This window comes from Pleuronectes platessa, chromosome 4 (genome assembly GCF_947347685.1).
Source record: "Pleuronectes platessa chromosome 4, fPlePla1.1, whole genome shotgun sequence".
NCBI classification, from domain to species: Eukaryota; Metazoa; Chordata; class Actinopteri; order Pleuronectiformes; family Pleuronectidae; genus Pleuronectes; species Pleuronectes platessa.
Genome location: NC_070629.1, coordinates 3,956,793 through 4,062,830, shown reverse-complemented (window position 1 = coordinate 4,062,830; position 106,038 = coordinate 3,956,793). Strand labels below are relative to the sequence as shown.

Below are 106,038 nucleotides of genomic sequence, written 5' to 3'. Positions count from 1 at the left end.
GTATTTGATATATTGAGTATTTTGCTCTTTGAACCCCCATCTTTGATATGTGCTCCCAGGAATCGCTCTCTCGGTCTGCCTTTGGAGCTGAGAGAGACAGTAATCTGGGAAGAGGATGTAAACTTATGCAGTCCCTATAATTTCATTAAAAACAGTCCAAAGAAAGCTGGGGTGTTTTCTTGGTACTTGTTGATGAGATGTCCAGGGCCAGAAGCAGATGCTCTCTCCACCATACTTCCCTCTGAGATGATGCCCTCTGCCCTTTTTATACCTTATGAGGCGCCAAACTCAACAGAATTTAAAAGTTCCTCGTAGAAGCTTTAATAAAATGAAATCTTCGAAAACGATAATAATCCAATAACTTTCCTTACTGTGATGAAACTCTTTAAAACAATATATACTGATCAAAAAGGTACTTTGCTTTGTGTGTGGCATATGATTGATGTATGTATCTCAATCTATAGATGTGACAATTCTTCTTACAATGTGTGACATCCAAAACATATAAATACAATTGGTCTGCATAAAACCATAATGGCACACATCAATATGTGAGCATGATCTGTTTGCATTGCTGCAGTAGTACATGTGGAAACAGAAAACACTGACATCAGGGATTCTCTACTGACTTTGGTCTTTGTCTAATTCATAACACTGTATACATGAACTCAGTTATTATTGGAGTTTCCAAGAATGAACATTATTAGTTTTGAGGTTTTATTTTAGTGGAAGACACAGAGGTATCATAAACTGCATTTGTCTACGAGACAGCCTCTTGATCCAACTTTATTAACATCTGAACACTTAAATATGGAGGAAGCACAGAGCGAAATAAAGCTGTGTCCATAATAAAAGGCCGATGTCATTACCTGTTAGAGGAATCATGGACTTTGAATCTGTCGTCAATAACAGGATTCCAAAGGGTTAATCTGATACCTGTATGGGAGCGATGAGTCAACAAAATATTTTTTTCTTTTTGGACATTTTCTTCATCCAAATTAAAAATGTTAGCCAAACAAAGGGAAATTATAAAAATCATCTGATATGTGTGAATTTAGTGGTGGATCATGATTGTTGTGGTGGTTGATCATGGAGTATGATTAGTCAGGAATTACAATAAGACTGCTTGATATACAATATGCATACTGGGTGAAGTGTTTGAGTCCAGGAAAGACCTTTGGAGGCTCAGGGATTAATCTTTGTTAGAGCAGAATCAGATATATTTGAAGTCAATGGTGAGTCCTTCTTCAGATGTAGAAAAACAACAGAAAAAACACGACATGCCTCCATACTGCTCGTGGGGTGTCATCCAAGTTTCCACAAGCCCTGACTTTCGTATTCGGCTCTAAACTAGTTAATTTACACCTTGTTGTTAACCTAAATGTCAGCTGATATCTTCCGAAGTTGTGCGTTGAGGGACTGTCGGTAATGCTAACGTGTGCAGACTGAGCCACTTCTGTTTAAAACACAGGTCAAAACACGGTGGAATTTACCGTTTTGAATCAAATATGATTGTTGGGGCTCCCGGACACTTGGAGGACACCATGCTATGTTTTTTCTGTTGATTTATTATGTCTGAAGATAGATCCCTAATCAGCTGCAATGTTAACCCCTGAAACTTTACCGCCCCCCCACAATCGGCATTGGGGTCTATGAGTGAATTTCCGTTTCTGAGTGAACATGTCACACCTTGTGAAGCCCTATGAGACAAAATGTGATTTGGGAATATGAGCTAAACGAATCCAAATCTATTGATTGAGCCTTCCACAGACATTAGTATCTGTTTATGTTTGCCGATATGAAAACTTGTATTGTACAGAATAAACAATGCAGAACAGATGCTCATCCATGTTTACATTTTGCTTTAAAATAATCAAAAATCATGTTTATTCAATTTCCATATATTCTGCAGTATTCCTGTTTTCTTGTTTTTATGGGTGTCATGTTTGAGCTACTTTGACTTTTGAAAAAAAGTAATAACAATATTCGCACAAAGCTGGAAAGGTTCAGAGAGTAATTTAAAAGAGTTTAGATATTCATCAGTCCACAGTCAGTCTATAAATGTTTGTTCTGTGGCCACTCTGCCTAGAAGTGGGCATCCAGCTTAGATGACTCCAACAGCTCAAAGCAGAATAATCAGTGAAGTAAAAAAAGAAATAAAGAAAAATGTGGAGCAGCAGCTAAAGGCTTAAAGGAATCATCGCAGCTGGCTGAAATCTTTGTACATAAGTCAACACACATCATAGTAGATGCAGGTTGCATGGAGCATCACAGATGAAGCAACTGCTCTACACAAAAAAAAATCCCAATGCAAGCCTGAAGTTTGCCACATGTTATGTGGACAACATAAGGTATAAAAAGGGCAGAGGGCATCATCTCAGAGGTGAAGCATGGTGGAGAGAGCATCTGCTTCTCGCCCTGGACATCTCACCGACATATAGGGTGAAGTGAATTCCCAAGTTAAGCAATGTATCTTACAGACTAATATCAGGGTTTGTTCACCAGCTGAAGATCATTAGAGGTTAAGTAAGGCAAAAGACTTTGAGCATTCGAGAAAGTATAAAACAGAATGATAAAGTAAATCCACCTGTTCGAGTCAGAGTCCAGAGCTTAGTGAAATGAGCATAACGAATCCCCACTTATGTGCCAAAGTCCAAGCAACAAAATTTATTTGAGATACTGATGAATGTAATAAAGTTTCTGTAGACTGACGATGTTCACGTCTGCACCAGCTCTGTTGCAAAGACTGGAACCTCAAAGCTGCTGTGAGGGTCTTGGTGGCCTCGGTTGCACTGCACATCTCACCATGATACTCAGTTATTTGAATTTATTCTAACTCCAGTCAGCTGGAAGGAAATACTGGGATCTTCAAAAGTTTCATTAGGACACTATATCAGAATGCAATCTCAGCCCTTATGGCAGACTATAACGATCTTCATACACTTTATTTGATTTATTTCACTAACATACATACACAAATTACAGTACATCACACGTGTCAGTATAAACCCTTATTCAAATAATACAGAGCACCTCAGGATTATGATAGTGATACTATAGGACATAAAAAATTTGAAAACTACAGAAAGTTTAATATAAACATACTCTTCATCATCATGATTTACTCAGAGCCCCTATAGTAACATTGCAATGATACTATGTGGGACAGAAATATTTTAAAGCACAATAAAGTCAGTGCTGAGTATGCTGCTATAAGGCAGCTGTGTGGTTGTTCTGAGGCTATGAACAGCCACCATTCACAGCTTTATTGGACATTACTGTACAGCAACTGGTCGGCTTTTAGAACTGGGTGATTTTGGCGTCCTCCCTGTAGGCGAAGCAGCTGGGGAAGATGCCGATATTGCCTGCACAGTGTCCCTCAAGCCATTCCTCATTAACTGGAGGAGTGAAAAGATAAAGAGGAGTGTGAGAGACAAACAAGAGGCCCAGAGGATGAAGCAGAGGGAGGAACATTTCATGTGCAAGTGTTTGAATGAATTCCTGACTTTTTATGTCTTGGGTTGACCCGCAGACCCTTACCTTCTCCCAGGATGTCAATGGTGTCTCCTTCACTGAACTCCAAGTCCTCTGGGCCCTGAACAAAGTAGTCATAGAGCGCCACCATCTGGTAGAGGATGGTATAGTTGGCCAAGGGGTCTTCTTTCTGTAACACAATACAGGGGAATGAGGAGACAATATTATTAGCTTAGCAGTTAGATAATGACTTGCTCCCTATTTCCTTATTTTAAACTCTAATTGATTCCACTGGTGGAAATTGACCATTCTAACAAATACAGTTGAAACCTGATTGGAGTATCAGGGTAAACAACGTTGCAACCGAATCCAATGCAATTGAAGTAACTGGTGGCTCACAACGTGACTTAATAAATCAACAGAAACAACATTGCATGCCTCCATACTGCTCGTGTGGTGTCATCCAAGTGTCTGCAAGCTCTGATCCATTCATAATCTACTCGAAGAGGCGTCATTTACACTGTGTTTTCATCCTAAAAGTCCACTGATAGCCCCCTAACGAAGCACATTTATGTACCCTCAAGCCCTTCGGAACACCGCATACACTCTCACCCAAGGGCACGCATTTGTCTGGCTACGTCCGCTAGCACTGCTACTTCTGACAACTGACATTAAGGGTTAAAACACAGTGTAAATTACCTTGTTTCGAGTCGAATTTGAATGTCGATGCTTGAGGACACTTGGATGACACCACACGAGCAGTGTGGAGGCATGTTGTGTTTTTTCTGTTGGTTTATTATGTCTGAAGAAGGGGTCACTTTGGCTGAAACACTGTTTACCCCTAAGACTCCAAAAGTCTTTTGTGGACTTGGACACTTCACCCACCCCTCCATCGACATAGTGGTGAGTAGATGATTGGTCAATTTTCATTTTTGGGTGAACTATCCCTTTAACAATTGTAGGGGACACCCACTGATGCGCCTCACTATTGTTGTTTTTCAAGACCTGATGTGAGTGTGGTTGTTTGATTAATGCTCACCTGACACCACAGGATGGCTCTGCCAGCCTCAGCCACCTCCTGCATGGTGCAGCCTAGCTCAACTTCCCCTCTCAGTGGTATCAGCACCTGGGAGCCATGTGGCTTATTTCTGATGAGAGACAAGGAGAAGTGAGCGGTAGCAGGGGACCAGTTGGAGAGAAAAGGGCATCATGGGGGTCATGGGATCAAAAATGAATGAAATGACCTTCTTCCAAAATGACTCAGATAATAACAGGCCTTAGAGCAAGGCATTTAATATTGAATTCTATTTTTAATTTTGACAGCTACAACTGTCAAACTGAACTGGTCCTACTGTTAGCAACCCTTAGATGTCATATTGTTTCCGTTTTTATCTCACAGCGATGCTGTGTCAACTCTATTCTGAGGTTTATAGTCCATGAAGCTGCAGTTGCATTGTCCTTTATCTCAAGTTAGGGTTTCTTAGCCAGGACAGATATTGGACCCACTGGGGGGAGTGGACAAAGAAAAAAGCATATTTTTAGAGATGAAGCATCATTTGCAGAGATACAGGGAGACAGAAATGGGTTGGCAGGCGTGTGGTTACCTGAGGCGCAGCTGAGACGCAGACTGACCCAGTTTCTGTGCGATCTGTTCCTTCACCTCATGGTACGGTGCGTCCAGAGGGACAGACAGAGCCACAGTGTACGTGTAGTGGACCTTTACCACCACAGAGTCAACCTCCTCCAGCTGAGATGGACTAATGGGCTGGAAGCAATAAGCAGAAACACCTTAAAATATAATGTGAATGCAGCTCATCATATAAAACTTTTTTTTTTATCTCTATGTGTTCCAATCTGTTTGAACACTTTTTAAAAGGTCATTATTCCGAAATATTATTATAAGTATGAGTAGTGTCCTGCTCCTATAGTTCTGATTTGTGCTTGTAACCAGTTTTTTTATTATAGATTTATAATGCCAGTAGAGATAATTACTTAAACCATGTTACATGGATGTGGGGGGTCTAAAGAGAATAATAATAATTCAAAATCATATTTTAAAGCACTTGAGTTAGTTGGTTAGGTAACTACTGTAATGGTTTATGTTTCAAAACATGTGTTGCCCATCAGTTCTAGAAATTTGGAAATGTTCATCTTAATAATCAAATAAAGAGATTTATTTTTCACACAAGCCAGTACATCCATGCTTGGGATGCTTGTGGCTTATTTGGACAGACATTCTGGAGGACATCTACCACTTGTCTTTTGAGTGGAAATATACATGTAAATTACTAATAACAAATATTCAATCAATAGAATGTGTCCCATAGGCTATATTTCTCAATGCAGATTATAAATACTGATGCTGATGCGGTTTTCAGAATTAAATGTGATATGAACCCCTTAATACCAGGAACAATTAGTAATTTCATGTACTGTGAAAGCTGCCTGAATATGATATGTATTAGGTGAGTGTATGTTGTCAGAGTTTCACTTCTTCCAGCCTCTGCATTCATTTCACTGAGACTCAGGGTGGGCTCCCCCTAGAGGACAACAAATACTGCCCAAGTGCACTTGTCTCCCACAGCACAGTAAACATGGTAAAATGCTTCTTAATATGCCAACACAAAGGAAATAAATATAACACAGATCTGTAATGGCTCTCTAAATTAAATCAGTGCCCCATAGAGCTTCTCTATTAGTGACACTCTGAAATGAGGTGCTTTCAGTACAGCCGAAATTGTGTTAATGTTGTAAAGATCAACCATAAGAAAGAAAACACCATGAAATGATCTTTAAATTAAGATGTAATGCTGTGTCCTATTAGTTGCCATTGCAGTGGGGTGAGGGTTGTGTATTGGGTTGTGTATTGGTGCCATTTAGATCATTTAGATCAGGCTGCTGAAGGAGAGACAAAATCGTTCATAATGATGTAATATTCGCTTGTTATGTTGCGTTAATATTCTTACAATTGTGTGATAAATGAAGCAGCATTCTGTTCAGTTTGAAAAGCAGCCACAAAGAAAGGATGAGCTGCAGACTCATTGTAACCTTCTTCTCATGTTAGGGGACGTGAGAAGAGGAAATAAACCATCAGTAGCATCATAAATGTTTGGTAAGTCAGACTAAAGGCCAATGTATGCTTCTGCGTTTTGACGGACACGGACAGATAGGACCGCCCTCTCCAACGTGGAACGCCCTCTCCGTGCCTCTCCGAGGCTCCTCGGAGAGCTTTTCGTGCCGCTCTCATTTTTCTAACTACACGTCGAAATGACGGATAGCCCACGGATAGCACTTGGCTGTGATTGGTCCGCTAACGCCAGTATTTCGGAATGGAAACTTCCTGTTCCATTCCCTACATCACAATAAACCAAAATCACAACTACGACTCTATGATTAATGTGACAAGTGTGTCCGGCTGACGGTGGCTGGTTAGAGCACTTACAGCATGTGTGTACGGTCACATACGGTTATAACGAACTTTGATAACGGGGCTAGCGGGCTAGCCACCATGCTAACTGCGGTGGGTACAGCGCAACAACCCACTGACTTTAATCCCACGGCTGTCATGACACTGTTTCTCAAACACCGTCAGGTTAGAAGCAAACACTTGGTAGTAGCTAGTATCGGGTGTCCGTGCTGACTGTGTGTGGAAGCTGGGGGGAGCTAGCTGCCTCCGTGTAGCTTCAAGCTGTTGCAGCTGTTGAATTAGCAACGCAGTTTGGAAACAAGACCGGGGAACCGCTGCGTTTAGACACGATAACATAAACATTTTGACCCGCTGGGTGTCACTTTATTTCAGCAAAACTGTCGCGTCATCAACATCCTTTTTCTGTTAGTTGCCATCGTTCACTGTGTGTGAGGAGCCGGGAGGACGTAAATAAACCAGCGTGGACTTCTTCTATATACCTCATGAGGTAGGCTTCTCTAAGCTCGACTTCCGTTGCGCCATCTACTGTTCTGGCGGTGAATTGTTTTCACAACAAAAAGGCTCGTAGAACTATAAATCAAAAAGGGTCCGTCCGATCCGTCCGTCCGTCATTCCGAAACGGACTCGGAGAAGCATACTGAGGCCTTGAAGGCCAATGTATGCTTCTCCGTTTTGACGGACACGGACAGATAGGACCGCCTTCTCCAACGTGGAACGCCCTCTCCGGGCCTCTCCGCGGCTCCTCGGAGAGCTTTTCGTGCAGCTCTCATTTTTCTAACTACACGTCGAACTACACTACACACTAGTGTGCCGTGAGAGATCGTCAGGTGTGCCGTGGGAAATTATCTAATATCTAGTGTTGCACCGAAGTATCGGCCGAACATCGGTAGCGGCAGATATTTGCCTCGTTTACTGACATCTGCACATCGGTAATAAACTTGACTTTCACCGATATCATTGGTATTTGTGGCTAAACCGCTGGGCAGGTGCCGCGGCTGGGGGAGCAGTCCCCCTCCTCTCCACGACGCCGGAGACTCGGCGTGCGGCACGCCTCAACGTTTTTTTGGGAGGGGAGGTCCTATTCCGCTGTGCCTCACGGCGTCAGTGGTGCGGGGTGCTTTCTTTCTCTTGGACCGTGGGGCGGTGTCCGTCGCCGGTGCGGAAGGCGGGCCGTTGGAGGGGACCGGGTACGGCGGTCGGCGGCAGCGACTCTGGACGCGTGTCGGGCCCTTCTCGCGGATCACCTCAGCTACGGCGCCCGCTGGGGGAACCCTCCGTTCCCGCGGGGGCCCCTTCCGGCGGTGCGCCTCGGCAGGCGCCTAGCAGCTGACTTAGAACTGGTGCGGACCAGGGGAATCCGACTGTTTAATTAAAACAAAGCATCGCGAAGCGCCACGGTGGGTGTTGACGCGATGTGATTTCTGCCCAGTGCTCTGAAGGTCAAAGTGAAGAAATTCAATGAAGCGCGGGTAAACGGCGGGAGTAACTATTGGCACTCAAAACAGGTCAATCTGTTTTAGACAGGGTTAAAAGGTCCTGTTTTAAATGATCCTTGTGGTATTTTGACCAAAATATGTTACAGACATTTCAATAAGACCCCAAGGAACCATATCAAATGTGATTAAATGGGTATAATATGTCTCCGTTAAATAAAGTTTAGTTAAATCAAAGATTGTTGCATAAATCTGATTAAATTTGTGCTCATTAAAAGGTAAGAGTAAGAAAGGGCTGAAATAATTTAAAATAGTGTTTTTTAATACATTTAGAAATTATATTACTAACTATATGTATTATATGTACTGTGTTAGTCCATAGAGTGTCATTTTGGTTGGTGGTGTGCCCCAGGATTTTGTAAATGTAAAAAATGTGCCGCGGCTCAAAAAAGGTTGAAATTCACTGGGTTAGAGCACTTACAGCATGTGTGTACGGTCACATACGGTTATAACGAACTTTGATAACGGGGCTAGCGGGCTAGCCACCATGCTAACTGCGGTGGGAACAGCGCAAAAACCCGCTGACTTTAATCCCACGGCTGTCATGACACTGTTTTTCAAACACCGTCAGGTTAGAAGCAAACACTTGGTAGTAGTTAGTATCGGCTGTCCGTGCTGACTGTGTTTGGAAGCTGGGGGGAAGCTAGCTGCCTCCGTGTAGCTTCAAGCTGTTGCAGCTGTTGAATTAGCAACGCAGTTTGGAAACAAGACCGGGGAACCGCTGCGTTAAGACACGATAACATAAACATTTTGACCCGCTGGGTGTCACTTTATTTCAGCAAAACTGTCGCGTCATCAACAGCCCTTTTCTGTTAGTTGCCATCGTTCACTGTGTGTGAGGAGCCGGGAGGACGTAAATAAACCAGCGTGGACTTCTTCTATATACCTCATGAGGTAGGCTTCTCTAAGCTCGACTTCCGTTGCGCCATCTACTGTTCTGGCGGTGAATTGTTTTCGGAACAAAAAGGCTCGTAGAACTATAAATCAAAAAGGGTCCGTCCGTCAGTCCGCAACGGACTCGGAGAAGCATACTGAGGCCTTACATGCAATAAGATCAGTCAGTCTGAGAGGGACAGAATGGTTTATCCCTGTGTTCTCAGTTTTAGTACTTTAATGCTTAGCCTGTTTCCTGATCGTGCCTTTAGATTTAGTTTGACCTCAGTGCTGCAGACAGGGTTGGACAGGATTACAGATTATTCTCATTTGACCGTCTTTTATTCTGAAATGCAGATTTACAGTAATGCTTTCTCAGTGTAGGGACCAGAGTAAAAAGGCTTTCCAGCACCATTGGCAACATGCCCATTAGAAGGCTAAGGGAGACCACTGAGACTGGTTAAAGGATCCGGCTGCATGTGTTGGGCCATGCAGCTGCACACAGCACTTGGTTGGGGAAAGGTTGTGGTTTTATTACTGAGGAAGTTCACAGATTTCAGAAAAAACATGTTTAAACATCTTTCATTGAAGCACTTTGTTTGTTATCCTCCCCTGCAAATGATAAACCTTCATCTACTCACTCGTTTAGAACTGTTGCTTTTGAACAGAATCCAGCCAGCGATTAGATATTTGCTGTTTAGTTGTATATAAATGTAATTTGTAGGACGCAGTGTTACATAAACTGGATGTGTGAAGCAGTGCAGAGCTATGTTGTGATTCCACTTTTCAGCTTGCACAGACGAATCAGAGGGGAATACTACTGTACCTCCTCGCTGGCAGTGTTGGGAGGCTCTGAGGCTGGCAACGGTGCGTGGGTGGGAGTGGTGTGGGATGGAGGTGGAGTGTCTGAGGTAAAACGTACTGTAGGGAAACAGAGCACAGAGCACACAATGCAAATGTGAGGGTTAAGCAACTAGATCCATTCTTGGAATTATCATTTATCTATCTATCCAGCATTTATCTATCTATCCAGCATTTCTAAAAAAAGTGTGATTTAGAAAAAAAAAGTTGAGTACCCCGAGGAGGAACTGCAGGGCCACGCTGGCCCTGTGGACGCGTGGGTGGCTTGAGTCCGGGGGGGAAGGGGATTCCACTGGCAAATTTCTATGATAGAAAACAAGACAGGAGGGTCAGTGAGAGTATTTATTAACATGCGAGGTGAAATAACAGGATATTGTTTCAACACTAAACTGATAAGAAAGTGATTCCCTCCATCATATGGTATCTTCTGATAAGTGACGTCATGAAGAAGTCACAAAGAAGTCAGAGAATGACGTCATACAATTCATTTTACCAGGCATTTCTGCATTCTACAGCACTATGGTCATGGCCCATCGAATGGCAGGAATGACGTTAACATGACGTCATTATGACAGTCAGAGAATGACATCATATTGTGAAGTAATGCATTAACTTTTGCTGCTGATAAGATTAGATACATGATCTACAGCTCATTTTATTCTGTAAGATGACATCACTATGAAATGGCAGTATTATAGTGTATACAAGTACGCATTGTTGGAGCTTATCCAGCATCATAAAGGGAATGCATCACCCTTCTGATGCTTTTAATGTTTTTCTCCCCCACAGTGAGAAGCACATTGAATTTCTCCTTTGTCAGGAAGCTTGTATTTTTTGTTGTAAGGAGTAATCGTGTCCCACCAAATACTCCTTGAAATTAATTGTAGCAAATTTTCTTCGAACATTTTCATGTATTTTTTTGTGCCACATAGTTTTTCATGGAATCTCATTTTGAAACAGTATGTTTGATCAGTCTGTGTTTCAGTTTGTTTCTTCTCATAACACAAGCTTGAAATATCAAATCACTTCAGCCAACATCATGAAGTGTATTTCTACATGGACAAATACATACATTCTCCTTTTTGCCTTTGGACATCTTGACATCTAAAGGTTCAAGCAGGGACACTGGCAGATGTCCTCTCTGAAAACAAACAAAATACCAAAAATCAAACATCCCTGACATGTGAAATAAACTGTCCTGAAAAAGACTCCAGAAAACAAGGTCATAGATGACAAACTATCAGTGTTGCGTCTGTGAATTACTGTTTTGAAATGATCTGAACTGTAAAGGTTGCAATCCCATGGTGGGTTTGCAAGATCAAGTTTCATTAATCTTGATTAGACATCCTTATTGTTAGAAACATTCTCACTATAAAACTACATTTTATAGCCCCTTTCTTTTTTTAGACATGTTTACGGAATTAAGTTAACATATTAAATGCCACTAAGCAGGAGTCAAACTTAGAATCTTTTCATCCGTAGTCAGAAATGGTTATCCATTGGCCCTGCATGGATCACTAGGTTTAATAGAATGGAGTCAGTTGTAATAAAAAAGTCAAACTGAATCATTTTCCTCTCTGCTGCTCCCTTCAGCTGTGTGAAGCATCTTTCTCACAGCTCTCATCAAAATCATTTACAGCAGTGAACACAGTGGAGCATCTAACCTTAGAAGAGGAGACTAGATGTCGTACCTTCACCTGGTTGATACAAACATTGCGTCTGCTGAAAATGTTTAATACACAACTGGTTATGTTCACTTTATAAAGTCTTAACATGATAATGCATTGTTTACAGATTGATTTTTCTGCTAACTTTAAAACCAGTCAGTGAACCTCACAACACTTGAAGTCCCTGTAAGATTTACACTGTATATTTGGTTCATTTCAGATATGTACGGTGCCGTAAATATGTCCTCTCTCACCTTTCCATCAAATATGACATTTGCCATCCCATCCCGGTCCTCCTCGCCAAATAGAAACACTTTGGCCCCTCCCGGTACAGTCAGCTGTCCTTGGCCCCGAGCCATGTAAGGGACACGTACACGCATGTATCGAGAATCCCTGGCAGGTGGTGTAAGACAAAATCATTCATTATCCTCACATAGGACAGGTGGCAGCTCAGGTTTAAATATGTCTATTTGATTGGTGATGATACTCACTGAGCTTCATCCATCTTGGGCTCATAGAAACCAGGTTTCTGTGGAGAAGACAGAGGGACAGTTATCAAAGGGACAGACTCACAACAAAATATATATTTTCTTGACTCTTACTGTCTGTATTTTTTACTTATACAGTCTTACCTGTAGCCTCAGAGGTTCAAAGCCTCCATAATCATCATTAGGAATCATGGAGGAGATCACCTGCAGGCAGAGGATATATTACTGAATTACCCTTATTTAACTTAACATTTCAATACTAAATTTAATTAACCATATATTTTGTTTGAAATCATCATTGATCACTGACCTCTATAATTTCAAATGAAATTACTAATAATTATATAAATTATATTGTATTTTGTCACGGGGGCCTTTCGAAACCAAGCCTATGTTTCCACAACCTTCAAACCTGCTTCATATCATAAAGTGACGACATCACAAGACTGAAAAAGGAATAAATTCAAAATGTAAATCTCAGGCTTTTGAGTATCCTTGTGGTTTTAATTCACTTTTAGCATTAAATCTTTATTTTATTTTCCTTCATAGTGTGTTGGCTGTTGCTGAGGGGGTATAACGGTCGTCCTCTAACCAGAATGTTGGAGGTTTGATTTCAGTCTTCCCCATCTGTATACTGAAGTGTCTTGGGCAAGATACTGAACCCAAATTGCCCCTCATAGACAAAAAGTGCTGCCCATAAATGCACTGTATGAATGTGTGTGTGTGAATGGCAATAAACTGTACTGTAAAGCGCTTTGAGTCATCATTAAGACTAGAATAGCGTTACATAAAATACAAACCATTTACCAATACTTTAATGTTATTTTTGTATTTTTCATCATGTTTTTAGTGTATTAAACTTTTATTAATTTAAGTGTGTAAAACTGAATGACATCCAGTGGTGAAGTGTCATGTTATTGAATATAAAGGGACCCATTCTAGGGTAAAGAAAACAATACATTACGTTATTGCTAATAATAATACACTTTTTAAATCACATTTAACTTGACTTGACCTGTATTACTCACTATATTAGTGATATATATATTCACTCATTCATTTTATAGAAGTAAAACTATGAGTGGGGAGACTTTACCTTTGCTTTGCCCAGGAAATCTCTCTGCGGCAGCTGCTCCACATCCTGCTTCTTGGGACGAAACACCACATGCCCAGGCACCAGGATGGGAGCCAGGACCTCCTTTCTCTGTCATTAAAATCAGAGAAATGTGTTAGCTTTTTTTTCAAAATCAAAACCATAATGCTTGTGTGTGTGTGTGTGTGTGTGTGTGTGTGTGTGTGCACGTGTGTGTGCATGTACTGATTAAAATCACTCAGAATATTTTGAAAAAGTTAACTTTATCTTCACTACAGGTGTATCCTTCGAATATAGATATATTCTTGTCCAGAATGTGGGCTTCGACCTCACTACTTCTTGCATGCGAAGCTAGTGCTCTAGTATTTGAGCTATTTCCCCTTCCTGACCTATGCATTATCTCATTTATTGTCAAACAATATCATTCTGCAGGGGACAGTGGTTGCAGGAGCGACTGGCAGCTCAGCTTCTCCACTGGAGCTGCTCCAATATCCATCTATTTGTGAGCACTGCTGAACACAGATCACTAATAGGGGTTGAAGAGGCTGAAGACATATTTTGCCTCAGTGTTCCCTGGTCTGGACCTGTATCAAATATTCTGAGGCTGTTCCACACATTCAAGGCCACAGAAAAGCATGGCATATCCAAATTAACACTGATGGTTGTGCTGTGATTACCCTGCAGCTCTGAGTGACAGAGAAACGCACATAAATAGAAGTACTATGTCAATGTGACTTGGTTGGGGTTAAGACTATAAAAGTTATAATTCTTCCTATGTGGGTTTGTATATTATTTTTGCTTTAGATAACCAAAACTCATGCCACTTTTGTACAGACAGTGAGATCACGAGATAACTACAGAGTGACCAAGTGACAATGGGCAAACTGGTGATGGTAGTGGCCTTCCTATCTTTTGAATGCCTCAACACGAACTGCGTCACTGAATCCGAATAGAAAAGAAGCCACTATATAAACCTGTTTCAAAATGTATTCTATAAGATTAGAAAGATATCTATACAAATAGTTATGGAAAAGAGACATTATGATTTATAAATGGAAAAATCACCCATTCAGAGTTATAACACTCATAAATTTGTAATAGTAATTTGTTATAAATAAATATCATTTATGAGGACTTTGTGAATGTAGTTTGATCAGATTTGACTGGAAACATAAGCAAACAATCCTTCTTCAGATTGTGTTTTATAGAAATGTTAAATCCTGATTAGTCTGTGTGTAAGGATCTGAAGCCAGTTGAGCCCTGACAAAAAAAACACAAATACAGAAATGTCTCATGTGTAATCACCATAGCTGGGCTAGGCCTGGCATAAAATGATCTAGCCTTCTGCTCATGATGACTGAGGAATTCAATTTTCTGGGCCTTCACAAAGTGAGGACAGGACGTTTCATTAAGCTTGAAGGTTCATTCTTTACACTGAAAAATGTACTTTGATACACATAATTATTAAACAAAAATCCGATTTGATCATTAATCAGTCACTGCAGATAACAGTTTGTAAATTTGCATTTACTGCGTACTTGTTGAAGAAAGGTATGTTTTTCGTACAACTGTGTGCATTTATATTTATTGTTGCTTTGTGACCATTGATAACACAAATTTATAGTAATCTTGGATGTTCCAGACCCAGGTTACAGCTATATGAGCAGTAGAGCAGCAACACCAGTTGTATAACTGACAGTTGTTTAAAGTTGGGTTTAGTGGCATCTAGTGGTCGAACTTCATATTGTAACCAACTAAATACCTCTCCCCTCACCCTTAATCGAACAGAAATGAGTGACAGATCCTCTCTGGAGCCAGGGCTCTGCTCTGTCTGTTCTGGGCTACACAGACAACATTGATCATTGTGACGGGCCTATACCTTAAGGTTTCCTTGCAAAGTTTACAGCTTTCGTTCTCTGGGAATTTTCTTTCATATCCAGGCAAAATGATTGTACACTAAAATATCCTTAACTAAATCGATATGTGGACAAATCAAATGGAGTCAAACCCAGCCCTAGTAAAAAAAAAAGCACCAATGGACATAGGAACTGGCAATAAAAGTTATAATAGGTGTATTATTGCTGTGCCAAAAGGTGCGGTGAAAAATTGTGGGTGCACTTAAATGAAAAAGGTTAGGCACACCTGTGCAACAAAAAGTTATACATTGTGTTTGAATTTTATTCAAAAAAATTTATGCACTTATTTCTCAATATAGGGTAAATTCTTTACCCAAAGAAAATATTTAAAAAACCTCAGAACCACAATTCTCGCCATTCGTGCAGGTGTCAGATGTTGGGAATTATTAGTGTGTGACACATCGAAGACTTTTATTGACAGTCAGTGTAAAGGAGCGCAACTTAAAAAAAGAGAGAAACGCTGGTAAAATGGATGATCACAAGAGTTTTGCATGAATAAGAATACAGGTGTGCCTTGCGATTTTGGCTTGCCTATCAGTGTGCAAAAGGTGGAAAAGGTTTGTAAATCACTGCTCTTCTAACTTGTTGTTACTAAAACCACCTGTACTCACTTTAATTGGGTTTCTCTGCCATTGCTCCTATATCGTAAGCTGCACACCAATGTTGCCAGATAGAGAACAGCCATTGACTCAGTCACTGATTTCCAGGAAGCTAAAGTTGACATTTCATTGTACCTTTAAAGAGGTGAGGACAGACCAAATGTCCCTCAGCCTGCAGAGCATCATCATGTTTCTATTCTTAGTCACGTTTGGCAAATGCAAACTACAAACGTGCAACATAAGCAGTACAAGTGATTGATTTGTGTAAACTTGTTACCAGTCTGTGTCATGTCTTTTCCAGTCAGTTGCAAAAGATGTGACACTCACCAGGATGCTGTCCAAATACACCTCTACGTTCCCCCCTCGACCTCCTCCTCTCTCCTGAGCAGCTGACAGCAGGACCTCCTTGGCCTGCTCCCAGTGGCCCATCCGACAGTACACAGCTGCTGCATTATATAACACCTGTGGGACACATTGCAATTATACAATCCCATTGATATTCATGCTACTGCAGTCTGAAACCCCCCTGTAGAGCATTCATCATCATTTACCACAGTTAACTCGCAGCATGGGGCCAGTATCAATGACTCAGTGATTACTCAACAAAAATGTCTGTCTTTTTCTAAACTTGCTTTCTGGTTTGAAAAAGAAAAGCCTCCCTACGCACTGAAGACTTAAGACGCTGGAGGAAGGTTTTGACAGTGAACACCACAAAGGTTTAAAAACAGCCCTATTATTTGAGTATTCATCAGGGTGATGTGTCTGTGCATTGATGCTTCTGTTAGAGCTGTGAGTTAAACAGCCAGAGACCTGTGCCAGTTTCACAGCTCTTCCACCTTGAAGAATAAGGCTGTCAGAGAAATTTAGCAGGAGGCATTATTTGTCCTGTGTTTTATTGTTGCCTCAAAGAAATCGTTAAACTACCCAAGTGCTCTTGTTGAGTCTGTTCAATTGTTAATTTGTTCTTTAATTCCTAATACGCTGCGCTGTGAATTACATGCCTGTGAAGCCAGCACCAGAACAACAGCTGCTTCTGTCACAAACAAGTGTTGAAGACAATTTGCATTGTGCATTTTTCTGCAGAATAAGCAGTGATTTATGGACAATTTGACCTTGTGTGCTTTGTCTCAATTTGTTCATCCATGTCTATCGACTGATGTTTTACTCAGTCATAGGACCTTTCAAATCTGCATCAGTCACCCATGAAAAAGTTCTGATGACTTACACCGAAGTCAAAATCCCCCACTGAATATGTACAGTTTGCAGGAAGTCTACAAGCACAGTCTATGTGAAGCTCCAGGGTGTCTTATCTGCCCGGGGAGAAATATGTTGTGTAACCTCTTCTTCAGCCCCCATCAATGAAGCTTTGTTAGCTCCCCGGTGAGTGTGTCGTTTGAACTACACAATGAAGGTGATGACACGCCAGGTCTCTCTGTGTTCATTCCTTTCTACTGATAGACCTCATGGGGTTGGATTTCTTTTTTATTTCATTGCCATGTGTCAGAAGAAGCATGATGGATACTGGCGGTTCTGTGTGAGTGCAGGTGTGCGTGTGTGTTTGAGCTTGTTTTAAATATCTCAGTGGGGACTTGATTACATATGATAAAACCCCTCAATATAGAGACCATGGTAGAGACTTGGTTTAAGAGTTAGGGCTAAACTTAACAATTTGCTATTCTGAAACCAGTGTGTGTCTATGCCAGTAAGTGTCTATGTGTGTGTGGGTCAGACCTGCCAGCTGTAGAGTTTGAATCTCAGTCCCAGCTGCCTGTAGTCAATGACAATGTTTCCTCTCATATGCTTCTGTGCCCAGATACAGTCGGACAGAGCCTCCTCCAACCTGGGGACAGAGTGATGCAGGAAGCAGACAAACAGTAGACGATGAAAAACACTTCGAAATGAACCTCCATCACTCAGGCTGCAGAACCTCCATGCTATAACCAAAGTGTGAAAGCTGCATTGTTGTGCAAAGGCTGTGATTGGTCGGACTCTTTCTTCACTGGGTGTAATATGAGTCTCTGCCTTATGAGTTGCCTGACAACATCATTGTGACAAAAATACTTCAGGAAGTGAATGTTTCTGAGAAATAACTTGTTAAATTCACACTTATTTATGAAGCCCAGTAGTTGAGTCCCTCTGTTTCCAGTATTTACGCCAAGCTAAGCTAACAAGCTTCATATTTACAGATATCAAAGTGGTATCACACATGTTCTCATCTATCTCTCACCAAAAAGTGTCAAACTATTTATGAATGCATGGTTAATACCTGGTCTATTCTATCATTATATTATTCTCTGGTGTATTTATTTTCAGCAAAACCTCCTTAAGGAAGTCCTGTACACTCAAACTGACTTCCTTCATATAACTTAAAGTCCATTGGTTTAAACTGAACCCTCACTTATTAGTTTCAACCTGAATTACACCAAATTAGTGGAGTTTAATGTAGTGTAGCACGGCAGTACTGTGTAGTACAGTTCAGTACAGTGTAGTGCGGTGTAGTGTATTGTTATATAGTGTAGTGCAGTGTAGTGTATTGTTATATAGTGTAGTGTATTGTTATATAGTGTAGTGCAGTGCAGGGTAGTGCGGTGTAGTTTTGTCCAGTGCAGTTTAGTGTAGTGCAGTGTAGTGTAGTGCAGTGTAGTGCAGTGCAGTTCAGTGTTGTGTAGTATACTCTAGAGCAGTTTAGTGAAGTGCGGTGCGGTGTAGTTTTGTGCAGTGCAGTTTAGTGAAGTACAGTGTAATGCAATGCGGTTCAGTGTAGTGCAGTGTTGTGTAGTGTTGTATAGTGTAGTGCAGTGTAGTGCGGTGTAGTGTTGTGTAGTATACTCTAGTGCAGTTTAGTGTAGTGCGGTGCAGTGTAGTTTTGTGCAGTGCAGTTTAGTGTAGTATATTGTAGTGCCGTGCGGTTTAGTGTAGTGCAGTGTCGTGTAGTATTGTATAGTGTAGTGCAGTGTAGTGTGGTGTAGTGTTGTGCAGACTGTATGTCAGTGTTAAGGACTGTGTCATGGCTCCTACCTGTCAATCTGCATCATCACTCCTGCTCTCTGGAAGAAGCCAACAGCAAGACGTTCTTCCTTGACAATAGTGAGGTCTAAAGCCTGGAGATCAGCAAGGAGGAAAGACAAGTTCATATTGGATGTTTTTTACAGTGTAGGTTTTCAGCAGTGATGACAGCCAGACTGATGTACATGAGAGGAGAGCAGATGCAGTTTTAACACTTTGCTCAAGAGACAGCTGCAGTCTCTTGAGCAAAGTGTTGTGCTGCAGCAGAAGGGTACGTCACAGACGTGACCTTGTGAAGGGGCTTTATGGATTGTGGGTTTTGGCTTTCTTCCTGCTGCCATCTTTGTCACTTAATGGAGCCAAAGCCGGACTTGGGTAAAGGTCAGTAAGCCTACGTGAAGCTGGTAAACAGCCATGAGATGGCACAAAGACTTGTTGAGGTTCACCACATAGAAGCTGAGCTAATATAACAGTAACATGATACTTTAACAGTTATATTAAGACAGCTATAAAATGGTGTGACATTATATATAAGCATCTTACAACAACAGGACATGTTACATTGCAGATGGAGAAATAGTTGCAGTGAAAGTGTATTGTACAAAATGACAGAATAAAACCAACGCCTTACTGCCTCGGGCCTGGTGCCGCTGAACATTGTAGATTTAGGAATGGTCTCAGTGCTGCTCTAGGATTCTTTTTATTTGTGAATTTTTTTAATTGTTAGGGTCACTTGTTACTCTCGCTTGAAGAATTAGTGTGGTTTCATCTGTCCTGAATTAAAATCTTGTTTGAAAGCTTTGTTTGCTAATGTTTAGCTACAATGGTCTTTGTCTGGACTAAAATTACACCGAAATATTTATGGTTTTCTTTGACTAAGATGAAACAACAACGCTCAGAGTTTCATGCGAATAAAAATAGACTGGAATAGGGAGAGGTTGACAAATACGACTGAAACTGACGTAGACTGGTTTTATCAGCACTCGGGTTAAATCTAAAACTAGTTGACAGAATTATTGCTACTTGGGAGCCATATGGTTTGGCACAGAGCATATCATTCTTCCAGAAAGCTCTTCATACAACGAAAGAGGTTGAAATCTCACTAGATTTTAATGCATTTATGTGTGGAGACTTTAAGAGGTAAGACTGGGAATATAAAAGTTGTATGAGAAAGTAATTAATAATTGTTTGCAATCAATCAGATAAAGGCAAAACATTTTAATCCGGAACTTCTTTTTTTTTAAATTTAAGTGAACAAATAATATTTTGCTCTACAATATTTAGAAGAGGTCAAAAAGTCAACTGAAGCTTTTTTTCTCATAAACTAAGACAAACTATGAAATATGGCAATAGAACTTGCCTAATAATTGCTCCATAAATCATTAGTAAAACATTTACAAGCCATTTATAAAGCCTACATTTAACGACAGTTTAAATAATTCAAAGTATATGGAGAGGTGTTTCAGGTCCTACTCTACACACAGAACACAGACCTTGAGGGCCAGGTCCAGTTGTCCCAGAGCCAGGTGAACTGAGGCACTGTTGAACAGGGTGCGAGACGTGGGTTCACTAATCTGCTCAAGTTTGTTGAGAGCTCCTTGCCAGTCCTTGGCGTCCACAGCCTGCACGGACTCATCCCACAACTGTAGTAGCTCAGTGTAAAGCATCCTGAAGACCCGAGAGAAGAGAAGAAGAAGGATCGCTGACATAAATGTGCAACAGGGGAGGTTGTAATTTCCTTTTTCTTTTCTTGAATGGCTATCAGTGACATTTTAATGGTAAGATACAAGTAAGAAGTAAAAGGCTCTTGAAGTGAAGAGAGTTCAAAATCTCTTGTACACCCCCCCCCCCACACACACACACACATACACTAAAGCACACACGCTCTCTCTCATAGAGACACACACACATATACACACACAGACACACGCACACACACATACACACACACAGATTGGTCTCTTCATTTTTGCATTTAATAAAACTGCCCTGATTTTGTTTCAAACCACTTTGAATGTACCGTCATTGTCACTGATGTACTAAATTCCCCAATATAGTATTTCTTCTGATATCAAATTTCTTTCCTGCTTTGTAATAAAAATGTTCGACATACTTGTGGAGAATAGTAGGTTGCATGTTAAATAAAGATAATCACTTGAAATAAAATACAAACATTTATAAAAGAGTCAGAATGAAATGAATTGAATATCTTGCTGGACTAAAAGTGAAAATTCAACATTTTTAAATTGTAGGTGCTCCCGGTGGTGATTTAAAGGTTCGGTATTGTTGATGTTTAATCTATACAGTACATCAGACTTCACAAGATAAATCTTTAAATTTGCAAATGTAACAATAGCTGCCTGATAGATGTAGTGTAGTCAAAGTATGACGATATTCAGATGAAAGAAAGGACCACAAAACCTACTTAAAGGTTCAGTAAGGGGAAAGGGATCTGAAATGAAATAAAAACTATTCCGAGTGATATTTTAACTAGTGTGTACTAGCGTTGTTTCTTTACCCTAGAATAGGCTCTTTATATTGAAATATTTTAAATTAACATCGGGAGGGGGTCCTCTCTACGGAGGCCCCCATGTTTTTAAAGTAGTCTAAACTGGACAAACTAAATATCTTTTGAGTTTTTATGACAACTGAATGCTTCCACGGGTTCTCGCTCATGTTTGGAAGGGGAGGGTGAGCTGAGGGGTATTCAGATGCAACATGCAACTTCACCACTAGATGTCACTAAATTCTACACAGTGAACCTTTGAGAATAGCAAATGTAATGAGTTTATCCACTGCTGCAGATAGATTCATTTATAAATCACAGTGATTTCATTATTTTGCCAACAGACAATATGCCTGTCACTCACTATCACGAAGAGAAAAATAAGGTTATAATTTCAGTGTTAATTTTAAATGAAAGAATTAGGCAAAGGTAAAAAGGAACTGTGGTAGAATGAAGAATATGTAGACTGGGCAAAGACAAATGCAAACATTCTTTCCTACACCAGATCTTAACTGTTTGCTACTGAATGAAAATGTATAAATAACAAGAATAGGATTTAAAATATGAAAAGAAAGGAGAGACCAACAGGGAAACTGCACTAATGTTAATCAGTAACACTCTACGCACTTTTAATGGAATACTTCCTTGTCCCTTCATCAGAGAGTGTCTGGTTGAGTTGTTCAGCTCAGTTCATGAAGGTTGAATCGTTCATAAGAAAAACTTGATAAATGACCTACCTGTCTGAATGAGCGGCCTCTGAGAGTTCAGTCAGTGTCCAGCTGAGCCTCGGTGCCTGCTGTCTCACTCACTGTGCCTACAGGGAAACAAGGGGAGGTAAGCCAGGCCTCCTGCAGAGACTCCACCCTGCTGCTACAAGGAAGTTTCTGTCCATGCTCCTCAGAAAGGATCCGCAGAGGCACACCAGCGCTGGAATTCACCTGCCAAAGAGGCACGTACACATGACTATTTCAACACACATGAGTCACTCAGGACTTTAAATGAAGATTGATGTAATTATAGTATTCAGAACAATCATTCATAGTATGTCAGGTAAATTGAGCAGAATTCCCATGACTGTGATATCCTGTATTAGCTGCCTAATAACAATAGAGGCAGCAGGTTTCTGTCAGGTGTCATTACAGTGAGTCACTACATTATCTCAACACACTTACTGAAAGCTATAGAATTACATCACAGAGTTACTGAAAGGTTCTCAGTGAGATTGATCCATGCAGGGTGAACTTTGACCTCTTTTTACAATGAGCAAGGAAGGAAATCAGGAGAAAAATTAGCTTGATTTCCAGAAAACCTCATGAAGTAATCCAGATGGATAAGACAGTCATGTGTGCAATGCTTAAAAACAAGGAAAATAACTGGGGTTGACTAACCCGATTCACAGGTTGTGCTTTGTTGAGGCAGTGCAGTACTACACGGTGTGGCCCCACCCTTCACAGAAACTCCTCAGATACAGATCACAGCAGGACTTCATGTGGAAGAAAGGTTTGAGTAATCTTCCCCTCGGTAATGTAAAACAATGTCTGACTGTTTTGCAAGTACTTTTTCTTCTTTGTAAATATGTAAATTACAGCTGGAGCCTCATTTTAATGATCAAAATGTATTAATACTATACTGCACTGTCGCTATTATTGGGAGACTTAATATTGTATCTGGGAAATTTAACATTGTTGTTTGTCACCCAATAAAGTGTTAAGACTGACAAATGTGTCCTTTAAAACAGCCTATGGGTCGTACTACACCCCAATGAGCTGAGTGTGAATCGACACAATCAAATTTTAGGGTTTCAAGAAGAGCGGGGGATGTGCATTCAGTTCACAATTAAATCTTTATTTATTAATAGGAAGATTGATGTTACTGAAGGAGAAAATATATAGAGGATTTAACATAAATAGCCGAGACTATTATGTATGCAGCGTGCTCACGACCACTGCAAATCACACTGCAGGGACAAAAACCACAACAAACTGTTCAAGTGACCGTCACGCTCAGGCCTACCACACTGCGTGGAAAGTGGTTTGAATCCGACATCAAATCGTCCAGCTGCCTAAAACAAGGAATGAGTCTCAGTTGGTCCATATTTTAAAAAACAACCAATGCGATTATTAAAGGTCAAACAGTACTCTGATACATGAGATGTCGGACCAACAGTGTAAAAACAAATGCAGAAACAGCAATCTGGCACTAGATCTTGCTCAATCTGGGGTCCCACTTTATAGCGACAGTAGATGGCTGACCCTGCACTGAGGCAAACCCTAAATCTCCTCTCAAGCATTGGGCCACAGAGATCTGCACTAACCCAGTAGTCACCATCTACCAGGCATCAGGCAAAGAGGCAGGAAGTGTCCAGCGGCCCTTGTTAAGGTGGGTAGCTCTCCAATCCCACCTACCAGGGCTGTGCTCGAACTTTGAGCTGTCAGGCCTCACATGTTGGATGATTCTTTTCTTATATAAATATTAATACACCGTTTTTATTTGTAAACCATGTCTTCATTGTATCACAAATCTTACTATATAGTTTGTATGTTTAGTACAAATGTGTGAATAAAATGTCCTCAGCATCAGGCACAGGCACAGACATTTTGGGGGGCAGATGCTCAAACCCCAAAAAAAGGGGGGGCTTGTGAGCGCCGCGGAGCATGTTGGGGCGAAATTCTCACAAGAACTTAAATAAATGCCCTGTCAGATACCAAAACACATTTGGGGTGAATTGATGACAGAGAGAGTAATTTGTATTCTTAAATATTGATGAATGAAGAACAAATTGGGCTCCAGCAGAAGGGGCACTTTTCTCATCCAGGGCAAAAGGGCCAGTGCATGAGCACCACTAGGGGTCTATCTGTGCACGTGCCTGCTCAGCATGCATACAACTGACTGGTCACTGTGGTGTCGATCATGTTGTTCCACCCCCACACACAGATGGGCTCTGAAACCATGGTGTGTGACGTCACAGACACTTACAGACAGGTACGTCACTGCAACCTGATGAAATTATATTTCTCGTTTTAAAGCTGTTGTGGAAAACATTGGCCGAAAACATGTTGGGTGCTTCAGCTCCATTGGCACCTATTCAACCTGGGCTACATCAAGAGCAGAAGATTTCATACTCATGAATTTCTCTTTGAATTGATACAAAATATTTGTTCCTTTTGACTAATCCATCAGCAATGCTAATGCTAGTTTTCTGTTTTAGCGCTTTACTTGAAGAATGGCGGATGATACGGGTCACACGTGAACGCAGCACAGATGATAACACAAGTCACGTGACAGCTGCTCCCTGCGCAGGCGCAGTGCCATAGCTCGAGCAGGTTTGAGCCTCGTGACTTTGATTTGAAATCTAAAATGAATCAAGTCGTGTCTCTCGTCACCGTGACCGTGTTCGTGTTGTTCGCTGAGTCGCTGCCTCACGCTCACCCAAAGGTAACGCGTCCGTGTCCGCTACTCTCTGTCCGAACGCTCCGTCCTGCTGTGGAGAAAACAGTCCAGTGCTACTTCTCGTCATTGTGGCTCAATGCAACTGTGTATGACTGTAAACAAGGCTTATCTGTCAATACGGTGTTGAATAGTGTGCGAGATGTAAGCCGAGTTGAAGCATGGGGAGTTGACATTAGCTTCATGCTTTCAATCACCTCCTGTCAGTGACTCTCAGAAAGATAAATACAAGATATTACATATGCAGTTGTTTTGAATTGGTTTTGGTTTGACAGCATGTCCCCTGGATTTCAAAGGAACTCAAATCAAAACAGGAATGTCTCCATTTAAAGTTCTGTTGTGTAAAGTTCTTGTGACCATATGAAGTCAGAGACAAGACAAACTAACTCAGATTATTATGTGTCGCACATTTCATTTATTGTCTCAGTCCAGGACACAAGATGGCATCCAGGCAGAGCCCCAGTTCACAGAGAAGTATTTCACTCAGACTATGGATCACTTCAACTTCAACAGCATGGGGAATGGGACATTCAGCCAGCGTTACCTGATCACAGGTCAGACCAGGTTCCTGTTACAAATATGACAAAACTACAGAGCAAATGACTCAATAGGTTGTTCTCTCTCTGTCTCTCCTTTTAGATAAGTACTGGCAGAAGGGCTACGGTCCTATTTTCTTCTACACAGGCAACGAGGGAGACATCTTGGAATTTGCCATCAACTCCGGATTCATCACAGAATTGGCTGCTCAGCAGAGGGCACTTGTCATATTTGCTGAACACGTAAGGAAAACACAGATGTTGATTTTGCTGGTTGTCTGGAAAAAGTGGTTGGATGGATGATTCAAGTTTGACTCATACTCTCCCACATGTCGCCAACTTCTACGAGTCTGTTTGGTTTTACATGATCAGCTGCTTGAACAGTAAAACAAGTCAACCAGTACAAAATCGAATCTGCTTGTGAAACCATAAAAGGGAAGTGATCATGCTGTGGCTCTGTGGAATCTCCCTGCAATCATTTAAAGTGAAACTGTGGCCTCAGAATATATTTTAATATGTAAGTGCTAAGATCAGGTCGACTGGACTTGAGTTTCTTGAAGACGTTTCACCTCCCATCCAACGTCGTAATCCCTTATGATGAAAAAACTCAGGAGGACTTTCAGCACAAACCACATCTCAGTACATTTCAAGCCACCAACACAATGAAGCAGAAACTGGTTTATCCTGGGTGGGTCAACGACCTACAAACGACTCCCAGTGAAACCAACAGCAGGTTGGGTCCAGCCACTCGGGTAACATCAACGACCCTACAAGTTAATTACCTGGGACTGTCAGCAGTCAGTTCGAAATTAAGACGTTTTTTAGCACTTGGAAATGCCGTGACACTGACGACTGAGAATCTGATGATTCTATCACAAAAGTGATTTTTTTTTAAATAAAGAGACAAAATCAACACATTAAAAAATAGACCCTGGAAACAAGGTGGTTTAGAGCATTGGTTCCCAAACTGGGGTACGTGTACCCCCAGGGGTACGCGAAGTGGTTGAGGGGGTACGCGGGGAAATATTTGATTTGCGTTTTGCATAGCTCAACATCTTTCGTGTCCTATCGCACGCGCTGCAGGGGGTACGTAGCTGGAGATTGAATGTCTGAAGGGGTACGGGACTGTATAAAGTTTGGGATCCACTGGTTTAGAGGATTAAATACATTATTATGAAAAGGAAAAACTGTAGACATCAGTAAATAAAATTAAGTAAATATTTTAATGATACTAAGAAGATGGACTGTGTCTTTTTTATTTGTGTTTTTTCTATCTATTGGCCAAAATGATATTTGATGCTGGGATCAAATGTTGGGTCAATATTCTGAAACTGTTCTCAAAGAGCTCCTGAGTCAAATTAAATTCAGTCTCAATTGTTTATAGTCAAAGTTTTGTAAATAGTTCCTTTAGAAATCAATTACCATTTGAGATGAAAAAAGGGTGTTTGTGTCAGTACCCAATGTTGAATATTGTATCAATCAATCAAATTTTATTTGTATAGCCCATATTCACAAATCACAATTCGTCTCATAGGGCTTTAACATGGTGTGAGATCATCTGTCCTTAACCCTCAGCAAGAGTAAGGAAAAACTACTAAAAACCTTTGAACAGGGTAAAAATACATAGAAACCTCAGAGAGAGCCACATGTGAGGGATCCCTCTCCCAGAACAGAAGTGCAATAGATGCCACGTGTAGGAAAACATCATCAAGATTAAAGTTTTTAGCAGCATTGATGAGGGTAAACATTTTGAAGGATAACTTCAATACTATATGTCAAGCAGTCCATCTGCAATCATAGTCTATGGTCAGCAACCAGCAGGATCATGATCCACCATCCAGATCAGATGCCACTATAGTCCACAGTCACTGTCCACTGCGGCTTATTAGGATCCATCATGAGCCGCCGCCGCGGCCCTGGTCCACCGCCCGTATCTGATGCCAACGCGACACAGGATCCGCCATTACCACTATGATCAGCCAGCACGATATAGAATCCGCCATACTGGATCCACCATTGCGACCTCTGATGCGCGATCCACAAATCGTAATCCATGGTGCGGCCACAGCGGGCCCTGGATCTGCGGGCGATAAAGCAAAGGGATTCCGGGGAAGGGGGATAGGGATGGAGAAGAGGAAGGAGAAGCTGGAAAAACAGTGGAAAATGTTGAATGAACAGATACATCTGGTGTGATTCTATATTGACAGTGAATCCCATAAAAAGACCATTGGTTTCCACTAAAGACCAATCTTTGAAAACAGCTCACATACATAGAGCAGCTGCTCTCTGTAGTTAAACAAGGTAAACAGAGCATTTGTAGGAGATTATTTGCAGTGGTTGATTAATGTTTGTGTCCATGCAACAGTATGACCCACAATGTGTTTTTCATAGTTTCTTGACCATCTTCGTCCCCCTCTGCCTCCTACAGAGGTACTATGGCAAATCCCTGCCGTTCGGCAAAGACTCTTTCAACATCCCGCAGGTCGGCCTGCTGACCGTGGAGCAGGCCCTCGCCGACTACAGTGTCATGATCACTGGACTGAAGCAGCAGCTGGGGGCCACAGACTCTCCTGTCATTGTGTTTGGTGGCAGGTAGGATGAACCCAGCCAACCTTATTCTTAGTGTCGGACTTGTGGAGTCTGTCAAAAGTTTTTATCTCATTAGTCCAAAGCTGGTTGATCTTTTTGCTAAATTAATCCCTTCTTAAGAGTATTAGAGTTTATTTTAGTGGGCAGTGTTCTAATTTAAAGTTTAACACATGAACCAAAAGGGAACAGTGTTCTGAGCTGCTTCATGCTGCCCCTTTGGTTCACTGACTCAAGTGAATTTGACCATGTTTGTTTTTTTAGATTTGTTTTATTTTGTATTAAACCAGTTCAATCCAGTCCAACAGCCCTGCAATACGTCCTGCCCTGTTATAGAGGTGTTTTTCAACTGTATTTTGATTTTACATTTCACTTTTCTCATTCAATAGTTTTTCTATTAACTGCTCAAACCATAATCCCACACTTGTCAACAATAAAACATGTAAAGGTAGCACATACACATAAACAAGAAAGACCAACGAACATTAAAAATAAACAGCAAACACATTTCATCAATTAATCATTTAGTCAATAAGATAATAAAACACGACAATAAAAAGTTCCCATCATAATTTTCTGAGCCAAGCTGACATCTTCAACAAGCACTCCAAATCTGAAACACAATATATTTGTTATTGGAGAAGGAAACGGCAAGTATTCACATTTGAGAAGCTGGCACCACAGACTCTGTTGCCTGGCAGTTTTATTCAGACAAGGACTTAAACGATCAACTGAAATAGAGCTGCAACTGTTGGTATTTTTGTTAAATCAACTAATTATTTCAGGTCTAGTTTCTCCAAATTGACCTTCATCACCTGAAGATTTAAAACAGATCACAGAGTAACAGACCACATGTTATCTGATTATAGTTTTTACCTTTGAGTAAACAATTACAGAGTTGGCTATGGTTGCCAGATTTAACAAAGTGCAGTGCTGGCTGTCAGGCGGCCTTTTACTGCTCATGTTTTCACTCCTCTGAAGTTGCCCTTCGCTCTCACATAACTGATACCTGTTCAGAAAAAAGTGACACTAACCCAGATACTCCTTAGTCTGTCTTAGGCCAGACATGACTGATGTCTCATGATGATGTCTCATCTCGGACTGTATCCTCTCTCCCTGGCTCTCCTCGTCTCTGCAGTTACGGTGGAATGCTGTCAGTTTATATGAGAATCAAGTATCCAAATCTTGTGGCCGGAGCTCTGGCGTCCAGCGCCCCCGTACTGTCCACTGCTGGGCTGGGAGATTCCCGGCAGTTTTTTCAAGATGTTACTGCTGTAAGTGCATGGACGCTCTTTCTGTTATTGCTCACTTTGTTCTTTAAGTAGACAAGTGCACTTTGCTTTATTAAACCTAACCTAAAAAGCTTCTACAACATCAGAATTTGGGCCCAATGTAATTTCTCAAACACTTAACTTTATTAAATCAGTACACTACAACAAATAATGCATGCATTCACACACACTTGTGCAAGTTTGATAACAACTTTGCTTCTCTTTCCAAGGACTTTGAGAGGGTTGCCCCTGAATGCAGAGATGCTGTGAGAGGAGCTTTCCATCAGCTGAAGGAATTAGCTGAGCGCCAAGGTGAGTCTGTGTGAGAGGATGACCTTCAGCTTATGTAGTGACAAAAAATAAATGTCAGCCTTATTTTGCTGTCTATGTTGCACAATACATATATAAAATGGCAATTGGAATGGCAACTAACAAGCAAATAGGTATACAAATAATCCTGGTTGGAAACATATGCATTTTATATATATATATAAGTGTACATGCTCCCATTTAAATGTAAATGTACACACAGTACATATATAGAGATGTTTTATAAGAGAGGTACAATTGCTTATACATTTTCAAGGTAACATATATATTGCAAGACGTTAAATTTTTCTTCCCCTGCACAAATAGATGAAAGTGTTTTGTCTTTCTAAAATGCAGAATATAAAGACATCCAGGCAGAGTTTACTCTGTGTAAACCTCCGTCATCTGCTCAGGACATCCACCAGCTGTACGGCCTGCTGAGGAATGCCTTCACTCTGATGGCCATGCTGGACTACCCCTACAGCACTCACTTCATGGGCAACATGCCCGCCAACCCTGTCAAGGTACTTTCCATTTATTTTAAACCAAAATTCTGTCCTTTAAAATGCTGTCCTTTAGTGAGAAATGTATCATATTCATTTCATCTTAAGCTGCACAATATGCAAAGAGAAAAGCAGCTGTGGAACAACAGCTAGTGGAGTGCAGCTGTGAGCCTCCAGTGTGGCTGCACAGTTTCAATTCTATCACTTACACTGTGTTTCCCTGGATTAATGAACTGAGGGGCTCAGGCTGCTCTTCTAGAGAGTCTACGTCTCGCTTATCTTCTCCGCAAGCAGCACACAGCAAAATATCTTTCAAAATAAAAAACGCAACAGCAGTTCTGTTGACTGATTCCATTCACCTGTTTAAAAGAAAAGGTTTTTATTGTGAAATCTGTGCAGGACCGGAAGATCCATGGCTTCATTTTGTTCAGACTTCATTCAGACACACAGCAGACACACAGCAGACACACAGCAGACACACAGCAGCTCCACAGCAGACACACAGCAGACACACAGCAGACACAAAGCAGACACACAGTAGACACACAGTAGACACACAGTAGACACACAGCAGGTCCACAGCAGGTCCACAGCAGGTCCACAGCAGACACACAGCAGACACACAGCAGACACACAGCAGACACACAGCAGACACACAGCAGACACACAGCAGACACACAGCAGGTCCACAGCAGACACACAGCAGACACACAGCAGACACACAGCAGACACACAGCAGACACACAGCAGCTCCACAACAGACACACAGCAGACACACAACAGACCCACAACAGACACACAGCAGCTAAAAAAAAAAAATCATTATTAAAGGAAATATATTATAATTAGGGTTAGCTGCATTAAGGATTTCCCCCTGTTAATAGGGTGTTTTTTGATAGTTTTTCCTTATTCCTGTTGAGTTTTAAGGGCAGATGATGTCACACCATGTTAAAGCCCCTTGAGAAAAAATTAGGATTTGTGAATATGTGCTAAAGAAATTGAGATACTAATTGATTGAGATCTGATTAAATATTTATTTTAAGATGAAGGAGAAAATGAGCCAAACTGAGAACAGATGAGCAGATGTGACATAAATCTGATTAGATATTTACACATCAGTTCTAATACTGACGTGTGTGATGTGCCTCTGATTTTCAGGTGGCTTGTGAAACCATGCTGAGTGGATCTGACTTACTTGCTAACCTCAGGAACACTGCAGGTAAAAGAACTGAGCCCTGTCTTATTTAAAGCAGCTTAAAACCGTGTGTGCATCACCTGAGGAGATCGATCCTACAGAATGATCACAAGTGATGTGTGGTAGTGAGCTGAAATTATACCGTTTATTTTCCCACAGTACCGTGTTTATTTTTGATTCTGGTGAATGAGGATGAGCAAGTAGACATTTACATCTCCAGTTACTTATCGGATATATTTCATGTCAAAAACCACTAGAGGGCAGTGGCGAGCTTCATATTCCATAACTTACAACTACACCTACCAGCAAATGCTTTTTTGTGGATACAATCATTAGCAAGACGACAGCATCCTGTGTGACTAAGTTTTTGGTTTAGTTTAGTTTGTCCTTTATGGAATGTGTGGGTATATGTGTGTGTGTGTGTGTGTGTGTGTGTGTTTGTGTGTGTTTGTCCGTCTCATTACTGAGTTCTTCAAGCACTTGATGGGATTTTGTCCAGAAGAAGACGTCCCTATGAAGAAACAATCTCATAATAGAAGGGAATGGGGGTGTGCTTTTATTTTGCTTTGTATCTACATCATGTCGACCTCCCTCAACCAGACACTGAAATATCCTCCACATTATCATCCTGCAGGGATTGTGTATAATTCTACTGGGCTGCTGACATGTTTCGACCTGTACAGTCTGTATCTGGAGTGTGCTGATCCCACTGGATGTGGTCTGGGCTTCAACAGCCTGGCCTGGGACTACCAGGTAACTCCACATCCACTGACAGTGCACAACGTATCATATTTGTACTGTAAATTATCATTTCGGGTTGGTTTCAGCTAAGGCTCTACTAAAAATCTACTGGATTGAAGTGTTGTGGATGGATGTATGAAAGTTAAGGGTGATATAGTATAACCCCCCCCCCCCCCCCCCCCTGCTTATACCAGTATTAAGAAAATCAAAACAATAACACTGTGCTCTCTGCGCTGGAGTTCATACGTCATGACTTGCATGTTCTAGCCAGGTGCTACCACTCACCTAAATAATCTAAATCTCCTTCTGCGCTCTTCATATATGAAAGGCAAACTCGGGAAAATGTCAGAGCCAAACTATCCATGAATTGTGCTTCATCTTAACAATGACTAACCATACTTCTGTGGTGGTTGCAGGCGTGCACAGAGGTCAATCTGTGCTTTGAGAGCAACAATGTGACGGACATGTTTCCTCCCATGTCCTTCACTGACAGAGACCGTGAGATCTACTGCTCCAAACGCTGGGCTGTGATTCCACGACCAGACTGGTTCAAAACCCAGTTCTGGGGTAATGGTGAGCTGATTCTTAGTAGTAGACATAACACAGTCTGTGTCCTGATTGTTTCGCAGCATCTTGACCTGTGATCCAGAAATGTGTGAAGAACTGGAGTTTGACGATACTGAGCAGGCAGGGTCAGCCTGAAGTATCTCTTTGTTCAGTAATATGCACTAACAGGTCTAGCGATATCACTACCAGTTTTTGTGATGCGGAAGCTTCAAACCCATATTTATTCATAGAGAACATTTTAGTGAAGCAGTGAAGAATTCCTCTGATATGAATAACTTCACATTCATTGCATTTTTTGTAAATAATGACAAATGACTAAATGTAATTTGAAGAATTTATTAAAATGTTTATATATATTTGTCAAACAGCTTGTCTGGAGGAGAGCAGTGAAACTGGAAGATTCTGCCTTTTTATAACAGTTTTGGGTCATATAGTATTTCTGGACAATCTCTAAAGGTCTTGAAGGACACCTCGAGCACATGTTGGAAATGTCGACTATGTAGGACTGCGTTATACCAATGTGATGTCACATGACAAGCACAGAGGTCAAGGAAAAACTTGAAAAGCAACATATATATATCTCATTTATGATCTGATCAGCAGTGATTCATGTGTTTTTCCAGATGTTTTGACATGAATCGTATTTTAAAACAGGAATGAAACTTGTTTCCATATTTGTCCCTTTTGATTCTCATGAACTTTGCTGTCGTGATCAGACCTCTCCACAGCCAGCAACATCATCTTCTCCAATGGAGACCTGGACCCGTGGGCAAACGGAGGGGTAAGAGATCAAACCAAGTCCGTAGACTTCAGTGAGCTGTGAAGCCACTGTGGTCGGTCGGTTGAATTAACCAGCTCTCTGCTGTTCAGGTGCGCAAGTCCTTGAGCTCATCGCTGATCGCTGTCAACATTCCTGAGGGAGCCCATCACCTGGACCTGAGGTACAACCAGCTGCTGGCCCCTGGACAGTCACTTTGAATTTAAACTCACAAGACAAAATCTAATATGACATTTCTCTATTGTTTCTTACAGAGGATCCCACGATGCTGATCCAGTGTCAGTGATCGCTGCCAGGAAAACAGAAGCAGACCTCATCGCACAGTGGGTGAAGATGGAGAGGAGAAGGTTAAAGAAGTCACACTAAAGCTCAGTCTCTCTGTCACAATATACTGGATATTAAAGAATGAATTATTGATGTGTAATAACACACAGGATAATATCCTGTAAATGATCCAGTGCCTTTTAAGTCCTTTCCATTTCTTCATGTCCTGATGCAGTATTTCACACTCCAACAAAGTGAATGTTAGTTATTGGTTTTAATGATTATGCTGAACAAACCTTATGTCTCTCTGGAACGTGGGTGTAGAATATGGTGTGTTCACTCTGGAACTGAACAAAAAGTGAGTGAACCTGTGAGTCAGTTTGTGTGATGAATGGGTTTGATTGAGTTGGATGCCAGTGAACTGTGTCATCTCAGAGGAGCTGCTCATTGCTGAGCTAATTTCAGACCATGCATGGACAGTGGTGAAAAACAACATGTTTGAAGCAGATGTAGCACCATCACTGCAGAGCAGCTTTGTTTCTCCAGTCAATCAACACAAATGTTTCTGTTCAATAAAATCTATTTAATTTTCTTTCTTTTTTTAACAGAATTAATGCAGATCCAGCCTTTATTTTACACCAAGTGACATCAACAATACATTGTGTAAGGTTTGAAATGGAAGAAAAACAACCAATACTGCCGCCTCTCTGTCAGAACAAAGCTCTTCCACATTTATATATGTAAGATCCCATCTCACAGCATTGAGAGGTCACATTTCAGACAGAGAGGACACACGCCACTCAGGACAGTGAGGAGGTCTTGGAATAAATAGATTCCAATTGCTACTTTTCCAACAATGAAAACAGGTGTCAGCGTGGAGCATCTTCAAACCTCTGCCAGCAGATGTGTATTTAGTCATGTTTTGGCTACTTCGGATAAACTCAGACTGTATATAAAAAAGACAAACTAGAACCTCTGCTGAGAAATGAATCAAATTAGCAGTCGCTCTGTGATGAACGAACCTACAAACGTGTAGTCATCTTTCAAGCCTGCAGGTAAACAGGGGCAGACAGTGTCTGTGAGGAATATGATCCTAGATTGATCAGGTTAATGCTTGACCTGCGTTTCAGGACACTTCAGGGACAGTTAGGTCCACGGGCTTCTATTTACAGTAAGTCAGACTCAATGTGAACATGTGGGTCTGCAACATGACAATGTTAAAAGCAGTCTGTTTGGTGGCTGCAACTAATATAGAAATCCATCAGTCGTCAGTGACTTTAGTCTAAAAATAGTGGCATCAGTCTTCCAAACCCACACCAGTGACTGTTATCAAAAGCACCGAAAATATCTCCTCTGTTAGTTTTTCCTGAAAGATCCTGCTTTGGAAAAAATGGCTTTTCATCAATAAGAACAAAACCAGACGCCGGGGGTGATGATATCTCCAGCATGTCTTTGGTTCAGGTTTTATGCTGAAACACATCCAGGGAGGGATCACGCAGAGCCCTTGTCAATAGGGTTTAAATACACACTGGGAGAGATAGGCATCATGTAACCCTAATGATTGATTTGAGGGAAAAATATCAATAATCAATCCTAGTGTAAAAATGATCCCCAATCGCAATTACCACACACTGTTGTAAGTCAGCAACCAGTAAAAATAGCTGGAATGAATATAAATGCACGTTCACAGACAGATAACAGTTGGTCTTTTGAATGTTGTCTGAAGCAACATTGAAGGCACACGTGAGGAAAATAACAGAATAAACTAAATGAGTTTGGTCTCAATTCAAAGTTTTTAAAAGTAACAACTACAAGTGGAGCTATGATGTAAACTAGTGTTATTGGTAGGAAGGACTGCAAACTGCTGTGGTCACTACAACAAGAACTACTCAACAAAACACTCACAATCCCAGCTCAGTGTTTAGATAGCTGCAATTACAACTTTAAATACACTAGAAATCAATATATTATGCTAAATTTATATTTAAAATGAAACGAGTCAGAAACACAAATACTAAAGCCTTGCAGAGGACAAAAGAATGAAATGGAACATTCAGCGAGAAGAGCAACTGCTCAGGACAAAAAAAAAACACAAAGAAATAAACAAATCAATGCTCAGAACCCACGACTACGCTCATAAAACAAAAGCTTCACAGTTCAGAAGTAGATCTGCTGCCTGATGACAGCTGGAATAAGTTTGTCTGTGTCCCATGTAGAGACGGATGCTGCATTCATGGCACGTGGGAGGAAAAGCTGCTACATGGTTTTGGTATAGGTCATTAACAGAGACATTTTGGGTGACCGGGGGCTAAAAACAACTTTTTTTGTAAACCTACTTTTGAACAGAGTCATGAATACTTTGAGGTTTCATACATGCTGTTTCCAAATGACAAAAATATATTTTACTAAATCCTGTGCGTGCCCTTAACCCTACAATAAACGTTTGTAGCTGCCTATGACTGGTCCGAGTAATCCATTAACAAATAACACTTTCCAAGCAGCTTCTTCTTGATCTGAGGTTAGTGAGTGGGATTATGTGCTGTGAAATCCCACCATATCCTGTATGACATGAATGCAGCACGGAACAGCAGACACACAGACTCCTTTTACACCTGGCATTAAAATGCATCTTGTATCCAGATTATATGTAGGTATGATTTTAACCTGATTTTCAGCTGGGATTAATGGGTGTCTGATCGCTCTGTTCAGCTCACGATCCATTAAAGCAACCAAGAAGAGGAGAAGAAGATGGCAGCCACCAGTGAAGCCCTAATTGTGTTTTTTCGATCTTGTCTTCTCTCCATCTACAAGTGTCTGGAGTAATGTGAGGACTGCTTCCTGTGTTTACTGGCTAATGGCTTCTAGCTGTGTAGCTGCTGCTTCACTGGTTTGAAACAGCAGCATGTCATTTTGTATTTCCAACTGTAAGATTATACTTGTGTTCAATGTTTAATCCAAATACGTCCTTGACCTCTGGAGTTGATTTGGACAATCTGATGATAAATCACATTTTAATTCAGGTATAAATGTATTAACAGCCTGTTGGCACGCTCTGCCCTGTTCAGGACGTTCTAACCAGAGCACTTGAAGACTATATACAGTGTGATGAGGAATTAGCTTTTTCCTCAGATCCCTGCAAGGCTGGCACCCATGTGAAAACATGTGGGCAGAGCAGTCAGGTTCTCGGTGCAGCAGGCAGCAGCGGTTGGTTTCAGTTCACACAGCTGGTGGCTGCTGTCAGGGAACGTTTAGCTGCTTTCACACCTCGCACTGAGGTAAGACCACCAGACACTGGCTTTGTGTCAGAATGGATTACATTCTGTTTCAGAAACATCTCCATTGTAATAATAATACAATGCAGGGCTACAAATTAAGACATGGACGTGTTGGAGGATTTCTCTGGAATAAAAATTGTGATTTTTGTTGGAAATTGAACATGTTTGACAATCTGAAAATATCAATTCAAACATCTGTATCAGTCCAACCTGACACTCCACCTCCCCATAATAAGAAAGTCACATTCAGGATCATCTCCAGTGCTGAAGTTATCTGAGAGAGAGAACAGAAACCTTTGTCTGCTCCTCCAGAAAACACTGTCACCAACACAAATCCTAAAGATTTTTTTTTATAAATAAGCTACACACTGGACCAGGCTCCTGTTATTTCACCAAGACAGTTGGCACAGAGCAAACTAAAGATCCAATTAGAAAAGAGGCTTTTCCATCTGTGTTCAGGGTGGTTTTGGCAGAGGTCACTCACTGAGACAGAACAGATGTAGCTATCATGTTGGTGTTTGACCAACCCTGAGATAATTTGTTGTGTTTATACATGTCATTTGAGTCCTTCGCTGTGTGTGTCACGCAGTGGAAGGCCAAATAGGCAGAGGATGAGCTTCAGTGTTGAAGACATACTGGTCTAAGCTGATGAGGTCGGGGTCATCTGAGAAGAGCAGGTACAGATATTTCAGGGTCTCTCCGAGGAAGAAACTCTCCATCTTGTCTTGAGGACTCGGGTAGTCTGGGTCGCGCACATTATTGATGGAGGTATAGCCACCGGAGGAAACCTGGAACACACACATTCACAACTCATTTGAGATATAAAAGAGAAGATACAATTCCGCGGGGACAGTTTGGTTTGACGTGGTTCCTAATTTCTGCTCTGACTTGGAAATGAGTTAATAATCTCACATAACTGTGCACTGAACAACAGACCTGTTTACTCACACAGACTCCAAATCAAGACATTTTACCTTGGTGTACTTGTTAAAGTTTTTAAGAATCTCCCAGCCCCACTGCTGGTACTTGAGGTCCTTGGTGAACCTGTAAAGGTAGAAGAGACTCTCCACAGTCTCTGGTCGCAGGAGGTTGTGTCTATCAGCAAGCTAGAACAGACAATACAAAAGAGACGCAAACAATAAATTGTGAGTCACATCTGAAACTTAGGCTTTAGTCCCATTTTTGCTGATTTCCTGTGTTTCTTCTGTAACACTAAAAATATCTCAACCTACTTTCACATCGATGTCTCGGATGCTGCCCTCATGCATATTGAAGTGGACAATCTCTGGACTGAGGCCCGTCTCCATCTGCACGTACATCTGGTAGCAGGTCTCCATCAGCTGTTTAGCCAGATCCATATGATCAGCAGGCAGGCCGTTGTGAGCACCGAGGGCCAGAGTGCCGGGCAGGAAACACACTAGATGGTCCTGAAAGCACAGACAAATACAGTTGAGTCCTCCATACTGGTATGAATGGCCAGTTAATACATTCATTATCTGATTAGTGATATCTGATTATAATTCAAATTCTACAGCTTACTGGTTGAACAGAATTGGGAGCAACAGGAGATGGTTATGAATATTACTGACCATTTTAGTGCTGAACTGTCCATGTGAGACCTCTCCTATAAAAGTAAGGCCATTAGGAGAAGACTTCTGCAGCATGTTCTTCTTAATACCTTCTATTGCTTGCAGATAGTCCTCCAAGAGCCTAAAATCACACAGAGAGAGAAAGAGAGAGAGAGAGCGAGAGAGAGAGAGAGAGAGAGTTAATGATTGGAATAGCACTCTTGAGCATGAAAAGGGAAAAGAAGCTGGTAGAGTGAAGACATTTGACACTTGGAGATTGACATGCTATGATTGGGGATGGAAATGTCATAAATAAGAATAAGACTTAATTGAAGAATAAAACATGGAAATACAGTGCCTTCAGTATACACCTAATATAACCTATTATGAAGAAAAGGTGAATTTTAAAATCGTAGAAAAGGAAACACTGAAATCTAAGAACGCATTCAGACGTTTTAAAAGCACCACACAACATCAAGTTCACCACATGAGTGAAGCTTTCCACAGAGAAATTTATCATGAAAGATCACAGGAAGCACTCTATTGATACTGAGCTGACACAAATCTTTTCTTGTAAAGTTTCTGCTGTAATCACTAACTGTGTGTCAGTATCTCCAGATATTAATGAGAGAGCATATTTTTTCTTTTAAAAACACAGCTCTCTGCGGAGCTCAGAGACAGGTGTTTTGGTGTGTATCTGTAGTTGATTTCAAACGATATGTAGCAAATGTAGCCTTCAGCATCATGTTTGGCGGAAACCCGGTAAAATCTTTTAGTGAACTATCCCTTTATGTTCAGAGATATGTTTCCTGAAACCCTGGCTAAGAGTGATGAGGTTCACCTTCAGACAGGAGAAAGATCCTAAGCTCTCACGGCCAAGACAAGACAGGAGTGGCATGAGCACATCTCTGTGAATCTTGTCTCTGCGAGTTGTAGATTCAGTAGTCATTACATTATTGCATCAGTAAGACTCACTAATATTTATCCAAAGACAAGACAGATACCTAGTTTCTAGCAGTTTCTTGCACAGTATTTACAGAGCTGACTTTGCAAAAGAAGCAGTATGATCCTTTAGTTTCTGAGTGTTTCCAAGTGTCAGGTCTGGTTATGCCAGTAAACAGAAGGCTCTTGTGGCTCAACTCACTGGTTGTCCTTCTTGCCTCCCTGGATCCACTGCTTCAGGAGGTATTCATAGTAGCTGTCGGCTCTGGCTCCAAGTGTGTAGATGCCTTGATGGGTGAACTGTCCATTGTTTGTGTTGATGAACATGGGAACAAGACCGTCCAGCTTGCCGTCCAGCTTGTGGACCTGATTCATAACCTCGGCCACCGCAGCCTGGAAAATCAAGGTCAGAGGTCAAACAGAGAGATCTGTGGGTATTTTTGTAAAATTCATTCAATGACTCAAAGTAAAGTGTATCTTTTTAAATTGCAGAGAAGAAATTCGGGATGATGAACCCACAGTAGCCTGCCGATATATTTTACAAACTATCTCTACTACTAACAAACTACTAACAAAAGGCAGTCTGGACTCTCCTGTGCGAGGAGGAGTAAGTATTTGGCGGGGCTGCTCAATGTTTACAGAGAAGAACAAAAGGTGAAAGGATAATAATTCATCACACCTTCATGCTGCACTGCAGTAATTAATATTGTCTACACACAACACTACCAGGTAAGTTTGATAGATCCTTGGTGACCAGTGCAGTTTACAAAAAGTTGTGTTAAATCGTACAGACAAGAATCAATAATTCCATAATTTACATCAGCTTGCAAACATTGTCCAATCCTTATAATATTTCTGGAAAGGGGTCCAGCTAAGTTAAGAATGACTGCAACAGAAAAAGATTATTTCTGGCAGTGGGTTGTAAAAACAATTGTTTTGGGGTGAGAAGCCAGCTGCATGAATTACTACATGGTCTTGTTTCCATTTCCTCTCTCAGTTATCAGTGTGTTTGTTTGGATGGCTGTGTGATCTGGGGGGTCGAGTCAAACCCTGTGGATACTAAGCTCTAGAATTTGTAATGAAGCAACTAAGGAATCAGACAAAACAGCAGATTTCCCCCTCAGTACCAATTTTTAACATGGTAAAACCCCAGCTTCAGTTCTGTGTTGACCTTAATGCAGGGCTGAAAAAAATACTTCATTCTGCATAGGTGTTACAAAACAACACCTGCAGATTGGGAGTGATTTTCTGTCACTGTTATATATAAAATACCAGAATGTTAGGAAAAAAATAAATAACTCGATGACATCAAGTTGTCTCAGCCAAAGCGCAGACAGAGAACTGAGCCAAAGTGAAAAACGTCACCTCGTACTGGGGATCCTGGGTGAGGCGACTGAGCTCTTTGAACTCCAGCTGGATGCTTGTAACCTCAGCCACTGTGCTGTCTGAGGTCCAGCGAGGGGAGTGGGCTGTACCTTTCCCGATGTTCACATCAGAGAAGGGGATCTTGGACGGGGTGTTGAAGGCAGGCATCAGTCTCGAGCCGATGTCTTTCTATAAAGGAAGAACAGAGATTATGTGCCGATGTTTGCTGCTGTAAGTCAGTGAAAACCAGACCTGATTTTTGAAATGATGAGGGTGGTGCACAGTTTAGTTGTGTGTACTCAACCACTTTGAGTTGTATTGCTGTTTGTGACCGGAGCCTATATTATTTTACCGTCTTCTGTGTTAAAGAGATCGTTCACCCAGAAATGAAAATTCACTCATTATCTACTCACCACTATGCCGATGGAGGGGTGGGTGAAGTGTTTGAGTCCACAAAACACTTTGAAGTTTCAGGCGTAATCAGTGTTGCAGCCGAAACCAATACAATTGTTGAAATTTGTGAACTATCTTCAGACATAAAAAAAACGACAGAAAAAACATAAAATGCCTCCATACTGCTCGTATGGTGACATAAGAGTGTCTGGAAGCCCGATATTCATATCCGACTCAAAACAGCATAATTTTCACTGTTTTTAGCCTAAATGGCTGCTAATATCGGTGCATTCAGGAACCGTCCGAAATGCTAACACCTGCTAGCTTAGCCACTTCTGCAGGAAATTTAGGCTGAAAACACAGGGGAAAGGACCTGGGTTCGAGTCCAATTTGAATGTCGGGGCTCCACACAAGCAGTTTGGAGGCATGTTATGCTTATTCTGTCATTTTATTAAGTCTGAAGATAGGTCACTAATGTCTTCTATTGTATTAGATTCGGCTGCGGCACTATTTACCCCTGAAACTCCAAAAGTGTTTTGTGGACTCAAACACTTCACCAACCCTCGGCATAGGTGTGAGTAGTTAATGAGTGAACTTTCATTTCTGCGTTAAACAAATAATCCTAATTCATTAGTCAATCAAGAGAAAGTTAAACTGCAGTACTTTTAATGTGTGTGTGATATGTGAAGATTTTCGGTTTCTAAGATAGGGAAATTAATTAGTAGCTAAATTTGGTACAATACATTTCTCTTAGTAGACCTGTTTTATAGGAAAGGTAACATTAAATTAATTGTGTTGAGATCTGGCGCTAGGTAGGGGAAACACTGTGGTTTCAGTAACATGTATAGGAAATATGTAATAGCATCCAGACTGAACAAGAGGATATTAGTTACCATTTGTAAGTCAAAGCTTTAAGCTATCAAAAGTTTTGTATTCATGTCTCTTTCTGCTTCAGAGGCTGACAACAGAAAAAAGATTATTACTGGCAGTGAGTTGTAAAAACAACTGTTTTGGGGTGAGAAGCCAGTTGCATGAATTACTTCATGGTCTTGTTTCATTACATTACATTTAATTTAGCTGACGCTTTTATCCATGTTTTCATTTCCTCTCTCAGTTATCAGTGTGTTTGTTTGGATGGGTGTGTGACCTGGGGGGTTGAGTCCAAACCTGTGGATACTAAGCTAAGAATTTGTAATGAAGCAATGAAGGAATTGCTATGCGTTTCAAACACTAAAAGGAACCAGACAAAACAGTGGATTTTTGCCTCGCTGCCAATTTTTAACATGGTAAAATCCCCAAATGTTTGAGTCCCGTAGTCTTGTTTCTAAAAGAATGACATTAACCAATACAGTCAAACTGCTGACTTTAGAGTAACATATAATGATCATGTAATCATCATGATATCAGCTCATTTTAATCACAATTTCACCATACTTGCAACTAGTTGCCACCACTTATTGTATAGAATCAATTCGGCAAAAACTGGGCCAAAGGTTTTTATGTATCTAGGAATAAACATGACCGAGCTATAAATGTCGCTGCCGCCAGGTTAAATCTGGAAGGTGAGTGGGTTTGAGTATTCTTGTGGCCAAAAAAATGTATGTTTTTGTAAATGTTGGCAATTCTGTTTGCTCTTCACAACTAGTTTAAACAACTTTTAGGTTTTAGAGTATGCTTTTATTCTGCACCATTGGTCTTAATTAGGTAAAGAGGTTAAGCTCTGTCTGCAAACTTATTGGCAGATTAAATGCAATGGAGAAGGTGATGCTTTCTCTCTTCTTCAGTGTGTTTAATACCTGTTTACATAATTTCTTCTTCATGTGGCTATAAATGTTGTTAAATGAGAGCCTGTGTGTTGTACTCACAGCTTTGTCTAAAAACAGGGTGTCTCCAGTTAGATGGTAGGTGCTCAGCAGACCTCCCAAGATGCGAATGGTGCTCTCAAACAGGTTGACATCAACATTCTTGTTGAAGGACAGCTCTGTTGCCACCCACGCCCTTGCTTCTTCAAATTCTGTAAAAAAAAACATTCGTGCCAAGAATAATTATAATAATAAGCAGAGAAGATTTACTAATACATGAAATGCAACTGGTTTAAGATTACACTAAAGCTATTGCCATTATGAACAATTTTTGTGTCTTTTTCTTCTCATTCTCGTCACAGTACTCACTAAATTACTAAATGTGCTCCAGTGGTTTAGGTTCTACAGATGATTTTATATATTTTGACAACAAGCTTTGCAACCTTCCCCTGTGAGCTTCCCCCTCTTCAGATTAACATTTCAAGCATTCAGGAGACAAGTATTTGATTCAATGTTTAGTGTTTGAAGATATGGCCTACCTTCTTTAAGTCCCAGTATCCACATGGTATCCAGGGCATCAATAAGCGTCAAACCAAGGCCAAACCACTCGCCGTAGGACTTGGAGATGGGCCTAAGCTCATCATGGCCCCAAGCAAAATTTTTATAGCCCTTCCATGCATGTCTGAAAGATTCCCGCACCGTCTCCAGCCGGCTAGTTTCTAGAACACACAAGATGCCAGTTTATGATCCCCTCTCACTCCAAAGATCAACAAGGAATCAAATGACATGATTGCTGAAGTGTATTTTAGAAGTATATGGTCAGACTCAAAGCCTCTAAGAAACTGTGATACATCGGCTTTTATTTAAATAAATACTAAATTATACATGTGAATTCATAAATAATTGAGGTAAATAAAACAACAGATACCTGACTCTTTGGATATTATGACTTCTTGGTTGGTAGGTGAATCCTCCTTTCCCCCATCCTTGGTGCCCTCTGGGACCTGTTCAGTGTCATGCCAGCTGAAAGTCACCGGTGGAGAGAGAAATTAGCCACATGAACTACATGCAGAGAACTTTGGTTGTAATCACATTGCCAGTGTCACCTGATAATTGCCTCCTCCTCCCCTTCTTTCTTGCCGTCAGCCACCTTGTCCACCACCACTGTATCTGAAGTGTTTCCTTTCCTCTGAAGGCGATTCCGAAGGACAGGTGGCCCTCTCTTATTGGATAATTTCCTCTGCAGCAAATAATTACATGATTTAAAAAAGTATTTAACCATTTAAAACATCACTTCATGGAATATAATGCTTTTCTAGTCTCATTGACAACTCAAAGCATTCACACCATCAGTTACATTCACCCTTTTACACACATTCATACAGCACTTTTATACAAAGTGCTTTTTCCATCAAACATCATTCGCAAACTGACGGAACAGCCATCAAGGAGTCACAGATCAAAAGAAAAATATTTCATGCTTCTAAAATTTGAAGTAACCTTGTGACAGCCTTCAGAGAACAGAACCCGATAATTACAAACCTGGGAAGGTAGTTCTGGCAGTGCTGGGTGGCCCTGTTTGATAGGCTCAGGCAGCACATGAGGGATGACAGGCCTCAGTACGCTGTTACTGTCCATTTTGTGCTCCACATCTGGAAGGCCTCAACACACATACAAAAGGGTTTTATTAATCAATAGGTTAATACAACGTCTGCAGCTGAGACTTAAAAAAAACAACCCTCCAATAATATTGCACCATTACTTATTTCTTCATCTAACTATAAATGGAGGAATCTCTGTCCATTTATCTTACACAGTGAGCTGCCCGTCCTGTTAGCATGTTTAAAGTTGTTTTCAGACATGACGTGTGGGTAAAGTCCATCGACTTGGGTCAGCACTCTATCTGCTGTTTGCTTTTCACACATGCACAACACAGTGGGAGGTTCTGCACGCTCTCACAACAGCAATAAATCCACTGCTTTATTCAGGCGAGTAGTGGAGCAGCCAGGTGCAGCAGGCAGAGGAAGGAAGTAAAGTGTTCATTCTACTGCATCATCATGATAGGTCACAAATCCAGCTTCACACTGAATGCTCTAAAACTAGTCGACACAATAGGAAAATAACAGTAAATGTGTCAAGTGCAAGAATTTGGACATAGTACTTCGCCAGCTAAACCACAGCTACTGTGCAGTCTCATGGAGGTTGAGCTTCGACTTTCAACACAGTAGACTAGCAACTTTATCCGAAGGTTTTATTAATCTTCCAGATCTTGTCTGTACTTCCAAAATTTCTTAATGACGTTTTTTTCAGACAGTGAAAATGTGGAAGCTCTTTGATTGCTGTGTATTGCACGCTTCTGATTCATGGGGGTAAGTTGGCTTCTTTTTCTCACCATCAGACAGTTTCTGAGAGGAGCCTTTTAGTTTTAGAGTATTAAGGTTTGAATATCCAAAGACCCCATTCAGACCTGTTACTAACATCCGTCCTGAGTGATCTGTTCAAAAGAGGTCAGTGCCAGGTTTAGTGGGACATGCAAAAATGGCCCCTGGGTCGGCCCTGAACCTGGGCCTCTGCCGGCCGAGACCTTAGATCATCTGGTAGAGCTGCCGCTCCAGTTTAAACATATTTAAAGCCTCATGTATTTGTCTGTAGCTACAGCCACAATATCACTGATCACCAAATAATGACTGATTTTTCCGAAGTTTTTCTAGAGAGGTCAAATCATTCTTTAAAGCTGCACACATTCATTCCCTCCGCCTCCTGACTCTGCTTGCTCCTGTTCTCTCTAGCTTGTGCCGACACACACACACAAACATTGTCCTCTGACACACCTGTAAGCTCAAACTAGGTACAAATGACATAATTTGGTTTCCATCAACACACGATGGTTGTGATTATTTGCACAGAGAGCAGGGACCTGAGATCCGGTCACATGGTCACAGGAGACACTTTCAGGACGCATATTAATGCCATGTGTAAACACATGTATTTAACACTGTCCAATTGTGATCAGATCTCTGAGGACAGATTTTAATAACAGATCTGAAGAGGGCCAAAGACTTTCGGTCTGGGTCATCAGCACATATTCTGAAGACAATTCTTCGGCTACCAATTCCTAGTGAGTCCATTAACATTTACTGAGTTGATAAAGTTCTAATTCTTCTCACTTCAAGCATTAACAAAATATTGTCAACATTGCACACTTGTGCAAACGTATGCATTCCTGTCAACATTAAACACATTATTCTGTTGGCATTGATATCAGGCCAGTAGCTCAGACATAAAATCCCATGGGAAATGTTTAATGTATGAAAAGCCTTACCTCTGACGTGTTCAGTGACGGTAGGATAGGTGGCAATCCCACAGATAAACATAAGGACAAGGATGAAGAGGATGAGGCTCCGCTGCAGCCTGGACAGCTGCTTCCATTTCTGAAGGCACACAGAAAGAGACAGATGGAGAAGAATGTCAGTTTCAACGCAGCTCCTGCAGAACATACATCTTGACCAAACAAGCAGCAGTTAGCAACATGACTTACAGGTCACATCCCTCAAACTCAATACATTATGTGGTCTTGTGCTGCTAAAATGTTTTTGAAGAGAATAGCAAATGTGGAGCAGTTTTGCTGTGGTGATTGATTTGTTACCATCAATCAATTAATATAATTTCCTGTCTGTGTAAAGCAGTGGGGTTAGGGTTGTGGTCTATAAATAAACTGACTTGACCAAGATCTTCTTATTTCATCACACTGCCTGTACATTGACACTCAGCCCCTCCCTTCTCCGCTCTCTCCATCTCCTCAACTCTCCTCCTCACATTGAGACACACACACAGTTGCCAATGGTCACCTGTAAACTCAGACTGGCTAAAAACAACATCTGGTTTTATGAAAAGCAATGTTGCATATGAGAGGAAGTGAGACCTGAGTGGTGACATGAGAAGGCAGCTGTGAAGGGACTGACTGAGAGCTGTCGACTTGTGATCAGTTCTCTCAAGACTAATGTTAAAACAGGTCGGAAAAGGGATAATCTGCACTGGGACTGGTTTATTATACAATATATTATAACATGCCATCTTTTGGTATGACCAACAGTAGCTATTATGAATATGAGAAGAGCTCCAGTGAATTTTAATCCACTTTAATTTTTAAAAGCAAAGCTTTGTGCTACATGAACATGATGATATCATTCTCACACACACACACACACACACACGCGCATACACACTTCAAATCCTGATTATCCTAATTACTAAAATGTCATGTTTGAACAGAACACTCTAAAGAGTCAAATATATGTGCTGCAATTGTTGTTTTGACTTCACTATTGAAGTCATGGGGCTTTCCTTACTCTGCCAAATGCACTGATTGGAAATGTTATCACATTACAGTTTTTGCGATTGCATAAACACTAAAATCAAAAGTATTAAACAATAATCAAGACTTTACACTCATGGAGCAAAACATCGGGCCAGATTTGCACCACTATAAGCACAATGTCAGCTTCACACTTTTTGCAAAAAAATACAGTGATTTGCAAAACACTAAAAATACTTGTATACATTAGGAAGAGGAAGAAGAAGAGGAACAGGAACAGGAAGAGGAAGACCTGAAGCAGGAGGAAAAAGTGCTCAAAGAAGAAGAGGACCGAATTTATCAAATGAAATTCCCGCAACACTAGTGGACCATGTCGTGAACCACAGATTGAAGCTGAGGGAGGCTGGACTAAGAGTTCAGCCAAATCTTAGCAGATATACAGTGGCAATGTGGCATCTGTCATTCTAACCTGTACTGGATACAGAATTTTCTGTTTGTCTGATATTTGCTGAGCTTATAGTGTTATGCACACTACTGTAGTAGCATGAAAACTGAGACTTGTTGTGATTCTCCATGTTGACATGTTGACTGATTTGGGTATAGGGAGAGAAATAACTATAATTTCATCAGTCTGCAGCATTGGTCTTGTGTAGTGTTTGGTGAATTTATTGTATACAGTACTCTAATCACTGAGAAGTAGAATTGTTAAAAGTGTTTTAGTTAGCCACAGCAGTGTGTAACTGGCTCAAACAGAATTAGGTCATATGAAACGTGTGTGTTTCATACGGTAATAAAATATAGTTTTGATAAATTATTGTATAGTTTTTACGAGAGTGTTTCATTTTGCAAAGGATCTGAGGTGTTCTGCTAATTGGGTGTGTGGTTGTGCTAATTGGGTGTAGTGTTTTGAAAAACCAGGCCCTGTATTAAAAATCGTGCTTAAGCAATTGAGAAAAACTGTAAGAGTTCTGGGGAGGTCAAGTTGTACGGCTGTCACAGATAGAATAGAAGTCTAGTTTACTACATTTATAATTAGAAAAAGTCATAAAATACAACAAGCCCAACTTTGCAATTATGATGTGAGGACACAACGTAGCACCTGCTAGACAATTCAAGTTGACCACCAGTTTGATTGTTTATCTACAGCTTAACATTACCCCTCACTTCACGAATGATCCCAGAGAAGATACACAATTTATGTTTATGTTTCATCCTAGAAATTGAACCACAGTTACTTTTCCACAGATATACTGGCGAGCATCAGCCGCCTTAATCAGCTACGAGGAAAGTGGGACACAGCGGTGGTGTCCTGTTTAGAGCAGGGTGGAGGACACCAGAGCACTGGGAACATGAGAGGAGAGACGGAAATTCCTGCCTGATGAGCAGCCGCTTGCTGCGACCCACTTACCCTCCAGCAGGACTGTCTCCTCCAGTGCTTACTGTTGTTGTAACCTCCACTTCCTTGTCCAGCAAGGCTCAGGGATACATAGTCCTGGCGAGATGGTGGGTGCATTTCTGTAGAGGAGCCCTGGGGGACAGACACAGACACAAACAGACACAAACAGACACACACAGACACAGACACACACAGACACACACACAGAGGGCAGTGAGTGAGAGGAGAGCTGGGTGGGAGGTGTGGTGCTATTAACCCAGCTAGAAATAAGCTAGAGGGGGAAGCATGTATGGCTGGTGTTATTACATTATTATTATTAAAAGCACAATGTGTAACATATCCAGAGCAGAGTTCCACCCCCTCTACACTCCCTTCACACAGAGTACAAAGCTAACTCAAGTTGCTAGAAGCCAGTTCCACAGCAAACATCGCCCTGGTCCCGAGCAGCGGCTGAGCACTGACTCACACACAGTTCATTCTGGATGGTATTGTTCATCCCAGGGGGAACGGCAGCTAGCTGGCGAGCCGCGGAGCTCTAATCACACCTGCACACGCCACCATACAATGACAACTGTATTAATCAACAGGCTAACTTTGTAACCTACCTACGTGGAAACTGGATGTAGACTGGTGGTAAATTGCACAGCACTTATCCAGTAGATATGTCATGTGTCACAGGAGACACTGCACACGGAGGAATTAGCTTTAACTGCAGAATAAGGCGCTTTTACCTTTCACACAGGAGGGGAACCTCGGCGCTCTCTGCCCGTAGCTCTGCCGCGGCTCCCTCGGCGACGAGCCACTGTGTGGAGGTCGTGTTTTGGCGGGTTCACAGCTCAACTGTGGACCGAGGCATCGCTTGAGGCCTAAAACAAGCGATACCGCAGGTGCATACTGTGACACCTTCAAAATCCAGCGGAGACACTATTTAAAACACCCCGGCGACATAGTGGGCACACCTAATCCAAAATGGAAACTACTACCGGTACATACAAATAAACTGGGTTTACCTTGAAAAGTATCCAGCGTTACAGAGGCGACAGGTTTAATCCACCGGAGACGTTGGAGCTGGCGTCAGTTACAGGAACAGCCTCGGCGGCCTGTTCATGTTTAAAAGCGATTAAGTGAGATACGAGCATCGGGCGGTCGAGGGAGATCCACTTGTGGCTGAGCTGCTGCTTCTCTGACAACATAAAATCAGATGGCTGCGTGCTGCCTCCACGCTCTCCTCCAAACATCGGATAAAACAGACGCGTCTGTGTGTAAATGAGACTGTTTCAAAAGAATGAAACACTCAATACAAAACACCTCTTCTGTTTTAGTCAAATCCAAATGAGTTTTGTTTTACATCCACAGTTTTAATTTCGCATCATTCTTCAAAAATCACATTCATTTATTACATTGTGTGAAATGATTACACACGTTACCAGTTCTCTGCCAGATCTAAAGAGTCAATGGAAATACACTGACATCTAATCCTGCCCACTAGAGGGCGCATTGTTGGATTGGTGATTCTTCGACATGTATACAACACTATGTATAGATGTCTGTGGTTTATACTGTCTACTGTTCTCGCATCGAGCTAAACACAAGAATCTAATTGTCATGTAAATGGTGGGGCACAAAATGTCACAATATTAGTGATATTTTTCAGGCCAGTTTATTGGAATACACAATGCAGGGTTTCAGACTGTTAGATAAATTATTTATCATGCATACAGATACTATCAACATTTGTAACGACATGAAAAAGTCATAAATATCTGTATGATTAAGATCCTATTTTCCTGATGGATTCCATGCAAAACTGGCGCACAATTGGCCAAAAATGACACCAGATGCAAATCTGCTAATTCACCATAAGAGTAATCTAATAAATAAGTAGGCATCAATGTTAAGTATATTTTCATGGCACCGATTACAGATACAGTTACTAAAGCTCAATTTGCATGATGAAAAAGGCTCTCAGGTAGAGTAGGAAACATCCACCAATTGTCCAGCATGGCAGAGACAATGGTTTTCCACCCTGTGTCAGTGGGTGGAAAACCATTAGAGAATTTGTTGCAGATATATAGGAGGGGTAAAATAAATCAATTATATCTGATTTCAGCTCCCATATAGCATGGATATTAGCTCCACTTGGAACTCACTTAGACACAATATGTATTTTTAAGCATGTTTGATATGATCTGGTTTTACCAGCATTATGGTGTTGTCACTTATGTTATGGAGTATGTCACTACATTTGCACTGGATGAGAATAAGAGCAGCACAGACCACAAGTTATTCTAGCTCATGGGGGTAAGCTCACTTCCCTGAGTGAAACAATACACAGCAAAATTTATTTAAATACATCAATTCATAATCAAGCAACATGCAATTTGAAATAAACTTAGCATGTTCTAATATTTAGTATAGTTAGCTCGGAGTGGGAAGGATATCTGAAGGACGCTAATGAGCCATCCAGGACTATACACATGACTACAACAGCAAAACACGTTCATTTAATGGTTAAAGCTGCACTAATAGATACTTTTATGAGAACTATTGATCAAGTGACTACATGTAGAAAGAGGAGACGATCATACTGTCAGACACACAGAGAATCATCCCTGGACTGCAGTTTCATTTTCAGGCTCTTTTAGCACACTGGTTTGGTTTTCCAGCCGTTAACTCTGATAAGCACACTGTCAGTCTGTTCGGCACCAAACACCAGAGGGACAAAGTTCAACACATGTTGCTGAACAAAGTGCAGCATTTAGAAGCCGGACAAATGTCTTTCTCTGGAGTAGGTGTGGACGAAAATACAAGTCAACTTTGACAGACATTCCTAAGGTTAACACAAACACCAAATAAATGCAAATTCTGCAAATGGAAACGTTGAACATTCTAATAACAACTGGTTACGGTGATAATGTTGCTGTCGTGTTATCACCTTTTCTTGTAGTCCCCAAATGGCCAGGAAATACATTTTAATGCAGCTTTAATTTGTGTACAACATCAGAAACAGGACAATCTGAAATCAACACAATATAAATAAGGAAACATAAAACCAAATAAAAAATCAACAGACAAAAACGCATGACATAAGATGGAGAAACACAGAAAAGACTGACGTGCTATAAACGTAGACTACATGTAAATGTCAAAGAGGTTTATAAAATATTTACAACAGCCACATTATGTATTTACAGTACTTACATTAAACATGGGACAATTTGGACCAAGTTTGTACACATCATACATTTTTAAGAGTTTAAAAAATCAAAATCCCATGGGGGCAAAAAAAGTTGACAATGTCATCTGAAAGGGAACTCTTCTATGATTAGACTTAGATTATTTTCAATGCAAAGTCCAAAATCAGTGGACTTGCTAGTTGGCTTAGTGCGTGTGCATGTACTTGAACACTGGCAAACTTCAATATGAGAGGAAAGACCGGAATAGAGAACATTTACATAAATAAGCAAATTTCACAAACATACACAAATAAAACGTAAAAAATTAAGTTAATATCAGGATATTCAGCTTCAAAATGTCCCGTTTGCAAGCCAAGAGTCACTGTGCAGAGGAAACCTTTAGAAGAGGAGAGAAGCTCAGCATCCTGGAGGGTCTACAGATCACTGTGTGTGTCTCTTGTCCTCTGTGTTTATGTCAAAGAGGTTGTCCCCTATACTGAATTTACACTGCGGACAATGAGACAGCTCAAGACATCCCAAGTAAACTGGCTGGATAACATACTTACATATTAACAAAGTTGGACAACTTTCAAACAAAGCGATGCCAACTCCAAACTGATGTCAAGCTATAAAGGACATTCGAAATGGTTTGAGATACACGGTGCCTGTTCAGATCTTTGGGGCTGCAGCCATCGCACAGATCCAATCCTGCTGAGAGATCAGCTGAAGCATGCTGGTCCAATAGTCAAGCCAAACTCCCAGGTTACTTCTTCGTTTCCAAACACTGCCAGGTCCCTGAGAGGCAGCAGCTGGAGATCTTCACTTTCAAACTGAAAAACGGATTCCCGACCTACTGACTCCAATGTCTCTGACATCTGTGGTAACGGAAGGAAATTCTCAGTGAAATTCAAGTCAAATTGTTTTCTATTTAATTGTTCTTTTGTGTCGTTCTAATGAATATTGATTATTAAATGATTTTTCAACTAATCAAATCAAATTTCATTTGTATAGCCATATTTACAAATCTCAATTTGTCTCATAAATGGCGTTCCTGGTCCCCAGGGGAGGAATCCCTGGTTATCCCTTGTGTGAGAGAGACTTTGCTGTAACTATTCACAACATGACTAACTTCGGGCCTGTTATGTGTTCAAGTATGTCATTGATGAAATGTCTATGCAACGTGCAAGATGATGCAAAGTGTGCAGAAGCCAGGTCAAAATTGTACGCCTCCTTGGTGATCAATAGAAAACATTTAAACCTCAAAGGTTACAAGTAATATTTGTGCTGCATCCATGGTATGGACTAATTTGTCATGTTTCCTGATGTGACCTCAGTTTCTCCATGTCTTTCTGTGTTCTCCCTGTGTCCCCTCCTCCCCTGTGTGTTATTTGTGTGTGTGTGTGTGTGTGTGTGTGTGTGTGTGTGTGTGTGTGTTCTGTGTTTGTGTGTGTGTGTCTACAATACAAATACCCTGGTCTCCTCTCATTCCTCACCGGATTGTTCTACCAGCTCAGTGCCCTTGGCTGCTTTGAACAAACTACTAGTTACTCTACAGATTGTTGTTAGATGCAAACTTCTAGTGTTACTAATTCTCTTTCTTGTGCCGAGGACTGGCAACAGTACCTGCTTCCCCCCTGACCACAATTGGCTTCAAGGACTCTCCAGTCCTCCCTCTACTCGTCTGCCTGCCTGTCTGCCTGCCTCAACCATCACCTACAAGAATCATAAGAGAGCCATTACCTTTTTTGTGTTTATGTCTGAAAATTCAATTCAATTCAATTCAATGTTATTTTATTTGTATAGCGCCAAATCATAATATACATATTATAACCCAATCATTCCGAATGGGTCATCAGGTCTACATTTTAATTTGACCAATATTTTTTAAATATCTGCAGAAATTCCCATCAGCCTCACCTGGAACTAGTGTTTTGTGAGCAAAGTTTAGTATGCTAACATGCTACATCAGCAAGTTAACATTGCCTTTATGAGTATGTTGATGAAAGCATCAATTCAAAATCTAAGCACATCTGTAGAAAACAGAATAAATAATAGAAAATATCAAATACTAAAAGCAAACGACCATAGTTTAAATATAAGTTATGTATTCTAAGTTAGTAAAATTGCTTATCTTCAGATGAAAAATAATAAATCATGTATTACATATATTACATATTACATATTTTTTCTATAAAACTGTTTTTAAATTTCAGTCATAAAGAACAAATAAGGCTGGATCCTTATTGGTACATAGATTATTACTTTCCACAGCACTATTGTTCTTTTAAGACTAATAGATTCATGCCATATTCAAAACACAGAAGCAGGTGTACATTAGATTTTGAGTTGCTAGGAGGATTTAACTTGATACATCTGTACAGGGAGCATTAGTTTCATTGATGGTAGCTTGTCAGTGATCAGATCACAGTGACTGAATAAGCAACAGTGTCAATTACCACACAGTCTGCCATTGACCCCAGGTAACTCTGCCTCCGAGTGTCAGCCAGGAACTTGGCTTCCCTCTCTCTGTGGCTCTGTTTACTTCCTGGCTGACAGGAGTAGGTGATGGTCTGACTGGAGAATCTGCTGTTCAGTCGCAGAAACCTCATCTGCACCACATCTTCTCCTCCTGCATACTCAAACTGTCGGGAAAGGGTTTGCATATCAGACGTGATCAAGTGAAAGGAAGAAAGAAATAAGTCAAATCCATCTCAGAAAAACAAAAAAAGGGAAAATGTGTAAGCCGCTCACCTGGAAGCCATCTTCAACCTGGCTCAACCAGTGAAATGACATGTTGGTGCCAGAATCCTTCAGCCAAGCCTTGATTGGAACCTGTGGTTAGTCATTGATGTTAATGCAGTGCTTAAATGTTTTTTACCATGAACTATAAATGAACACTAAACATGACCTCAGTTTTCAGCATAAACAATGGAAATAATACTGCAATAAAGACTGGCGGTCTGTCAACGTCATACTACATACAACCCTTCATACAAGACTACATGCAATACCAGTCAATCTTGTTCTAGTTTTTACTGAAGTCAATGTAGTTTTATGTTTATAAGGGGTGGCTTGGGCTCAGGAGGAAAACCGAGTTGTCCACTAATGAGAGGGTCCATGGTTTGATCCCCTCCAAGTTTCCTTAGTCAAGATAATGAACTCCAAATTTGAAGAAAAAAAACAACTAAACAAAACTGTTTACCCTGACAAAAGTTGCTAGAGACAGACAGATTGGTATGGGGTTGTTTTTGTCTATTCTTTGTCTATTAAACAACCTATATTTTCTCTCTTATGACAGAGCCTGAATGTTTCCTCTTCTAGGTGCAAAGCTGAGAACATCTGGAAGAAATTAATATCAATCTTCCTATCCAATAGGAAGGTAGGACGAAGGCATCCTTTAAAGGAAACTATTATTAGACGGATGATTCATGAGGATATTCAGATGACCCAAGCCTCATGTTGATGTGTTGTTGATACCTGAGTCTGCTGTGGAGACAGGCAGGTCTTTGGTTCTGCTGTGAAGTCACAATACACTTGAAACGCATCAGCTGGGCTGCCCTGGTTAGGATCAATGTAATACACCCCTGAAAGAAAGATGTACACCTCTGACTATTTATTTTGCATTTAGTAGACTTGCTGACAAACATGGAGGCCACTCTGATCCACAGATAGATCTAGTCAAGTGATACAAATTTGTTTTCTTCTATAAGGTCACATCCTTGTCTTTGTTCAGAGCATCAGTAAATGACCTGTGTCAGTCTCACCGTTAGTGGAGTCTGGGTGAGCCAGCCACAGTTCCAGACACGTAGTAGCTGGATGAAGTTTGCTGCCATCTGGTGGGTTTATGAACCAGCGGAGCTCCCCCTGCAGGGAGTCCAGCAGAGCCTGCACCAGGACCGGGTTGGGCTTGTCCGACACGTACATGAGTTCCTAAGACATTCATTGCAAAGCAGGTAGGGGTTTTACAATGTGCATGGATAAATTATGAAATATGTGATGAAGAAAAAAATGGATTTCGATTTACATATCAAGATTTGTTTACTTGTTATTTGTGACACTACTCACAAATAACCTAACAAAGCAGTTTTACCTAACAAAGCAGTTAAATTATATCTCGGATTGGAGAAATAATAATTTGAGAAAGAAGATATCAGCATAATGCATAAAAGCTCAGCACCGTACATAAAGAAAACAATAAGCACTGCAACATTTCACTTGTTGAGCTTTTTTAAAGCCCCCCCCCCACACACACACATCCCCCCACACACCTCCTCCAGTGACTATACTCCCCCCTCCACTCTGGCTTGGACTTCCACACACTCTCCTCCAACCACTGAACATTTGAATATTTGCACTAGACAGTTTTTTTGTTTTGTAATTTATTTTTACTACAGTATTATCACGCCTATAGCGTATTCATATTTATATATATTTATAAATTTATCTTGCTCATAGTGTATTCATCGTTCTTATATCATACAATACCTCTTAATACTGTACTATTCCATATATTTATTTATACTACATTTTACCATTTATATCATGCATTTAATGCCTGCAATATATTGCAGTTATTCTGCCTGTGTACTATGTGTGTACTGAGTATTCATTAACTAATCTACTGAGGGGCAAACAGTTCTGACTGTAAAGTTGTTTTTATACTACACGTGATGGATGGAGTTTTGACCTCTTCTCTATGCTATACCAGAAATAAATACTCTGCAAACAACATAAACCTTGGACAGCATATACACAACTACATATAGAGACGCTTATGGAGACATGATGAACAACATTTTGTGGTATTGTTGTGGTTATTTTCATCATCTTCTCAACACACTTTTAATGGACTTATTCAAATCCTGTGGAAGGGTAGTGCTATATTTCTGTAGGCATGTACAATATTCAAAGAAAACCAGGACAATGACGCAATAATGTGATCATGGACACTCAACGGCTGTCAATACTATTTACCTTGAGCTGAGTCATGGTGAGGTTGAGTGTGGCCCCTGGGGGCCCAGGTGGGCCAGGCAGACCCTAATAATAAGAATGAGACTGGTAAATACAGGGGCTCATATATGGGTGATGTCACATTTCTGAAACAACTCTGATCAAACTTCTTCATTATGTCACACAACTTATTTTTCGTTAATCCATGGCAATGTAGAGTAATGTTTTTTGTATTTATATAGCGCTTGTCTAGTCTTGATGACCACTCAAAATTCTTTACAGTACAGTTTTTAAATTCACCCATTCACACACACACATTCATACAGTGCATCTATTAGCAGCACTTTGTTGTTCTATGATGGGCAATTCAGGGTTCAGCATCTTGCTCAAGGACACTTTGGCATGCAGATGGGGAAGACTGGGGATTGAACTGCCAACCTTCAAGTTGGAGGACGACCGCTCTACCCCTCAGCCAAAGCCGCCATAGTGAACAATTCATGTATACTCACAGGTAATCCTTTCTCCCCAGTCAGGCCTGGTGGTCCCGAAAATCCTTTCAGGCCCTGTTGATCAGATTTGGCATTGTAATGGAAAATGTTACCATTATACCACACTATATATTATCTTTGTTTATGCATGCTATTTCTCCTTGTGAAACTGTTAAGATGACATTAGAGCCACAAATCTGACTAGGTTCGTCTCCCCCAACCAAGACTTCAGAGAGGCCTTCAACCTGTGTCCAGGAGGCCTTCAGCACGTGTCTATGTCTTATCTCCTGGGATTTGAATATTCACTCAGAATGCAGAATGCTCTTCCCATGCTGTGTGATTGTCTGAAGGTCAAATTTCCATCACAGCATCAATTACAAATACAATCAGAACCAATCAGTAAACCAGTTGCCTGTTCCTATATTGTAGCATGTGATATATGCAGTATATATAATAAAGAAAAACATATTTTAATCAGAGTTTTCAGGAAACAACCTCATCCAGTCTAGTTTTGGTTTTACCCACCTTGTGTCCAAATAAACCCTGAAAACAAAGAAGCAGATGAGCACATGTTCAGAGTGGTGACAGATTTTTTTCAAACATCAGATCAGTTATTATTGATGAAAATATCAGTTTTTGGAGATGACTTACAGACAGCCCAGGCAGGCCTGGAGATCCCTGTCTACCTGGAAGGCCGATGTTGCCCTGGGGCACATGTCAACACCAATTTGTGATTACAGAAGAGAAAAGAATGACACAGAACTCACAGTTCATCGAAAGCTCCTACGATGAATTCATAATCGTTTTTGACAACATTGACACAATTCCTTCGTAACAAAGACATATCTACAAATATATTGGCCACTGGTATCAAGGAATTTGGTATTAAATTCAACATAGTCTATACATGTACATTTTAAATAATAAATAACCCCCTAAATAATAACTACCTGAATAATAAATAACTAGCTACACCTCCAACATGTCATCACTGTGGAGTTAAACTGACAGGCTGTGATCACAATGCCATAGGTGCTGAAAACTAGTCTTTTTGTATGAGTTATGTTAAACAATAATATAATAACTTCTCATGTCAATTGTGTATTATCTTGACATTTTTGTAAATTATTAAATCCAATTATCGTATGTTTCATATGATGTGTTTGAGTATCCTTTTACCTGCTCTCCCTTTTCACCAGCTCTTCCTGGCTCTCCAGTGGAGCCTTGTATTCCCTAAAAAAGCAATATTGTACATAACAAAATATAAAAATTCATAATAGGACGATTTGGTTGGTATATTTTTTAAAGAAGCTTTCATGGAATATTGCAATGAAACATAAACTCACCTTTAACCCCTCTCGACCAGAAGGGCCATCAGCTCCTATATCCCCAGATTCTCCCTGCATAGAGGAGGTACACAGGAAATTATCTTAAAAAACAAATACAACAATGACAGAGTAATAAGAAGAGATGGACTCAGTGATTTTCACATTTGTCTACAGGTCTACATTTACCAACATGTAATCTAGATCAGGATAAAGGAAAAGATGTGGATACAGGTGTAAATGCATGCAGCATGTATTGCGTTCAGGTCACTATTGGACAGTTCCCACCATCTGGAGGTGATCTGGCTGGCAGTGTTTTCAGATTTGAAATATGAATGCATTCACCAATTATGATGCCTCTTTTGCTGCCTAGCAAAAAGTAGTACAGGGGCTAGCAAAATGTCCCCTCATCAAAAACTATTTAAAAGTGATGACCTCCATCCACCAGTTCAAAACCTGGCAGCTCCACATCACTAATTTGTGTGTTGATATCTGATCACAATGCAGGCACAATGGAGATAATGAGAAGACAAATAAATACTAGGTGCAGATTGAATTTTGCTTTATTGTACCTGATTTATCTGCAGTCAGTCAGTCGTTTTTATCCTTTTTTTCAAAGAAAGTCACTACCAGTACAAAATGATTTACTATATGTGAACTTTAGGTAATTAATCATTATTAAGCGCCTTCTTTAATTACGTACTTTACTTATCTTATGAGATATGTTGTATGCTATCACCATTGAAGTACTTTTTCTATCGATAAATTAAATTACCACTAACCTTGACAAATAAATTATAAATAAAGTAGCAAAATGTAAATAAGTAAGTCAAAAAACCTACCTTTAAGGCGGGTTGACCGGTTTGACCTTTTTCTCCACGAGACCCAGTCTTGCCCTTCAGGAAATATTGTAAAAGACAAGATCAATTTGTAATTATTATATTTTTCAACTAAATGAAGTCAAGGTATGACCGACACAAGAAGACAAAGACACAAGGCACAACATTTATACTGTTGATATAAAGATAAAGGGGCTGAAAACCTGATGGGGTTATAAAGACAACTTACATATGTTCCGTGTCTTCCTGGAGGACCAGATGGACCCGGATCTCCTATCTTCCCCTGTCGGGCGAGAGAAAGACTTGATTCAATACAATACACTGATTTACCTGAAATCATTTTAAGCAAAAGAAGAAGCATTAAAGTCAAAGTTAAGATTTATACAGGTAAACAGCTCAGGTACAGATTGTCAGGATCAATAGCCTCAACTGACCTTTTCACCTCGTCTTCCGCTCAAACCACTACTACCAGCTTTCCCTCTTTTCCCCTTTAAAAGAAAGAGGACAAATTAGAGTTCAGGATGTGGATTCATTGTCACATTCATGTTAGATGTCAAGTGTATCATCCTACCCTCCTCCCAGTGCGTCCGTCCTTCCCTCGACGTCCACTTCTGCCATCATCCCCCTGAAATAAATCCATACATTTTTTTGTCTAAATAGTCATATCAGCATCATAATGTATTCAATACTTTCTGTCTTCCCTACCCGGTCTGCATCACTCAAATCCACTGGTTCACAAACAGATCAATATAGTTTCAGGTTTTAAAGGGTTCAGTAATTTCCTGAAACAGTGGCACACTATTTTTTTGAAAAAGTTTAGCCAACAGGGGAAATAGTGCAATTATTTAAAATGAAATTGGTTTATGTGAGAAAAATAGTATATAAAAGTGTATAACATCAACAAAGTGCTGCATTGTGGTACACACAGACACAGGGTTTGAACTGACCTTTTGACCTTTTTGTCCTTTCCTTCCCATCAGTCCAGGAACACCTTTTGGTCCCTGAAGGCGATACAGATGAAGATGGTCAGTACCACTATAATGCTTGTGTATTGTGCTATATGTAAATGTGTGGAGGTACCACTAACCTGAGGCCCTTGAAGGCCAAGAGGGCCCTGGAGCCCCAAGTCACCGACTCTACCCTTGAAAAGGCAAACACAACAGGCTGGTTGTTATATCAGGCTTTAAAACACTAATGAAGGGGTTATTTGTTAATGTTAGTGTGTTGGTGCAATGACCACAAAAGTCCCCTCTCTTCTTTTTTGGTAAATTCAGTCAAGAATCAGGTGACTGCTAAAGGCTTTACTGGGGATCATTCAATATGAATAAAGAACCTTAAAAGATTTTTTCTGTGAAGGTGGTGGACTCCATTAAGCAATAAATCTTTTAAATAATGTCTACAAGACCTGTGAGCCTGAGACCCAGGTTTGAGTTTTGACTGTGTGACACAGTGAGCCCTGGAGACCAGAAGTCGTACCTGTAGAGTTACATGTTTAAAGTTCATGAAGGAAATCAACCAGCAGCTTAATTATAAATCGCCTTATTAATTAATGAATTCTTCAATGCATCTTTTTAAAACTAAGTGTAGGCCATGAACATCCATGTTCAGGTACGATGTTTTTCAGGGCATTATCAGTCTGTCTGCTGGTCCACGACTTTGGTCAGGTTGAAATATCTGATTTGAGGGATAACCATGAAGTTTTGTACAGAAAGCAGTGTCCAGACTTTAGTAATGTCATGATTTGTCCCTGTTACTTTGTGAAACCTTTTGTTTGGACATGTTTTGTATACATAGACTTTGAATAAATCCAAATATGCTCTGGTAGGTTCACTGTTCAACATCAAAAAGCCTTTCACCAACCCCATCTTCATGACGCTGACATTGTGCAACCTATATTGTTTCCATTATCTATGTAATTCTTACAAATCACCATCTTAATGCCTAAATGCTGTTGTGCAGTTTAGGATTATCTGGAAACCCCTAATCTATTATGATGCCCCTCCAGCTGTGGGTCTTGGTTTTACCTCTGGTCCTGGTAATCCTGAAGGACCCTTATTTCCTGGCAGGCCATCAGGACTCTGCGAACAGTAAAGTGACCCATCACCATCTGGTGTTTACACATTTAAGAAATCTTTTGGAATTAAGATAATCATTTAAAGAACAATTACATTTTCTTACTAACCAACACTCAAGCTAAAATCTTGGATTTGTATAAAAGGCCTTTTCATCACCTCTCCTTGCCGGCCTGTCTCTCCAGGCTCTCCTCTTGGCCCCTCGGATCCAGGAGATCCCTTTGCACCAGGGTTGCCAGGTCGTCCTCCAACTCCTGATGAACTCTGAAGCACAACAACATCCTCAGTTATGATTTGGTGACATGCAATGCAAAATCTTTATTTTACAAAAGGTAAACATCAACACGTAGACCTTTAGCTTGTACAGGTTCAGGCGCTCTTTTATAAAGGAGGATTTCACCCAGAAATAAAAATGATTGGGGTAAGAGAAAAAGAAAAAGATAAAATGGAAAATAAATTATTATTGTAAGTTATTTTTTTGAATATATTAAAACTGAGATTGTCCAGTAGTGGGTCAAATTAATAACTTTTTTACAAATTTGTCATGTTGTTCTATTCACGTACTGGTGTTCCAGATTGTCCCATGTCACCTTTCACACCTGGGCTTCCTGCCACACCCTGTAGTTAGACAGAGCACAGAGGGGATGTAGCACTGGTAATAGATGGACTGTTGCTTCACATCATACATATAAGTATTCAGCAGGAGTGCTCTGTACCTTAGGACCTGGAGTTCCCTCTTCCCCCATCAAACCAGCAGGACCCGCATCTCCCTGTAAACAGAGTATGTCCACTTTATCAAAAAGTTACTTCATTCAACACACACATGTCCACACTGCACGCTTCTCTTCATTCTGTCTGGGAAACAAACCCTTGCTAATGTGGTTGGGTGACTTAGTCACAGGGACAGCTCTCAGTATGTGTATACCCAAGACACATAGGGGACACATTTGAGATCCGACCACATCCGTAGGTGATCACAAAAGAAGGATCACCTATCAGCTGATGTCCTCTGACCCGCTTCAGTTAAATACTGAACCAAAATAATTGTGTCACTTCCCAGTGTTTCCCAAACATGGATTTATTTGCAGCCATCACCATAACAAAATTGCTGCTAATAGATGCACTGTATGAATGTGTGTGTGAATGGGTCAATGTAAAACTGTACTGTAAAGCGCTTTGAGTGGTCATCAAGACTAGAAAAGCGCTATATAAATACAAAACCATTTTTTTTAATATATATATTTTTTTACAATAACATTAAAACCAATGATACGTACAGATTTTTTAATAATGGATAAAATCTTATTGCAACAATGAAATGGTCAAATGTGTTTATTTTCTTATAGAGCAGTGAAGGGAGATCAGATCACAGCTGGACACAGGACATACTTTCTAATGTCAGATTTTAACTGATGTTCATTTGTGATCCAATCACTCAGGATGGATGTTGAGATCAGGTTTGAGCAGGGCCTCATTGATGAGGGCAAAAGCCACCGTTCTGTAGAAAAATGCCCACTTAATATAAGGCAGGAGAAAAATTAAGAAGATGTCTTCCTAATTTAGTCTTTTGAACATTAAAATTACCTCCTTGTTTTTTGCTGATGAAGAGATACTCCCAGATAAACCTAGAGTGACAATCCTGCCAGAACAACACCCATTTGATTGAACTCAAGATTGTTGAAGCCTCATAGGAACAGAACACTGGAATATCTTTTTGCCCTGCATTTCAGTGAACTCATGTTAGGAAGAAGTGGTTTCATGGCCAATATGAAGAGGAATGATTAGAGTAACCAGTAATTCTGTCAACATATAGCATGTGAGATCTGTGTTAACAGAAACTTAAAAAAATCTAGTCCTATGATTTGAAAACATTACATTGCTCCTGAGTATGAATTTGTCTACCCTTTGTCCTGGTGGCCCATGAGGTCCTGGAATCCCCAAAATACCTGGAAACCCCTGAAAAAAGATTAAGAAAGGTAAACTGACATTCCCTCAAGGTGTTCTTGAGATATTGTGTTCAAGAATGAGATGGAAGGACAGACGAAAACCCCCAAAACATTACACTTCTGGCCACTGGCTGTCGCTGGCATAGAGTCATAACAATGACGCCTGTTCTTCAAAGTATTGGACTCAATACAATGATGAATTCACTTTCTTTAGGTCAGATGGTAACTTACCTGTAGTCCTAATAAGCCCGATGGTCCAACCGTTCCCATCAGGCCTCCTTGACCCTGAAAGTAGAAATACATGGTGATGAGAACAGATACTGTGGACAAACCTATGATAATATTGATTGATTAATAAGGAGGTATTGAGGCTCATATACCATTTGGCCTGTAAAGCCCTTTTCTCCTTTTGACCCTCTCCGCCCTTTAATGCCCAAAACTCCTGGAGGCCCCTCTGACCCCATTGGTCCAGGATTTCCAACATATCCCTGTGAAAAACACATCATGGTTTACTGAATTTAGCAGAACTCTGTATATGCCACTTCAATGCCACTTCAATGATCTACATTTTACTAATTAAGTGACCTCTAAATTCAATCAGCTACACTAGTCATGAGCAATGGGTACCTCACTGGTGTGAAACACCCAGTGTGGTTCATTAAACAAAGTCTTTGAGTTCTGATGTAAATTAATCTTTCACTCCATCTCACTTTTTAAAAACATTCAGGAAAGATCTTCAGATTCTTTGGGACTGACAAGAGAATTTGTAGACAAAGGGTTAGATTGTGATTTCAATGTGCCAAATAAAAACCAAGTCACAGGTCTTCTGCTGCTGTAAATATAAATACAAGTATTTGAACAGAATCAATATTGGTAGATACTCAATTGTATCCGGAAATTATCTATAAATGACATTTTGTATATAGTTTTGTCACTTTGTAGACCTATTTTCAAAATGTGAAAAAAGCCTAATTAGATGTAATGTTATCTAATCTGTAGCAGTAAAATGTGGAAATGTCCAAGTAGAATAAATACTTACATGCAGAATATGTGTACAGGAGTATAATAGATGACCTAGCTAGAATAACTGGATGTCATAAGTTTATTGAAACAATAAACGAATGAGGGAGATGGTACTAACCTTTGCTCCTTTGACACCCCGATCCCCAGGTGATCCAGGCCCTCCAACATCTCCCTGCACAGAGAAACGATGTTGAAGAAAGAACCAGAAGGGCTCCACCACCAATTCAACCAGTGACTCAATAAAAGTAGAGCTAGCTGACAGTAATTCAACATTTTGGGGGGGTTTTAGCCTGTTGATGTTGCTCAGACAAAAAACATGGTATCTTATGAAACTAAAAGTAAAATATCATGATGATCAACTTTTTCAAAAAAATAACTGGCAGAGAGATCATTAACTATAGTTCTCCGTTCAGCTCAACTTAAAATCGTTGGAAGGCATGACAATAGATCTAACCTCTTTGCCCCTCTGGCCAGGCCCACCCTGCAGCCCCCGGGATCCCTGAGGTCCTGGCTTTCCCTTTGGTCTCTTGGGTCCTGGATGTCCCTGAAGACCCGGAAGTCCCTGTTTCACCAGGACAGTTCAGTGTTTGACAGTTTTCAGACGTTGTCCTCTGTGACCGCCTGACTAATTTACATGTTGCTGAATGTATGTTATCATTTTATTTGCCTCAACTCAGGCATACTGGGATAAAGGTTGGCTGGTCAGATAAAGTTGGGAACCCCATCCCGCTGAATAAACTTTTCTGATGTCACACAGGTGTCTGTGTTAGCAATTATCTATTTCTGAAATGCCTTCATGCTCTGCCAATGGAGGTGAGAGGGGACACAGGTATATCTACATTTCTTTATTTTGTTTCATACTACACAACCTTTACTTAAAATGTAATAAGACAAATCTATCAAGATGTTCCTGGAGAGATTTTCTGAATGTATGTGCCATTATCCACATTTTCAACACAGCTGGAATTTTTACTGTACCTTGTCCAGTTCATTATTGCATATTATTGCATTCATATGCTTTTCAGAAGCCAAAACACCAAGCACCAGTTTGTGATACTCACAGACAGTATTTTATAACTCTGGAAAGTTATCATTTTAGATACTGTTACTTTCTTTGTTCCAACTGGGGCAGATAGAGGAAATATGCCATTCACACTAAGAATCGTGCAGTATTATTCAATGGTGTCCTCTTCTGTGCCAACTGACAGTGAGTGAGACGGCTGTGTGTTTTCACATTTGTTTCTTAATTGCTCTGAATATAGACTCATGACAGTATAGAAAACAGAAGTATATGCCATTATCATCCATAACAGATTTTTTCTTAAATTGTTTAAACCAATCGATGCAACAAAGGTGCCTCTGCAAGAATAAGAAATGAAGGGGAACTTGTTTTCATGGAACATTTGCACATGGGGAGACGATCATTGCCATGACAACAGCCAAAAATGAATGTGTAAACTCTGTTGATTGATTGATGGAAATTGACACAGTCGTCTGAAAAAGGGTAAATGGATAGGGTTCCAACTGTGTACTTAAATTACATGTAAAATAAAGCTGTACAGTTTTGTAATGTTTTAAAGTTTTGTGCATACAGAAATTTGTGCCTGTTTAAAAACTGTTTTGTAAATCTACACGTTTTCTATGTATCAATATAGTGTGGAGTCGTTCAATTAATAAAGATTTATCATCAACCATTTATGAATATGTTTAATGAGTGATGGGTCAAAAGTGAGCGCAGCCACGATATAATATAATATATAATAACCAAAACATCTTGTATGGTGGCTAAGTCAATGACAGGAGCACCGGATGAGACATGAGAGATACATTTTACATTTTACAGCAGCTAGCTGGATTATTTGATCTATTTGCACTACACACTGGTTGTGTGTTCAGGGGTTGTTTTCCCATTGTCTGCAGAGGCAACACCTTGCTGAGAACACGTGGCAGTGAATATTGTACATCCCTGTTGCAATGAAGTGTACAAAACATGTGAAACACTGCTTTTCAGTCTCTTATTAGGTTCATCTATAAATAAAAGATAATTTATTAAATATATAGTAATACAGTCAGTGTGTGGGTGTTTTATTAAGTAAGACACAGACCTGGTCACCTTTTGCTCCAGGAATCCCGTCTTCTCCACTTGTCCCTTGAGGACCCTAGCATGACAAACATTATCACATTTATCATAAACACAGTGACATTTATAACAAGGTTCCTCAGTATTATATACAACGAGTTGCATTTCTAAAATATTGAAGATAACAAGGTTTAGAACAATGCAGTATATCAGAATAAGAGCAGTGTGTTCAGTGTGATAACAGACCTGCTGCCCATCCAGTCCTGGAGCACCAATGATCCCAACAGGGCCAATTGCTCCCTATGAACAATAATCAACACATCTTAATATTACTGAAATCTCAAGGGTTGGACTTGATTCAATTTTCTATTGAATAATAACCTTTTATATTGCAACTAAAGCACCTGTTACCCAACATTCATAACATAAAAAAAAAATACTGGAATCAGTTACCTGCTCTCCTTTTTCTCCGGCCTGACCCATCAGCCCAGTAATTCCTGATGTTCCCTAAATCAGTAGACAAACGATCTTGTAGTTAACATGCACTTCAGTATATGATATGGTAAAACATGACAATAGGAGTATAGGCAGGGCAGCAGTGCAGAATTTTATATCAATATATAATGAAGAGGATGGTGAAAAGTACCCACTCACTGGAAACCCTCTGAGTCCAGCTGACCCTGGTGGCCCTGGTGACCCCTGATCCCCTGGAGAGCCAGGGCTCCCCATGCCGCCCCCTGGTCCAGGCTTGCCTGGAGGACCCTGAAAAAATGTATATATATATATATTTTAAAAAGAATATCATCATGATATTCAGATAAGGAAAAAATATATCATCAGACTGTATTCTCTGTATTCTTTGTGTGCGTGTGTGTGTGTGTTTATCACAAACAATGTGATAGTGATGAAGTGTTTCATTTAAAAATAATCCCAAATCCCTGGATTTTACTTCCAAAACTTTTTTAAGGCACTAAAACGTTTATGTAGACTGTTTACTCTATATACCTACTGCAATCTATAGACCAGCAGAGTTTAGGCAAATTAGCCTGCTAACAACTGATTGGCTACAACAACCTATTCTACTGCAGTACACCAAACAGCGTTAATGCAGAAAATGGTCCATTGACAGAGATGCTCTATAAAACGACCAACACTTCAACAACATGGTGGATATTTAAATTGTGCTGGTGTTAACCGGAAAAGGCGCAAACACCAGTAACAAAGTGAATTCCAAACACCTGATATGTTAAACTTAGTTACTGCAATTACTGACTGGCTGAAATAAAATCCTGGAAAACTTGACCAATCATTCATGTTGAGCCTGCAAGCTCAACTCCAAAGGTTCCTGTCCTTTTAGGGGGGTAAAAATGTAATTAAGACAGTGGTCTACAAAGGCTCCTAGTTCCCAGGGAAAGTTCCTGTGGTGGAAACGCTGCTCATGAGTCTGTTCGACATACTCACTGACAGCCCTTGAATGCCTTTGGGCCCCAACTCTCCATGACGGCCCTAAGATAAAGAGATGAAACAGCTGCGTCAGGTTACCCTTTAACATTATGGCAGTTGATGATGTCTTATCACCTTATCACCAACTATCTTATGGGTGTATAGAAGTCAAGTTCTCACCTGAGGCCCTGGAGGCCCTCTCTCACCAGGATGACCCTGTAGACCCTGAGAAGACAATGATTTAGGAGAGGCTACAGACAAGAACAACCAATGTGTATGTACATCTAGTTGTTCGAGTGGACATCAAAACATTGGACCAATCACACTCACTGGAGGTCCAGTCTTTCCACGACTCCCCGGAAGTCCTCTGACACCAGCATCTCCCTTCACAATAGGTAAGAGATAGCAATACAATCATGTTTTGGAATAATGAAGCTCCTCAAATCCTTTAGGATACAAACATATCCACTGGTTGGCAGCTTCATCAACTTAAAATACTAATATCTGAAACTTTCTATTGAAGCACATCCTGGTGGGTTATGAGAAAAAAAAAAACTATTTACTGTGGCATTTGCTGGTTAAGTAATCCATACTATATACATTATGTTTGCACTGATCAGAATCAGATTTCATGATGTCACAGTGCAGGAGTATCTAGGCTCACCCTTTGTCCCATGTGGCCTGGTGCCCCAGTCAGGCCCACTGATCCGGGGGAACCCTGTGGGGGAAGTTGACATTTCATGTTTACATTCCCATGAACCTTTAAACCAGTTACTAATGCAATTCGGCACAATCAATTAACCGATCAAATTATAATTGTATAGCCCATATTCACCAATCTCAATTAGTCTAATAGGGCTTTAACAAGGTGTGACATCCTCTGCCCTTAACCCTGTAAAATTAAAAAGCTTGAAAAAAAATATATTGTTATTTGGTTTTTAAATAATGCCACAATTTAGCATAACATTCCAATAGCACTGTCTAATGGACTCTGTCCCCATTCCTTATTGATTCTAAGCAGAATTGTACTATATTTGTACTAGAAAGAAGACAAAAAGGAGTAGCAGGCAGCATGCATTCGCAGATCTTTGAATGATATTATTTTACATGATTTCAGAGATCTAAAATAAATAATGAGTTGAGACAAAACAGCTCCAAGTAACCTTTGTGAAAAACAACTGAAACCCTTTGTTCAGACTTGTACTTGTATCCATTAGCACATTTACACTCACCTGTCCACTCCCCTGGACGTACCCTACTCTTCTATCATCTTCGTATCAGTTTACCAAATATGACATATTTTTTATAATGTCTGTATGTTCTGTTCTCCATCTGTTTACCACAATACTTTTAAACCATATCTTACTGGTGATGAAGTAGGAAGAAAATAAAGGGATATGTTTTTACATATGCAATATAACTCCCCCAAGATGCATAAAAAGGCTTTTGGGAAAAAATGGGGGAATGCATATTTCTTGCTCTTCAAAAACAAATGTAAAACTTAATTGAATGATTAACCAACATAAATACCCTTATGATACAGAGTAAACAACTACTGCAGTCAACCCCAAGAAGAGTGAACCTTTTCATTTTCCAGTTTGATCAAATCAGAGCATAAGAGAGATTTACTATCTTCTGAACATTCATTTAACAAGCCTGATGAATGGTCACTTACATACATGCCCACTGGACCCTGGGGGCCCATCATTCCTGGTTTTCCTGTGAAGCCCTAAAAAGAGATATTAAATTAAATGATTCATATGTTTATTAAACATCTGCAAGTTAAAAATGTTAAACTTAAGCTTATGTTGATGCCACCGAAATTAACTGTATTCATGCTTTATATTAGAGTCTCACCCTCTCCCCAGCTGGTCCAGGGATTCCATTTTCCCCTGGCTTTCCAGGAGCCTGTTTAAGTCACAGATGAGTCATTTCAGAATGTTCAGAAACCAAAATGAACACCCTGGTTTGGAAATATGATCATTAGAAGAGGTTTTGACCTACTTTCACTCCTGGACGACCTGTCTGCCCTCGCTCACCAGCCACACCTGGAAACCCCTTCACCATAGAGAAACCAAAGCTTCTTTTACCAATGCATAACAACATGATTCAGTTTGCTCATGAAGGTGCTAGACAGGGGTTATTATTCCCACCGGAGGTCAAGGTCACTGCACTGGATTAAGGCTTCAATCTTATGCAACAGTACAATATTTCGGATTTTGACGAAACTTGCTATGCAGCCTTCGGGGTAAAAATCTGCAAGATCAGGAGAAAGCAATGGCTGCCATTCAACCAAAATATCTTCACAAAGCATCCGTCCTTAGTAAATATTGACTGTAACTGAGAAGTTCTCCAAACAACCGAAATCTTGGTAGATATCTTAAGACTTTGGGAATAGGCCTACCATATAACATTTTTAGTTTAGCCTATAGAATCTGCTGCACACAGATTTATACATGTCGATTGGGCTGCTTCCCTCTGTTCATTTCCGAGTGGACAGAAACCATGTATAACTACATGCAGTGCAGGTGTACTATCTCTCTGAATTTCTAGTTATATACAGTTGTTACTTTATAGATTTTGGTTCTTGGGACTTTCCAGAATTCGATTAAAGCTTTAGGCGACTTTCCCTAACATAGTTTCCACATGCAAAAACCGTTTTGGTACCTTTTGTCATTGAACTTCCTTTCAAATATGTGTACCGCACAAAATCAAATCGTATATTATCTCAAAGAACTTTACATTCTGTCAGGTGACAGGAGAGCCGTCAGGTGACAGGAGAGCCATCATGGCGGAGTGAGGACGTCCTGTGTAAAACTCTCCTCATTTATTTTGCACTTTATTCTGCTTAAAACACGTGCTTAGTTTTTAGTTTTTAGTTTAAAGTCAAGTTGCAATCCTTTTCTGAAAACCTCTACCCCGTTACTCGTAACCGTTGGACCGTAAAGATGTCAAAAAAAGCCGGTAGAGGGAAACAAACTGCAAAGAACGACGAGGCCACGCCGCCCGAAGCCGGTGCTGGAATTCAAACGTCGGACAATCCGAGCTTGGAACTAACGCGGGCACTGAAAGAACTACGAGATGGCATCAGAGAGGATGTTGCTGAGGTGAGGGACGAGATACTGTCAGAACTACGCTCATCTGTTCCCACCCTCCAAACAACCGTCTCCATCCACGTGGCTAAAATTGCAAACATCGAAACCTCTCTGACAGATGTGGATCAGAGAGTGACACAGCTTGAAACTTCCCACACCGCATTGCAAGCTGAGAACGTAAAGCTACATGCCAAACTGGACACTCTTGAAAACTTCTCGAGGAGGAACAATATAAGGGGGACTGGTCTGGAGGAGAAGATTGAAGGAGATCACCCCTCTGCCTTCATAGAAAAGTTCCTGACCGAGATGTTTGGAGAGGACAATTTCACTCGCCCACCCGTAGTGGACCGTGCCCATCGCACGTTGAGACCGCCACAACCGACAGGCCATCCGCGGGCTATGGTGGTGCGCATGCACTATTACCAGACCAAGGAGCAGATTCTGCGGATGTCATGGGAGAAAGGGCAGATGAAATACAGAGGAGCCAATATCAGCTTTTACCCCGATCTCAGCGCGGACTTACTACGCAGAAGAACCGCGTTCCTACCTGTTAAGATACAGCTTCGGGAGGCAGGGGTGAAGTACTTTCTGCTACATCCAGCAAGGCTCCGGTTCTTTTTTAACGGGAAAAAATACGAGTTTGAAACTCCAACCGAAGCATCTGCCTTTGTCAAGTCCAAGATTCTAACAGCGGTGACAGCAGAAAACGACGGAGAATGACGGTATGGAGGCTCAACACAGCCAGTGCAAGACTGTGACAATGTAATGTTACTTTATTATTTCTACTGCCATGTCTTCTAATGTTATTTATTTTTACTTATTATTATTAAGATGTATGTATGTGTATATATATGTATGTGTGTATATGTATATATATTATTATTATTTTGTATTATTATTATTATTATTATTTATTTTTTTACAGGGCTAATACTGTAAAATTAACGTTCAATGGCCTGCTTGTAGAAGATGGGATGACAATATTACCTCCTCATATTATTTGGACTTGTTTTCACCTAGGCACAAAATCAGAAGCTTTAAATGTTTTCTACGTGAGTCTGATAGCTAAAATGTGTCAGGCAGGATCTAGCCCAGTGACAAATACCAGATAGATATCTTATCAAAGGAGGTAAACAGCATAATAATTGACTGTTTAAACGTTATCTTATGTTAAGAGGAGGAGAGTTAGGTGCAAGTGATGTTTTAGCTAATATGCACCTTTTCGCACTTGTTTTTTGGGGTATTAATGCACTTAGGTTGGGTTAGTGCTGGCGGAGGGGGGGGAAGCCTCCTTTTTACTTTTTTGTCTTTTTGTAATGTACATGTCGCATCTTTTTGTTTTTTGAATGTCTTATCATCTACGGCCATCCTTTTTTTTTGTGACACCCTCTATACTACACAGAGCAATGTTCTATCTTCCTGTCTCATATATGCTATTACAGCACATCTCTGGAAAATATGAGTAGAGTTAGGAATAGTGGTAGAAAAGTGAAGCTCATCTCTTGGAATGTGAACTCCCTAAATCACCCTGTGAAGAGGAACAAGGTACTGGCACATTTAGGTCAACTTGGGGTAGGGGTAGCCTTCCTCCAAGAGACACACTTACGAAGTGCAGATGTTTTAGGTATTCAGAGGAGTTGTGTGGGAAAAGTCTTTCATTCCAAGTTTAACGCTAGAGCCAGGGGCGCAGCTATTCTTATACACAAAAGTGTCACCTTTGCTAGTGATCAGATAATTGCAGATACGAATGGCTGCTTCATCATAGTCACCGGCCAACTTTTCAACAAACCTGTTATTCTCGCAAGTGTATATGCTCCAAACTGTGATGACAGCGCTTTTATTAAGTCCTTTTTCTCTACTGTCCCTGAACTTGTAATATCCTTAGATGCAGAGAAGGCGTTCGACTGGGTGGAGTGGAAATAATTATTTATTATCATGAAATTTGGCTTTGGTGATGAATTTATATCCTGGGTTAAATTGTTGTACGCCTCTCCCTTAGCGTCTGTCCACACTAATGACTCTCACTCAAAATATTTTCCATTACATAGAGGCACGAGACAGGGCTGTCCTATGAGTCCCCTGCTTTTTGCTCTGGCGATTGAACCGCTTGCGGCTTCTATTCGTCAATGCCAGGCAATTGAAGGAATAACTCGAGGAGACACAACACACAAGCTTTCGCTCTATGCTGATGATTTACTTTTGTACATTGCTAACCCAGTATCCTCTTTGCCGCACGTCCTGTCTACTTTGGAACGATTTGGAAAGTTTTCAGGTTACAAACTGAATTTAGAAAAAAGTGAACTTTATCCCATAAACAAAGCAGCTCTCGATATCCCAACCCCAGCCTTCCCATTCAAGAGAGTGTCTTCCCATTTTAAATACCTTGGGGTGGTGGTGCTGCGGTCTTTTCACAAGTTGTATAAATTAAACATCACACCATTACTGGATCAGTGCAGGCAGGACATAAACCGCTGGCGCACGTTACCTTAATCATTAGCTGGCCGGATCAATCTAATTAAGATGAATGTTCTTCCTAGGTTTATGTATTTGTATCAATGTATTCCGATTTTCATTCCTAAAAAACACTTTTCTACACTCGACCAAATACTATTTGCATTTATATGGGATAACAAGACCCCCGGTATTCGCAGAACTTTTTTACAAAGGCCAAAAAAGTTAGGAGGTATGTCAATGCCTAATTTTCTTCACTATTACTGGGCTTGCAATGTTCAAAAGGTCATAATGTGGGCTAATAGTGGTGCAGATGTGGAAACCCCCGCTTGGGTTAAATTGGAATATTTTAAATTACAACTCCGTTCACTGGTAACAGCTCCCTTGCGTCTTAAGTCTGGTTCTTTTAAAAACCCTGTAGTGGCCCATACTGTGAAGATCTGGGTACAATTTCTGAAGCATTTCGGCCTGCAGAGTGCATCAATACAGGCACCTGCTCTTGCGAATCATCTTTTCACCCCTTCCAAGTTAGATCTGGCCTTTCGGGCCTGGCATGGTAATGGGATTAGACTTGTTAAGGATCTCTATGTTAACAAGGTGTTTGCTAAATTTGATCAATTGTCAGAGAAATACACGTTGCCCCGTTCCCATTTCTTTCGATATCTACAGATTAGGCACTTTGTACAAAGGAGTTACCACCCTTTCCCTGAGCAACCCCCAAGCACGCCCTTAGATAGTCTCCTAGGATGTAAGACTGGTCTCAAGGGCACCATCTCTTGGATTTATGGGGAGATTGACGCAATAAACCCACAGTCCCTGAATAACCTAAGGAAAATTTGGAAACAAGACCTAGACCTTTCATTTGCTGATGGTCAGTGGGCTTCAATCCTTGGCCGGGTTCACTCCTCTTCCCCCTGTGCTAGGCACGGTCTAATACAGTTTAAGATAGTTCATTGTCTCCATTTCACCAAAGAAAATTAGCAAGAATATACACTAATACTGATCCCACATGTGACCTATGTAAGCTAGCCACTGCAACCTGGCTACACATGTTTTGGCTATGTTCGAGCCTCCAAACATATTGGGAAAAAATCTTTGCATCGCTTAGTGACATCTATCACATGACGATTGAACCTCAACCTGTCATAGCACTCTTTGGGGTGATGCCTGAAGGCCCAGCAGGACCGGTCGGCATGCATGTTGTGATCGCCTTTACCACCCTGCTAGCTCGGCGCCTTATTCTCCTTAACTGGAAGAGGCCGGTGCCACCATCCCATACAAGATGGCTTAAAGAGATCATGTTCTACTTGAAGCTTGAAAAAATTAAATATACACTGAGGGGAGTCACAGACACATTTGAAAAGGTATGGAGGCCTTTCTTACATATTATGACAATTTAACCCAAATAACAGACTGGGTCTATTCATAATATCTTTAGTATAGCACAGTGCAGAGTGTACATTACATGTTTATTTATTTATTTATTGTTGTTGTCAAGGGGATACTGGGTTGGGGTGGGGGGAGGGCACATGGGACGGGAATCATGTAGAATGTATTCCAAATGCTGACTGTGAATTATCCTTATAAAACCCCAATAAACAGAAAAAAAGGAGAAATGCACCACAGGGACAAATTCGTTGCGAACTGCTTTCCATTGTGTGTGTAATTTATGTTATGAAGATGGAGATTTCCTACAGATCTTACAGATATCAAGTCAGTGTTCATTATAGTGTTAAAGCTCAGAGGTGAGCTCTTAATCATAAAACCTGTCACGGACTGGAAAGTGTGTTCGAGACAAGAGACAATTTACTTGCTGTTTAATGTGGCAATTCTAATATCCACAGATTTGCAATTTTATAAATTGGAAAAATCATTTTATTATTATTATATATATATTTTTTTTTTTTTTTATTTGTACTTTTTTCTCAACACATTAACTGTGATTATGCCTGCAATTGAAATGTGATGCATTCTACGCTGCTCTTCTAATTTACTTTATCATGAAATGTATGTTAACCAAAAAGAATAATAAAAAAAAAAAAAGAACTTTACATAGAAAGATCGAAACTTTGCAATATTGTAACCTCCAAGCAAGGAATTTATCTTTTGTTGTCTGCTTGTATCCTTATTACCTGCTCATAGCCCCCCACCCCACCCACCCCCTCCCTCCCTCTGATATAAAAGGAAAACTTACTCTGTCTCCCTTAGGGCCAGGAGAGCCAACAGAACCAGGAGCACCCTGCACGTAAGACACATTGTATTACAATGTATCTGTTAATGTCAATACATTTGCATCGCAATGCTGTAAACAAATGTTTTGATGGCTTGATATGGAGCTGACTGAGAGTGAGGAATTAAACAAAAACAGAATTTTACGAGATGAAAAGTTATAAAATGGGAACCTGTGTACCAGGCTTTCCTTCTGGTCCCTCAGTCCCAACATGGCCTCTGAAACCCTGTCAAAATACACACAAACAAACACACAGATATAGCTTAGAGATTAGTAGAGCAGACTTGATGAGCTGGACTTGAGCTTGTTTTGTTCTTACTAGAATGCCAGGTAATCCAAACAGGCCAGGAAGTCCCGGGCGACCCTGTACAATGACAATTAGATAAAAACAGCTTTTAATACAATTAATGTATTTGCAGAGCAAAAATATTATATTGATTATTTTGATTTCATACACTCCCAGTTATAGTTACCCTTTGTCCTTTGAGTCCTAACTTCCCATTTTGTCCTGGGGTTCCTCTGTTGCCCTTAAATATGGACACATTCAACTTTAGACTTTAGACTGATATGCTAAAAAACATTTTCTGAGAAATCAAAGATTACGATGACATCACTCTCTCTAGCAATGTTACAGTGAGGGGAAGAAAACGCTGGATCCACCCCCTTTAATCCGGATCTGCACCAAAATTGTGTGGGTCCTATACCACACCATCCCAGTTTCATGGTAATCTGTCCTATAGTTTTTGTGTGCTGCTGCAAACTAACAAACAAACATACAAACAAACGCAGATGAAAACATAACCCCCCTGGCAGAGGCTGATATTATAAATATATTGTATTGTTAATAATTTAATGAGCAATTGATAGTGTAGATATTTAATTATTATCATTATTACACACTAAAAGCAAATTTTTACTGAAGACGAATGAATATACTCCTTCTAGTGACAAACCAGTGTGCACTAGAAGGAGTATATTCATTTTCACTTGTCGCTATCTGTCAGAGGTCAGTCTCAGTGCTTTTCAGTGGAAACAAAACCTGCCAGTGGACAGCTCACATTCTTATTGTTTTACACCAGCTACTAAATACTGATCGTATCATTGTTAAGCTATAGTGGCAGTAAGAGTGGCACTAAAATTAGCGGTGCTAACAGGAGCATCAGCAGAGGTCATCACATGGGTCAAAAGTCTGTGCTCAGTGCAGTTCAACAAAACAAATGTCCCAGCAGTGACAGATATGGCTCAGTTTTATTAGCTTCACTTGAGCAGGCACCAATAAAAGCCTCTGACCTTTGGCCCTTGTTTCGCAACTGCTCCCTGGAGACCAGCTTCCCCATCCTCACCCTAAGGAGATATAACATGGATATAACATAGTCATTCAAACGATTGCATGCTCCTCTACCACACTATAAATGCGAGAAAATGTGAGATCGCACAATGTTTACACCTTATGAGACCTCTTTATTATGGCTACAAGCAAATCTAAGATGACAAAGATGCAGGTTCTTTTACCACACTGTGGCTAACAACAGGATATTTAATAATTATATCAGCAAAATGGATGTTTCTCTACCAATTGTACAACAGTTCTATTAGTCCCAGTCAGTTCAGTGGGATGTTTTTTCATACCGACTTTGATACATAATCTAGTACAACAATGAGATCATGATATGTACCTCTGGTCCTCTGGGCCCAGGTTGACCTCTCACCCCTAGAGAGCCTGAGGTGCCACGTTCACCCCTCTGTCCCTGAAAACCCTGGATTCCTGGAGCACCGGGTGGGCCCTAGGGGAACAATAAGTTCAGAGGATTAGTTATATGAAAGGTGCCGTATGAGGTTACGTGACATACCATTGAAAATTAGGGAAATATAAGCACTAACATTGCAGTATAGCTGTCATTAGACAAAAACTCCGGTTCAAGACTACATAATACCCTAAATATATTGATATGTAATAAGAGAGTTCAGCAAAACATTTACGTAGTTTAATTGTACAGTTGATCACCAATCACCAATGTCTTCCTCTTACTCTGTCTCCTTTGGGTCCAGCCTCTCCGTGGTCACCATCCCTTCCTCTGAAGCCCTACACATAAACAGAACAATCTTCTTTAGTATCTTTACTAGATGTCACATGGTTTTTTATGCTGACTGATTTAGAAATCATTTTTAGCTCTATTCAGTTCAACTTGTCCTTAACCCCCTAAACAAGACTGACATTTAAAAGGACACCGTTTTCAATTAAAGTTGCAATTATTTTTTATTATTAAAACAAAATGCATTGGAGTGGTCACTCTCATCAGTGTTTCAGCTGTTTTAGGGAGAAAGCTCTGATAAACCCACTGTGCTCTTCTGATTGCCCTGCCATTGTCACACTGTCGGCTAAAAAGCTGAACTTATTTCCTGATGAGTTTTTCGCAAGTTTGGTTGAGACTAGAGCAAACTATAGTTTGGTTGTAAATAAAGAAACAGGACAAACGTAATGACTGACAGCTGTATGGTAAAGTGTGTGTATTAGTGGGACCTTGACACTGCCGCTCGTCTCCATAATCATTACTGTGCAAACTCTGGTTCCATAACATCACCAGCAGCGCTCGATATTTTGGGGATATTATTTTACATTGGGACAAAGTGGAAACGTCCTTTTATACAGTGACTGACACCAATCGTTATTTAATAACTAATATTGTATTAACGTTGTGTTCACGCACACACACATACTTAATCTATCCCCCACAACCACCCACAACCACCCCACATGCATTCTTGTGGTGGTGGGGTTTATTGAATCAACTTCAATCCATACAGTGTTCTCCTAGCGTAACTACATAAAAGTTTGCCAAAACGTTTGCCATAAGTAATCTACAAAGTGACAGGACACCAACAAATAACCTTAATGAGCATTAAGTTCAATCCTAAATGCTCATATTGACATTAAAAATTGAAAAATCACTACTTACTGTGGCACCTGGATATCCTTTTGGACCAGGACTTCCAAACATCCCCTAAAAGAGCAAACAGAGCATCCTGAATCCTCAAATATGAACATGCAATCACTGTCTGGAAAATATCTCTTATCTCTTACATCTTAAAGGTTTGCTTGCTACGTATACTGTTGGAAATATAATCTACTGTATTTTGCTTTATTTAACTAGAGGCTGGTTTGAATATATATATATATATAGCTTTACATATGGAGAACAAAAATAAAACTCATTTTTCATGGGGCTTTAAGAAGAGCCAGAAGTTTGAACAGTGGGGGGTAACAGCAGCTGGCAGCATATTGCAAAGGAAGGCAAAGTGGGTTTCAGCATGTATCAAACAAAGGAGTGATTCAGTCTTCATTAATACTTTACAAGTCATAACTCGTACAAGATACTGAAGCTCTCGAGGGAATGTTCAATTCAGATTATCTACATATATTTAAATTGACTGAAATACACTCTAGCAGGTTAGTGTGGACATTGACCATCACCAAATCAGCAAGAAATCTCTGAGGATGCCAAAGCAAGACACGTCACCTAGATGTGAACTTTTTTAATAGTCAAAGTCGAGTGTTGTAGTCCTGCTGTGCCCAGCTGAGAAGACGAACCAAAATTTGATCATTTCATTTTTTATAGACTTGTAGAAATGGCCATTAGTGCTTTTATCTTGTTAATTTCTGGAATGCCAGGCTTTGACACGTACTAGGTGACAAAAAGCAGTAACATCTTAAAATCCATTCTAAAACTCACAGGCAACTAGCCTGTGAGTTTTTGATTTAACCTCTTGTTTTAAAAGCCTTGAACAGCCAGTCTCTTGCTTATATCTGCAATCTGACAACCCGTTATGTGCATGATGGCAAGCTGAGGTCCTCCAACAGGGCTCTGTACTAACAAATCACAACCTGTCATTGAAGATGACGGGCTTTTGCTGTTCAGACCCAAGCTGTGGAACTCCCAGCCTGGAGATCTTCTATTACTCTATCTCTTCCTAAGACTTATTTATATTGTTTGGCAAAATAAGAGGTTATTATTTAATGATAATGATTATGACTATTATTAGCGGTGTATGAGCGGAGAGTTTGGTCATCCTTTAACCAGAAGGTCTTGAAGACAACTCAGTCTTCAAGACTAGAAAAGCGCCATAATACCATTTTTATAGAAATAAACTACAACTCAGACTGCACAGTCAAAGAAATACACAAACAAAAAGGCTATTTTGAACTAAATATGATTAAGTTAAATATCGAACTGAATTAATTATTATTTTAATCTACCATGGGCCCTTCAATGCCAGGTGATCCTGTTTTCCCCATAGGTCCTATTTCACCCTGTCAGAGAAAACAACAGTGTCAGTGTCATCAGTTGAAACACAGTGAAGAAACACATCAGGATGTTGTATTACAACTCACCATCTCCCCTTTTGGACCAGAGGGGCCACGATTGCCTGATTGACCCTGATAAAAACACCTCAATTAGAATAAATAAATACAAATACTTTATAATAATTTGAAGCACGAAGGACCATATTGCGTCATTGTCTTCCGACAGTAGAAATGTGTGTTAGTGACATAACAACAACCAGTTTGATCATCTCATGCAATTTGATCATTATACACAGTAGATAATACGGACAATTCTCAGATCAAATTTACCTGAGTCCCTTGAGGTCCATGTGGGCCTGTCGCTCCTGCTAATCCTGATGGTCCCTGTCAGAGATGACATACGATTAAATGATTACACTTATACTTTGATCCTTCATCTTTAATCAATATCAGAACTGTATATAATTTCTAATATGTGGAAGACCTACATGTGGGCCTTTACGACCTCGTGGACCAGTTGGACCTTGATCCCCCTGTACAGAACAAACACGAAACATACACCTTCATACCTGATTTGTACTTAACTGACTCAACCTAAACATATTTAAAGGAATATGGTGAAACCTGCCCATATGAACTCACCTCAAACCCATCAACTCCAGGTGGCCCTATACCACCTGTGGTCCCGGGTGCACCCTAGAATAATTCCCAATGTACATTAGTGTTGCTTATCAAAGGCCTGTCAGCAGCAGCATTGTGAAACACTAGTAACTGCTCACCACTGATCCTGGAGGACCCATCATTTCATCATGACCAGAGTCTCCCTGAGGGGAAGGAGAAATGGTGCATGTTGTGTCATTTCAGTGAGGGGAATGAGGACTGTATGACTAATAAAGAATACCACATGCTCTACCTGTGGTCCTGGAGGTCCAGGCAGCCCTTGAGTGCCTCTTTTACCTAAAGGACCCTAGATATACGAAGAAATTGCAGTCAGATGAGACAAAACACAGTGTAATTGATTGAAAAATGATATTTGGGGAGTATTGTGCAAAATCAAAGACACAGGGTCTGTTAATCGATATCCTGAGCATTCATTCTACAAAATGGGTCAAACAAGGCATTTTAAGATTCCACCTTAAGCTTGAAGACACTATGATGTAACACTATGGACCAAATAAAGAATTGATTAATCTACACTATAATCTACAGTTTCAATATAGAATAATTATTAGTTGTAATTATATACTGCAGTGTTGCATATACATTTTTTTTTTTTAAAGTAAAAAAATGCCAGCTAACCCTTCATGTAAACTACTCCTTATAATAAGGGTATCAAACATTGGGTTGGACACTAGCTTTGGTCAAAATGATAGCATTTAATTTTAAACTTTAGAGGATATTCCAAAGATACCAAAGATGCCAATCGATCAGGCTGAAAGAATATTTCCGTTTAGTCATAAGAAATTTGGTGCCTTAGATTTAAATGTTTCGCCCAGTGTAAACACCAAATGGAGCTGATACACAGAATGTATATGTGATACTGGAGAAAACCCGTTTTGGGGTTAAGAGTAACCACTTATCTGTGGATATGGCTTTTAGATGAAAATGTCTTTTGTCCGATTAATATTACTGTAGGCAATAAATGGTAGTGGCACGGGCCACTAGGACATCCACAAGAATGGGTGTTGACAGAGTACTGCAGGACTACACATTACATATCCAGCCCTTGACTTGATGCAGCTTTCATTAGTTCTCTACAAGACTCATAAATGCTTACATATTTCAAGCCCCTATTTCCCAATTTAGAATGGAGACCTTCTGATAAAAGTTCAAAATTCTCAACTATGACAGGTAAACTGATGTTACTGTTGAATATCCATTTATATATAGTTACTACTATATAAAGTATTTGTCAGTCTTACAGGAGGTCCAACAGGTCCATCTCCTCCTGGTTCCCCTTTATATCCCTGGAAAACACACAAACAACATGCAGAGGGAAGTAACTGGTCCATATTTTCAACTACTCACTTATCAATATACTCTGACCAAGTAAAAAAACATTATTTTTGTTATTGAGGATTATTTGCTTTGTATTAAGGAAGATTACAGGTGATAAGATCAATGCGGTAGTGGTGGTGCACAGTATTCACTGATTCATTCAACTGGATTGAATCTATACTGAAGATGAAGCAAATGTTTCCCTTTAATAAGAGATAAATTATATATTAAATTAAATTATATAATAAGTAGACATTAGCAGCATAGGTAGTTGTTGCAACAGCACTGGCAGTAATAGTTTCCAATACTATTCTATCATATACTATTCGGATATTTACTATTTCAAAATGTATTTTTATACTGACCTTTGCCCCAGTTCTCCCTCTGTCTCCACGTGGCCCAGGCTCTCCAGTTAAACCCTGCAGAACACAAACAGAAAACAAAAGTTCATTCAGTTTATAGCCAGCATAAGCAGCGCAGTCAGATGCTCACTGAGCAGCAGTTGGGGAATTCAGTACCTTGTTGCAAATAATATCTACAAACGGACCTATAGCTGATTTGTCTTTAGGAATTATCTGCACAATTGGGAAACGGTGCATTTGTCTATTTACAACACTAAACATAAACATGCCAGACTTGGGTGCATATCAATACATTGTCATTTATGTTGCAACGGTCCCTCTCTAATGTAATTTCAGTGTAAGTGATGGGCTATAGTTGAGGCTTCAGCTGCTTGAGCTAGAAAAATCAAGTGGATATCTTACAAGGTCACAGCCTTTTTAGTACCTGATTCGCTCTTTGTGTTACCATCATTACACTGCAGCAGCAACAAGGAAACAAAAACTGAATTGATGGCAGATTCTCTTTACTTGATTCCCTCAGCCAGCTGAAGTCACACAGTGATAAGAATCAGCAAAACATCACTTTTCATTACATTAAAATACATTACATTTCACTTAGCTGACGCTTTTTTTCAAAGCGACTTATAATAATTGCATTCAACCGTGGGGTTACCAACTCAGGTGTAGACCATGCCAACAAAGTGAACAAACAACAAACAAACTCACAAATGTCAATGAAAACGTAACCTCCTTGTCCTTGGCAATTATAAAGCAATAATTTGTAACAGTCAAATATACATGGTTAATATGGAATATTATGATGACACAAAATCTGTGTAAAAACGTATTACCTTACACATGGCCCCGAAAGTCAACATGTTGAACACTCAACTTCCTGCTTTACTTTGACACTTATGCCTGTTTCCTTTAGGTAACTTCACTCCTGCCCTTGTGTGTGTGTGTGTGTCTGTGTGTGTGTGTGTGTGTGCTAGTGTGTGTGTGTGTGTGTGTGTCTCAAGTATTACCTCCCCCTACCTAATATGTTACACCTGTGTCTACCTCACTTCAGTTATATGGTCTGTGTCTTCCCCTGTCCAGTGCCAGTTCGTCTCGTCTTGTAAGTAGAGTTCCAGTTCCATGTAAAGTACTATGCAGGCAGAATTTTGTCCGTTGGTCAAAGCTCAAGCCTGGGTTTAAGCTGCTGACTACGACATCCTCACGTTATCTCACTATTGTCACTCATCAAATAAAATGGATAAATGTGCACATCCAACATTAAAAATAATTGCAATGACAACATGCAATTTAATGTCAAACTAATGTTTTACAATGAGTACATTAGTGTACTGATGGATAGGATCGGGCATGTTATTTTTTCCCACTTCCCAGCAGTACATGACAAACATCCTGTGAACTGATTATTATGCCTTATTTTCTTTCCCAGAATTTAGTATAGTCATAGACAGAATATTCAGGCAGCCAGGGGTTTACCAGGGACATATACTGTTTAACACTCACTCACATTGATATTTAATTCATAGTTGATTCAGCTAAAAGGCTCACCTCATCACCTTTCTCTCCTGGTAAAGCCCGTTCTCCCTTAAAACCTCTGGGACCCTGAAAAGAATGAATGAAAACATGTTAAACGATACAGGCTAATCGTTGGCACTGACTGATACATTCTCTAAACCTCGGTACTGCTAGTTTGCACCTTGAGCCCAGGAAGTCCTGGTGGCCCACAACTCCCATCCACTCCTTGACTGCCACTCCTGCCCACACTTCCTGTCTTGCCAGGGGCGCCCCTTGGCCCAGAGTCGCCCTAATTCACACAAACAAATCACATGATGTCAGGACACCAGGTATAATACAGCTGCTGGTGTTGCAGAAATGTTCTTCAGGTTCAACATTTACCATGTGTCCTCTCTGTCCGGGCATTCCTCTGTCCCCTGGGTCACCAGGAATACCCTTAGTGATAAATGGATTTTGATAGCAACATTAATAATACACAAATTTTTATAACAATAACAGGAAGCAGGGTAAAATTATTGAAAAAAACCCTGATATATAATGTTCCTAAATTACTTATTTAGGCACAATGGCTGTCTAACTCACTGGAAGGCCAGGTTTCCCTATCTCACCCGTGGGACCAGGTGGGCCAGGCTTCACCTTTGGGGCAAAAGAAATACAAATCAGTGACTTACTCTGATTAAACAACTCAAAACTAAAAGCTGAGCTACTCACCGGCCAGCCAGCTCTGAGCATTTGAGCAAAGGATGATCTCTGTAAAAACAAGAAAAAAATTGACATTTATATACACCTGTCTGTGTCATGGCCTATTTCAGGGGTAGGCAACCTTTACTATCGAAAGAGCCAGTTTGTCCCCTCTTCCCCCAAATTAAATCTGTCTGGAGCCGCAAAACATATGATAACACAGGTTATAAAGTTATATATATAGTTATAGAATATATACAAAACTATAGTTTGTTGCATTCATGAAATTATAGAAGGACAATAAAAAAAAACTATTGACATTTAAATGCTATTTTTACCTGTTTTGTAAAAAGGTGAAGGAAAGGAAAACACCAAAATCTTCTGAACAGAACAAAATACATGTGTAGGCCTTCTTTGAAATAGATGAAACACAGAACTATGCTTTTTTTGCTCATCTCCAGTTTGGTAGTTTTCAGCCGATGCTGTGTGTCTGCTCTGGAAATGTATTTAAACATTACATGTTAATTCTTCGCCACATATCAAGCATACAGGTATCCTGCATCGTTGGCAGTGAAAGCAAATGAATCTGTCCACGCAGAATTAAACTCTCCATTTTCCTCCCAGACTTTTCTTTTTTGGGATTTAGGGGAGAGCGGGGTAATGTGAGACATCGGGTAATGTGAGACACCCCCTGTATCTAGGCAACGGTACACATTTTTGGTCATGTGACCATAATGTTTTCAAGCCCCTCCCATTCCCCCCTTTCCATGAAGGAGAAGTTGGTGCTGGTGCTGTGGAAAGTATGTTTTTTTCACAAAAAGTAAATTTTCTTGCTTTGAACTTAATCAACTGTTGTGTCAAAACAAATTGGTTCAGGTAGAAAAACTTATATCATACATGTTGGTGAACTTCCAACATACAAAACCATGTGATTGATGCTAGCTGAAGATTAGCCTGAATTGCTAAGAGATGTTTTTTCTAAAATGTTGGCTGTGGGGTAAATTAAGACAAATGCTGTGGGGTAAAGTGAGACATGAAGCACAAGTTAAGCTTAGTCTTAAATATATTTTTGTGTAATATTACATTACATATATTTGATTTTTAATGTCATAAACATTGTAGAAAAGCCATCATGCCAAGAAACTACACCAGGAAGACAACCTGGGGCCAAACACCCCTCGCAGAGATGGAGAGTGCAGCCGCTGAGGTCATGCAAGGAAAGAAGTCCTTAAGAAAAGCTGGAAGGGATAGAAATATTGACAAGACAACCCTCAAAATATTCATAAAGAAAAAAGAGGAAGGGAAAGTAAAATCAATAGCCTGGGGTGCAGAAGCTGAGGTTAAGAGAATATTCACATATGAGATGGAGGAGGAGCTTGCCAAACACTTGAAACAACTAGCTGACCAGTTCCATGGCCTTGCTCCATTTAAGTGCCGTGAACTGGCATTTGAATACGCAGAGAAAAACAATATCCCTGTCCCTGTGCAGGTAAGCTATGGTGTGCAAGAGATCACATGAATCATAATAATCATAAATGTGCTTAATTGACCAATCCCCATGATTCTGTTACTAGTCCGATATTAGTTTTGGAATGTGTGGATGTCAATCTAGCTGTCAGGATTTTAACTATTACAACATGTGTTGTTATGGTAGTTTTAAAGTGGAAAAAGTAAGTGGATCACTTTACCCCCTTGATTTCTCTGGTCTGTCCCCTTAGCTGGGGTCAGTGTTAATTTCGTTGACGAAGACGATGACGAAATATATTCGTTAACGACCTTTTTTCCATGACGAAGACGAGACGAAGACGTAACGAAAACGAATCTTTGAAAATAAAAACTATGACGAAATCTATTTTAATTTTCGTTGACGAGACGAGACGAGACGAAAATGTTGGTGGTTGACTAAGTCACAATAATTTTTAAAACATCATCGTATCAGGCCGTCATGAAGTATCAGGAGCGGGCGAGTGAATCTGTGTGTGTGTGTGTGTGTGTGCCTGTGCGCTCCCAGATAGCGCTCCGGTCCGTAGCTCCGCCCCCCGCCTCGCGCACTCGCTCAGAGAGACACAGTGAAAGCAGAGCGCGTTCTCGTGGAGCAGCCTCTCAGTGACCGACTGCTTCTTAACTATGGAAACAGTGCAAACCAGAGTTTCTATGGTCTCAGCTGCTCAGAGATCAGCGCAGCAGCTTCTTCATCAGAGCAGAAGCTGCAGTTGGTTTGTACCGATGTTCAGTTTCTGTGTCCGGCTCCAGTCTGACCTGCTCTCCCTTTTTGTTTTCACATTTAAAATTAAATATATATTTTTAAGCTATTAGGCTGCAGCTATATGTTTTTATAGAAAAGGAGTTTAATGTGGCTATTAAATGTGACTAAAACTAGACTAAAATGGAATTAGTTTTCGTCGACTAAAACTAGACTAAAATGGAATTTGTTTTCGTCGACTAAAACTAGACTAAAACTAAGAAGGATTAAAATGACTAAAAGGTGACTACAACTAATATGCATTTTCGTCAAAAGACTAAGACTAAGACTAAATCAAAAATAGCTGCCAAAATTAACACTGGCTGGGGTAAAGTGACACAAAGGAACACTTTTTTAAAACAATCATATTTTCACTGCCCTTTGTCCTGAAGACATTCTGATCATTTCCATTGAGGAAACATCCTGAATTAATGGGAAATGTGTACATTTTACTGATATATCATTTTAGCTCGCCTAGAGGGGAGCAAATGTAAAAAATGTCTCACATTATCCCGCTCTCTCCTATCCATGGTTAGTTTACCAAGGCCAGGGGTCGAAAATTATAGATTAGCGCCCTGCAGGGAAGAGCGAGAGTAATAGGTGTAATAGGATGTGACGCATATTTTAGTTGACGAAATTTGAAAACAAAACGTGAGAGCAGGTCAGACTGGAGGTGGACACAGAAACTGAAGCTTGGTACAAACCAAATGCAGCTTCTGCTCTGACCAAGAAGCTGCGGCGCTGATCTCTGAGCAGCTGAGACCAGAGAAACTCTGTGTTTTCACTGTTTCCATAGTTAAGAAGCAGTCAGTCACTGAGCAGCTGCTTTACTCGAACGAGCTCTGATCTCAATGTCTCTCTGTGCTATCTGGGAGCGCGCACACTCACACACATTCAACGTCGCGTTAACGTGATGTTCACTCACGTTCATCATATGAAAAAGGATTCGTTAGTCACTGCAGAGGGGCTGAAGAGCCGCATGCGGCTCCGGAGCCGCAGGTTGCCGACCCTGGCCTATTTGAAAGATTAATTTGTAGTTAAGGTGGAAAAATCTATAGTGATACTTTACTATAAAATAGAATGTGAACAAAAGTCTACACTTTGCAAACAGCTCTGTTGGGCAGTGTAAATGGTAAATGGTTTGTATTTATATAATCCCTTTCTAGTCTTACCGAGTATACCGTTTTTTTTTTTCTTTCTATGAGGGCTAATTCTCTACCCCTCAGCCACAGTTCCCACATGACCCAACAGTATATTACAGTACGAATGCACCTTAGAAGAAAACCAAGCAGCAACAGCTGTGAATGATCACACTACTTGAACACAGTTGGTTGTTTGGCCTCTCACACCTCATGTCTTGTACCACTTGAGGGTGCAGATGAATCCAAAAGACATGAGTGTGTGACAAAGTGTTGAGGGCTCTAGATAGTGCTATAATGGTTATTAAATGACACAACATAGAGCTTGTGGTCACCACACTCTAAGAGCCAGAAGAGTGTCAATCAATTCTGGAACACAAGATTGCTTCTAGTTTATTCCACCACTCAGGTCTGCTGCTGCAGGAGGTATTTGCCTTGGCGATGGTGCTGCAGCGGAGATACGGGTGGAGGCCGGCCAAGCCTATCAAGGTCAAACTCAGACTGGACCTCCCTCACTGTGAGTCTCACTGTGTCTCTGTGGACGCAGCAGTCAGAGCCTCCGGTGTGTTCTGAGAGCACAGCAACACTGAGGCCTTTCACAGCCACCTCGACCCTGCTTGTTTCTCTGGCCTAATGCAGGGCCTGACCAAGGCATGAGGTCTGGATTCGCTCCAGCTACAATACATCAGCTTTCATTATAGACAGTGTGAGCACAGTTCACTGTAAAGGCCTGAGCTGGGTGATCCACAAATTGTCAACAGACTTGGAGAGGATTACCGGTACTCAGCCCTGCCTGAAATACAGGCTCATTTCTCTCCGTGTGATCATCATCTATAAAAATATCACTGGCTATGCATTTGCTTATTAGAGTTCATATTTCGGACTTTATTCTTACATATTCAGAGCCTCACTTATATTACAGGGTGGATCCAGTTCATCTTATTTTGTAGTTAATCTCATCAGTTGGAGTGTAGAGAATAACTGGTTCTACTTTGAACATTTACTGTGCCCACACAGCACTGACAGATTTTCCCCTTTAAATCCCAATATGAGGTTTAGATAATCTGGATTAACTGTCGGTTTGTCTGTTTGCCTGATCCCTTCAAGACTTGTAGTGATGTCACCATTTCATCAGACCTCAGTAGTTATTAGTTAGTCAGAGGTTTGATCTCTGACTCCAGTCTGCTTGCGCCAGGGACCTTGCCACCGGCGGCTTTGTCGCCAGTGTGTGAACAATGTGTAAAAGAAAAAGCACTGTAGAAGCATATGAATGTGTGTGTATGGCCCTGGTCATAACAGATTTTATACCAATGATGACACATATTTTTGGTAAATCTAAATAGGCAGAGAAATAGAGTTCACGAATGTCCTGATTATTTGAAAAAATATCTTTGAAAAGAGAACACACAAAAAACACACAAACACACACACACACAACGACATTAGAAGCCAGAAATAGACACAGTGTGAGGACAACACAATATAATGTTAGTCAGGATTATGTACAGTATGGTCCATATTCTTGGTGTTAACATTAAAACGTACCCTAAAAGCCATCCAGTCGTCCTCAGAGTTCCGCCATAAGTAAAGTGTGGGAAGTCCTGGATGTCCCAGAGGCCCTGGTTCCCCTCTCCTCCCAACCAGGCCTGGAATACCTTGAGAGCCCTATAAAGGATTGTCAATGACATGTGACAGATTTCAAGAATGGAAAAATCATAAAAGATATCAGTCTCTCAAAGTTTAAGCAAAAAGTTGATTGTACTGACTATTTTTAATAATCAGGTTAAATCAAGTGAAAATCAAGAACCACATGGGTGAATTTACACATTTTTGTTTAGCTGATTCAAATCCATGTTTTTTTTGGTTTGTTTAGAATTGTTAGACAACTGTGTTTCAAACTCTTGCCAAACACATGACCTGCCACCATTAACACACACTCACAGGCTATTAGGAGCTGCCATGTTTTTGTCCTGTGTGTGTACCAATGTTATGTACAGTGAATGAATGAATGAATGAATGAACAGTAAAAAAATAACCTCTTTCATGAAGCAGCTGGACAGAATTGGGATTAACTGTACTGAGTAACACCTGGAGCACAGCGTGAGCGATTTACTCAGCTTATCCAGTTAAACCGGGAACAGGTTACATGGCTTCTCATCTGATCATATTTTCATTATGTTTGCTTAAAGAAAGAAATCAAAATTTGCTCATGCACATCTCACCTTGTCCCCCTTTAATCCGATATAGCCTTCTCTCCCAGCACATCCCTGTAGGAACAATATGACATTGAACTATTTCTATCATGTATACAGCTAATTGGTAACAACTGGCCGGCCTGTTGTCTGGCATCATAGTTTGACGATTCCACAAAGTAAAGGTCACTGTGGTCTCTTCAAGACCGTATTAATGCAATATGTTTCGAAAGTGATCTCTGTACCCTCTAATTTTACGAGTGGAATAAAAAAAAGTAACTTTCCCATGGGTTGATGCAACCACACTGTTTGCACAGAATAACCATAACCTCCACTTACAACCAAAATATAGGCCTGTTGACGAGGTAATTTGAGGAACTACATAAGCCACTCAGGGAAAAGATAGTTCATTCTGCTGATGATGTTCTAGTGCCACCAGTGAAACACAGGTTATATCTGGTTTCATAAAGTGAACTTGAGCAGTATAACCCAAAGTGTGGTTTCCAGCTCCCTGGGAGCTCTTGAAAAGCTCAAAGAAATAGTATAATGTTCTGAAGAATATGTTTATTGACTTTTTTCCATTAGTGAAATGAGAAGATCTATATCAGTAGCTATGAATAAGAGTAATAATGTACCGACCACTACCAACAACCCCAAACAACTATGTCCTCTTCATCTTTGGCAAAGGATCTTTTGCGGGAAGTATTTTGCTTGGTTTTACAGTTTAAAGCACCAGACACATGGGGTTGTTGAGCTGAAAAGTGCACTGTGATAATTTAAGTGGCTCATTAAGGATCTCCTCCATCTCCTCTGCTCATCTTGCCTGAGACTGGAAGAAGCCAGTTGCAACTCTGGCGGATATCCCCTGCTGAGGTGCAGTGTGTAGAATTTAGTGACATCTAGTGGTGAAGTTGCATGTCACAGTCACAGCTGAATACCCCTCCCCTCATCCTCCCCTTCCAAACATGAAAGAGAACCTGTGCTAGCCTTCAGTTGTCATAATAACTCAAAAGGCGTTTAGTTTGTCTAATTTGGACTACTGTAAAAACATGATGGCCTCCGTAAAAAGGACTTACTCCCGATATACATAAAAGGTATTAATATATAAATTACCCATTCTAGGCTAAAGAAAACAACTATTAGTACAATTTAGATTATTAAACATAATTTATATTCAATTTCTGACAATAGATCTGTTTCACCTAAATCTTTTCATTGAACCTTTAAGTTAATTTCCAGTTTTACCAGGCAGTATTAATACTCTGATCAGACATCAGTCCTCGCACATACTTACACAAAATCAACAATCAATTGCTGTATTGTATCCGCGAATAATGCATGAATAATTCTATGATAATGAGATGCTTACTCTCCTTCCTTGTGGTCCAATTGGCCCAGAAAGACCTTTATGGATTCGGTAGATTCTATGGTCAGATCCATAAATGAGGTCCCCAGAAGGTACAGATGGATTGGACCCCATGTGCTGCAGACTGGAAAGCTGCCCTTCCTCAATGCTTCTTAAATGAGGAAATGGTCTGTTTGACTCCCAATTTCCTTTGGGTGCCATTGATAGTATGAGATTATTGTTCGTCACTGAAGTAACATTGTTCGATTTGAGCTCAGACGTTTGTATTGGTGAATCAGGTGAGGTTAAGGCTGTATCAACTGCACTTTGTGGGATGATATTTTCATCTGATGTCCGGATGCTTGGAGAGGATTTAATGCCCTGAACTCTTCTAACATCTTCAGTGTTAGCTGTCCACACAATGTGAAGTTCATCAACAAGTATAAATCCTTGGCTTTGGTCAGCAGCATCTTGATTGGTGGTGTCTGCAGGGTTTCTCTCTGACAGGTGATCCTGAGAAAAGACATAAAATAGAAACAGCATTCACACAGTTGTGTCTCCAATACCATCATGTGAAATAATGCTGCTACTGAGATTTTTTTTTAATTGTAACACGTTACACAAGCTAAAGAGAAAAAATTATACATTTGGTATCTAGTAATTCCAGAAATTTCTCTCTCAGTCCGTCCATATCCTGGGAAGCGTTCCTCTTATCTGCTTCACACTTTTCATGTGGATTGTTAAAAGCCCAAGGAAGAGCTATGCAAATGCAATTTTGTGGGATTTAGATATCCAATATGTCTAATATTAATAAACCTTAAATAAACTGGCAAGCAGCGCTCTGTAGCAGCACCTAGGACTCATCAATGTCACTGACATTGTGGATCAGGACTATAGTGCATTCATGACAGTCGAAGCGTCCACAACATCTGAGTCAAGCATCACTAAACAGATAAGCAGTTATTTGTGCAACAGCGGTGCTCTCACGTTTTTTTTAACTGATTCCAGCAGCATTTCTTTATTTGCTACAGCTCAATGACTACTGGTCACTTTTTTTCATTTTCAGAAAGAAAACTCTAACCAGCATCACCACAGTCCAAGCAAACAGCCCATTCCAAACAGGCAGGTTTTGGACAAGCACTGCTTTATAGTAAAATCCATACTTAAAGCGGTATTATCTACTCACCTCTATGCCAATGGAGGGCTGGGTGAAGTTTTTGAGTCCAAAAAACATGTTGGGCGTCTCAGGGGTAAACTGTGTTTTAGCCAAATCCGATACAATTGAACTAACTGGAACACACACTTTCGCCCAAGGCGTGCATTTGCATTGCTACATCCGCTAGCATCCCCCTTCCTGTAATGACTTTTAGACTAAAGAATTGTGCAAATGGCGTCATTCTAATCTAATATGAATGTCGGGGATTGTGGTTACTTGGGTGACACCACACAGGCACTATGGAGGCATGTTATTTCTGTTGTTTTAATACGTCTGAAGAATCAGTCACTTTAGCTGCAACGCCTTACCCCTGAGTTTTTGTGGACCCAGACACTTCATCCACCCCTCCATCGGCATAGTGGTGAATAGATAATGAGTGAATTTTCATTTTTCAGTGAACTATCCCTGTAAGTAGTTCCTGGTTAAAAGCAGAAGTATAATGTAGAAAATGAACTAATAGAAACTGAACTGAACTGAACTCTGCTAGCATTATGCATTTCAAAGCAGGACACCAATACAAGTCTGGAGCCGATAGACTTTGAAGAACACCTGATACAAGAGTGAGAAGATAGCGATGCTATGCTGAGTGAACAGGCGGCATAATACAGAGAAATTACAGAGACAGATTCTCCTTTTTATCAGAGCACAATGCTCCTTTATCCTACACAAGCTCACATTGTTACTACGGCTCGCTCTGCCAGCGAAACACTTGGTAACTCTGCACCTGAAGCTATTTGTCAAGCTAATCGTACTCCACACTGCTCATCACCATTGCAATGACAGACTAGAACCATTGTATAATATAACTGAGAATCACAAACTAACATCAGCATAAAGACCATAACCACACTGAAGCCGAGGAGGCACAACATCCGAAACTACTTATGTGATGCAGTGTTCCTGTTGATAATCCACATAGTGACATGTGTACGCTTTTTTCAGGTAATAATACATTTTAATCACATGAGTAATTCTGATAAGTTGAGCTGCATAAACAAAGCATCACAACAAAAAAGAGTGCTTTGATACCTTTTCATTATCAGTCCAAAATGCAGACCCATAGAATCAGAAATGTGGCCCTGCAATATGGTATAAATGCAAACCATCAACCATTCCCATTGCCTGATACACTACAAACAAGGAACAATATTGGAAATTGACTCCTGAAATGATACTGATTTTGATTGTTCCCCTTAGCCAGGGACAGTTTAGATACAACATAGACGATGTCCATGAAGTTGGTTTCCATCCCAGAGTTACTAAGTAACAGTCTTTGCATCCAACTGGTCCAGGAAAATGACCTGGGTGTGTTGAAGAGGAAATGAGGGTGTGGTGAGGTTACTGTCTGATTCACATCTGCTGACTGTGGAGGTCTCTGAAGTTCACTGAACTCACTGTCATGTTCATGAAACCAGTTTGAAGCCGATAGAAGATGGTAAACTGTGACCATAAAGGAATGAACCTGGTCAGTAGCAATACTCGGACTGAAACCATTGATTGGTATAATATGGATGCCGACAAAACATTTCCCACATCGTCAGCAGCAGTCTGGACTATTATAACACAAAGCGGGTTGTCTCCATGGCTTCATGCTGTTGACTGAACCAGTGTTTATTAGTCTGTTTCACTGCAGCCTCACTAATATCAAAACCTTCCCCATTCTGATGTGGTGATGATGCCGTGAGCAGGACTGAAACTACTCAAGCAGCTTTAGGCTACATGTGTTCTTGATGAAGTGTTGGACTTTTGGCATTTTCACCTCTCAGGCTTCATAGATATACAAAACCTGAACAAAATGGTTATCTGTAGATTGTGAGTCTAACATAAAATTAAGTGTCATGTTAGAGCCAGGAGGAAATTGAGCATTGAACAGTCAGGGAGAGTCATTACTGTATTAAGGAAACTGTACGATCTGAGGTCTGCAGGTCACCTTTACATTATTGTTTTGTTAAGATGGATCATTTCCATGGACCAATTCCTACCTCTACTCAACGCTTTATCTGTAAATGCACTTAATGAATTTAACAAGATTATATCAAAATCTATATTAAGCCTTTAAGCACATAGTTCTGTAGGCCATATGGCTTCCCCATGTATCAAAACTGAGGACATATTTGAAAACTGTTGCTTATTAGTATATATATATTAGTATTAGAGCTGTGAAAAATAACGCGTTAACGCGTTATGATTAAATTACAGGATTAATTCGTGTTTTTTTTTTAACGCATTTAACGCATGCGCAGAAGGACCTTCCAATTCCGCCGCCTCTGCATTAGTCGCCGCTCTAATGCAGTCAGACGGCAGCTGCCATTCAAACAAACAAACAACATGGATAATTCTGATGAACCTGAGGACCTTCTGGACGGGAAGATCGTGTTCCAAAAAAACAAAGATCGAACATTCAGTAAAACCAAGGTGATATGCACACTCTGCGAGAAGACGTTATCGTTTCACCGTAGCAATACCCGCCTAACCACCGCAACGCGAAGCATGTGTTGGTCGGCGAGGGGCGTTCAAGTGGAATGCGCCAAACCAGACTCACTCGCCGGACACATTGTGCAAAAGAAGCGGTCAGCTTTACTGTCAGAGAATTTGAACAAGTTAGTTTGCCTCACCAACTGGCTAAAGACCGAGTAGCTAAGAGGGCCTTTAGAGGCATTAGATTGTATCATGGTGTGGTTAATGGTTGTGTGACAAAAAAGCTCAAATAATTTCTGTTTGATTTAAAAAAAAAAAAAAAAAGTTTTATTCAACCACGGCTGAGGAGCCCGAATTCTGTTTAGGATGAAGATTATATTAATGTCCCATATGGAAAAGCAATTACAACTGCTGAAGAACTGTTGAGTTGCAGCACAAAAGAAAAGTTAAATGTCATAAATCTTGTTTTCACAAAAATATTCCGAGAAAATCGGTAATGTGATTAATCATGATTAATCCATAGAAACCTGTGATTAATTTGATTAAAAATTGTAATTATTTCACAGCTCTAATTAGTATATATGGGACGTCATCCCAGCCTTCCGCTGGTTTCAGTGTTGACTTCTCTCGGACTCGCTATACTGACTGATAAAGGGGAGAGCGGGGTAATGTGGGACATCGGGTGATGTGAAACACCCCCTGTATCTAGGCAACGGAACACATTTGTGGTCATGTGACTATTATGTTTTCAAGCCCCTCCCATTCCCCCCTTGCCATGAAGGAGAAGTTGGTGCTGGTGCTGTGGAAAGTATGTTTTTTCACAAAAATGTGTTTTTTGCATTCAAAAGTAAATTGTCTTGCTTTGAACTTAATCAACTGTTGTGTCAAAACAAATTGAATCAGGTAGAAAAACTTATATCATACATGTTGGTGAACTTCCAACATATACAACCATGTGATTGATGCTAGCTGAAGATTAGCCTGAATTGCTAAAAGATGTTGTTTTTCTAAAATTGGGGCTTCGGGGTAAAGTGGGACAAATGCTGTGGGGTAAAGTGGGACAGTGTCTCACTTTACCCCACCATGAAGCACAAGTTAAGTTTAGTCTTAAACATATTTTAGTGTTATATTACATTATATATGTTTTATTTTTAATGTCATAAACATTGTAGAAAAGCCATCATGCCAAGAAACTACACCAGGAAGACAACCTGGGGCCAAACACCCCTCCCAGAGATGGAGAGTGCAGCAGCTGAGGTCATGCAAGGAAAGAAGTCCTTAAGAAAAGCTGGAAGGGATAGAAATATTGATAAGACAACCCTCAAAAGATTCAGAAAGAAAAAAGAGAAAGGGAAAGTAAAATCAGTAGCCTGGGGTGCAGTAGCTGAGGTAAAGAGAATATTCACAGATGAGATGGAGGAGGAGCTTGCCAAACACTTGAAACAACTAGCTGACCAGTTCCATGGCCTTGCTCCAGTTAAGTGCCGTGAACTGGCATTTGAATACGCAGAGAAAAACAATATCCCTGTCCCTGCCAATTGGACAGAGAAACAATGTGCAGGTAAGCTAGGGTGTGCAAGAGATCACATGAATCATAATAATCATAAATGTGCTTAATTGACCAATCCCCATGATTCTGTTACTAGTCCGATATTAGTTTTGGAATGTGTGGTTGTCAGGATTTTAACTATTACAACATGTGTTGTTATGGTAGTTTTAAAGTGGAAAAGTAAGTGGACCACTTTACCCCGTAGCTGGGGTAAAGTGGGACACAAGACCACTTTTTTAAAAACAATCATATTTTCACTGCCCTTTGTCCTGAAGACATTCTGATCATTTCCATTTCTAGAAAATATCCTGATTTAATTGGAAATGTGTAAATTTTACTGATATATAATTTAAGCTCGCCTAGAGGGGAGCAAATGTAAAAAATGTCCCACATTACCCCGCTCTCCCCTATGAACAATAAGAACTCAATGTTTACCTGCATCGATGATTGTATATAAATGGAGGTCCCACAATACACCAGCCTGATCAATCACAAGTTAATCTCAACTCTCATTACCTTTCACCTTGTCATAAAATAAATAAAATAACAAATTCAAACCAAACTTATCAGATACATGAAAACATATATCGGTACAACAGAAAAACCTAAAATCACAGAAGCCATATTTGGGAATAATTATTTTAATGTTTTCTTTAATTTTGGACTATGTCCCATCTCCTTACATTGAATAGGTGGAGTTTATAACCTATACTGCAAGCGGGGGGGAAGAGGCGCTTGAGCTACACTTTATTGGAGCTACCAGCACTTCCAAGCTGCTGCTCTGCACTGAAGTCCCGATTTTTTAACTTGAACAGTCTCAAAAAAATCCAGACACAATCATGACTGAGCTGGGATCTCAGCTACAGTTACCTGTAACATGATCAGTCAGAGAGAAGGTGTAAGCAACAGACTATCTTTCAAATTGTATTCCTCAAACAATGCATAGCCTCTGTTAAGGGGAGAAACTGCTGCCCCCACCTCTGACGCTCACAGATCTAAGTTAACACAGATGGAGTTTTCCATTGAAGGAATTAGGATGACTGCTTTCTTCGGAAAGTAGCCATGGATTATGGTATATGGATCTATAAGGTTATTTTTTCAAATAATTTGCTTAAAAAATCGGAAAAGTCAAAATTTGCGACAAACTTGTGCAAAGTTGAAGAGGAAACAGAAACTGTTGGCGGCAATTTGTTTTAAAAGGGCAACACTTACTCACTCTCTCAATCACATTCTTGGATGTTGCATTGGACCTTGAATGGTTCAGCCAAAAAAGTTCATAATTGCACATGTGCGCTGTCCGAGATCAACAGACACAATTGGATTGATTTAAATAGACTTCTATAAATAAAGTATTAAAGAATCATGGCAAATTAAATAAATTATCTTCTACATGGCAACAACATGAGTGTCACCTTAGATACATATGAAAGTTCTTCCAGTACAATAGTAGACTGAACATGAAACATCGACACGTCACAGGAGGGATGTTGTGCGCTCACTGAAAGTCACCTTCTGATTCATTCACATCCTGCATTCCTACACTCTCTGATGTGTTATCACTGACATTCTGTCACATCACCTACAGTACATACCACATCTGTCTGTTGCCCGTCCACAATCAGTCCCATGTGGAGAGAGTCCTGCAGCCAAAGGCAGCCCAGCATGAAGGATAACGTAATCCACATGTCTACAGCAGGTCCTCAATAACTGCAGCTGTGCTTGAGTCAAGCAGAGTCCAGAGCCCATATGCAAACCTGGATCTGTCAGAAGAGGAGCTGCAGCCTTTCCCCTCCTCCAGTGCTCCCTCCTAGAGCCACACCCAGGACTCTGCTGCCACACACACTGCACCACATGCTACCACATCCCAAACTATTCACTCAGCCCTGAGGATGAGACTAAACAGAATACCATCCAACATCTCTAATTTAAGATTAACTTCATTAGGAAGATCTGTGGGGTGAAACGTAAATATATAAAATATGACAGAAAGCATTGCAAAGCATGGAAATTGAAGGGGATATAGTGACTTGTTCCTGAGTTATGTCCAGAAAAGTGGTTTTGTACGGTGGCCCTGAGAGCTCAACGAACAGCAACTTAAGAAAACACATGCAAGTTGACAAAACACAAGCAAAGTAAGAAAACATCTTCATCAATTTCACAACACAACACAACACATTACAGAAACGCGCAGCAAATAGACAAACGCCCTGCAAATAGACAAACGTGCTGCAAATAGACAAATGCGCTGCGAATAGACAAACGCGCAGCAAGGGTTAGGGTTAGTTTGTGTGTGTGTTCGTGCGTGCGTGTGTGCGTGTGTCCCGGCGCTCCGACCCCGCCCACTCACTCGGAGAGACCCATCTTATCACGGAAGATGTTCCGATCTAGAGACATGTCGTCTTCTCCTGTTAAACTGAATAAACAGCGCTAACAAGCAAGCCCCTGTTTGTGAGGCAATATATTGTCCATAGTGTGCAGGGGTACGAAACCTTTACTATCAAAAGAGCGAGTGGGCGGGGTCGGAGCCCCGGGACCCGGGACCTATACAGTCTATGCCCGGGACCGGAGCGCTCGCTACACACACACACACACACACACACACACACACACACACACATACTCGCCCGCTCCTGGTATTTCATGATGGCCTGATACGATGATGATTAAAAAAATTAATGTGACGTTCACTCAGGTTCATCGTAACGTTCACGTTAATAATATGAAAACTGATTCGTTAAGTTCAGCGTTTGCGAAAAACATATGAACACCACTGAACTGTACAGCCACTGCAGAGGGCTAAAGAGCCGCGTTCGGCTCCAGAGCCGCTGGTGGCTGAACCCTGTGTGGAACCGAATTTGTATGGTGTATTGGACGTTTTTGTGGCAGCAGTGTCCATCACTTTTAGCTGTCCTCTGGAAACACTTCCGTTGTCGTCTCTTCTCTATTTGCAGCGCTTTTCTCTATTTGCAGCGAGTTTCTCTATTTGCAGCGCGTTTCTCTATTTGCAGCGCGTTTCTGTAATGTGTTGAGTTGTGTTGTGAACTTGATGAAGATGTTTTCTTAATTTGCTTGTGTTTTGTCAACTTGCATGTGTTTTCTTAACTTGCATGTGTTTTCTTAAGTTGCTGTTCGTTGAGCTCTCAGGGCCATCCATCAAAATGTTTTATAATTTTATGGAATGAAGATTTTATCTGACATTCCCACCTGAGCCACATTCAGCCCTATTGAATGAGTTCTTTCTTAATTCCAAGTTACCATTTCTGCCAAGCCCGAAGAGATTCCTTTGAGGTGTTCAGAGATCAAGAATAAACAAAAAACACGATGCCAGCCAAAGCTATCGCTGGCATGGAGCCATAAAAACAAATGTTTAATTAATTTAATGGTTTTGTGTTTTTTGTTCATCTTCCGCTTGAACAACAAAAACGTGAAATTGGGAACCTTTTGGCTCTACTTGGTTCAGATTTGGACCATGGTTGACATGTATACGATAAAAGACATCACATCACTTTTGTCAATGATATAATTTATGACAGACTGACAGTAACCAGGAAGTCTGAACCAATCCTTTACATTCCCTTTTTGATTTTTCAGATGTACACCATACTCGGACTGGATGCTTCCAGAAAATGTCACCACTTTAGCTGATGTCAAAAGGAAATAGTCAATTATCCATGAGGATACACAATTGGTTTACATGAAAAGGCTTTTATGTAATTATAGGTTTGACAGTATGAAACCAGAGCAACAACCAGCTAGTGATCTCACCATGACTAATTTGGTTTATATGGAAGAATTACAGAGGTGACCTCCAGCAGCCACGTCTTCATTGCGTTTAAAGACTGGGATCAGCAGAAAGAAGGAGAAGCTGTGGTCCTAACATCCTCTCCAGTAGAGTGAGGGGTTCACATGAAGCATGGGCCTCTTCAATGAGGCTTTTAGTTCTTGAAGATACTGTATATTGTGTTTAAGACCCGAAACCCTAAGCAAATAAACAGCTTGAAGTCCCACCATAAACACACACACACACACACCTACACCCACACATATATATATATAAGAAATAACATATAAAAACCAAGCATACATACAAATATACACAGTCCAACCATAACAGAGAGCATAACCCTGTCAACACCGTTTGAATTGTCGGGACATGTGGTTTCTCAATGGGTTTCTCATGTACCACATATTAGGAGCTGAGAGGTTTTCTCAGTGAAAAGGACACTGTTGAACTCAGCAGCTGCTTTTATCAGATGATTACTACTACCATTGTATGAAACTTATTTAAACAAGAAACTCACTGAATTTTAACATTGCCCACAAAGGAGTAATATCATATCACTGTTTTCACTTTATCAATGCCATTTTTTCTCCTTCAGGAGAAGCCATTAGGTTTAAAAAGAAGCAGAAAATGTAGTGAATCATCCACTTTCTTTTTGATTTTCCCAACCCACACAGCCACCTGAACCACTAACCTTTAGGCTCCTACCACACTGAAAAGTACACACTCTGTCAAGTGTGGAAAGCTGGAAAATACTGTGTGAGGGTGGACAGGAGCAGCACTGAGGATGCAGCTAGAAGAAGAGATCATGAATGAACAGAGGCCAGACCTCAATCCTCCCTGAAGGGGTGTTCGTCAGAGACACCACATCCTTCAGCGTCTGCATATGTATCAAATACTGGGGAACAGACAGTCTTATAACTGGTCTGCCTCCTGTTCGCTGACTGTGCTTCTCTTACTGCCACCTTTGGTGCAGTTCAGCTGGCACCGGGCCTTTCAGGCCATCAAAGGAACGCAATGGGGTTTGCCTCCTTGCTCGCCCAGTTACTCATTCTGTGAAATTGGAAAATGAGCAGGCCCCCTTTCTTTATTCAGTGGGTCCAACAGGCACAACCAATGCTGAAACTGGAACCATTTAAATTTGTTGTGAGTGGATCAAATCACAAATTCCAAACAACATAGTCTCCATTTATTAGATATGTTAAAGGATTTCATTTCCTATGAATTAATTGAATATAATTTGATCTGCCCCTATTATGATGCATGAGTGCATTACTCTGGATGTAGAGCTTATTTATCATAAAGAATAGTATTGTTACTCGTGACATTATCTGTGGTTTATATGTTTCTTAATATTTCTAAATATTTATTTTATTTGTATGTTTATTTATTATCAGGTCAGTGTTGTTAACTTAACTCATGTTTTCTTATTTCAGATGAAATAACATAGATAAAATAATGTCTGACAGTGATGAAGAAGCCATCAGAAGGTCAGACAGGTTAGAAACTGAATCCAGTTTATCTTAAAGGTAAAGTGAGCAGACCTCTGTGCAACTAAACTGAGGCCAATTTTTTATTAAATGTCTTTAAGTGTCCATCCCGATTATTTGTTATGGATGTTTATTCAAGCTTCTACCCGTTCTGACGGTGTATAACGTGTCTATATTGACAGACACTTGTTTAAAATGTTCCCTAATCAGTGTCTGTATTGTCCAATGGAGCAGAATTTGTCTGTTCAAATTATCTAGTAATCAATGGATATCTTGCGTTGGACCTTAGACTTCACATAATGTTAACAATCATATCAATTGTTAGAATTCCCTTATCCGAAATACTTATCCAAGCGCTTTCATACTCCATGCAATCTGTTTATCATTTTATGTTTGACATATGTCTGCAAGTCTTCTTGACAACTATAAAAGTGGTGCAATGCATCAACGACTTTTTAAGGCCCACCGTACACACACACACACACCCCCACACACACAAAGGGTTCCCTCTATTTTGTATCTGAATCAAATGTACAAAACATTAGGGCCAGCGAAATAATCATTTGAATCCCAGCCAGGGATTTCAGTGTTTACCTGTTTTTTCCTGGAGGGTGGCAGGTTGCAGGAGGGCTGATTGAGAGTGCATTGGTCTCTGGCAGTGTCTGGATCCCCCATCACAAAAGTGATCTGTCTTAAAGCACCCTTAGGACAACAATGGGAAGAAAGGGTCATAGGTTAACCATAGGTAAACCTCAGGCCCAGGAAACCACAGCTTTAACCCCCCACCCCACCCCGCTATATAGACTTGACACAAGGTCAAAAGGGCCAGGTGAGGACATAGATCATTGCCTGTGCAAACAAGTGGTAGGAAGACAGATTGGTGAAAATGGTAGTACAGAGGAGATTAAAAACTCCTTGTGTTCAAGATAGATACTTTAAAAAGGGTTAATGAAGGCAAACTGTATGATGAGAGGTTTCATCAGTGATGGACAAAATTAATGTTCAGTGAGTCCATATTCACAGTATATTTAATTACTTTTACTTTACCACTGATGAAGGATGTAATGGAAACATTTTATTAAGCAAAAGCACAAATAAATTGGCAAACAAGAACAAAGCTCCACATTATTTATACTTAAATATCACTGTGTCTGAGTGATGGGCAAGTGGGTGCATTATGTGTCCTTCCTCTACATTAATCACAGAGAGTGTCCCATTTGACAAATTTTTTCTTAAATATTACATTTAAGTAATCATTAGAAATCAAGAGCAGTAATCAGATAATACAATCAAGATTCCTCTACTGCCACCAAGTGGTGAAATCAATTCATCCTCCAGCACAACCATCCATTAGTACACAAATATAGAGTAAATATATTGGTGGGTGCAGGTGTAACATTAAGACACACATTCCCTTACTTCAAATGGTGTCTCTGAGCCGTCCAAACTGCCTCCGATCATCAGGACGCCATCGGTGGAGATGCGCTGCCAAGGATAGGCCCAGTTCACTCTCTCCACCAAAGAACAGTCCACATACACCTCCAGCCAAAGTGGGGAGACACTCAGTGCCACCCGGTGCCACCGACCATCCAACAGAGAGCCCACTGTGAACCTTCATTTGATGGAAGCAGGACAGGTTTAGTGAGAGAGGGGAGACACTCAGGATTGCTGAGGTCTGGGAACATGGGGCGTGGCTCACGAAGATCCTGCATCCAGAGGTTGCTATTTGGCTTGCTATTTATATTCTTGCGCAGAGGGCACATCACATACTTCGGTTAATAAAAGTATAACATGTGAATATTAATCTGAGGGTCATGCATACTCATATTCTCTGTGCTGGGTGGAGATGAAGATGAGTGAGGAGGGGCCGAGGCGGAGCTGCAGGTGGACGTGATGCTGGGAGTTTATCAGAGTCACCACACTGCTGTCCTCCATCTGAGAGCTGCGCAGCTCCATCAGCAAGCTGAACTCATCAGAAAACCTGCAGGAGACACACGCACAGTCAAAAAATGCATGCACACTGACACACATATGCTGACACATATCAGATTCATTGCATTGAACAATATCTATGGGACCTCTGTGAATCAGCCCAAATATGATCAAGTTAAATAGAATAATATGTAGTAATTTTAGTTTATAGTTGAAACCATACATTTTTGTTTGACAAATTACTTGATTTTCACATATATCTACGAATCCGTTTTCTGGAGATGGACAAAAAGCTAACCCTTCTCCTCTCTTTCTCAAACGAAAAAATAAATAATTGAATTATTTTTTTAAATGTTCCATTTTCATTCTCCTGTGTCTTATACAGAAACTTGTCTGTATTTTTGTGTACCTGGGTCCAAACGCCTGTTGTGTTGCCATCATGAGACTACCATAGAGGCCAATGTGGAAAGTGGGACACCGCTGGCTGTCCATCGATAAGGACACATTGGTGGCGCTGTTCACCATCTGAGAGAAATGCTGCAACAAATCCACTTTCTCTGTTAAAAAAACAAAGAAATACTGTTTGTTACCACTGCTGTTTGATGTCAAACTAAACGAATTATAATTTCATAATATGTCTGAGGAAAATCCTGATATTTCCAATAGCTCTCTAAATTGCTAAATTATAAGCCACAAAAAAATCACTAGAAGACTAATTCGGCTTCCATGCTGCTGTTGGCTAGCTTTGGTAGTTGAGTTAACCAGAACACAGAGTACACTGTGAACTATACAGTGTGTACGGTGGGTCCAACACACTTCCTTGTTATAAGAGCTAAAAGAAAAGCCACATTCAGCAGTCTCATATCATTAATCTGCTCACTTCTGACCTAACCCCTGAACTTTCGTTACATTCATTCATTTCATGGTTGGATTCCACTGCCAAGGAACAGCAGCTATTAACAGCATTCATTCATTTCTCACAGAATGAGCTGGAGCTCAGCAGTACAGTAACAGCCATGGATAAAGGAAACACATGCGCTGTCACTGAGAAACTCCAGTGAGCAAGCCGGCAGCACTAACAATATGTTACTGTATCCACACAGTTTGCAGCGTCAAAATTATATCCTCATGGACCTGTTGTCTCCAAATCTTCTCAGACATTCTATATCCAGACATCTAATTTGCACACTGCAGGCTCAGGGGTTCAGTGTCTCTCTTAAAGATACTTCAACATGTGGACAGGAGGAGCGAGGGATTCGAACCAGCGGTACTCTGATTACTAGACAACATGCCCTACTTTCTGAGCCACAGCCACCCTAATGCTTATAAGTAATCATATCATAGTAAAGGATTAACATCAAGATGCAGGAATGTCACAGAAAACAATTCATCAGTTAAATTGACTCATTAAATGCAATGTCATGACTATGAATGTATTTTTGTGTAGTTAAAGACATGTCTGCCTTAACAGTGACGTCATCACTCAGTGCGCTTGTCCTTCTCATCCTTCCTCCAGCATTGAGATGCCTGACAGTCATGACAGCTAATTATGTGATAAAAGCTCTGCAACATTACACAGCCTCGTGTAGATTCTATATGGTTGAGGCATGCATTTACAATTGTATACCATTATCTTTTTACTGTGATGGTTCTTTTTCATTCTATGACCAAAATCCTTGTCAACAAACAGTTTCTGGATGGTTACTACTAAACTATGTAGAGTGTTTTTAATAATCATAATGCCACATCTAACTTGTAATTTCCTTTAATTCAGTCAGCAAATGCAATATGAAACAAATTAGTCAAAGTTGAGGTTGGTTCAAAGGCCAGAGTGATGAAAATATTTGAGGAGTCATTTTAGGGACGGGCATTCGATTAATCATTAATATTTTTATATTTAAAATTCACTATTTATAGGCTATATTAAAATGCAGTGGGAAAAAAAAGCGTGTTTTATTGAGATCTTTATTACAAGATGAACAAAATATGCGCTGCCGTAATCTTAAACTGCGGAGCCGACAGCTAGAAGCCGGTGCTACTAAACACAACTGACCCTTGTTTTTGTTGTTTTTTCTCCAAATATAATAATAATAATAATAATATAAAA

The 106,038-nt window shown here is 40.4% G+C and overlaps 5 protein-coding genes across 9 annotated transcripts; 1 reads left to right on the top strand and 4 right to left on the bottom strand.

Annotated features, from left to right (window-relative positions):
* Positions 1 to 2,924: 2,924 nt before the first annotated feature.
* On the bottom strand, positions 2,925 to 22,729 carry noxa1 (NADPH oxidase activator 1). The gene is made up of 17 exons (XM_053421857.1): positions 22,576 to 22,729; positions 22,141 to 22,341; positions 20,391 to 20,565; positions 18,910 to 18,992; positions 17,623 to 17,731; positions 16,219 to 16,353; positions 13,380 to 13,487; positions 12,428 to 12,487; positions 12,287 to 12,324; positions 12,050 to 12,188; positions 11,201 to 11,269; positions 10,344 to 10,431; positions 10,094 to 10,188; positions 5,079 to 5,239; positions 4,514 to 4,622; positions 3,541 to 3,664; positions 2,925 to 3,398 (listed from the first exon to the last, which is right to left on the bottom strand). The coding sequence occupies exons 3-17, from the start codon at positions 20,562 to 20,564 to the stop codon at positions 3,301 to 3,303; spliced, it is 1,590 nt and encodes a 529-aa protein (XP_053277832.1). The 5' UTR covers position 20,565; positions 22,141 to 22,341; positions 22,576 to 22,729; the 3' UTR covers positions 2,925 to 3,300.
* Positions 22,730 to 24,678: 1,949 nt separating this feature from the next.
* dpp7 (dipeptidyl-peptidase 7) lies at positions 24,679 to 35,671 on the top strand. Its single transcript, XM_053421858.1, has 13 exons — positions 24,679 to 24,838; positions 25,278 to 25,404; positions 25,490 to 25,629; positions 27,815 to 27,978; positions 29,111 to 29,246; positions 29,474 to 29,555; positions 29,910 to 30,076; positions 31,214 to 31,274; positions 31,885 to 32,003; positions 32,408 to 32,564; positions 33,275 to 33,339; positions 33,429 to 33,499; positions 33,591 to 35,671. Exons 1-13 carry the CDS (start codon positions 24,761 to 24,763, stop codon positions 33,700 to 33,702), a joined length of 1,479 nt encoding a protein of 492 aa, XP_053277833.1. The 5' UTR covers positions 24,679 to 24,760; the 3' UTR covers positions 33,703 to 35,671.
* On the bottom strand, positions 34,163 to 49,904 carry man1b1b (mannosidase, alpha, class 1B, member 1b). Of its 5 annotated transcripts, none has more exons than XM_053421854.1 (15): positions 49,667 to 49,896; positions 49,388 to 49,559; positions 48,669 to 48,788; positions 46,268 to 46,376; positions 44,488 to 44,606; positions 44,052 to 44,185; positions 43,874 to 43,968; positions 43,485 to 43,664; positions 43,009 to 43,157; positions 40,751 to 40,939; positions 39,588 to 39,778; positions 38,465 to 38,585; positions 38,108 to 38,302; positions 37,850 to 37,981; positions 34,163 to 37,663 (listed from the first exon to the last, which is right to left on the bottom strand). In XM_053421854.1, exons 3-15 carry the CDS (start codon positions 48,771 to 48,773, stop codon positions 37,457 to 37,459), a joined length of 1,926 nt encoding a protein of 641 aa, XP_053277829.1. In that variant the 5' UTR covers positions 48,774 to 48,788; positions 49,388 to 49,559; positions 49,667 to 49,896; the 3' UTR covers positions 34,163 to 37,456. The 5 variants fall into 5 exon arrangements, with proteins under 5 accessions (XP_053277829.1, XP_053277828.1, XP_053277830.1 ...); XM_053421853.1 differs by having other exon boundaries at positions 49,388 to 49,522; XM_053421855.1 differs by lacking the exon at positions 49,388 to 49,559 and having other exon boundaries at positions 44,488 to 44,597; positions 49,667 to 49,904.
* Positions 49,905 to 50,343: 439 nt separating this feature from the next.
* LOC128437913 (collagen alpha-1(I) chain) lies at positions 50,344 to 77,113 on the bottom strand. Its single transcript, XM_053420204.1, has 42 exons — positions 77,065 to 77,113; positions 76,248 to 76,301; positions 76,094 to 76,138; positions 75,955 to 76,000; positions 75,739 to 75,783; positions 70,003 to 70,056; positions 69,856 to 69,906; positions 69,674 to 69,727; positions 68,640 to 68,716; positions 68,329 to 68,382; positions 68,179 to 68,223; positions 68,021 to 68,061; positions 67,202 to 67,317; positions 67,009 to 67,062; positions 66,802 to 66,855; positions 66,581 to 66,634; positions 64,930 to 65,037; positions 64,594 to 64,647; positions 63,833 to 63,940; positions 63,684 to 63,737; positions 63,409 to 63,462; positions 62,223 to 62,276; positions 62,071 to 62,124; positions 61,666 to 61,770; positions 61,459 to 61,512; positions 60,522 to 60,575; positions 60,382 to 60,435; positions 60,006 to 60,059; positions 59,869 to 59,922; positions 59,664 to 59,717; positions 59,438 to 59,491; positions 58,617 to 58,670; positions 58,450 to 58,503; positions 57,922 to 57,975; positions 57,796 to 57,813; positions 57,292 to 57,345; positions 56,807 to 56,869; positions 55,597 to 55,762; positions 55,310 to 55,416; positions 54,584 to 54,664; positions 54,289 to 54,474; positions 50,344 to 52,707 (listed from the first exon to the last, which is right to left on the bottom strand). Exons 4-42 carry the CDS (start codon positions 75,985 to 75,987, stop codon positions 52,552 to 52,554), a joined length of 2,694 nt encoding a protein of 897 aa, XP_053276179.1. The 5' UTR covers positions 75,988 to 76,000; positions 76,094 to 76,138; positions 76,248 to 76,301; positions 77,065 to 77,113; the 3' UTR covers positions 50,344 to 52,551.
* LOC128437912 (collagen alpha-1(IX) chain) lies at positions 77,032 to 104,485 on the bottom strand. Its single transcript, XM_053420203.1, has 23 exons — positions 104,341 to 104,485; positions 103,822 to 103,980; positions 103,419 to 103,611; positions 102,594 to 102,701; positions 89,554 to 89,673; positions 84,658 to 84,696; positions 84,529 to 84,582; positions 84,328 to 84,381; positions 84,128 to 84,235; positions 83,980 to 84,033; positions 82,441 to 82,494; positions 82,000 to 82,044; positions 80,991 to 81,044; positions 80,857 to 80,901; positions 80,720 to 80,773; positions 80,566 to 80,610; positions 80,408 to 80,461; positions 80,165 to 80,209; positions 80,030 to 80,083; positions 78,732 to 78,776; positions 77,804 to 77,857; positions 77,451 to 77,558; positions 77,032 to 77,118 (listed from the first exon to the last, which is right to left on the bottom strand). Exons 1-23 carry the CDS (start codon positions 104,454 to 104,456, stop codon positions 77,032 to 77,034), a joined length of 1,749 nt encoding a protein of 582 aa, XP_053276178.1. The 5' UTR covers positions 104,457 to 104,485.
* Positions 104,486 to 106,038: the final 1,553 nt, after the last annotated feature.

Bases quoted from the DNA above. Each gene is read 5' to 3' on its own strand.
- man1b1b (XM_053421854.1), bottom strand. From the start codon at position 48,773: ATGCACCCACCATCTCGCCAGGACTATGTATCCCTGAGCCTTGCTGGA. The intron at 43,969-44,051 runs GTGACACTGGCA...GGTGACTTTCAG, and splicing joins GAGGAGGAGGCAATTATCAG to CTGGCATGACACTGAACAGG. The intron at 43,158-43,484 runs GTAGGCCATATC...TTTTTTTTACAG, and splicing joins GATACTGGGACTTAAAGAAG to AATTTGAAGAAGCAAGGGCG.
- LOC128437913 (XM_053420204.1), bottom strand. From the start codon at position 75,987: ATGTTGGGACTGAGGGACCAGAAGGAAAGCCTG. The intron at 59,492-59,663 runs GTAAGTTGTCTT...TATTTCCTGAAG, and splicing joins CAGGAAGACACGGAACATAT to GGCAAGACTGGGTCTCGTGG. The intron at 58,504-58,616 runs GTGAGTTTATGT...TTGCTTTTTTAG, and splicing joins CTGGTCGAGAGGGGTTAAAG to GGAATACAAGGCTCCACTGG.
- noxa1 (XM_053421857.1), bottom strand. From the start codon at position 20,564: ATGCTTTACACTGAGCTACTACAGTTGTGGGATGAGTCCGTGCAGGCT. The intron at 13,488-16,218 runs GTGAGTGTCACA...TTTTAATGACAG, and splicing joins TGTATTTGGACAGCATCCTG to AGAAAGGAGGTCCTGGCTCC. The intron at 5,240-10,093 runs GTACAGTAGTAT...TATTGCTTCCAG, and splicing joins CCAACACTGCCAGCGAGGAG to CCCATTAGTCCATCTCAGCT.
- dpp7 (XM_053421858.1), top strand. From the start codon at position 24,761: ATGAATCAAGTCGTGTCTCTCGTCACCGTGACCGTGTTCGTGTTGTTC. The intron at 24,839-25,277 runs GTAACGCGTCCG...TTATTGTCTCAG, and splicing joins TGCCTCACGCTCACCCAAAG to TCCAGGACACAAGATGGCAT. The intron at 25,405-25,489 runs GTCAGACCAGGT...CTCTCCTTTTAG, and splicing joins CCAGCGTTACCTGATCACAG to ATAAGTACTGGCAGAAGGGC.
- LOC128437912 (XM_053420203.1), bottom strand. From the start codon at position 104,456: ATGGTGAACAGCGCCACCAATGTGTCCTTATCGATGGACAGCCAGCGG. The intron at 103,612-103,821 runs GTATGCATGACC...CATCAAATGAAG, and splicing joins ACCCAGCACAGAGAATATGA to GTTCACAGTGGGCTCTCTGT. The intron at 77,858-78,731 runs GTAAGTAGTGAT...GTTTATGTGTAG, and splicing joins AAGGATATCCAGGTGCCACA to GGCTTCAGAGGAAGGGATGG.